Source organism: Taurulus bubalis (assembly GCF_910589615.1).
Source record: "Taurulus bubalis genome assembly, chromosome: 4".
NCBI lineage: Eukaryota > Metazoa > Chordata > Actinopteri > Perciformes > Cottidae > Taurulus > Taurulus bubalis.
The window spans coordinates 19,396,107-19,518,002 of record NC_136592.1 but is presented as its reverse complement, the minus strand read 5'-3'; the positions used below and the strand labels follow the sequence as shown (position 1 = coordinate 19,518,002).

The following is a 121,896-nucleotide window of genomic DNA, read 5'->3' as shown; positions in this document are numbered from 1 at the left end:
TCCCCTCCCCCCCCGTCCCTTTGCTCAAGTGCCGATTCAAGCATATCTAAATAGCTCTACATCAAGTGCTCTTTGGCCGAGGAAAACCTTTATTGCACATTATGAATAAATGTTTAACATCTTTGCTGAATGATTACTGTTAGTGCTGATTATCTTCATTGTAGAGTTGTATTTTTGTCAGTGATTTATTTCTTCACGTGGAGAAAGACATCATGAGGCTATAGTCAAACCCTCAGTCTCCTCGTTGCCTTTATCCAAGTTAATTCTAATAACTATAGGTATTCCTAGGGCACTCTCAAGAAATATGAATCTTGAAACCCACAGGACAAATTGTTTCATATTACACTTGTAGGTAGGTATATGAACACTGTGCACCCCTTTTTACTTTTGTCATGCAGCTATTTAACAGAGGTGAACTTTGATGTTGGGCTCTGATCTGAACTGGTTGTCGGTTCTATCCCCTCTTATTCGGTTTTCTCAGGAGGAACTACTTCCATCAGCAGCTGGAGATGCATGGTGATGGGCCCTACGGGGGAATGGAGGTCATGACATCTCCATAACATCAGCACAATACAACCCTGTATTAAATGTGTTACTTTTCTATACCTTTGAGCACAATATTTCCAATTGTATTATATACTGATGGTCAAGAACAAATAAACATATTTAAAAAACTTCAAATTTGAGAGTAAACTTACTCATCAGTTTGCGTGCCCAGTTGACCTTCCGGTGGACAAAAGGGTAGTAGAGGAGAAGTCCACTAAAGATGAAGATAGTACAGTAAAGGTACTCCAGGGCTGGCTTATCAATGATGGGAGCCAGGACTAAGTAGCAGGACACCAGGACTATTAGGCCTGGTATGACAATCGGCACCTTTGAGTAATCACACAATCACACACCCTCAAAACAAAATACAGCTTCAAATGGACACTCACACTATTTCTGCAACTGGAAACTAATAATGCCTATTGAGAGTCAACAATCAACTTGGTTGACAAATGATTATTAAAACCAATAAGATAATTGCAACTGTGTAGGGGTGAGACAAAATAAGACAGTATTTGCAAAAGCCCATTTTAAACTTTCAAAAGAATTAAGACTATATTTGGGTTTCTATTAAGAACTGTGGAAACAATCTAGATCAGACTTGATTGTGTGTAAAGATAGATTGCAGCTCCGAATTAACAAAGCACCAGAATGCATGAACCTGTTAAACTATAAAAGTAAAGTACACTATAAAAGAAGAGCTTCGTCCAAACAGACAGCAAGCCTCACCTTTACTGGTCGATGGAGCTCCTTCCTGGTGAAACGCATGACGATGAGAGCCAGTGCTGTCAGACCGTAAAACACCCATTGAGCAAAGCTGAAGTAGTTAATGAGGGTGTTGATGTCTGCTGGGATAATGTAGAAAATAGCCAAAATACCCTAAAAACAGACCGAAAAATGTATTGTTAACTGGAAAAGAAACAACACAGTGAATCAATAATGTATCTGAATTGAAGTGATATATTGTAATATTGATTCCACTGTTTTGTGTTATACATTCACAATTTGTGTTATCCAAAAAAGTGGTTTTGGAGGAGCTTTAAATTGTAACAAACTGTAAACATAAGGGGAAAGACCATGCATAATAATTGATACATTAAAAAAGCCAGACGATCATATCAGACAAAATGTAAAAATATTGAAGGAGATTAAGTATGTAGAACTCACATTGAATATAAGCGCAGGGGCTGGAGAGTAGCGCTTCAGGCTAATATAGGATAATATTTTAATCATGTGACCCTCTCTGCCAGCTACATAGGCCAGTCTGTGAAAAAAAAGAAATATGTTTTGTGCTGTTGAGTTCTTCTTGTACTGTACTTTTTTTGTTCTATTTCTTTTCTTTCCTCTTGTCTGTCAGTCTTTCCACCTCTAGCGTACATCCGTATTGTCTCTTTCCATTTTCAAACACTGTTTATTTTCTTTTTCATACATACAAATATGCACAACACATTTTACACATGCAGACAGAGGAAAATATATTCTTTTACTCCTGTATTTCAGAAATAATGTGGCAGTTATCTCTTTTACCTGCCAGCTGTGAAGCAGCTTCCATTGGCAGAGCCGAATGTAGAGAATACAACAAAGAGAGGAACAATCCAAGACAGTGGGTACAGGACTCTGTCTCCAAAAGTCTAAGGAGGCACAAACAAATCCTTCAGAAAATGCAAGGGAGTAGTGTAAATTAATACTGAGCTATTACTGAGGTTTGATCTAGCATCATATGGAATAAACTAAATGAGCACATATCCTGCAAATATAAGTGAAGAGATAACATGGCTAATGTAGGCAGTCATTATTACCATTACTGACTAATTCTCAAACTCCATGACTGAACTTTTCTAAAACTATGGCAACCTTCTTTGCTTCTTACCAGGGCAACAGCTGGAGACAACAGCAGTTCAGTGGCGGTCATAACAGTGAAGTAAGCAACGTTCACAAATACGTAGCAGACAGATACCAAAGGGATCCCAATGAGGATGGCCAGCGGCAAGTTCCTGCGAAAAGGGAGTGCAGCCTACCATGTCAGACACGTTGCTTTGACTTTTTATAATGACCATTACATATTGCAATAAAACAACTGTCCAGATTTCACTTGTATAGGTACCTCTTAAAAACAACTGAGCAGAGTATAAGTACCTCTTAAAAAAGTTTTAGTTTGTCTTACCTGGATGGGTCTTTCAGCTCTTCCGTAATAAAATTCAGTTGATTCCTAAGAAAACAAGGAAGGAGTTATCTTTAAAGTTAGCATAATGGCATATAATATAAAATACAAACAACTATAGTTGTTTAATCATAGGCATTTGTCTTCTCAATAATCTAAAAGCTTGATCATTCTCCTCTGCAAAGCACCGCACTGAAATTTGCATGGACTTGTTCAGCCAACCAGACAGGCCTAGTTTTTCCCTGCAGTGATATGTAAGGGTTCACTGCCTGTTCCTTCAATGTCAGTGACAAGTTATTTTGGTATTTTATGTGGTATTTCTCACAGGCTTTGCCCTCTAATTGGCCTTATTGGTACAAAGGGTTATAGCCTTCACCCCTGCTGTGATCCCAACATGACAGCATCAAAATTAAAATGTGCTGGTCACATGAGGCCAACTCTTCCAGGATCCCTCAGAGAAAGTGACGGAAATGGAGAATGCACATGTCCCAAATGGACCTTACACATTATAAAGGAACCTCACTCGGTGGTCACAGCAAGAGACACAAGAATTGTGCAACTCCAATGCTAAAGTACACACACAGGCAGAGGAAATTCACTCATAAGAGGAGAATCTAACCAAAATTAACCTGCGGCCACTCTGTAGTGCACTAACACCTCTCTACACAAACACAGGCCTCTTTTACTGTCCAAAGACAGAAACTATTAGAAATCTGTTCAACCAATGCACCCTTTAAGTACAATCAAAGGTGGGAAGACCATGGCCAATGGCTGATTCAAGGAATGGTGTTTTAGCAATGGTGCACATAAACCACCCCTGCGAGTACTGAACCTGATAGGCAAAAGACCTGAGGGAACAGCTGGGGAAGTTGCTGCCACTCACTGGGCCCCACTGCACTCCCGTGTTTCTGCAACCCAATAACATGGTATCTCATTGCCGAGTGGATATAGCATACATACCTGTTGACCATGCTGGAGAGATTTTCTATTAGTTGATGACATCCCTAACTTGGTTAACTTAGGTTAACTGCACTATGTGGAACATGTCCTATTCCTATAACAATAACGTTGTCCAAGGGTTGAAATCCCACATTTGGAGAAAGGGCATGAGGGTCGAGAATAGCTGAAAGGTTGAGAAGGGTCAGCAGTGCTCTTAATATAGAGCCAGTATAGCAGGAAAAGGCTCATCGCATTTGTTGAGAAAGTACACTTCAATGTACTGCTTTAGATAGGAGTGTGGTCAATCCCATACATCTTGTGAAAGGGCAAAGTGAAGTGAACTATAACTGTTACCATCCATCATAAGCCCAAAGCCCATTATAAAAAGCAAGTCCAATTCCTCCAATAGACGATGACGTGCCGTCAAATGTATTCGAAAGATTCTCAGTGTTTCCTGGACACAAATATACAACAATACAGACAGATTAATTGTTATTATTTGACGTTTCACTAAAGAAATGTAATGCAGAGTTTTATATTAAAGACACTGAATATTAGGCCCACCTCTTGCCAGCATTACCATGCCAGCTACAACTATGACAAGGATGATGAAAAGTTTGGCGAGAGTGAAGAAGTTTTGGATGTAGTTCGCCAGTTTGACACTCAAACAGTTGACGGAGACGATCAAAACTGAGAAGAAGAAATTCAAGAAAATACAGTACCAGTGAAATGAATGGCATCTATGAGAGAAGAGATATTATTTATATACATTAATTATCTCAGAAATGTCCCTTCCCCTTTGACACAGATTTGAACAATTTTATAAAATAAAATGAAATAATAATTTGTTGAAATAATGTACAGAATTAGATATTATTGCATATCTAGTCTAAGCCATCAGTAAACTACGTTGGCTCCTATTTCTCCGAGTCCCCAGAGAAGAGAATTGCAAACTGTACTGAACATACAGTGTATCATTGATTGACCTGCATTAGTAATTTTGTGACCACTCTTAGGCAGTATAATCACCTATAATACCTATAAATATACATGTATATATATATATATATATATATATATATATACTGCTTTTAATTTACTAGATTAAAGGGAGACCTACATATAGCTGCTGCTGACAGACACTTGGTAACAACAAGAGGAGGAGCACAGCCGGAGTAGAAAGGAGTGGCGGCATATTCTGCAAAGCTCAGTGTGATGATGGCGAATGCAGACGGCTTCAGCACCATGACAGTGGTCCAGGAGTAAAGGTAGGCCGGGAGGGGGCCAAAAGCCTCCGTCAGATACGAATACTCTCCCCCTGATTTGGTGATTGTGGTGCCAAGCTCAGCATAGCACAGTGCTCCTGTGTACCACACACACAAATATACATTAACAAAGACAGAGAGAAGAGTAGAGATGTGACACACACTCATAGAGGACTTTTATAATTGCTTTTGGTAGAAAATGTAAGGAAAATTCAGAACTTTCTCTCACCAAGAAACATTTAAACAAACTCTCCGCCCACCCTCAAAGCCTATAACACCAAAGGTTCCTAAATGTAATAATGTATGTGAAATATTCTCCAACCAATTTCACACTTAGTTATTAGTTTGAATGGAAAATGAAAGAAAGGAATTAAAAGGAAATATAATAATGGATTTTAGAAACAAAATACTGTAAATGAGCCAAATTTGTAGATGATATCCGATTCATAAAGGCTCAAGACCGTTTCATTGTAATAGTGATTACTCAAGTTAATTATCCAATGAGACGACAAGACAAGAGCTTTATCTTACAGCACTGATCTCAAAGATTACAAAAATAAATGTTTATTACGTTATAAAGCTTCTTGTTAGCATGCTTTCTGTGTAAGGTATTACGTAAATTGCTCTGTGAATCTCTGAGCCAGTTTATATACAAAGGCAGAAATCAAAGTAGAGAGACAGACATCTTGTATTCTGATTACTGTAAAGTGATATTGGTTTGGATGCCGTTCTCACCCAGTGTGGCTAACACACCACACGCAGCCCAGATGAGAAGGCAGGGTCCAACAGCTCCAGAGTAAAGCAGAACAGCCTTGGGAGAGATGAAGATGCCCGAGCCAATCATCGTCCCCACAATCAGACAGATGCCACTGAACAGGCCAACCTGAGCACAGAAGTAATGGTACAAGTGTCACTTAAATTCTCACAGTTGAATTTCTTGAATTTTATCTTCAGTAGAATTCAGCCAGAAAGGGTCAAAAGAAAACTTTACTCTTTACATGCTCTATGCTGTGCGATGACAATAAAAGATTCTGGGATGGATGTTGGGATAAAGTTTTTTATTCACGATGAGGAAAAGTTCAGACCAATCCTTCCTTTGATGGATAAAAGAATGAAAGTCCAAGTTGTCCTTACTTTAGTATGGTTTATTTGAACACAAATGTGGAGATAAGGAGATATCAAATAGGGTCAGTCTCAGTGTGTCCAGTTTACCGGACAGAATCAGTTAGATATGAGGAGGGAAACACTGTACACCTAATCTAAACTACCAGTTAGCCAGGCATCTCCCCATACAAAGTCATCCACTGTGACTTTCTACTTCATTAGGTGAGGGCCAACCAAAGCTAAAAGAGGAGTGCATGCTGGACATGTACTGTTCCTACTGGATATGTGAACAATGTTGCAAACACTGCAGCAATACATGCTTAAAGAGCCAATCGTATCTTAAAGTTGTATATGTTAGTATTCTTATGCTTTTACATTGTTCACTATCTTCAACTACTTTCTATTTAAGTTCATAACTGACACATGGTTCACTTTTTAGCCATGCTAGCGGAGTAGCTCCAAGGATGGCAATGTGAATCAGTCATCTGGTTCACATGTTTGGTCTTGAGTGGAGTATTTCTCACGGCCCCCAGAAGAAGAAGAAGCCTCCTGGCTTTGGTGATCCCCTGACTTTTCCTCTAGTCTAGGGCCACTAGACTGACACTTTTGATTTTTAATAGAAAGGTCTCAACTTCTGAATGGCTTTCTATGAATTTTGGAATACACATCCACTGGAAATTTAGGATGCACAAACATATCTCGTGGATTTTATTATGATAGCCTATTTTCTCATCTCAACTATGTAAACTAAATATGTCATCCTACACACTTCTTAGTTAGAGTGAGGGGAAAGTAGGTGGTGCTAAATATCAACTTATCATAATACTTCTAATTTATCCTGTGAAATGTATCCTTTAAGTCCTCCTCTATTCGATTTGGGGAGCTTATGAGGCCTGGACACTACTGAGAGGATCACTGTGGAGTTAATATGAAAAGACAGTTGTTGTGGTACTCCCTGGTACTCAGTCCCAGCCCCCGTTAGAAGAAAAAGTACAGATGGTGAGATCCTTCTGTGTGAACATCTAATGAGACTTGTTCTCACACACATACACACACACGCGCATACGCGCACACACGCACACATGCACACATGCACGCACACACACATAAAGGCTAACACACTCACATCTTTTTGAAGCACAGTAGCTTTCTCAGGCTTCTTGTCTTTCGTGAGAGACGTTTTGCCACAACTGGAGCCGTTTTGCGACTCCTTCCTCCTCCTGATGCTGCCTTCATCCATTTCAGTCTGCTGGTGCATGAGAAGACACAAATCCATGTACACCTTTTACATCACACGTTGCACCAGTGTGTGTTGGAGAGTAAGGTTTTCTAATCTAATCTTTGATAAGATTTACAGGGAAACACTGTGTCTCCTACCAGTGGTATAAAATCCCTCTCCTCTACAATGAGGCTCACACAAGCGCTGAAAATACACCGAAACCTGTGTATTTACACTGCTAATCCAGTGATGTTACTGATTTGTAAAAGACGTTTGGCTTTGCACAGTGTTTCTTTTGGTTTCTAGATTATATATAAGTGACCGTGGCACAGTGGTTCTGATCCTAATCTAGTAACACTAAAGTTATATCATACAGCATTAACTGTTTGGAACAGCTCATAAAAGGGACGGCGGGTAAAAAGCCGCTACATTTATCTGTTTAGGGTGGATTTTCACTTTGCTGTAAAAGGACCATCATAAATTCCAAGAAGCCATGCACCTTGTATAAACCATTAGTGCAGAAATTGTAAATCCAAACACAAGTTCAGTTCAAGTATTATGAGTCTATTACATAGATAGATAGATAGATAGATAGATAGATAGATAGATAGATAGATAGATAGATACATACATACATACATACATACATACATACATACATACGTACATACATAAATAGAAATATTGATAGATAGATACAATTGCGAGTCAGACATCAAACATAGTGAGATGGTAAAAACCACACAGTCAACAGGTTAATGTTTCACTTAAAATGGTTGTGTTAATGTTTAATACACATGACAACTTTGTTGTGTTCAATACATATAGTTAAAGACAGAAAGTTGATCTTGAATGTAATGAGAATCTTTGAATTTGAAAATGGCTTTGTTAACACACTTGATACATTATTATAAATAAATCAATACATGTGTTAACACATGTTTACACTTACATGTGATGAAAAACGCCTCAGTGATGCTCCATGAACCTCAAATGTGTAAGCCCAGGTACAGTGAACCCACAAATAATACTAGGCCAAGTTAAATGAAGGAGAGCAGGAATGTCTGACACAAGTGAAAACCTGGGGCTCCCTGTGACCGAGCACACTCCTCCAGTGGGAGGTTCCCAGATCTTATTGGACATCCTAGATAGCCCTGGACGAAAGGGAGGTGGGTAAAGACAGAGCAGCAGAGGTTGCTCTGTAGACACTTTTAGGACTGTTTCGATTTTCAACAGAAAACTCTGAAACACGTCCTCCTCTTGGAGCTTGCCTAGCCTGACTTCCTTCACAATGCCTCTTTGATAAGGATACATGACACCCCTGCATGTGTGTGCATGCACATTTGTGTATGTGTGTGTTACATTCCCTTTCTACTCTGCATCTCCTTCTCCTCTCTTCAAAGTCTCTCTCTGTCAGACAAACTGCATTTTACGCTGGAACACATTCCTTTCTGTTTATTTCCAGAGCAGACCTTTTTTCAGTGTATTATCAGATTGTATTATGAATGTGTCTCCACCTCAGCATCAATTGTGTTGAAAACATCTGCTTCATTGATTTGGCTTGTGTGTGTAAACTCCAGCTTTTTGTTGCAGAGTGTTAAAGCCATTGAAATGAGAAAGGTTTAAGCTAGGTGAGAAGAACTTTAAGTCCATTTAGTTGGACAAAAAGAAGAAAGATAAGCCCAAAGCCCATTATAAAAAGCAAGTCCAATTCCTCCAATAGACAATGACGTGCCATCAAATGTATTCGAAAGATTCTCAGTGTTTCCTGGACACAAATATACAGCAATACAGACAGATTAATTGCTTTTATTTGATGTTTCACTAAAGAAATGTAATGAGGAGTTTTATATTAAAGACACTGAACATTAGGCCCACCTCTGTCATGGGTTGTCTTGTCTTGGGTTTTTGTCTCGTAACTTTCTGTTTTATTTTGAAGCCTGACTCCCCTCTCGTTTCAGGTCACTTGCTCTTCCTCATGTGTCACCGGTCTGATTGTCTCCCCTGATCCCTGAGTGGTTCCACCTGTTCCCCATTACCCTCATGTGCTTATAGTCTGTGTCTTCCCTCTGTCCTGTGCCAAAGTGTTTGTCCTGGTCCATGCACCAAAGCCCATGGCCACAGCCCTAGTTAGATTTTCACCAAGAGTTTTTGTGCGTAAGTAGTTTTGTTCTGTTTTTTTCCCCTCCTTCGGGAGCGCTTTATGTTTGAAGGTTTAGTGAGAAAGTTGTTTGGATCAAAGGAAACAATAAAGTGCGCCTGTATGGATATCCCCTGCATCTGGGTCCTCCTTTTAGACCAGGCCTGACAACCTCGTGCCAGCATTACCATGCCAGCTACAACTATGACAAGGATGATGAAAAATTTGACGAGAGTGAAGAAGTTTTGGATGTAGTTCGCCAGTTTGACACTCAAACAGTTGACGGAGACGATCAAAACTGAGAAGAAGAAATTCAAGAAAATACAGTACCAGTGAAATGAATGGCATCTATGAGAGAAGAGATATTATTTATATACATTAATTATCTCAGAAATGTCCCTTCCCCTTTGACACAGATTTGAACAATTTTATAAAATAAAATGAAATAATAATTTGTTGAAATAATGTACAGAATTAGATATTATTGCATATCTAGTCTAAGCCATCAGTAAACTACGTTGGCTCCTATTTCTCCGAGTCCCCAGAGAAGAGAATTGCAAACTGTACTGAACATACAGTGTATCATTGATTGACCTGCATTAGTAATTTTGTGACCACTCTTAGGCAGTATAATCACCTATAATACCTATAAATATACATGTATATGTGTATATATATATATATATATATATATATATATATATATATATATATATATATACTGCTTTTAATTTACTAGATCAAAGGGAGACCTACATATAGCTGCTGCTGACAGACACTTGATAACAACAAGAGGAGGAGTACAGCCGGAGTAGAAAGGAGTGGCGACATATTCTGCAAAGCTCAGTGATGATGGCGAATGCAGACGGCTTCAGCACCATGACAGTGGTCCAGGAGTAAAGGTAGGCCGGGAGGGTGCCAAGCTCAACATAGCACAGTCCTCCTGTGTACCACACACAAATATACATTAACAAAGACAGAGAGAAGAGTAGAGATGTGACACACACTCATAGAGGACTTTTATAATTGCTTTTGGTAGAAAATGTAAGGAAAATTCAGAACTTTCTCTCACCAAGAAACATTTAAACAAACTCTCCGCCCACCCTCAAAGCCTATAACACCAAAGGTTCCTAAATATAATAATGTATGTGAAATATTCTCCAACCAATTTCACACTTAGTTATTAGTTTGAATGGAAAATGAAAGAAAGGAATTAAAAGGAAATATAATAATGGATTTTAGAAACAAAATACTGTAAATGAGCCAAATTTGTAGATGATATCCGATTCATAAAGGCTCAAGACCGTTTCATTGTAATAGTGATTACTCAAGTTAATTATCCAATGAGACGACAAGACAAGAGCTTTATCTTACAGCACTGATCTCAAAGATTACAAAAATAAATGTGTATTACGTTATAAAGCTTTTTGTTAGCATGCTTTCTGTGTAAGGTATTACGTAAATTGCTCTGTGAATCTCTGAGCCAGTTTATATACAAAGGCAGAAATCAAAGTAGAGAGACAGACATCTTGTATTCTGATTACTGTAAAGTGATATTGGTTTGGATGCCGTTCTCACCCAGTGTGGCTAACACACCACACGCAGCCCAGATGAGAAGGCAGGGTCCAACAGCTCCAGAGTAAAGCAGAACAGCCTTAGGAGAGATGAAGATGCCCGAGCCAATCATCGTCCCCACAATCAGACAGATGCCACTTAACAGGCCAACCTGAGCACAGAAGTAATGGTAGAAGTGTCACTTAAATTCTCACAGTTGAATTTCTTGAATTTTATCTTCAGTAGCTCCAAGGATGGCAATGTGAATCAGTCATCTGGTTCACATGTTTTGTCATGTTTGGTCTTAAAGGCTTTGAAATGAGAAAGGTTTGAGCTAGGTGAGAAGAACTTTTAGTCCATTTAGTTGGACAAAAAGAAGAAAGATGTACACAAAAATTTACAGTTCTGTGGATTGTTTTCTATAGCATTTCATGTTTTTTGCGGCATGCTTTATGTTAAACTTCTTAACATTAATAATCAAAGGTAGAAATACCTTCAATAATTCGGCCATTGATATATATGCCGTGTGAGTATGATATTGTCTCAGTGATAAACAAAAATAAGTTATTCACAATATTTATTATACTGTTAAAGTAAACAAAGGTTACTGATTTGGGTTCAATCGCTATAATTAGGCACTTAATCTCAAAGATGACACTCAAAAAAAATATGCAGAACGTGTACGAATAGCTAGGTTACAACAATCTGGAGTTTTTACTGTGTAATCTGCTATTGATTTATATAACTAACCTACTCTGGTGGCTGCAGCTGTTGAGGCACTTTTTTGAACAACTGCTGCAGACAGAAGTCTTTCCTGCTCATGGTAATCAAAAGAAGTTCCAGACACGTTCACTGGGTCTAGGAATCTGCAACAATTCAGGCTTTTGGGCCGTTGTAGCAGATATGTATGTATGTTCAGTGCTGCATATCGACTAACAGAAAGAAAATATTCCCTAAAAATTGGAAAATAGTTTGTAGAATAGAAGAATCCCTTATTAGTCCCATAGTGGGGAAATCTATTCTCTGCATTTTGACCCATCCTTAGTATTTTGAGGAGCAGTGGGCTGCCCCTGAAGCGCCTGGGGAGCATTTTAGGTTTCAGTGTCTTGCTCAGGGACACTCCAACATGCAAGCTATGGGGAGACTGGGGATCGAACCAGCTACCTTGTGGTTGCAGGACGACCACTGTCTGCACGTTGCAATATCATTACTTCCATAAAATGTTTTATGCCAGAAAAAGATTGACTATGTCCTAATTAGATAGTATGTCCAAATAAATGCTAAGTACATGAAACAGTATGGACTTTGTCAGGGCATCTGCAGTACTTACTGAAGTAAAAAAAAAAAGAGCATGTAATCTGTAAACTCAGATTCAGTCAGAATCACGATATCATATTTCAGTTATTTATTTATTTTTATAAACATGTTTTACTTATTTATTATACCTTTACTGTGTGATTACATTTTTATTATACTTGTGTTGCTATGTATCTTGTTTGTTCGTTTGCACTATCCACTATGCTGCTGTAATCCTGCAAATGTCCTCGCTAAAATCGTATCTTATTGTGGTGGCCTGTTCCTTGTTCTTGATCCTCATCAGATTAAGATAAATAATTCCCCTCATAAAAGCATTATTTCGAATATGAATATAACATCCATTTATATGGCAAGGGAATGTCTTTAGATCACACAAATGCATTATATTACATGATTTGTAATCAAAACAAAATATGTCTCCAACACGTATCTTATTATTTAAATCATGAATTTAAAAAAACATTGTAAAGTGGTGAAATAATAACGCCTATTAAAAAAATACCTTGTCCATACAAAAGGCTATATTGTATTACTGTAAAATTAAAAATTAAAAATAATAATAAAGCGCCTATTGGTCAGGCTTAGGTAGACCTGAACAACGCCTTGCCAATCATAGCGCTGGAATGCTACGCAGGGCGGCTCTTGCCAAGGAATGTAGCGGGCCTCCTTCACACGCATGCGCAGCCTTCGAGGCTTCCGTCATACGGAAGTAACCGTGGTTTAATCTCAAGTAAAGTGGCAGTAACCGGGAACAACTTTCTAACTAAGACAGCACTGTTGGCTTTAGGATGAACACCACGTTGAAGCACTGGAAGGAGGCGGCCACTCTTATTTTAGCCGCAGGTCACAAGCTCGGTGCGGACAGTTTATCGTCAAGGACACCGCTGGCAGCTGCTGCAGGTTCACTGCTGGACAGCAGCAATGGACGGTCACACCTGCCGCGCAAGTCCTGCTTTGACTACGATGTTTTACTGCTTAAGCGAAGCAGTAAAAGTACATTCATGCCCAGCGCGTATGTGTTTCCCGGCGGCATGGTGCACTCTTCAGACTTTTCGAGTGAATGGCTGGACATTTTCAAATCTTTCAGCAATTCCCCTAATTTTGGTTTGAGAAGTGTCACCCAGCCGGTGCAGACTAGACCTCCGTTGTTCGCCACAGACCGCCTGAAACTGGGCTCCCCTATCCCGGGAGAGGTCGCTTTGCGAATCTGCGCCTTGAGGGAGACGTTTGAGGAGTCCGGCGTGCTCCTGTCTGTATCTAAACTGGAGGAGAAAAGCTTGTTAAAAAGTTTAGATGGCAGGTGGACCCCTGATCGAGATGGCCCACTGCACTACAACGTAAACGACCTGTGCAGTCGTGAACTCGACAAGTGGAGGGATCTGGTAAATCAGAACCCCTCTAACTTCATCAAGATGTGCAGAGAGTTGGAGGTGTTGCCCAACATCTGGGCTTTACACGAGTGGGGCAACTGGCTGACTCCCGCAGGCCGATACGGTGTGAAAAGGTTTGACACAGCCTTTTTCATCTGCTGCCTGCAGGAGATCCCACATGCACTTCAAGATGAAAAGGAAATCGTGTGCTTTAAGGTGATTCATAAATGTAACACAACACATTTACATCAACTGTTGACCAAATAGTTTTACAGGGAGGGATGGATAGATTGATAGATTATTCATCCCCAGGGGGAATTTGTTTGTGTCAGCAGCAAGCACATTACATAGTAAACATACAAATATTAAGTATGGGAAATACTCAATATATACAATAAAATAGCAGAACAAAACATTAATTTAAGAAAATTAAATAATTAAGAAAATGCAGTGATTTGGAAGTATATACAGTGAAAGCGGTGCTAGGCTTATTGGTGATTCAATTGAGGGAGGATCTGGCCAGAGGTGATTTATTATAATGTGTAAATATACAATTATTTTGTTAATTTAAGCTAAAATCAATGATGTAACAATTAGAGTTTAAACAATTAATTGATAAATCAATCAACAGAAAATGAATCTGATCATTGATCCTTCAGTTAAGTCCTTTTTCTTCTAGAAAAGTTCTGAACTATTAGTTACAGCTTGTCAATTGTGAATATTTTTTATCAGCCAGTGAGGAAGAATAACATTGCAGTACAGAAATGTCAAACCAGATTTGAGGTCATTTAGAAGCGGTGACTCCATGACATGTTTGTCCACCATAGAGCACTGACGAGTCGACTCTTCAACTGTAAAACATTCAGTATGTAAATATCACAATAAAAAGAGAAACAAAAGGATCTGTATCAAGAGTACTACTGCTACCTCTCTGTGTGTTTTTCAGTGGTCCACACCCTCAGAGGTTCTCCAGAGCTACCAGGCACAGGAGTTGTGGATCGCCCCTCCACAGGTCTATGAGCTCAGCCGCATGTGCCGCGTACCTTTGCTGAACGACCTCCACAATTTCTCCAGGCAGCGTGCCACAGAGGGCTGCGAACAGTTGCTGCCTGTTGTTTACTTAAAAGATGAACACTACACAACACTGCTGCCAGGTGCTGATCGTCCTTCTCACCTAACCCACATACAAACAGCAGTGAAGCATGCCAACTGTATGTTCTATTTAGTCAATTATATGTAGTTCTGCTTTTGAATATGATGAATGAATGAATCAACAAACCCCATGAAAACACCCAAAACAATAATGAATTGATCCCCCTAACAAGTGTTGTCTGTGTAGTGAAAGCCTGATATTTTTTATTTGTACCAAAGAGCTTCATTGTTGTCCAAAAAACTATTAAAAACACATCAGTGAGCCATACTGGTGGCATGCTATTTCATGATAATCATGGGGTAATGCAGTCATTCCTACATACTCCATCCGGATGCCATATATACCGACTATCACACCAAATCAGCTACTGAAAATAATCAACAACAAAGGCACTTTTGGGTCAAGTAAGGTTTGCTCAAACTAAAAAAAGGAATTTGCTTACAAGCAGGGTGAGAACGTTTTGAGAAAGTGACGTGTGTATTGTTTGTTTTGGTCTTTCATGGGATTTGTTGAATGTAAAATATAGAATGTTATCTTTTTTTTTAAGAATGAGCCATCGTGAAAACAACAGTTTGAGGTAGTTTAGCACTAGTGACTGGATCCGACTATGTTTATGATAGATTAACCATTTGTGGGTTTTTAATTTTTTTCTTTCTCTTGGGCCCTCCACTCTTTGCAGGTGACAGATGCTACCTATTGGCCACTTCAGGAGAAGATGGGGTGGGTACGAGCACAGATTCTCAGCTGGAGGATCCTCAGGAGCAAGATTCTGCACTGCACCGCATTGTAACAGTAGATCCATATACTATAACTCTACAGATCACCATCACTCCAAAATACAATCATCTGCTTCCGGTTTTAGCGCCGACCTTCCCAAATGACTCCAAAAGTAGGCTTTGACTCGCCCTCCCTGTTGGATGAGCCCCAACTCCCCTGTGCACGTGCAATGAAGCGAGACACGTTTCTGCTTTTCATAATATTTGATGGTTCTGTTACCAATAACAAATGTGATGTTCTATTCATTGGCTTCCTCCTGGCATATTGTTCATTTACAAGCTCGCTAAAGATCAGTCGGCAAACCTGTTATCAATCAATCAAACTTTATTTCAGACTCAAGGTCCAGATAGTACAAAACATGAAATAGAATAAAATACATACAAAAGCACAATTAAAATAAATAGACCTACCAATGCCTAATAAAGAGGCGGCTGTACCAATGTCTCCACAGCTGCTGCAGTACTAAACTTTATGTTTAATAAAACCAAGATGATTTCATCAGAGTCATTACCTCGGCAGATAAATATATACATAAGATTTCTTCAAACTGTTTGGAAAGTATAAACTCCTGCAGCCACAAACATGTACTAGCACTACACCATCTCGGTCTCTTCAGTAATATTTTCATGGCGTCATTTTAAGCTACTTGAAGTCTCTGTAGGCTTTATTTTTTGTAATTAGACCACAAGTGTGCAGTGGTGTACAATATGCTCTAAACAGGGACATATTCACTCCTGTACACATACCAAACTTGCGTGAGAGAATGTTTGCTTGTGCATACATCCTACGACATTGCCTATAGATGTCTTCATCATCGGTCATCTGTTCTGTCATAAAATTCATCTCTAGGTAGATTAATATTACTTACAGATTTGTCTGTATGAGCATAGTAGGCTAAGAAGTCCTCCTTTGTGAGAGTTGACCAGTCGAGTTGTTCTGTGTTGACTCTTATTCCATTGCTAATTAGAGCGGTTATCTCCGCTCAGTCGCTAACATTACAAAAAAATGGCACATTTTATTCAAAAGACGTATTTGTACTATCAACTCCTGTCCTGTGTCTGCCAGCTGACCATTGCTCTTCTGTGGAGGAGTTTTTAGATCAGGTTAAGTTAAAGTGAATTGGCTCTCAGTTCTTTCAAAGGTCAGCACGGACCATTTGTGTGGATTATTTTTGTCTCCTCGCAAGGAGGGTTAATTATGATGCTAATTAATTTTTTTCTTCCATGTGACTGTTGTACCGCAGTCATTGCCATCATATCTGATGGCAATGTCTCCAGCTCCTCCAGCTCCATGCACATGTATAATTGCCAAATAAGATGTGATTGTTAATGGACTTATTGTGCAAAGGTTTTATTCGGATACTAAATTCACATGAATTGAGAAGGCCACTTCAGAAGGACCATCAACCTTTGTGTGGTTCAGGCTACATTTGTTTTAGGGTAAACTGCTGAGTTTTGCTTGATCACTGCAGAGCTCTTTCCTTTTAATTATGCCAATTACAAAAATATGCCAATTTTGTTATGATTCCGACATGTGATTGTGCCCAAAATTACAAGGGACGGCACTGGCCTAGGACTGAGAGATATGACTGAAATCTTCTGTCCTGATGTAGCTTATTTCAAAGATCCTTTTCTGGTTATTTCATGTATCAATAGTCGATATGAAATTATATACTCAACAAATGAAAGGTACTGACTATTTGTCTTTCTTTTATTTAAAAACGTTGCAAAATAATCTGACACATTTCTGACAAATTATGGTTATTTGCCTGTTATCGTTTAGATGAAGTAATTGTGTATTACAATATCTCGATTATGGGGTTTCATCACAATATGATTCCATTAAAGGATGATAAATCATGTTGAATTATCACCTAGCCCTACATCGGCCCACTCGTGGTGAGATATTAAGAATTATGTGTGTGTGTGTGTGTGTCATCAGTTATGGTGATCCCTCTCAGGAGGAGTGCATATGTCTGATGGAGACGCTGCAGGGCTTCAACCCTTTCTCCTTTGGGTGTCTTCCCTGCTCACAGCAGTGTACTTCATGGCATATTGATAACTCATAAGAAATAATCTCTGTCAAATGGATTGTACCCTGTGTCTGCCATTTATAAATTCATTTGTTGTTAAACGGATCAATGTATTCATTATTAATGAGATCTTTTTACTGAAGCTGCCTCACACTGCTGTTCAGAGATGTGTGCTTATGATGGTGTGTGATGCACATGTGAGCTCACAGTGAGTGAGCTGAATAAAACAGGCAGAATAATGAGAGTAATGTGTGTTTGACAATATCTACTATCACAATGACTGCTCTTGAAAGGCAATATAAAGAACAAAAGTAAATGGAGGCCTATACCAAAAGACAGAAGTCTGGTTATGAGCACTATTGAGCTATATATAATGGTTGTGTAGATATTGTGACTGCATCTACGCAGTATGCAGTCACAATACACAAGCATTATTGGCTCAATAGTGCTCATAACTAGACTTCTGTTTTTGGTATAGGCCTCCATTTACTTTGTTTTAAACACTCAATGTTATTTAATGAATGAGTGTTAGAATTCTAAATAATTTGTTGACAAAAATGTGATGTTCTTTTAAGCACAATCCATTTAAATATTTGTATAGGATATATATTTATGGAACACAGTTTATTTGCCATAAATCATTTTGGAAAATAAACACTAAGTGCACTTTCGATGTGATGGTCTGTGGGCTGTGAGAGAGGAAGAGAGGTAAATATCCACATATAGAGTGATTCAATCTATTGATTTTTGTCTGATTCTCTTCATCAAAAAATAATTGGTGTGTCAAAAATGGTTCCCTTAAGTCACTCTGACCTGGTTGGAACATTTTCTTCTAAATTGCTGAGGCATACTAGACCAGGTCAGCACGGCTCTAACTGATTTTGATCTTTTTTGACACATTTCATCTGTCAGCGTGGGGGGAGGTGCTAAGGTTTTTGTCCCCTGGTCGGCTCTGCCCTCCTCTGTTCTCACACCACATCTCCCTCTGCTTCAGAGTGCCGTGTTTGTGGAGGATGGTGGTGACAGAAAGGGGGCGAGTTGAAATACCGTTGCTCAACCTTCTGTGCTGTTCGCGCTGGAGAGTCTGTTGAGGGTTTCTATGGCAACACACACAGCTTTGAAACCCCACCATCTTCGTCCAGATGAGGTGATGATGCAGTGGCCTGTCTCTGCCAAGTGTGCAGCTCGCCGATCTGTGAACTAGTCTGCTTAGTTGATTTGGTTCTATGCAACGGATTGAGGTTAGTAAGTGTCCCTCATTCACAAGTTCAAATAATACAGCACCAAACCATGGAGAGAAAGTCCATTTACTCTCCTGTAAAAGGACAGTTTGTTACGCCTAATGATGAAAATACTCTGAAAACGTTGATGCTGTTTCTATTTTGAGAAGCAGCTTGCGTAACAGATTGCAACGACTTTGCTTCGGCGTGCCTGAAACAAGTTTATCAAAGTTACATCAAAGCAGACTTTTATCATAAACGTTAAGTCGTTTACTTGAAACTTGAGGGAAGCATTTGAAAGTGTTTCAAAAGGCTTTATCTGCTCCGCTATTTGATTCCCCTCCCTATCTTCCCCCATGTTTAATTAATCACTTTTATATATTTGGAACTGGAGATGACAATGTAAGTCTGTTGTGAATATCAAAGAGGTTCATGACTCACTGTTAGCAGAGCTTTGTGTGTCTGTGAGATGACAACAAGGACAAACAAGATGTCAGAAAGCCTTCTGTGAATTAGGTGTGAACAAAGCACGCCACTGATTTTCATGCATCAAAGTCCTGCCAAAAAATACTCTCCCCTCAGTGCTTTTGGGAGTCAAGTTTTCGTACATGTCAGTTTTTTTTTTTTTTTAAATAATGCCATTCATGTTTTTCTTCAGGACTCTAACCTCGAGAGGGGGAGAGACAAACAAGGATGGAATAAGAGATCAAACAGGGCATTTAACTAGTCTGCTGAATAAACATGTATTATCTCAAATGATTGCTGTCCAAATATGCATGGCAGGTTCTTCTTTTAATACGAGAGAAAAAAAATGAATTCCATTACTCCAGCAAGGAGTCAGGCTTCTCCCCAGAAGAAGAGGTTAGCTTTAATTAAATGTGATCCTTTCTGATTGTTGCATACTTCCACATCCAGCAACTAAGGCTCAGTGGTCTTTAAATGCCATGGTATGTCATATTTATTGTATGTAGTTATCGAGGAACCCCTCAGGATTAGGGGAAGAGATCATTAAAGTCAATTTAGAGCTCATTTGATGCGCAACTTTTCATTTGAATTCACAATGAAGCATTCATTCAAATGCATTTTTAAAGTTATGAAGACAAGTAAGATGTTTAATCTCTCAGCAAATGTAGATGACGATTGTATTTATCTTGAGGTCACATGTTTTGCTATGTCAAAGAATCTTTTTCAGGAATTGTTAAAAAGAGGATCGAGCCCAAATGCTGACAGATACTGATTTACATACTTCTCTTAGTTATCATCCCTTATACTTTTGATCTTTAAATCTCACTCTAACATTTTTACAGTTAGTGTTTATTTGCAGTAAATCCCCCAACAATAATCTTTCAAAAACTTTATAATTTACTCTAAACTTGGAGAATGTATTAATTGTGGATAAATCCTCTCAATTCTAGTTTTGAAAAATCTAATTAAACTATTTTGGAACCTAGAGATGTGTTTCAAATAAATGGTTTGGAGGAAGTGTTGAACCTTGAATTTTAAATATTTTTTATATTTATTTTGTATATGTATTCACAAGCTGTGAAAAGAAGTTGACATAATTGGCATGATAGACGATAGGAAGACAGGAAGGAGTGTGAGAAAATGTATCTGCCCACTGAAATGGCCTCTTTTTTGTTCAACCTTTCCAAAACCCTTAATACAGTGAGGGAAACACATGATTATCCATTCAAGAGCTTTGTATAATTTCCTTTTCTTGTTTCCTATTTCATAAAATCATCGCCAATGTTGTCAAGAGTCATGTTGGGTTCTATTAATTATATTGTTGCTTTTCGATAGCATTGAGACTTCTGACTTAAAGCTATTTCTGAGTTGACCCGAGGACAACTGTACCTACTCAGTCAGCACGTTGGGGCTTTGGCTCTGACAGACATCCACTTTTAGTCCACCTACAATTCCAGGAATACCTTCAAAGACTCTTACAACTAAAACCATTAAGGTGTTAAAGCTTCTGCTCATCTCCCATCCTTTGTAAACCGAACAGTATTTTAAACCTATAGTGGTTCTAAGATAGCAGCAAAATACCTCTATGTCGTACATCCGATTTATGTATCTCAAGCTTTAAAGTGATTACAAACTGGGCTCATCTAAAGTCATCAGTTTAAACTCCATACATCCCAAAGCCCTCCACATAAAAATAAATCGGACGTTCAATGCATGCAAGTGTGCAGAAAACTGCTTTGGTATGGGCTGTGAGACACTTGGGCTATTTCTCAAACTGCAAGCACATTTTTGAGTGTGTTTCAAAATTTTATTATAATAAATATACTTATGTATGTACATTATCGGACACAGCCGTCTGTATGAACAAACCCTCTATTCACATGTTGCAATGTATACATTCAACACTGTTTGCAAGAAAACCCTGAAAAGGAACATGGACAGGCTTACAGTGCATTGTTGAAACGACTGTGGACTTCTCTCAGGTCCCGAGGCTCTTTCATGAAGCACATTGTGATTTGATGCAACGAAGTAAAATGCAAGCTTACAACAATCTGGCTATACAGATTTTATGATGTATTAAACAGGAGTGTGCAAACAGGAGTGTGGAGCTGTGCGGATTTGATCACATCCGACTGGAACACTGGTTCTATATTACTTCCCATACGACTTTACTTCTATGCATTGATGGTCACCTGCTCCACACGTCTGACTTTGCTGGATTTAATTCATAAATTTAAAGCACCAATGCAGCAGAACATCCTAGAGGAATACTTAACAGGCTACATTTACGCATGAGCTTTTCCACTAATCCACTTGGATTACGTGTTGTTTGCATCATCCTGATGGCCAGACACTGTCACGTAATTTCATGACTTTTTTTCTCTCCCAAAAATACACGACCCCTTGGCCCCTCAAAATACTTAACCACAATGTGTGCCCGACGTCCATGCTATTGTTCTACATTATATCTAGTGCAACTCTTCGACTCCACCAAATACATTCGCGAATGCGAGAAAGATGAATAACTTCGCGTGTCCATATTTTTTTCTTCAGCCCCTCAAATAAAAAGCGCTTTCTCTCTCTTGTGGAGCTGCTGGCTCTTATTACCGCGGTGACGCGCTCGTGGGCAGCCGCGCAGGGTATCCATCAGGGTGGGCTGTTGGTTAGACAGCTCAGGACATATTGATGACCAAATATCCGAGAACCACAGCGACTGTAACGATGACAAAGAACACAAGCACAGCGCAGATCGACGCAAAGCCAGCATCCCTGTTGCCTCCTCCTTCCTCCTCTTTGGGCTCATCTTCGCAGATGGAGATGACACCCACGGAAGAATTCCCCACGCTCATGTTGGATTTGAGCTCGGCGCCTGCCTCCTGCTTCGCCTCGACAGCCCACGGCGCCACCTGCACCTTCATCTCCATCTCCTCCATCATCTGGCTCATCTGGGAGATCTCGGACTGCAGGTCCCGGAGGTCCGCCGTGTCTATGTTGCTGTCCGCCTCGTACTTCATGTTCTGCACGCTCATGGCCCGGGCGGCTACGGTGGTGGTGCTGCCGGTCATCCCCGTCTGGATGAGGTGTCTCGTGGGCACCTTGAGTGGGAAATCCTGCCCTATCTCCAGGGACCTTTTCATGTCCACCTCCAGGAGCTCCATGCTGCTCGAGAACAGCACCCATAGGCGCTCGTACTCGACTCGGTCGTCTTTGCTGATTGTTTTGTCTTTGAGCAAAGAGGTTAGTTTAGTCCTGTTGGCCACGGCCAGCTCCTGGGCCTTTTTGCGGGTCCTCTTCAGCTCCTCTCGCAGGTTCTGCGAATCCGACGTGCTTCCCAGAGCGATGACCAAATGCCTGTAGCATGCAGTCACTTTGTTTAAAGCGTCCAGCATTGTTTTGCACTCATCTTTCCCCATGGCTGATTAAACAAATAACTATATCAATTCGACAAAAATTATGAAATAATAAACAAAAGAAGCTTGACGAGAAATGGCGAGATGTTAGTGATGGTGCTTCATCCACGGTCCTTAGTTTCGTTTCAACAGGAGCACACCCCCAGCTCTACAAATCCCCTCAACGCACTAGTCACAGTAAATTCCTCTCTATCCATGCTCCTTCCTGTCTGCAAGCAGGCACAGAGGGCGGCTTAGATATTAATGCGTCCGTAAATGGCTTTAGGCTACCTTTGCGCTTCCCCTCTCGAGATCAGACAGCGATGGAGCACCTCTCTGGCAGGGTGGATGCTGAATGGATGTGAAAGAATCCAACCTCCCCTTTTAGGAGATTGAGATTCAGCTACAGGTGTCCCAACATCCGCTTCCCTGCTGTCTGTGGAAAGAACGCGCAGCCCGTCTCATCAGGAGCTCAAAATAAAGTCCGTTAATATGCGAGGATGATGCGCGAGATGGAGAGATGGAGAAAAAAATGCTTCAAAGCGTCCATAACGGGGTGCCAAACATTGTGTTTGGGTTTGTTTAACTGTGTGGGCAGCTGTCCGCTTCTTCACCCAAATGACGAATTAAATACCAGTAAGCGCCTTCTGAGATCACATGTGTGCACTCAACAGAACCATGCAGGCACGGGAACCAAGCAGCTGCGCTCCCATTGGTTTGATCGCACAGACGTCTCTTTGAACTGCGTCCAGTCATTGGCTGCTCTGTTCCTAATGTGGGCAGAGCTTCGATGTCTATCAGCTGGGATGTCAAATCAGTCCTAACCTATCTGCCACTACCTGCCTGTTGTCATCGGGATCCCTGTATGTGTTGTAGGATGTTCAGCCTTTTTACATGTATCTTTACATAGTGTACTTTATACACTCTGTGAAACTGATTGTGCGATACTGTTGTCATATTTGTGCGCCTAATTTATATATTTTCTTATACTATTAGCATTTATAGCAATATTTTGTTTGAGTCCTAATTCTAATTTATTTTTTTGTGTGTAAGGAGGACCTATCAAATTATGTTTTTTATTGTACCGAGTAACTGTCTGTTATCTGTGCATATGACAATACAAATGTGTATCTATCTATCTATCTATCTATCTATCTATCTATCTATCTATCTATCTATCTATCTATCTATCTATCTATCTATCTATTACAACAGAAGAGCAAATGTGTTTGAACCAGCCCACACCTGCTCAAGACACATTTAATTTACAGGGATGTAGAAAATGGATAGTAACGGTGTGAGGTGTGTGCATAAGTGCCAACCCATAATCATTATACTTGTTTGCATGACTCACAGCAATTAGACACAGACTTGCCAGAAAGGAAGCGGGTTGTTGTGCACATGCAGTGTTGGTTCGATAATGCGTTGTTTACCTTCTTGGGCCCTGCTGTGTCGAGAGGTGAGAGGCAGATAAGACTGTGCAGAGTTTGCCTGGTTTGCTCTTTTTGCATTATTGAGGCGGATGAAGCCTAATGATCCATTGACTGCAGTGTGAAGCTAATGTACTTGAGTGCAGGGGATACCCAAGGAACTGAGGGAGAGGCTCATTGTTTGCTTTATTGTGGCATGGGGATTTATTCATCATTTATTTTATTTGAATATCTCATTGAAGAGTCATGCATTTTCTGTCAAATGTAATGCACTATATGCATGACCATCTATAACTCCCTATTTATTAAATCTTGCAATATGCGCCTCTGCTCTCTATTTCTTGTAATGTTCGATACATTTTCAGTCAGACGCTTTGTTAAGATCTTGGCTAATAGGTCTTCTTTCCTTTGACTATGTTTCCATGGCAACCTCTCACCTCTTGGCAAGCTTTCTCCAGTAATTTTCCCTCAAACTATTCAATTATTGCTATTACATTGTCAACAGTCCTTCGCAATGTCTGTCATGTTGCATTTATAATTACAATTTAGCTGTTGTCAAAATAAAGATTCATGAGTGGCAGTTGGATTAATTGTACAATGTGAAAATGTGGTTCTGTGGCCTTTAATAAGAAGCTAACTTTTCGTATGTATTTACTTTATTGAAGATGGGTTTGAAAAATAAAAAAATGAAAATCAATTTATTGATGATCTTTGGATGTTATGTAGTGTAGTTCCTCATTAAAAACCTTTTTACAAAGAATGCACAATGCAAGTCCTGGAATTTCATTATCTTGTCCAAGTGATCACCTTTACTCGGAACAGCCAGCATAGAGTAAGAATTGCAGGATTATGTTGTAAGATTGGCCGTGGTGTCTGTCTGTCTGCTTACCGATAATAAGATTGCTGATAAGCTGGCCTGTTAGGATGAGTCACACATGCTGGGAACTGATTGCTCTCAGAATCAACACATCGTGGACAACTCAATGGGATTTCCTGTGCAGAAGCTTTCTGTGGTTTTCTGTTACACGGAAGAGTAACAGGATAGTGAGGAGCTCCAGATGTTGATGCTTTTAAAAGATGAATGCTTTACATAGACTCGTGAAAAGACAGATGAATCCTGAAAAATATTTGTTCTCATAAAATATATTTGTTTTATTAATTATTGTCCTGCCATTTTGTAAAAAGAAATTACCATATCTTGCACAATAATTCTTGCTATTCCAGTTTAATAGGATTTCACATTTAATATTCAATCTATTTTATATTATTTGTTAGTTATTAACTTGATAGGTATTTGCAGGGTTATAACTCAAAGGAAAACAAAAACAAAAGCAATGTTATCATGTATTCAAGAATAATCAATAATAATTGGCAAATGTTAGCATTATTTAGTCGCTACGAGCACACAAACGGGCCATTGGGAATCTTCCCCATTGTGATTGTAGGCTACTATTATATTGTTGTGCTGAAAATGGATGGAATGATTAGATGATATAAAGAGCACATAAACATCAACCAAAATGTCAGAAATCTGTGTTTGGTAGATTTTTTTTCTATTCTAACAATGCTTCTTGTCTATAAATGTTATACCGTTGGAAAGCCTGTTCATTTCTCTTTCAATTGGTGCCCCATTTGTGAGGAACATGCATTGGTGAGATGATCAGCACAACTGAGTATGTGGGTTGCGCCCATGAAAAATGGGCCAAATCTTCTCTGCCAATGCCAAACAGCTTCTGCTAGTGCTATTGACTCTTGTTTTGAGCTTCCGGTACCCCAAAGGTGCTTCATTGGAGAAAATCTCAATGCAGAGATATCAAGATGAGATTATGCAACCAGCAGCAATCTCATTGCTCCAGTCTGGGAATTAATTCCATCCTCCAAGATGACAGCGCTCGCCCCCACAGAACGTGTTCATCAGAGACCTGCGGGGTTTGGGAGTAGAGAGAATGGAATGGCCTCAAGCAGTCCTGACCTCAACCAGCTGAACACTTGTTGATCAGCTTGGGCGTGCTGTCCGGGCTAAAGTGACCAGCACAACCACCACGTTGGCTGACTTGAGACAGATCCTGCTTGTCCTGGAATGTCATCCCACAGCAGTGTTCACCAGGCTGGTGACCAGCATGAGGAGGAGCAGCCAGGCTGTTGTGGCCTGTTTATCAAATGAATACATTGTAAATTTGCCAATACGACTCGTTTCTTCCTCGAATGACTTCAATCATCCAATCCACCAAACAAGAGTCCATAGCAACAGCAGAATCAGCTGTTTGGCATTGGCAGAGAAGATTTGTCAAATTTTTCATGGGCGCAACCCACATACTCAGCTGTGCTGCTCATCGTAGAAATGCATGTTCCTTACAAATGGGGCACAGTTTGAAAGGTATATAAACAGGCTTTTGAACGGTATACAATGTATTGCCAAGAAGCATTGTTACAATAGAGAAATAATCTACCAAACACAAATTTTCAAACTTTTTGTTCAACGTTTTATATGTCCATATTGGGTGGCATAGCAGTATTTATGATTGATGTTTGACTTCCACTGTTATACTATTTGAAAAAGGGGACAGATGTGTTTGTGTTCATAGCAGGAGCTAAAACCCTTGATTTGTGATGTTTGCTTCATGACAAAGTGTGTTTTTGTTTACATATGAGCCCCAGACACAGAGCAGATCATAGTATATGATACTGAGACTGGAATTAAAATGAAAGATGAGGAAAAACACCCGGAAGATCAAGAGGTTAAGATGAAAACGAAACCAAAGGAGAGAAAAACAACTTGGTACAGGGCGGTTTTCAAACGATGCTATAAAATATCTACAAACGCAATAATCCAGATTAACAGGTTCCTAAAGGTCCAGGGATTAGATATATAATGCACTCAAATGTATCTTTTAATGGAAGCTGTCATCTGTCTCTCACGCATTTCCATCATATGTAATCAATGGTTTAGGCAGAAAATGAAGCCTGCTTGCACTTACTACACTTTGTGTGACATAATGGTCAAAAGGGGACAGAAATAAAGATGTTTTCCCCAATAATGCCCCAAGCAAACACATTAGAAAACTCTTGAATAACCTCTGTCAACTGTCTTGATAATCCCAGTAAAAAGCTCCTGCTCCAACTTCCCTTTCCTCTAACATTCAATAGGCTTTCTATATAAGTCCCACACTAACCTTGGACTAACACAGTCACCAAAATGTGCTGCTTCTACTAATTGTTTGAACATGATTGTATCCGTTTTGTTATTTAATAAAAAGGTTCATTGGATTTGTCTAAACGTGTCTATTGGTGTATTGGTGGAGGAAAAAAAACGAAGTAAACCCACATAAACTCAGGAGAGAACAAGAAACTCCTCATAGAGAGGACTCAGTCAGTGAAGTATTGCCCCTTCTTGCTGTAAAGCAGTAGTAACCGCTAACCACTGAGCTGCTGTGTGGTGAAAATATCATCTAAAATCCTGTGAAAAAGCTTTTGACTCCTCCAAGTTTGACATATTACTTAGCCCTGCCTACATCTGAGATGAAGTGTCTGGAATAGGATTAGAACGCTGTGAAGCCCTAATCTGACACAATCATGCAAAGATAATTGGATGTGTTGTTAATGGTGAGGGAAAAAAATCCCTTAAAAGCTAAAAGATATCTTGGTCCTCAGGTTTACATTTGGAAGCACGTTGCTGCTTGTTTTAAGTGGTTTGGGATCCAGGCGGATGAGGAAGCCCAGAGATGGAGTTTTTTTTGAGGAAGATGCAGTCAGTTAGAAACAGAGGCAGAGCATCGGCGGGAGAGAGTGGGAGAGAGGGGGCGAGTGAGAACCAGAGAAAGAGGAAGTCTATCTTTGTTGAATTATTGATGGACCGCATCCACTATGTGGTCTCTTACACGGCGCAGCATGCAGCAGTGGGGTGAACCGTGAGTCACGCCTCAACTCCACGAAGGTCCAGAGAGGACCTCCACTCAACCGTGACTTACACACACATACACGCACACACACGTGCACACACATACACAATAATGCTCATATCTCCAACAAAAGCTAAGGTTACCTTAAAAGCCCTCATATAAACTTTGTATTGATCTTGGCAAATGTGATGCAGCACTCTCGCTGTGTGTGTATGTGTGTGTGTGTGTGTGTGTGTGTGTGTGTGTGTGCGTGTGTGTGTGTGTGTGTGTGTGTGTGTGTGTGTGTGTGTGTGTGTGAGTGTGAGTGTGGGTGTGGGTGGGTGTGTGGGTGGAGCAGGCTGAATTTAAAATGGGAAAATTTGATGAGACAATTGATACCACCAATCTATTTAGAAAATATAAAAGAAAGCATTTATATAATGAACAGACATGAGAGCGATATCAAACTTCTCATTAAACTCTCCGGCAGAAAGTTTTTCTTCAAATTATACATTCTCTTTTGGTTTGAGAGGTAGCATGGGCGGCGAATGAGTCGTCATGTTCTTAAATTGAGCCTATTTCCTTGACCAGCGTTATAAGTGCAACAGCATAAAGTACTTTCTATGCTAAACTGAGATGAGCCAAAAGGATGCACAGCATCGGTTAAGTCAAGGCTTAGCTTTAATCCTATCACATCAAGGTAAACTTCGTCGAAGGAGGGGGATGAGAAAATGAAATGTGATATGTTTGTTGAATAATGTCAGGCTAGCATGCATGCCATGTACTTTGAATGTATGGTTTGAATCAGCCTCTTAACTTATCTATCACATCAGCCACTTTCTGTTGTTTGTGTCCTCTTCATAGTCTCTAATAAAAACATATCATAACAAGTGCAGGCGGCCACTTGCCATCCTCTGGCATGTGTCAAGGAGGTGCTTGTTTGCCTCGATGAAATCTAATGCACAAGTCCCTTTCTGCAGAAAATGGGATAGTCCAGGGAAAAGAGGAAACAACCATCAGATGCAAAAGATGTCCTTCACCAGGCTCTCAAAAGACATTCAACTCCAGCAAAAACTTATTGTAAGAGCTTTCTATAGGTACATTAGTAACCTTTAAATTAACAAGCTAGAGTTGTTGTTTGTTTTGCTTATTTGTAAAGCTCATTGTACTCCATTGTTCTTTGCTACTGTGTAAACACCAAGCATACAAGGAGAGCTGATGACCTTGAGAGCAAAGGTTCTTGGCCCTGTCCGTTTCACTCTTGTGGTTTTAGAAAAGCCAACAGATGGCCCCACTCAGAAAATCCCCTCTAAAAGGCTTCTAGGTCGGATTTGTGTGGGCGGGGCGAGGTGGATGCAGCAGAGATAAGCCTGCGCAAGGTCAGAGGTCAATCCATCACTGCATGTCTTTGTGTCATTCCTCATGACATGTGGACAACACTCCCAACATCAGTCAAGACTTTGATATTTCTGCTCTGATTTACTGCCAGTCTGCCATTTCCTGTTCTTGTTTGTCTTCCTAAAGGAGAATTTTCATGCATAAGTTTTTGGGGGATATTTCCAGCATAGACAGATGGCAGTGTGCCATCACCCCAACGAGATCTGCTGTGTGGAATATGGATGAGCAGAATGAATTAGTCAATACTGTATGCTGTAATGCATTTACAAACAAAGAGAAGAAGAGTACAGAGAATCATCTTCATCCTCAATCTGAACCATGATTTAATTGACGCATCCAAAAGGTTCACCAAACCTAATTTAGGAATTTTCTAATATCACATTAACACATTGATGTTCTCATTTAATTAGGTGTTGTTTAGATTAGCAATATTAAGTTATATTATTGTATATAATACTGTAAATACATCCAATGAGTTCATATACTCATCATACATTGCGCCCAACTGAAGCTCCGCCCTTTTCTCTTCTTATCCCTTCTCCTTCTATCGCTCTCTTTTTACCACAGATAAACTGATGTTCTGTAGCAGTGTTTAATTCACAAGCACCAAGGAAATTCCTCCTGAGATGTTTCTCATTTTTAAGAATTTATGAAGACTTTTCTGCTACCTCTTTTTATTTTTAACTATTTGCCTCACATTGTACGTCCCAGCAGGCCTCCACACTCTGACATCTCTCATTGGAGCTCAGGCTTGGTACCTTTGTCTTATAGCATGACACACAATTGGGATTTGGAAGTGGAAAATGTGAAAGCAGTGCAAGTATGAAGAGTTAGTCACATTTTCGGATATACGCTTATTATTATTATTATTATTATTGTTGAGAGTTTAAGAAGATCAATAAATCTGTTGTAAACAAGTCTGTTGTAAATATGAAGTGACATCCATCAACTGGGTAGTTTAGCTCAGCCTTCGAATAAAGACTAGAAACAGCACACTGGCTCTGTACAAAGGTAACCACATTTGCCAACCTTAAACTTATTGGTTGTGTCTGTGTGACTATCCTAAATAAATCTGAATGTAATACATTAGACAATGCCAAAAGTAGATTAAAATACATCCTATCAAAATCAATTGGTTTGCTGAGGTAATCATATGTGAGGCTGTGCCAACAGATTCTTTGAACACCCATAGCATATTAATCTGTCAGCTGTGGCTTTGTTCCTGGACCACTGGCAGGCAGATTTCTGTGATAATCACCTTTTAAAAATGTATTTGTCTCTCTCATCCCCTCTGATGTAAGCAAAGCCCCATGTCTTCTTACCCCTTTTCACTCTTGCAGCAACACACACTAACCCACGGACCAGCTACAGTCAGACTTGCTCCAAACCACTCTGCTCTCCACTCCACTTTGCTTCACTTGATTTCACTCCAAAAGCCAGCATGCCAACAGAGGGGTGGGGTGAGGGGTAAGGGGGTACTGCACCAAAAGCAATAATGCACGTGGGAATCCAAGGCCCCCGGCTGGAGATTTTGTTTGTTACATGAGCACTTAGCATTCATTATTTAATTGGATACAAGACTTCTGATTACATCAAGAGTTACAATCAAATACCCCTCTTTGCCACAAATGTTGTTATCTCTAATGCATGTTCTGGTACATCCAAGAAGGACATGTTTTAGGGAATGTATATCAGGTGGGGAGGGCCTTCAGGAGGCAGAAGACAGTTTACATGCAGCCTTTGTGACTGCTCTTTTTAGCACTTAGTCAGATGCTCATCTAGCCATAATGGAGAGAGTGAGAAGCAGTTCTGGAAATGGAAACGGCTTCAGTCCCCTCATTCAGCCTTTAAGCTGCTTTAGAGGATTGCTGGGTATTTTTTCTCTCCCTCCCTCTAAAACAGACAGCTGATATTGGCTCTGAACCAGAATAGGAGAGGGCAGAAGCCCTGCGCTTTCACTGCGCAGCTGCACACACAGGGCAGAGAAGGGCCAAGCTGCTTTTTCTTGACTTTATAATTCACTCTTGGGAAAGACATGTGACAGTAGAGACTGGCCAGGAAAGTCATGCTGCTCCCTGCTGGGGACATGCTGCTACAAGTGGGTCCCTTTCCCTAGCTGACCACAAGAGATCCTGGTCAGGTCAAGCTAAATATGGCACTCAGTCAGAGTGAGTGAGTGTTTCTCTTCAGCTGTCAATCACAAAATACCTGCTGTGACATTACTGGCTGGACGAGAAGTGTAACATGCCTGAAGGTTTTGGCCTCAGCAGAACAAATGCAGTTTTCTGCTTTGCTGAATTACTTATGCAGGTGTTGCTGAAGTTCAAGGTTATGGTCACTGTATGTGACTGTATGTCAAGAGGATTCAGTGAGGTCGGTCTTTTGAGAGAGACTGGATTCAGATCAGACTAGCTAAAGAACTGTCATATATTGATCTATTTTCAATACCTGCTCATCCTGATCAAGGTTGGGTTGCTGGAGCAGTTCAAGAGCAGGTTGATATGAAAAGTATCCATGCAACCTTAGCAGCGACAGAAATTAATACAGCCTTATGTTCATTGTAAAGGTTTACAGAATTCAACTTTTACAAAGTACAAGTTATCTTAATCATGATAGCTAGACCTTTAAACTGCAGTATTTCAACGCAGTATATTCAACTTTATTTCTTTAGACACACGAGTCCATAGAACAACAAAAAGAAATGCACCAAAAAAGAAAGACACCAAGACGGAGGTATAATCATTGCAGTTCAAAAGTCATACGAGTATACTAAGAGTGTCTTTAATGTTTCTGTAATGTTTAGCAAATAGCACCCGCGAGAGGAGAACTCAACAGTGTTGTAGTTGCAATTATGTCACAATCCACGTGGTGGCGCTATTTAACTAACAATTATATGACCGGACATTCACGAACGGGAACGGAGAAACCCGAGGCGAACCCCGGAAGCTCCGTCGTTACTGGTTACTGTCAGCCCATTGTGAGAGCGATGTGTTGCGGGTACGGCTGCGTTACAACTAGAGTTTAGCCTAAACAAGGCTTCAACATGTATTAAGACGGCTATCCCAACTAAAGGAATTAGAAATATTAAGGTATGTCATTCAGCTATTACTCGGGAGGCTCTGCTTTTGCCCTCGTCGCTCGGATATAGCATGCTAGCTGTGTTAGCTTCTGTTAGTGGCTAGTTAGCAAGCAAGATTTACCATCCAGTCCTGAAGTGTCAAGCTAGCTAGCAAGCTGTGTGTGTGTGTGTGTGTGTGTGTGTGTGTGTGTGTGTGTGTGTGTGTGTGTGTGTGTGTGTGTGTGTGTGTGTGTGTGGCGGGGGGGGGAGGGTATGCGCGTGCGCGTGTTGAGTTTCAGTCACGACCTTTACAGTTATCGTTGCTGCAGAGATCTGGAAAGTTACACGTTGTTAGTTAGTTAGAATGTTATATAATTATCTGGCCGGGACTATCCACTCACGCATGTGGATGTAAACATGTCACTGACATCTCAGTATAGTAACTATTGTGATTGTAATTAAGAAAAACACAGTTGTGGTTGATAGCGATTGTTGGTATCAGTAAATGTTGCATGTTGGTGTCACTGATGTAGTTTGGTGGTTTGGACAGAGACCTCGGCTACATTGAGGTGGTCAAAACACTGGATTCATGACCACCCCAGAGTCATGAGAGGAAAATCAGTCAACAGACTACAAGCAGAAAATAATTGCAGTGTCACCACATTGCTGTGAATAGTAGGGATGGGTATCGTTTGGGTTTTTTCCGATACCGGTGCTAAACCGATACTTTTAAAACGATACCGGTGCCTAAACGGTGCCTGAACCGATACTTTTTTATTGCCAAGGCAATTTTTTTTCTTCAAATTGAACAATATTATTAACTGTTTAAAGTATTCTATAGATATAAATACATACAAAACACGCTTCAAACTACAGCTTCAAACATTTTAACTTCAAACTATAAAAATATATATTTAAAAAAAGAACAGACACGTTCAAAAGCTCGTGCCTGCAGCGATCTGTGTGTGTGCGTGTGTGTGTGCGTGTGTGTGTGTGTGTGTGTGTGTGTCTGTGTCTGTGTGTGTGTGTGTGCGTGTGCGTGTGTGTGTGTGCGTGTGCGCTGGAAGCCCCGCCCCCTCGAGCCCCGCTCTGCATGCAGGCAGACAGATAGCAGAGCAGCGAGTGTGCTCTGATCCGCGCTATTTTAATAATCGTTTTTAGCGTGCGGGCACCTCGCTACCTTTTTAGTATCTATATACCGTGCAACTTTACAGAGTAGTGTAAAAAAAAAGTATTTAAATCGGCTCAGGCACCGGAAGGAAGCACCGAAATCTGCGTTGCTTTTCGGTCCGGTAGGTACCGGACGTGTTGGAACCGGTGCCATATTGGCACCGGTTCTCGGTACCCAACCCTAGTGAATAGCCGTCATGATGGGTGTATATCCTGGGAGTTAAAAGGGATCACTTGCAAAATCCTGGACACCACGCACACTCATTCAGTTGGGGAGGAAGCAAGCGTTGTACAAACTGTGGCAATGTGTGGTAATCTCAAACTCCTTCCTTCATCGAGTATATACTGTTTTGGTGAAACTTTTATTAAACTGTATGGTCATGTTGGAGGCAGTAGTTTGTGGTCCTGATGAACTGTAAAGCATTTTATTGAAAGGTGTTTCTAATGTTTCGTCTACACTCTATATAAATACATTTTCAACAAAACATGACCTTCAATTTTAGTAGACTCCATTAGGGTTTAGCTCAGTGTATAAAGAACGAATGAACTGGCAGCGATATCTTTGTTAATATGTTTTAAATCTAAGATGAAACACATTTTGTGTGTGTCCTTTTTAGGTGTCGAACTCCGTGCCAGCCTACACATGTACTTCATCCTGAATGCTGGTCCAGGAGGTACACCCCACAGCATGTTATTGTGAGGAGCGAACATATTAGGTAGGTTGATCCACAGTTTTCTCAATTTGCATGTCTTAGTATGTAATATATAGCATCCTTGATAAGTCATTAGCAACCTGACTGAATGTTTTGAAATTTCTTGTGTGTGGACTTTTTTTGTTTTGTTTAAACACAAACCCGTAACACTGAATGCTAATGAGTTTCTGTACATTTAAAATGATAATGATCTGAGTTTAAGTCTGACGGTGCTATCACTCACCTTCAAAGATGACCTGACAAATGTTTACTTTAGTTGTGCGACAGAATTGTACTGAGTTTTCAGCTGGACCATGTGGTACTTGATACAAAGTTTTTTATTTGGTTGTTGATATTGTAGATTTAATGTTTTTTTTTACAGAGGAGGCCATAGAAACAACAGGTCAACTCTTGGTTGTGTATGTAATGGTAATGGCTATTAGACTTCTTTGGGGTTTATTCAGTTGTGTCAGCATTCTTACCCAGAGGTGGTTTTATTTTTAGTTCTCACTGTTTTCAGCAGCATTGTCATCAGGTTGGTTCTTAAGCTGTTAATGCAATTTGGAAATGCGACAGTGAAACACAAACTCACTTAGCAAATCAAAACCCATTTCTTTATTATTGTTTCATTACATTTTCTTTGACAGTCGACGCCAGCCCTGCTATGACTTTGTGTGTGATGCCTCTGCAACAGTGTGATCCTGCAAAGTGATCTGAGCAGGATGACACAGAGGTTACTGTTGGTTGTGTATGTCCGAGAGGAGTGGGTTAAGGAGATGGGGAGAGACAGTGATCAGTGGGACGGGCATGCAGCTGGACAACCAGCTGGTGTGCTTTTTTGGATCTCCCTTTCATTGACCACAGAAAAATCTATACGCCTTAAACTAGTCGAGAGTGTTTTCTGCCTTCTTTAGGAAGATGGGAAAAAAGAAATTCCGCTCAATAGAAACAGCATGCACAGTGGTGGTGATGCATCGTAAACAACACAGTTTATATGACTTTTTAAGTCATCTTGACAGAGACACCCTTTGGAAGGTACTTATAATTGCTTCACATGTGTGTGGTTGATTTTACTGCTTGATCCCCTTCTTGTGTCTAATACTTCCTAACATGTAAAATCGGAAAATGTTTTTGGGGATTTTACTCTGCAAAAAAAGCATGAGCCAGAGGAATCTGCCACTCCCATTTGTTTGGGCTGACTCTTAGATCCTGATACATCTTGTCTTTTCTAATCTTTTTTTATTTATTTATTTACTAATTTTGATGTGTGAAATAGCACTATCAATCATGTCCAGCTTTTATCTTTTGCGAAAAATATTTAAAAATAATTAAGGCAGTTAAGTTGTACTTGCATCATTCAGCATGCAAGCGTTCAATAATTTAGACTTTATTTTGTTCACTCTATGGTTCCCACTCGGTTTTTGATGTCAATCAGCATGAGACACCCCTGGTCTTGCCATTATTTACAATTGAGTACAAACCTGCTGCTGTTATTTATTAGAAGCTTTACACACATACGGTTTAATAAAATAATAACAGAGCATAATATTGTACCAGAAAACCTCAATTGAAACACCATAGTGTTCAAATGTTTTTAAATTATTACGTAAACAGTACAACACACATGAAAAAGCACAGTGGCAACAAATATAGAACAGCAACAGAAAAGCTTCATGTTTATTATAGTATTTCCACAATCCCCACTGAAATGTTTTTCGCCAAAATGTGAGCTTTATAAAATCATCACTCTGGTGGTTTGAGCAATCTATCTGTAAACGGTTATCATTTTGCCAGACGGGTGACTTATTCGCTATCCTTAAAAAAAAAAAAATGTTTAACAGCAAGTCACACTATGTTTTCTTCCAGTGACAGTTGTTTCATGTTGCAGCCCTCACACCCTCCCCATAGTTGTACCATGTCTGCAGGTACACCTTTAACTGTCATCATTTTTTTTAAAGAAAAGGTGTAACTTTTTCTAGTGGTGGCTTTGTCATGTTTGAGTTTAACTTTAAAAAAAATACTCCAGTCCAAATTCTCATCAGCCAGTCAGTCAGTGGGTCTGTTTTTATTGTGTACAATTGAACTATGTGCCTTTGTGACCGGGTCTTTCTTGCACTCGGGTCAGGTTGACCCATCCGTGACCCCTAGAAATTTGTTCAGCATAAAAGTGAAAGACCTATATTGTATCGTATTACACAACACAAATGCCCATGGTCTAGTTGCAGAAGTTAAGTTACAGGACATCATTAGACCTGCCACTTTGCTTTGTATTTAGTAGTAACTGTGTCCCTCTCAAATTCCCCTTTTCAGAAATGTGTGTTTCTGTGTTAAATAAGACGCATAGGGTTTGTGTAGCATATCCTTGGTTAAGCCATTTTAACTATCAATTATATTTTCATAGAGAATGTACATTGTTGTGTCACAAGTGGCGACAAGTCTTTAACCAATCCAATTGAAGTGCTGCTTTTAAGATTACAAGCTTAACCAGCCTCTTACAACTTACCGGTCTTACGCCATATCATTTTGATAGCCAAGAGCAGCAGACCCACCAATTGTACTTTCTCTCAATAACTCTGTGGCCTGAACTGGACTTGTAGCTGGACCTCTGTTTTTCCATCTGTCATGAGGACATCTTTGTGGGTGTGGTGTTACAGCTCTGCAGGCCACACACATCTCATCTCCGTTGGCATTTTCATTTTACAAGCAATTTTAGATGACCCACTGACTTGGAAAGTATTTTGATGCAGGCAGGAACAAACAGCAGGGTGGTTATTGGAAGGCCGCCTTAGCTCTGCACCACCCATCTTGCTGGAAATGTCTCATTTGATTAAAATGCTGAGCAAAAGGAAGTAGTCATTTGCTTTAAATCATTACATCAGAGTCTACCAGAACAATGCATCAACAAATGCTAAAAGTATCTCTAAATAACACATTTAGTCAATTCTGTGGCTAAATGTCTGATATTTAGGCAATGTTCTTTAAACTGTGTCACAGACATGTCAGGAATGGAGAGGCTGTACATGTGCTGTTGACTGTCAAAGGCAGTGTCATGACAGCACAACATGTGTGCATAGCAAGTTTATAATGCCTTTACTGTATCCGGTAACTACAGACTTCAAAGTGAGAGAGTTATCTCATTGCTATGTCAATACAGTCTCTATTTATATTTCCTTGTTTTATATTATACAGTTAAATAAACTCTTATCTACTCCATTGGTATCAGTAGCCACCATAATTTGACTGTCCTTTTCACTTGGTAGTATGCTCTGCAATTCTTTGGGCAGAGGGAGATACACGTTTTGGACCTCTGGCTTATCATACAGTAAATTGCAATGAGTGGGTCATGGACGTTCTCTTATGACCTTGACATACATACAGAGGAAGAAATTCCAATGACTCAGGTCTGTTGTGATAACAGCTGCGTGACTCAAAGGGCCCTGAGCTTGAAGATTGAGTCCAAGGTTGAATCACCCTTGCTCATACATTTACTTTGCCCCGCTTGTGGTGTGGTTTAAAGATGGTGAGCAATACACAGCTCCTGGCTAGTTTGCATTAAACATGGAAGAAGACAACATTATATTCAGGGTTCTCGTGTGAGGTTTTCTGGTGATCTTTTCTCTTGTGCAAGAGAGTTTTAAAAAAAAAAGAAAAAGATATTCGGTGTAAGACCAAATATCCCCAAAGTTTAGTGGACTTTCTCTACTCGACACCGAGTGTGAAATCAATAAGCAGGTCATTAAGCAGAGTTGAATCATATACAGGTGTTGCATCAAGTAACTACGCAGATGTCTGTCTCTGAGCTTCTGTTTTTTATACACTGAATGTAATATACACTAATTACAGGATGGGATGGTGAAGGTCATGTTGGTCTGAACCGGTTTCATTCAGGTGCCGATTGGGAGACTAGGTGGGTACTACCTTGGCGGGCACTTCTTTGAAGGGATGCGTTATCTGCAAGGTCACAAATATAGTTACACAGATTCAGTTACTAAGACATAGTACTAAGACATGTTTTTTTTCCAACAGACTCCCAATGCTGTAAACTGCTTCTTTGACTTGCTTATTTCTTGACTGACTGGTAATGTTTCATGATTTACTCTGCTCTTCTTACTGTATAGATCAGGGGTTCTCAAACTTTATGGGACCAGGGACACCTAACCTTACGGGGGTTAAAAACAAACTTAAATCCTTCAGACCTGTTTCATAGTGACAGAAACACATCGGTTTTTGAATCATGTTATTACCACTTTTATATACTTTTAAACAGTGTAATTTTATTCAAATTACATTTGGACTCAACTTGACAAAGCTTTCAGAAAATGTAAGGTAGCAGTACTGGCATAGTAATAATAAATCCAGACGTTCACTGCTGACTTACTTCCAGTAGGTGCTTCAAATTTAAAATAATGAATGTATTGCTGTGTGCCATAATCATATCCAAGTTTCTATTGGCCCAAAGCTAATATGGGTGGGAGAAATGGACATGGTATGCCTGTCTATTGCTGCAAATGGTTCCTATCTGTAGACATATGCACTACCTAAGGATACAGCACAATTGTATCATCTATAGCAGATTATTTCTCCAACCCCCTGACGCACATCACTTTGAGAATCATTGGTTTAAAATAACTTCAGAGACGCAGTACACTTGATACATGCTATTTCCAACTCGTGCAGTTTGTATATCAGAGAGTATTGTTATGATTAAGAGTCTTATTTACTATTTATTTAATGTTTTGTGTGTCCATCCTCGTATCCTTGGTTTTGCTTCCACATCTCTTTCAAACATTTTTGCACTCTATAGAATGCTACTTCTCATTTGTGTATTTTACCCAACATGCATTACAACAGTAGTTATATATTTATAACTACTATAAAATACTGTATATGTCTGGTCATGCTTGTATCATGAGGAGACCGAGACAGTAGCCCTTTAATCTTGCTTCAAATATTTCCCCTAACCGTAGGGCAGGATGCAGTCTTCAAACCACCGACTGCGAGATATGGATCAGCACCACCCGCTGCTGTCGGCAGGTGCAGATGTCGAGACGGGAAGCCTGGCAGCCGGGGTGATGGTTGGAAGTCCCCACACTGGCCACACAGCGGGGAACCGCACCATGTGGTTCATTCAGGACAGCTGTGGGATGGTGTGTGCAGGCATAACCTGGTTCCTGGTGCTGTATGCTAACTTCGTGGTGAACTTTGTCATGCTGCTGCCCAGCAAGAACTTCTGGTACTCGATGCTGAACGGGGCCACCTTCAACTCCCTGGCTGTGCTTGCATTGGCCTCACATGTGCGCACCATGATGACCGACCCGGTAAGGCTGTAAAATAAGAGTGGGTAAGGTTGAGGAGAGGAGGCATATGAAGGAAGGGAGGGTAAGAGGAGGAAAGCAGAGTTTAAAAGTGCAGTAGAGCAAGAGAAAGCGTAGTCGGTAATAAAAAGAGTTTGTGTCTACAAAACAAATTCCACACTACAACTAGAACGGTGAACTGTAGAGTGCACATCTTTGCCAGGTGTGTCTGCAACAGCCACTGTTTTACGCTGTATTGTGTGATTGAATGAATACAACCAGTGCTGTAAAGCGTGGTCAAACAGGCTTCACTCAAACAAAACCCCAAAAGCGGTGTTGTAACATTAAACAATTGGGCCTAGGAACAAAGTCAGGGCCTTAGTGTTCACATTTCACACATCTGAACAACTGTGAATGCTTTTGGATTGATGGCACAGTCATAAGCAAGTAACACTTGCCTGAGTATCAAAACAAACTATTTTTTTGGAGCCTAACAGTGTGCAGACATCCTTTTTGCCCTCTAGTTTTTTTTCTAGTTTTTTTTTTTTTCTTTTTTGTCTCGTTCCTGAGCATCTTTTCTTGTATGTGCACACGCTTGGTCTCTCTTTTACACTCAAAAGTAAGTTCCACAGGTCTTATTCTGCACTTTGTTACTGATACTTTGTGACTATTTGTGAATTCAGCCAATTCATGCTTCAGGGGGTTGTCGGTCAAATACTGTTGTGCTGCTGCTGCAATGTTGACTCTTCTTTATTCAGAGACACTCAATGTCTGATGACAGCTTCACGGTGCTTTCTAGTCCAACCTTAGCAATTACTTCATTTAAAATCCCAAAATAGTAGTGTAGCAGTGTGCAAAACTCTAGAAAATATAAACTATTGTGAAATTGCCGCAAACACAAAGACACACAGATTGACTTCTCTGAGCCATTAAATGGCATAATGCATTTATTCAGACATTTGTAACTAACTTATCTGTCTTCCCCGCTTCTTAGGGTGCGGTTCCTAAGGGTAACGCAACCAAGGAGTACATGGAGAGCTTACAGCTGAAGCCTGGTGAGGTCATCTACAAGTGCCCAAAGTGCTGCAGCATCAAGCCTGAGAGGGCACACCACTGCAGGTCAGTCTAATTGTTTTGGCCAATTTATCACCAAATTAGATTGTGACATGCTCCTTTACCCCACCTTGTAGCATCCTAATTGTGCTTTTGAAAACATCTGTATATGCACATATTGTGTAAGCAGTAGAGTTGACATTGACAGAGTCAGTGAGTCGTGCATCAACATCTTCTCTTTCCTGGCTGCAGTATTTGTAAAAGATGTATCCGGAAGATGGATCACCACTGTCCTTGGGTCAATAACTGTGTGGGAGAAAAGAATCAGAGATTCTTTGTACTTTTCACTGTAAGTATACAGAAGTACTCATGGTATAGTATGTTGCATTTTGGTATGGGTAGGAAATACACAGTTTATGGATACAGTAATTACTTTGAATTACATAATGTCCATTATACTAAATAGTTTTACATTCGTCACACATATTTTACATTAGCATGTTTTTAATTTTAGAATGTGAAATAAACTAGCCTACAATAACACTGGTCTGCAAACCAACCTTGTTGGAAAAGAGTGGATTTATAGCCTCTCTTGTTTGCCTTCTCTGTCACCTTTCCTCACTATCTCCCTCCTTACCCCTTTCCTCTTTCTGCAGATGTACATATCTTTGATTTCTGCCCATGCCCTGGGCCTCAGTGGGATGCACTTCTTCACCTGTATTAAAGTGCAGTGGAACGGTAAGGCCTCTCTCTGTGTGTTGCAGAGTCAACTATGACATGTATTTGAGTCAAAAAGACAAACAGAGAATGTCAGAGAGATGAGTCAGAAGTACAACTATTTATACAAGAGATTGAGACTGCTTGGACATGTGAAGAGAGACAGACATAGCTGAGTGGAAAAAGCAAAGATATTGTTATCATGTTAGAGAGAACAGCTGCTCCTCACTGCACAAATCATTGGAGTTGTTCAGCACAATCATCACAAAGCTGCCATTGATCTCGTCCTGCTCCCTTGTGGGCCTCTGTAGGATTAAACCAGAAAATAAAGATATAATTTTATTCTTTGTACACTAGCTTATACTGCCTACTACAATATGATGTTTTTTTGGGTGTAGATTTAGTTTTACAGCTTGTTAGAATCAGGTAATCGTTTTGGCAGGATATATTGGACTTCCTGTGTGCACATCTAGTCGTGTATTGATATATACATTGGTAATTTAGTCTATTTAATTTGCAAAATAAAAAAAAACTTTCTTCCTCTCCTTCTGTGTCTAGAGTGCAGTGACTTCTCTCCAGGAGTGTCTGTGCTGCTGCTGATCTTCCTCTGTCTTGAAGCCTTCCTCTTCCTCACTTTCACAGCTGTAATGTTTGGTACGCAGATCCACTCCATCTGCAATGACGAGACGGTCAGTATCCACTTCACCCCACAAGCTTTGTTCCTCTCAATAAGTTGTGTGTGTGTGTAGCAGCACAGAACACCTATGAGAACTATGACAAGGGAACCTTAGTCTTGATAAATGTGTTTGGCTCTTCAAGTATATATATATATCATGTGTTATTAGTTATTATTTAATTCCTTGATTTCCCAGATGAGGAAAGAACGTAGCAATATGATACCCTAAGGTTTTTTCTCCAGTTTGTCCCAATGCTTATGTAATTGTGTATCTAGCAGGCTAATGAGCCAAAGTAAGTTAATGGGGAATCTTTTATTTACAGAGGGGTTTGAATGTCTTGCAGGAGATTGAACGTCTTAAAAATGAGAAGCCCACATGGGAGCGTCGCATGAGATGGGATGGAATGAGAGCTGTATTTGGGGGTTCGCCCTCCCTGCTGTGGTGCAATCCCTTCACAGGCCTGCGTCTGCGGCGCCTGTTGCTGTTGACCTATGGTCGGCGAGACGGGTCAGAGTTCTCTGTCTGAGAGCGGTGCGCAGTGCTGCAGCTTACCAACACTTAACCATCTCTAAAACAAGATTTCTCGTACATCCTCCTCGGACGGCGCAAGGTTGGACTTCTGCTCACTGAGGCTGTGCTTCAAGTGTGGGTGACAGGGGGGACAGGCTGCTCCAGTGAGAACTCAGTCAACCACCACTGAAAGTTTGTATTCTCACATGCTGATGTAGACCCAAGTCCTTAGGTCTGCACAAGTATTCTGACCAACTGGAATATTGTTTCTAACATGAGCAGGTGTTTTGGTTTGTTTGTGTGTTTTTAGGTAAAGCATGCAGTATGTAACTCAAGTGAGTCTTCTATTCCTTGTGAGACATCCAAGGTGCTGTTTGACCTCAAATCATGCACCCTATAAGTTCACAACTCCAGCAGATGTTTTCTTTGCTGTGCACATAAGATGCAAGACTAGTGTTTCAATCAGCAACATATCTTTCATAATCACCTGACCAGACGAGTGGATATAAATGGGGGAAATGCTTGAAACTTGTTCAGTTGGACCCAAACAAAGGAATCACAGTCAAGGATGTACACTACTTATGTGGCACTTGAAGAACACCTGGATATGCAGCACAGTTCTGCCTTGATTTGCATGTATAACAGCTCAATCAGTCCGCATCTCAGCCAGGAAATGAGGCTTTCATTATCTTCAAATGAATGAACAGGCTACTGTGAACACAAGCCTCATTCTTATTCAAGTGGACTGAGTAGTGTTTCTTATGTTCATCCTCTTTGTCATGATTTCCTTCTTTTGACTGGAATTATTGATTATTTAGCTTACTCAGGCCAGGAGAAATAAATTGTCCTTTTTTTAAATAACTGCTGAAGCTTCTTTCCTTTTCATCCCAGTGAAATCTCCTTAATAGTTGACCATACTGTATCACTGGAGATGAAAACTGTTATACTGAATCTTCATTTAGATTTTTTTTTAAATCACAGTTTTGTATAAGTTGTACATATGTGTCCATAACGTTGCCATTCTACCACTCCTACATGCTGCTCCACGTCTCATTCTCTACAAATGATCAGTGACCCCCCCCCAGACCACTGATATGCCTCCCTGCGGTTTCATAAAGAAGGGATTCAGGTTGAACAACTTTAGCTGAAAAAGACAATGTTATTGAGTTTGACGAGTTTTACTCATGTTTTTCTCTTGATGGAAAAATGAAGGCTTCTTCTGTGTATGCTAGGAATCCATATACAATAACTCTCGCAAAAGACATCATAGCATTTAAACTAGACGGAGCCAAGTTTCAGACGTGGTGGCTTTGCATGCACAACCTCCTTTGGCTCCTTTTGAGCTCACTCTGGTCTATAGAGCCGAGCGCCATTGTGCAGTCAGCCTGTAGAATTAAGAAGGGGCTGCTTTGCTGAAAGAGGCAGAGGTGCCAGGCTCATTATACAAGCTTTAATACTGAACAAAGTCTCGAGGAGCACAGCAGATGCTTGCGAGGCCTTTCCTACTTCCCTTCATAAATGTCAGGCCTGTAACATCTATGGCAGGACAGTAGCAGATACTTTCCCAGTGTTATTCAACATGTATCCATGCCTATAAAACCCTTCAGTCAAGTGAATTGATTTTGAAAGATGTTGTCATTATTGCCATATTTATGTTTTTATTCTGCAACAACTTGTCTCCTATTTTTACTCGGCATAATTAATGGGACGGTTTGCACTTAATGAATGTTACTTCAAGATTCAAAGTAAATTTCTGCCTGATTGGCTGGTACTTTCAAAAGTATTGTCAAATCCAGATTCTCAAAGTCTAATCTCTATGGTGCGTCAAATGATATACTGCTATTTGTTCTCATCTGTGGTTGCCAGAGAAGGAACTCTACTGTTTACACTAAATGATGATATCTGATGCTCTATGGCTTTAATGTTTTAAGAAACATGCTGTCCTTTAGAATGTAAAACGTATCTTTTTGGGGACTAAGGGACACAGCACTGAATGCTAAACAATATCAGGGGTTTTTATTAATACTGGCCTCTCATTTCTCATTTTATTCTGCAGAACTGCATCCCCTCAGCATCAGTTTTCAGATTAAATGTTGGGAGAATATCACTTTCTTATTCATGTCATACATTCTCTGTATTCAGCATGGTTCATTCAGCAAGTCCTATATCATAACATGCTCAATACACTATTGTTTAATTAACGAGGTGCAAAATGACAGGGAGAACAGTTCAGCCAAACACGCATCATATCCGTAGAACTCATATGGAAGACCGACTGAGTGAGACTTCTCAGAAAGCAATAGAAAAAGTCATGCGGTTTAGTCTTGCCGATGCAAAAATATGTTGCTCATCAAGCAACGGCTATTATTAGATATAGGCGCAGGTATTGGTGCAAAATGACATCCCGAGCCAATGAGAGGACCATATAGTCTAATAAACACAAGAAGTTACTTTAGGCGAAAATGTTAATGTCTGAAGTGGGACTCAAAGAAACATTGGCAAGACTAAGACACTGTTATTGGTATTTGTAGGACATAGCAGACATAGCCAGTGCTATTTATGGATTGACAAATGTTTGTGTGATGACTGTGTATGAATATTGGATGTTGATTGGTTTAATTTGGGTAAACTTGGTTGATGTATAAAAGTATTCCACAATAGGATGGTCCTGTTTCATGACCTAACTCGGATGCTGTAATCATGATGTCTTAAATTGGGATTCTGTCACAGGGTATGTTTTACATTCATGCTCAGCAATAGAATCAATAAATGATGATTTTTAAAGGGTTTTACCGATAATTGTATTTTCTCCACCTTATGCTGTGTGACATTTAAAATACAATCAAAATGGGGAGGCGATTGGTTGACTGTGCAAAATTGTGTAAACAGATACAACACTGTTCTGTCGAAAGTTTTTCTTCTCATACTAGTTTGCAGTTAAAGGGGATTTGCACAGAAAATGTTGAACATTTTGTTGTAGTAATGATTCTTAACAGGATGGATGTTTAAACAGAATTACCATTAATATTGTTATGAACAGTTGAGAAATATTTTGTTTCCTACTCTCCTGAGATAATTTTTCCTCAAGAACAAAAGTCTTTCAGCTTTATAAACAAAGTGTAAAGCTTACCATTAACAATATATAAATTGAATGTTTTATTCTAGTTTTTTTTATGTCATAATTGTATGTCTTATATCCTTAATGTCATTCTTTTGCATAATAAACTTGATTAAATTAAAGCTATGAATAATGATTGATTATCCATCGCACATAATTACTTTCCTCTACTCTTGGGTTTTGCTTCCGGATAACCGATATACCATGTTGGAGAAGTCACCTCCGTTAGGCTGGGCATCCTCGGCAGGGATGTTAGTTATACTTTACTTGAAATTGAGATACAAGATGTAGTATACCGTAACTAAAATTGTCGAACTGGGGAAAGGTATTGCTGCAGCATCAAAGGAAAAAAAAAGATCCACTAAAAAATAAGTGAAATATTGTATGACCCCAGGGTGATGCAGCTCCTCTTCTAAGCAAATCAGTAACCACATACATCATTATTTTAATTATACAGTTATTGCCAAGTGTTCTTCAAATGTCAGCCCACTGATGAAATGCAGCCCTGTGCCCCACACAGAAAAGGTCACAGCACTTGACTATATAAACAAAGTAACATTTAAAATGAAAACAGGATTTGTGAATGGGGTTATTACGACAATATGAAGGCGTGTATAGTTGGCAGTAGTACATAAATTCAAAAACGTACTAAAACTAAAAACTTGCCAAATATGGGAAATTCTCGTAAATTATTTTAATTAGGGTCATCGCAAATGGAAAATGCACAGCCAAAACCTGAAAGACAGGTCCTTCTGTCCAGTGGGTGGCAGTATAATAAAGGCAATAGGTCACCGTTGGTTGTATTCCCTGCATCAGAACTCGTAGGAAGCACGCTTTTCCAAAACCTTGAACAGGTCTCGTCTCATTCCGTTGGATTGTGAGATCCGAATTAATCTTGATTTTAGTTTTGACATTAACAACGAAATCATGCGAGTATAGTCATATTCAACGCATTTTAACAAATAAGCAACGCTTGTTGTGGCGCCATAGCACACAAGGCGAAGCGCTGCCTGACAAAACATATTCAGGGCATAAATCCCCCGTTCTACCTCGTAGCCCTAATGTGCCCCGCCTTCGTCGAGAAATCATTAAGGTTGGCGCCCTCCAGCTTCCGTTGTTGGTGTAAATATGGCGGCAAAGGAGACTGTATTCAGCTACAAAGCTGAAGTTGAAGCTTCTGTCAACCGCTGGATAGTTGACTACTATTCTTATCTGGCGTTGGATTTGTTTAAAAACGAGAAATACGCAGAGTTCTGTGCCGTCAGAGATGTACTTCACAGTAAGTAACAAGCCGCCTCACTGTTGGCTCGCTTCCTACCCGACAAGGAGTTTGTTTAGCTCGCTTAACTTATTGTATTCGACCACCAACACTGTCGTTACCGTGACTGTTTTATTTACTGCGTCCTTAAAGGTTTTGTCAGCCAGGTTTGAGCCGTCCTCGCTCGTCACCGACAGCATTCTACCATTGAAGTATCCGCGTGACGCACATGCATGTTACTGTGTCGTCCACTGCGGGACGTAGTTGAGCTAACTGTGGTGGTTATCTGTGGTGACATGAGTACTTCGCGTACTCATAAACAAACTGTAGGCTTTTTCGGAAGTGTTTTCAAACGGGTAGAAAAACAAATACTTGGTCTACGAATGTTATTCCTGTACTAATTCGCCTTTACGAGAATACATATGTGAATGTATGTTTTTGGGGACTGGCAAGCTAATTCCTGGTCTTGCTCTAGGTATCGTGGTCCGTCCTTTGGAGTCCTCTGATGTTCTGCAAATAAAGATGAGAGTATTGCAGTTTCTCTCCCGGATCAATGACGGTGAACATCTTGGTGAGATCAACATTAATGCATTCACTGACACTAATCTGTATTGCTTGGTTTTTCCTTTAGTACCATATGTGTTTCTGTGGCCATGCCTCATACTCTTTGACAGTTCAAAATAAAACAGTAGGGATATTCTTGACCCATTTTGAGTTATTTCACACAAAGTACAAGAAAAATGGGAGATATCAATTTTGAACAACTCAACAGCACTGTATTGTTAAACAGAACAATGTCAGAAAAGCAAAGTAGCCGACCCCCCTCCACCTTGAAGCACTGTGCTGACCAGCTGTTTCCGGTGTTCACAAACATCTTCAACACCTCTCTGGAGACTTGCCACGTCCCAGCCTGCTTCAAGGCCTCCACCATAACCCCTGTCCCCAAAGAACCAAGAATCACAGGACAAAATGACTACAGGCCCATTGCCCTGACCTCTGTGGTCATGAAGTCTTTTGAGCGCCTTATCCTGTACCACCTCAAAACCCTCACTGACCCACCCCTGGACCCCCTGCAGTTCGCCTACAGAGCAAACCGGTCTGTAGATGACAACATGTCAACATGGCCCTCCACTTCATCCTCCAGCATTTAGACTCATCAGGAACCTACGCCAGGATCCTGTTTGTAGACTTATGCTCTGCCTTCAACACCATTGTCCCATCTCTGCTGCAGGACAAGCTCTCTCAGCTGCAAGTGGATCACAGACTTCCTGTCTGATAGGAAGCAGCAGGTGAAGCTGAGAAAACACGTCTCAGCCTCATGGACCATCAGCACCGGTTGCCCCTAAGGTTGCGTTCTTTCCCCTCTGGTCTTTTCCCTGTACACCAACAGCTGCATCACCAGTCACCAGTCCGTCATGCTCCTGAAGATGACACCACCCTCATTGGACTCCTCTCTGGTTGGGATGAGTCCGCCGCCTACAGGTGGGAGATTAACCATCTGGTGACCTGGCGCAGTCATCACAACTTTGAGCTCAATGCTCTAAAGACAGTGGAGATGGTTGTGGATTTCTGGAAGAATGCAGCTCCGTCCCCATCACTCGAGCTGTAGAGCCCTTCTGCTTCCTGGGCTCCATCACCAAGAAGGCCCATCAGAGGATGTTCTTCCTGAGTCAGCTGAAGAAGTTCAACCTGCCAAAGACCATGATGATGCACTTCTACTCTGCCATCATTGAATCCATCCTCTGCTTTTCCATCAGCATCTGGTACGCTGCAGCCACTGCAAAGGACAAGGAAGACCTGTGTCATTTCACTGGGTTTATTGTTTTTATTTTATTCTATGTTTTATTGTTATGCACCTTTCACTGAGTCATATTCCTTGTATGTGCAACGCACTTGACTCTGGGATGATTCTGGGATTTCAAACTAAATGTTTGGCCACTTGATTCACCACCTTTTTTATTGAATCATCTCATATTAAAAGATGTGTAATGATCAAACGTATCCTTGCATCCTAACTGTTAAACCAATTTCAATGCTTTCCCTGAAATCAGTTGTTCAGTATTCATTCAAATCTACTAGCATATTGTGGCCCAAACACCACAGTGAATATTGCTTTGTCTTTTCCAACAGACATATCATTTGAGCCTCATGAGTCACTTACTCCTTTGGAATCAGCCTTAATGGTCCTGGAAAATATAAACCAGGAATACAGTATGTCAATGCCACAGCAGGATTTCAAGAGAGTATGCACTTCATTAAAAGAGATGGTAAGTGGATATATATATATATATATATATATATATATATATATATATATATATATATATATATATATATATATCATTTTTTTTTTTTTTTACAAATGCTTATTCAATCAAAATATGCAGCTTAAATGTGTTTGGCGTGTGTGTCATGCCTCCTGGCTGCCATAAAGGAACGAACTTGACTTGTTTAAAGAAACTTTAAGTTTCATCATATTTGGTATAACACACATTTCCTTTCTTCTGTCCATAGATGGTGGCGATGTTCATTAAGAACAATCAATTTGACAAAGCAAACGAGGTCCTGAAAAAACACTTTTCCAAATCAATGGTTGGCAAGGTGAGTTAATCAACTAACTTAAGCAGTATGTTTACTCAATAACTCCATACTTTCATCGAGTAAAATCTGCATTTAACTCTTTTGGTTACTGCATTCATATGGTCATTATTCGCACAATGAATGCATTGTTATTGAAAAGCTGCAGTGTCCAATGGAAACAAAACGGTTGCGTATTGAATAGTGAACAAAGAGTGACAAAATTACAATTAATTAAATGGAATGATTAATAACTAAAACATAACTTTGAAATGAGCAACAATATTTATTCTGTATTCTATTATATTTCAACTACTCTGTACTATGTACATAATAGGAACATTTATTCTTGTTCAGCTTTGTTTACGTTGTTTTTGTCTTTATGTCTGTGACAACTAGAACAAAATAACCGGAGCACAATTCCTGGTGTATGTAATCAAACCTGGCTAATAAAATGGATTCTGATAAGTGAAACAAATGACTTTGCAATCAAAATGCATATTTCTTCTATTTACCTTGTGATCATGCTGAACGACTACACTCGGTTAATCACTTGAGAACCGGGAGTCGCAGGGCCGGCTGGCCTTCCTGTGTGTAGTCTGCTTTCCTTCTTGCCTCACCTCATTATAAGCCATATACGATACCATATAAGAGGAGAGCAGCCTCCTCGTCAAAACTCTTGAGCCATTTTCGCTCACTGTCTCCTTTCAAGTACCCTTCAAAACTGATTGTGGTTGATGGATCCCGGAACCTCCACATCTTCCTTGTTTTTGAGTTTTTCAGCTCAATCTCCCTTCTGTAGTCACCCCCCCCCCCCCCCCCCCCCCCCCACACACACACACACACACACACACACACACACCCATAGGCAGCCCCTCTCCCTCAGTTGTATCTTGCAAAGTAAATTGACAATTCATATGAAGGAATATAGATGCTGGGTCAGCCTCATCAATATCACAAAAAGACATCAAAGGATATCCAGGTTGTTAGATTTTGTTTCATGTCCCAGTGAAATAACTGAACTTGATTAGGTAATGTTACACATCTCCACAGAAAGTATCACATGGTATATTTTTCTTCCGGCTAGTCTTTACCAGCCTGTAAAAACAACAACCGATCTTCCCTCGGACAATGTTTGCATATTCCAGTGTGGAAACTTGCACGTATAGAAATATAATGTGTTAAAGCAGAAGAAGCAACAGCTTTTCCTCTTTGAAACGGAATACTCAGTCATGGAACGCAGCAATCTACATACAACACTTGACAGCTTGTTTGTTTCGGTTAGTGTGTGTGTGTGTGTGTGATGGTGTGACCGAAATGTAAAATAAAATCAGGCTTATCTTGAGATGCACAGTATTATTAGTCAGGAGGAATCAGAAAAGTTTACTGCTTTTAATTTTCATCACATTAAAATGTTTTTATATAGTGTACAATGTCGGGCCATAATTTGCCTTATTACATTGAAATATGTTCAATTTGACTTGTATTGACACATTTTTTGTAGGTTTAATGTGTGTGACTTTACGTAATGTCTGTGTTCTCTGTAGAACCATATATTCATGGGTCTCATCAAGAGGAAGAGTAACCGGCATGAAGTCCTCGAGCAAATCCACTTCCAACGGTTCAAGGAAGAGATGTTGGCCTTTTGCCAGAGTCTCTTCCCGTTCAGTGTTCCCTTTCTCCACAAGGTATGGTGCTATGTTTTAGGGACAAGAAATAAACTCATTGCATTGAAACATTTATTTTTCTAGCATTCTTTATGTTGATATTTCCACTGAATGATGGAATTGGGATTGAATATTAAAAACTTAAGTTTGAGATTTTAATAGCCCTTCAAATCTTCAAAGATCCTTCAAAGTCAAGACATCAAAATAGTTTTAGAAGCATATTAAATTGTTAATCAATCAATCCTCTGACTTTAGAAACATGTTCACAAGTCCAATAAGAAAGCCTGACTTCTAATGACCTACACATTTGTTCAGCCAATCCACAGATGATTATTGATTTGTTGATGTTGGTAAATATCTTATACCGGTTTTGGTTTGTGTAACAGGCTGCAGCCCAGCTTTTTGAAAAAAGACTTGAGAAGCAAGACGTCAATGCTGCTGGACCTGATGAGCAAGACAAAGCTGTCCCCTCCTCTAGTCAACAAATAACCATTGAGTTTGTACCATGGTAGGCTCTCCCTCTCGGTTCACTTCAAACAAGCTCATTACTTTCATAATACTTCCTGTTAAGTCATGTAACATCATATGATCCACTCCCTCCCCCTCTCATCATTGGATGGCATAATAGCAGTGGAAAAACGGACATGTTATAGTTGGAAAATGTGACACTAAGATATCCATTGTGTTGCCTGTCGCCAGATCTTGTCCCCACCACGTCTCTGCTGTGCCAGATGATGAAAAATAGATCATCGGACTGACAGCAAATCTGAATTTATTTTTCTACCTTCTCGTACCCCATTCAACTTTTTCTTGTTTCTGTTTTATCTGCCAGTAAACCTACAACAATCCAGAGGACCAGGCTGGAGTTGGCCTACAAGGCTATGGCTGCAGGTTCAGGTGGGAGAACATTTGCTCAGCTGAAGGAAGAAGTGGAGGAAGAGGAGCAGGCAAGAAAAGAAGACATTTCACGCTGCCACTCACCTGCTCCCAGACATGGGAGCATGGACTTGGAACAGGATGGGCTATTTCAGAGAGACTCAGGAAGCCCCATGGAGGCTTCCCCAGCAGACCAACCACCACAAGCGGATGCTCCACAAACGGATGCTCCTCAAACAGAGTCAGGTTTGCTCTCAAAGATACCCTCGGTGCAGAGTAACAAGCACCTGAACACTGTGGCACGACTGGTGGTCGAGCCGGACAGCCAGGGGAGCTCGCAGTGCACAGCAGCTTTACAGGAACAGGAGACTGACGTCAGAACAGAAGAGCCCCCACAGTCACTGGCTGTACCCAATAAAAAAGACTCTCAGAGCCTTGGAGACGATAACGAGGTTCCCATCCCTGTGCGGAACATCTCCAGACGAGCCAAAAAAAATTGCAGCAGGTAAATATTTTAAGAAACATACTTTTGGGCTGTTTTTTAGAAGTCACTTTTTACAATGTGATCACAGAATACCACAGTCGGGTGATTTGGTCTGTGGTCTTTAATTGTACACATTTTAATGATTGGTAAATTAAGCTACAAATTAATAAAAGTTGCGCAAGTGTGTTTTCACTGTCAAAAGCTTCTCCATCGCCATCTCCATCACAAACTACTTGCATTCAAACTACTATCACCTCAGGGATGGAGGCCTGTCTGGGCATGCGACAAGACAGAGTTTTTCAAGTATGCGGGGTGTAACGGCTAGGGATGGGTATCGTTTGGGTTTTTTCCGATACCGGTGCTAAACCGATACTTTTAAAACGATACCGGTGCCTGAACCGATACATTTTTATTGCCATGGCAATTCCTTTTCTTAAAATTGAACAATATATTAACTGTTTAAAGTATACTTTACATATAAATAAATACATACAACACACTTGTCTTCAAACTACAGCTTCAAACCTTTTAATTTCAAACTATAAACAATATACATTTAAAAAAAAAAAACAGACACAAGCATCAGGTGGCCTGATGGGACCGTGTGCAACAGAACTCAGACACTGTTGGATTCTACAAACTGCTGCTTTACTGGACTACACGTCATCATTAATATCAACTTGAGAGATTTCTTCCAGCAAGCCGAGGACGGACGTTCAAAAGCTCGTGCTCGTGTCTGCAGCGATCTCTGTGCGCGCGCTGTGAGTGTTGTGTGAGCGCTGGAAGCCCCGCCCCCTCGAGCCCGCTCTGCATGCAGGCGGACAACAGAGAGCGGAGGAGTGTGCTCTGATCTGCGCTATTTTAATAGTATCGATACATCAAAATCCTATCGTTTTTAACAATACGTTACAGAGTAGTGTAAAAAAAAAAAATGTATTTAAATCGGCTTAGGCACCGGAAGAAAGCACCGAAATCTGCGTTGCTTTTCGGTCCGGTAGGTACCGGACGTGTTGGAACCGGTTCTCGGTACCCAACCCTAGTATTAAGTCATCAGTATCCTCAAAAAATTCCAAGTACAAATGGTAAAAAAAAAGTAAAGCAGGTTCTGATGATACACAGTGCATCTCCATGGACGGAAATATTTGTTACACCTGCCGTCGTAGCTTCTTGTTCTATTGCTCAGTTGTGCGCGGCACTAAATCGGCTTGTTTTGTCATGCAGAGCCTCAACTAGTTTGGCAGAGTCTACATCAGACAGTGAGGAAGATCCACTGGAGTCACTGGCTCCCTGCAAAACCCCAGTGCGGAAACCTCGCAAACGGGCCAGCAATCTTCTCAGCGAGCAAGTCCAAATACAACTCTGATGTTATGTCAAAATGTTGGTTCATGATTCAATGACTGTCAACATTTGATAAACATTATGTATTCATGCAGGGTTCCAGAAGCCGTCTGTATCACAGATTCCTCCTTGGACAGCTCACCCGAACTGTTTCCTTTTAAGCCTTTCCCAAAAACCAGCTCTACTCCCAACAAGGACTCTGCTCAAGACCAAGGTCCTTCCCACTCAAAATGGTTAGTATACATTGAACGAGCGGCTCAAGCACAACATGTAACTAAGTATTTTTAACTTTCACCAGAAGATAATTCGGCATGCATTTTGGTGCCTTAAATCCTAGGGTTGCCACTCATCTATTTTACATAGTCAATTCATCTAAACTACATATTTTCCTCCAAAAAAATCTAATTTTTCATTTCGTCTTTTGACAACTCTATAGTCAATGTCATTGTGTAATGCAGCACAAAGACAGTTATTTGTTTTTCACAGCTGTTTATCAGTTAGCCCCATGACTCAGTGCCCGAAAGTAATTTCTGCTCTTGTTCACAGGAAACAGATGTTTAATACCGCAAAGGAGAGTAAGGACACATGGAGCGACGAGGAGTCCAATTTCATCCCAAGAAAGAATAACAGTAATATTTCTGTTATCTGCTTCTATATCTGCTTTTTTTTATAGTTGTGAACAATCTTGTTCATGTGGTAAGATATTGTTGTTTTTCCCAAAGGATTGGAGAATGAGAGCACCATTTCAAATTCAGGCCACAGGAAGAGGGTAAGCATAACAGATGTGTAACACTCGGAAGTCAAAAAATAACAACAAATGTGCTGTGGTGCATCTATGTTCTGCCTACATATACAAGATAATACAATCATTCAGTCAATGTATATTTGTATAACTTTGATTTTTGTATTCAAAATTGATTTGCTGTGTTCCTGCAGCTTTAAGATTTGATTGTTCCAGCAGTTGATGAAAGCACCACACAAACAATAATTTGGTCAGTTGCATTAATAAGCAACTTGAACAAGACAAAGATGAATAACCTCATGTTCCTGTTGTATTGCAGATGTGGAGTTTGAGTGAGACAAAGAAGTTGCAAGAAGGGGTCAAAAAATTTGGCGAGGGAAATTGGACAAGGATCAAGTCCTACTACTCCTTCAACGACCGAACAAATGTCAACCTTAAGGACCGATGGAGAACCATGAAGAAGTTAAACATGATTTGAGTAGTTCAAGTGGCCAATTGTGAAGTTTCCATCTCCGCATTATCCTCTTGTTCATCTCAGTCTTTTCCTCCTATTTTCAGCATTCATCATGTTTCAAGATCTTGTACAATTTAAGTTCATGACATTCTAGTTCAATATGTTCAGGGTTTAATTTGTAACATTAGCAATCTTTTATTTAAAATAAAAAATAACCGATAATGTGTCTTATATGCATTTTCACTGCAGCTTTATATCAGTAGCAAGTTTGCCAAGACAAATAAATACAAAGATATTATGGATTTATTTTAAAAGATGACATTTACAAAAGAAAATCACAGAAAAAGCCCTCTACTTAATTGAGTCTGAGGCTCTGACTAAGGAATCCTGTAGATGGCAGATTAGCGGTATCCCAAGGAGAGCTAGTTTGTTTCAGCCCAGCATTGGAATTATGGGACTTGTAACATCTGCTACAAAGACACTGAGATCCAACAAACCCCTTCCGATAAAAGAAAACGGCTGTTCTGGGTGAGAATTTTAGTGAATGTTGCAGAGTATGAAATGGGTTGAGAAAAGGAGAATTTTACAATCCAGCTGTTGGTGCATCTTTATGTTAATGTGTCTTCACTCCTAATGAACTCTCCTACGTCGGCCTGGTGGAACACAACAATGGACAAGGGGTCCACTTGCCGACACTCCAGGGTAGACTTGGCTGCCACTCCAAAACCCTGAGAAATAAGACACATGACTGGTTTACAAATCCCCTCTGAACAAGGACAAATCATTGCATTGTTGTGCAGCATATGCTCTTATGCGAGCAATGTTCCCATGTGTATTTTCAGCTTGAGTGGCCCCAGGGCCTTCAAAGTTGACCCATATTGGACAACCACCCCATCTAAAGACAGATCTTCACAAATAAATGTTTTTAAATCACCAGGAAACAAAGTTACAAGGTGATCCTCAAATATAAATATGCAATTGATTATTTTTTTGACCTCATCTTAAATTTGCAAAAAGGGCATGAACCACATTGTAACACTCATATAGGTTAACAAGAAAGTAAATTACCTGACAGAATGCCCCATGAGCAATACAAGACAATTTTTCCAAAACTTACCAGTGGCACATCAGTCATGGAGTAGACAACAACTCCCTGGTACTGCATCGTGTGCTCAGTGATTCTCCCAAGCCCAGATTTCAGCACATGGTTCCCATAGAGGAAAGACTGCTCTGCTCCAGGTTTCACCCAAACCTTGAACTAAAAGACACACCAGAAAGCTTAACTGAAAGGTACTCTTATTCGCATGAGATCAAATTAATTATACTAAAAAGAGTAGAATAGGATACATTGTATGCACATACAGCCATATCCCAGTAAATGCTTAACTGACACCAAACTGAAGTAGGGCTGTGAATGTTCAATATTAGTTCATCAAACCAAAAATACAACTAATATTGCAATTCAGGGATGCCAACATAGGAGCAAAGACCACGTATCACACAGAGAGCACAAATGTAGGGTTAACTTATGATATTGTTAAATACCATAGAAGCAAAACAATCTTCATATTAACCATTAGAGTGGCCTCCCGTCTGTCGATTTTAATCAGTGTCACTGCTCTTGCTATAAACTCTTCAGAGACTTCATTTGACATCAATGCAAAAATGAGGCTCATTGGCAGCGAGAGGATGCAAATGATGGCAGCAAAGACACATGGAGCACCCATACCAACCTTTGCATAGGGCGCCAAGAAATCCAGAGCTGTGATGTGCAGACGAAATTTAATGGTCTTTGTGAACTTTCCAAAACATGTTCCCACCGACACGAGCTTGTCGCGGGAAATGTGTGTGGCCAATTTCAGGATTTTCTCACTGTGAACAGACAACGAGGAGATATGAATTTTTGAATGATTGAGAAGCATTACTTCCTAGTTACACCACATTGTATCCTGGATTACCTCATGTAGTACACGCGGTCGTTGTGCAGTCTGAAACAGTAAGAACCATCAGGTCGGTCTACGAGTAGTGTTATGTTTTCACCGATACTGTTGTGGGAGAAAAGACAAGGCTCACTCACACACGCAGGCTAACAAGCATGCTACCATATTTCTCTATGATTTAAGTCTTAATAGGCAAACACAATATCCCTCGAGTCCACTTACTATTTTGAAAGCTTCTCAAACATAGTTTTCGTCTCTTCGTCGGTTAGTGGCCTCATCCTGAATATTTAAACAACTATTACCAGCGAATAGTTAAATCTCCGATGAGAAACGTGAAAACGTGGGTCAGTGCGGAAGCCGTCACACTTTACGGCGGAAGTTGGGTGACGTCATCAGGGAGCGTAGTTCCTGGTTATTTTTTTTGCATTCTTTAGCTTTCAATCGATCGTTCGCTTTTTACTCCGACAAACCGGTTGTCATCTGGTAAGTTTATTCACTCAAAAATCATTATAAATCTTGATAATGTGTTTATTCTATCGCCGGTAAATAATAGCGTGAGCATTCATTTGTTTTTACATTTCGTTTTTTGCTGAACATTTAAGTCACACCTTTTCGAAAACGGGCTCCGTTAGCCTGGTTAGCTAGCTGTCAGTGGAAAAAAACACGAACCCTTTTAGCTTGTGAGCTGTTAGCAGCTGATAATGCTAACGCTGGTTCCGCTGCAACGACCGCGCTCTGCTCAGGCACTTCACTTTGAATACACTCGTGGATGTTATCGTCTGTAACTATATTGAGTTGTGACGAGGAGAGTCTTTGCCGCAGTCGCATAACATTCATTTGTTTGTAAATACCGGTTACTTGCGTGTGATCCCGAGATCAGAGGCAGAGTAACTCATCCTTTTAAGGGTTTCAACATTCATTAGGATCAACATTAAGCACCTCTAGTCTCAGTCTCTGGCAACCGATACAAAGAGCCACCTGCACGAAGTGTACAGTGACTGTTCAATGTCAGCCAGAATTACAAATAAGGAAATGTACTTTGTCAGCGACCGCTTTGCGTTTGGCAGATCATATGATCCTCCTGTCTGACCGCAATGATGTCTGAATTAAATATCTGATACGATTTTTCCAGATGTAAAGTTATACACAGCAAAACCACTATATCCAATGGCACTTATCGACATATCTGATCCTGCTGCTGTTCAGTCATACTTGACATTTTTAACTTATTCATGACAATATCGTTGATGCTTTGGTTCCTGATAAACTACGTTTGGAAAAGCCTTCAAATTCAATCGTATCTGGTCTTTAAAAGTGCACTCTGCATCTTTACACAACCCTGAGTCACCATTTGGAGATCCCGTATTCCTACAAGCATCTTTTCTCAACCGTGATACGGCATATGTGGTAGCTATTCAACATAAGATGTTGAATAGTAATAGTAACCGGCAGCAAAGGGGTTTTCAATATTTTCATCAGATGCTCCAAATGTTCTGGTCTACATTTTCTCGTCTTGTCAGGAATAAGCCTCGTAAGTTATTTCAACTCCGGGGAGATATTAATAATTGTCTGCAGGTATAATAACAGCACAATGGACACTGCAGCGTAAGCTGATCGGTGGCCATGTGTATTATCAAATACTTTGTTGTTGACACAAGAGATGAGATATAAAAAAAAGGGTAAAGTAAAACCTGTTGATCACTTGGATAACCTGTGTTTTTATAGTAGGTGACTGCTCAGGATCCCACGTTGGAACATATGGTGCGCTTTGAGATGTACACCGTGAGAATTGTACAATATTTTTAATGTTGTACTACTTACAACTAAGTACCCTATATGATGCATTTAGAATATCCCACATATATTTGGACAGTAAATATAACCGCAGTTCATTAAAAAAAAGAGATGGAAGTATTTTTATCAGAAGAGCTACACCAATGTCTATGTCTTTAGGTTTGACCTGATTATCTGTAGGTCAGAAGAGAGCGCTGCTCAGGAAGTGGCACGCTAAGCACAAAACTGGCTGCTAAATCAACCAGCACCAGCCACATGATACTACTTTTCCCTTTTTTAATAATTGTCATTTGATAGTATACATCAACTTCTATTCAGGACAATTAGACCTCACAAGAAGATGCCCACAAGTTGTTGATCAAAATCTATAATAGATTGACAGGAAAAGCAATGTGTGGAATTTACATCCAGACAATAATGTCTAATTTCTCAAAGTATGTCAGCGTTTAATTCACTTTTCCCTACACCTTTCACCTGTCGACAGGAGCGTGCTTCCCTGTGTTGGGACAATAGTTCTTAGGCCAACAGTTTACCCGAGAGAAACCAGTGGTCTGTGTCTGTCGTCAGTTTCCGGCGTGTTTGTGGCTCTGGCAACACTGAACAGGAAGACAGACGCAGAGAGACGTCTGAACTGAGAGCGGAAACTGCTGCGGTTTCTTCGTCAGCCTCAGAATGACTGAGTTCTGGGTTTGTTTCAGCTGCTGCATTGCAGAGCAGCCACAACCTGTGAGTATGAAATCCACTTGGAAGACAAATTGATTGACTCAATTTTAATGTAGGGGTCAAGTGGGAAATTGGTGCATATGTTTTAATATCTAGGATAATAAACAGTCAGTATTCTCTGGTGTTATGTAGTGTACTGGCCCATATATCTTCCATTAGCTGTGAAAATAATGAATATCCACCATTCTCAGATCAAGTTTTTAAATGCATTGCAGTTGTGTTGTGCCTGGAATATATAACGTCCACTTTTTACTCTAGGGCCTCCAGCTAGCCACTTCCTGCTGTCTGACACGACACTCACTTAAATTGAATGAGGTTTATTTTCGTGACCAGTCTGTCAACTGACAGATAAGATAAAAGGAATCATGAATGCCGACATCAGTCTCTGTTTAAACTCCACAGCACAGGTTCACTACGAATGAAAGAATGTGTCGGAATGTGTACAGGAAAGGGCTGAGCAGGCTCTGTTTTGGCTATTGTTTCCCTCTTCTCCACCCCCTCTCATTTTTAATGTTGCCGTAAATATATTAAGGATGTTATAATCTTCAGGTTTAAAAAAAAAGTGTATGTTTATGGTATTCATTTTCAGAAACGGCGGCGACGGATCGATCGCTCCATGATCGGGGAGCCGACAAACTTTGTTCACACAACACACGTAGGCTCGGGGGACATGGGCCTGGGATTGCCATCAGTAGGTTTTTTTTTGTCGTCCTTACAGCATATTTGATACATAGAATGAAGCAAAAATAAGTCTTCAGTCAATTAACATTTACACCTTGATGTCTCTAGGTGGACCTTGTTCAAGCCCAAATGAAATCTAAAGGAGGCTATGTCCATGGAGAATCTGAAGGTTCTCAATTGTAACACGGTGAGAGATTCTTTACTTAGAACTGATATTCAGCCACAGAACTTTGACGACCACTAAGCCATACAAGCCCAGCTTAGACTTGTTTTATGCAAATAGTTATTTGTGAGTACTTAAAGTTCTAGTTTGTTTTTCGGGGAAAATGTGATTAACTACATCTTTTACAATATAAGCAACATGCAGTTTGCGAGAAGGGTCATTTCCAACTTCCATACTTTAATCCAGTGTTTAAATAGAAATATCATTTTAGACTCTAGCTTAAGCAAGGTTTGCTGTTGTTGAGAGAGACGACAATATTGGAATGTAAAGACTTCCCAGTTAACATCTACAACTAAAAGTCCCTGACTTGACACCACCCATGCTTTTCCAAACAAACTAGAAAGGTGCAGTCAGCAGAGTGCTGATCTAGGCCATGTGTGTCTGCAGCTACCACTGCTGTAAGGCGTCCGAAAAACACATTTCATAAAAACTCAAAAACAAGCAGAGATGTAAGCAGGCAATCAACTCGTATACATCGTACTAGAAGTTTCATGCCAAAACAAAATGAAGCTGTGTTATCACTAGTGGCCCCTAGCGGCAGGGTCAGCAGGCAGTCAATCGCACTACAAAACAGACATTAAAAGCAGTTTTGAGAAAGTGAGTCACCCCAACCATGAGAGGTTCTTGAGCATGCAGCCTAAATGGCTACCCAAAATATTGTTTTAGTTTGATGCAGCAGAATTTGTTGTAAGCTGTGGACAGAGAGGTACACACTCAATCAGGGATGCATGTACGTGACCGATCGCATGATCATCCTGCCGGAGATAATGATGGCAACGCATGCTCTCACATGACGGCAAGCTTGTCTTCAGTAGCCTTGAAGGGAAACTGGTGAACCGCCTCAGCAAATATCTGCACTGTACTGTATGTGGTGATGGTCTTTTAGGGAAATTCAGCACTCTCCAATTAATGAATGTCCTTCCTCTTGATTAGCTTTGTTGTGCTGAAAACCACTTCCCTTCACCTTATGACAGTGACTCAGTCAAGAAAATATTTTGTTCCTTTTGTAAGTTTGGTTTTGGCCTGATTCGGGCAGTGGCATTCCTTTCTACTAGCCGCAGGCCACTGGTTAACTGGTAATGTTGCACACTGCCTTGTTTTTAAACCCCCACTTAGATGTTGCCATGGCCACTTTCACTTTTGACTTATCAACCTCGTCAGATGTTATGGTAGACGAGTGGGATTTGGCCTTAACACTCACCCCAATGACCGGTAGCAGTTGAGATCCTAACATTTGTTCCACTCTTCTCCCCCTCGCAGCCCTTCACAGTCTTGTGGAAACTACTGTTGTTAATATGAGGAAGCGTTTTCAAAAAGCAGTTCTGTCTGTAATGGACGCAGGACCAAAAGATGAAACTACTGCTTTCCCATAATGTTGTATATATTTTTATTTTCCATTCCTTTTTCTTTCTTTTTTTTTATGAAAGCACTGCTATCCATTTGCTGCCATACTGTTGCACTGTAAAGAGTAACTGTTAAGAATAGATAAGAGGGTTTAGAAAGCTCCTAATCTCAGTCAGATGTATGCTTGTGTGTATGCATGAGGAAAATATTTTCAAAAATATTTGCTGTTGTAGCCCATTTGGATGCCTGTATTTATTATCTGATTTGTAAACAGACCTCATGGTGGCTGGGCCACGCTGGAGATTTGGAATATTCAGTTTCTTTCTTTAATTTTCAGAGGTTTATCAAAGGACAGGTAGAGGTGGCAAGGCAAAAAGCGATATGTTTTATTCTAAGAAATACTCATTCTCTGAGTTGCTTTCAGGGTTAGAGATTGCTGTCTTGTAATAAACTTGAAATGAGTAGAGTACACTGGATCTTACATTGTACACTCACACTTGCTTAGGAATTTTGCATTGATTTCAACTGTTTTTTTTTTATACTCATTTAGATTTGAACCATATAGAATTTTAATAAACTATGAACTTCCTAATCTGCCTTCTGAAGTCATGTTCATTATTTGTTTTACTTGTATTGTCCGGCAGCTTGATGCTGCAAATACTAAGCTCAGTGGTTCCAACAGGATTCATATTTTTCTATTTTCTTTTCATGTCTTGTGCACCAACAGTAGACCAAGAATTGTACTTGGAAGTAACTAAATCACACTGCAAACACAAGCACAAATGTGGGCCGGGTTTTATACAGTTGGCAGTATTCTCAAACCTGCAGCCGACCTTCTGTATGTCCATCAATACCTTTTTGCTCCGTTGTGCTGCTGTTTCTTTCCCTCTGCACAGTTTGTATTTCACACAGTGTCTTGTTATGACAGCTTATATTTCTCTTGACATGAATTCATTTTTTGCTTTATGTTTTTGGTTGATACACGTATAATCTTGGCAGAAATTATCTTGTTCCTCTGGAGATCTGAATAGTTTTTTGTTTTGTTTTTTTTAAACTCGAATGTCGGACCTCTTAAAGCTGACACTTGCTACTAAATGGTATTCAACCTAAAGCGACCCACCTTTGTAGCAGTGTTTGTGATTAAGTTGCTTCAGTGTTAAAAGATGTTTAAAGTTCTCTCTCTTTATTCAAGTAGAGATAATGTTCTATCAAGGGTTCCCCTCGTAGGGGAACGTGGATGAGTGCAGCTCTTACTGCCAGATTACGCTGGTTGTCAGTTGTGCTAATGATCAGAGTAGAGTTATCGTTCTCCCTTTTTTCTTGCCCGGCTTTGTTGTCCCTCGGTATTGTCATATATCGTCCAAATTTCGGAACCAGGCTCCATTGAAAATACCTTTGCAAATAAGGACAGAGCAGCTGCAGTATGAATATTAAATGCATGGCCCCTGCGTCTTGGGGTGATCATCATGTACACACTGTTCATCACTACTTACTGTCATTCTGAATCTAAAGGTAAAATGTGTCGAGCAAACCAGCAGGCCTGGATTTATCAATACATGTCATTATTTGTTCTCGATGTACATCTTATGATTCACTAACAGAATGTGGTGGTGGTATTAAGTCAAGCAAAAGTCTGTGTAAATTGGTGTTAAATGCGTGCTATTGTCATACTATTTATGATAAAAAATATTTTGTGTTGGTACCAGGCAGCACAAATTACCTGATAGATATAGTCACAATTGTAATATCGTATTATTTACAGCCATAAAACTGCTGGTACAGATTTAATTATGCGATTCAATATTGTCAAAGTGCTCATCTGTTCCTCTTTAAATGTTTCTGTAGTAATTCCTGTGTGAAAAGAGATCCACATCTGTATAGATTAGTTTTTGTTTTCCCAGCTCTGTGCAGAATGCTGTCGTATGTAAGACATACTGGGATTGCGGTTTATCATGTGACCAGCAGGCTGTGCTTGTGGACTGGTTGAATGTGACTTTAAAATTTGTTTCCTTTTGGGATTCTTGTAATTGGACTTCTTCTATGATGATACTGTAAATATGTAACATGAAAGTAATGGATCCATCATTTATATATGTCTTCAGGGTCATACATATTTTAGGCTATTTTTCTGTAATACATCCCTGGGAAGGCAGAGTTGGAGCAGTGTTTTTGTTCGTTTTCTTTTTTTTCTTCTTCTTTAGGAACTGCCTGATGTCGTTATTACTTTAAGGGAAGTTCATCAGTCTTTTTTTCTGCATTTTTCAGAATAAACAATGAGAAATAAATGTTAAATGTTAAAGTTTGACCAACTGTGTGTTCCATGTTTTCACTTTGATCCAACACTCCCAAATCTATTGGGTGAGAGGATGGTTGTGCTCATTCTGGAGGAAAGCACAAGCAATTAATAACAAAAATACAAAAAGGATTCTTGTCAATATTAAGAAGTGCACAGATAATTTACTTAACTAAAATTGCAAATACAACAATGTGGAAATACTACAAGTGAAAGTCCTGCATTAAAAATCCTACTTAATCACCCCTTTGCTGAATAGGGGCAGGGTGAGTTTTAGTGCTAGTCTTAAAACGTATTTAAAGTGAAGCGCTCACAACAAATTGTATTTAATAAAACATGTTTAATGTTGTCTGCTGTTGAAAAAAAATCCTTCTTAAAATGAAGCAAGTGTTTAAAAGTCAATAAACAATAGAGGCACATTACAGTTTGGCTTATTTGTATTAATCATATCAGTTGTAATAATGACGGTGAGTGACTGCCTCATATCGTTGATTCCACTGCTGGCTATACAGTTTATTGAAGTAATACACACGGCCATCTTCTGAAGCCTTCAGTTCATATACAGTATACGTATACACTCTCGTATAAAGACTCACGACAAGGCAATGTGCTTTGGTTACTTTTACACTTTGTAATGCACGATTATTTTAACAATACAAAACAAACACAAAGCAGGTTGTACAATAACACACAAAACAAACTGCAGCATGTGCTGCATGAAATTATACAAAATTGAGTATATATTTTAGAAGACTTAAAAATTGGTAAAACTATAAACTGCACTTCTTTTACTGGATGTTAAATATCCAGTAAAACAAACAAAGAGAAGAGCAAAGACTGATCCTGCACTCCGGTGAAATGAGATATGTTTACTCTGATATGTGGAGCGAGCTTGGTGTCATGTCAGTGAGTTTTAGGCACTGGACCATAGAGAACCCGAGTGATGATGACAGAGAGAAAGCTTGGCTTGGAACAGGATCTTCATGTCAGCACGCTCAGCAGAGAGAGCGTTCGACCGACTGACTGACGGAGCAATATTCTCCGTCCGCCCGGCCTCTCTTGTTTCCCTTCTTTAGTGGTCAGCTCAGCAGACAGACGGCAGGCAGGGAGAAATCAGCTGACGGTTAGCAAGAAAGCCTGAAGGAAAAACAGCTTTTAATTGACCCTTGTGGTGACAGTAACAGAAAGAGATGCAGGAGGAGTCATCAGTGTTTGCTAGTGCGTAGACCAATCAGAGAGCTCCTTGATGTAGTTTGGACCAAACAGATCACTGCAGGTCTCTGCGTGCAGAGAGTACAGGTTATCTTCACCAGCACCTGAGGAGCAGAAAACAACATGGAAAGCTGAAGAAACACATGCAAAGACTGGAACAGATGTGAACTCTAAGCTGTTTTAAGCATTATAGGATTTTAATTTATATTCTTTTTCAACTGCAGCATTAATTATCACACACACACACACACACACACACACACCTACAAACACAGAGACTTGGCCAAAGCATCGAACTTACTTATGTAGGTTTCAATGGGTAGATCTTTTTGGTTTAAGTCTGCTTTTATTTCACAGCAATACTCCCCCTAAAATCCACATTTGGTCTTCAATCGGCACTATATCTTTGTTGCAGGACTGCATTCATTCGTGAACACAATATTAACCTGCTACTATTTAATTACCCCAATTTTTTTGAAGAAATCACAAAACTATAGAAGAAACTATTTAGAAGTGATACATGGTGTCATGGTGTCGTACAGTGCCAGTGGTCCCACAGTGTATTTGTTCTCCATCCTCTCTGCTCCCCAGTCTGGTTCCAGACGTCAGTGTTGCTTAAGTGGTCCATCAACTACGGGAGACAAGAGCACAGATACTTAGAGCACCACCTACAGAACCCAAACTGCATCCCAGGAATATTCAACTGATCTCTAAGTTGTTAATTCAAATAGGAAGCAGTTTCATCTGAGAACTCTACTCCTTGTCTTTAGATTTCAGTCATTCTGCCAGTGAGAGTCTCTGCAATAGTGTCAGCTAATGTTCAGTCAGTCAGTACATGAAAGGTCTGATACCTTAAACACAGCCTCATTTTGCTCCTGGTCCTCTGGTTTGGACTCCCACGTCCCTGAACAACAACAATAACTATCATCAATATCAGGCTACAGAGGCAGCGTCTTTTATCATCACAGTCAGAACAACAATACACTTTGACAACAAGCGTTGCGTCTCACCGTGCGTTTGCATGTTGCCAAATGTGTCTTCTGCATGGGGCTCCACCTTCTGTGGTGTGTCTGAAATGGGTCTTGTTGTGGGTTGCCAAGCCTGCGTGGCCTGTGTATCATCATCTAAACTCGCCTGTCTTTCCCGAGGCCTGCTGAACAATCGTAACCCTGAGAAAGAGGAGGACAGGACATGACAGTACTGTCACGTGAGGTCTGTCTGAGAATATTTTCACCTTAATGCATATAGAAATGTCTTGCCTCTCCTGTGTCTGTGTGTTTGTGTGCTAGGCAGCATCCTGTAGACTCTGTAGGCATTGCTGCCTCTCTTCTTGCTGTGCTCTTGCAGCTCACAGATGTCAGGCAGGGAATTCAGGGCACAGCGGAAATTTGCCTTCCACGTCTTGGGATCTGGCTTGTCTTTGCCCGGACGATATCGTCCTGAAGTAAACAAGAACAAACATTGGTCTAACACAAACAAATATGACATTTGTACACGCAAATGAAAAAAGGATTTTGATACATAAATGTACTTCATGTCGGGGCCCTGAAGATTAGTTAATCAAGCAGGAACCAAGTGGCCCCTGTCAGCCTACCTGGAAAAGTGTGTTTTACCTCTGACCGCACCCATCATCCTTGGTGGCTGTGATATGGTGCAGTCAGAGGAGTACTTCGTAGCACCTGTAACCACATCCAGCAGTGGAGTCATGGTGTCTTGGAGTGAACCTGTGCATCGCTGCAGCAAGGTGAGAAGTTGAACCACTGGAGGTCAGCAGAAACTTACAGGAGAGTTCCTGTGTATTTAAACCTATAGTTTATTACCTATGCATGTGGCCATTTTGACCCTGTTATATGATACGCTTGCACTCGCCACCTCCATCAAGGCAGAAACTCTCTTTCTAAAATACTAAAATAATGAATTCAACTGTAATAACTTGAACTGTGTTTCTATCATCAAGTGTGTGACTTTATCCAATGTAATTACTTCTCATATTTAGCACCACGGGGTGATTCGGATCTTTGCCAGTCCTCTGAATATAATTACCAGTCTGAGTAATACAATCACTGGAGCTTCCAAAGATCCACAATGGATCATTTACGACAAGGACTAACTAAGAAGAAAACACACAGGTTGCAACCTCCCACTGTCACTAATGACTTGAGGAGCTTTCCATCTTTTTTTGGATGATTTGATTGGTCAGTCATATTATCTGTGTATTTTTTATTTTTACTTTTTAATGATTTTTTTAAATGTATGTATTATAATCTCTTGAGTATTTTCTTTTATTCAACTGCTGAATATGCTTTCTCTAGACTTCTGAAGAGCAGTTCTGTTTTACTCAGACAGCAACACGATCCCCTGCACATCCGCAGCAACTCAACTGGAGCTTTCCCATGATGTGATGCAGCTACAATCACAAAGTGGGACTTTCCCCAATAGTGAGTGTGTGTGTGCGTGCGTGCGTGCGTGCGTGCGTGCGTGCGTGCGTGCGTGCGTGTGTGCATGGATTCTTTTTTTGTGTCTTCTATGTGCCTTTGCTTGCTACTGTGACAAACTATTTTCCCCTTGGGGATGAATAAAGTATACATCTATCTATCATTCTGGACATGAAGTTATTCATATCCTGATTTCTATGAGAAAATTCCAAATAAATAAACTGAAAGGGTTACTATAAATATGTTTTACTTGATTGTGAGTTTTACCTCTTGTGAACTTCTGATGCATCAATAGGGAGAACTAAGTTGGAAAGGTTTTAGATGCTAATAAACACAGAAACCGATCAATTGTCTTTATACATGTTTGTTCCTATGAATTCAGTTTATATATTTATTTTGACGTGCACTGGCGCTAACATTCCTGCGCAAGTATCATCACTTAGTTGGAAACTGGGGTGATGATATAAATCTGGTAAATTTAGAAAGAAGTGGTCTGAACAATTGGCTGCTCTTCTGGAAAGACTTAAGCAGGAAACAGGTCTGCCGGCCAATGTCTTCCGGATGGTTGAAATAATCAACTAAATACTAAGTGCGGCAAACGTTTAAAAAGAATGTCCTGCAATTTCTGTTTTACACATTCATTAATACATTTGACACGCATATTTTTATAATACTACGATAGTATCATCAATATCATAACATTGATTTCTACCACATTGTCGGGCTGTAAGTGCTGTGGCTCTGACCCAAGTAGTCCATTATGTTACTAGAGATCTCAAATATGAACTTAGTACAATACAGTAAGCATAATATAAGCAGCATGCAAGTGTAAATGTAAGAACATCACAATAGGTCTCAGGCAAAGTGCTTTGATTGATAGAATATGAATATACACAAGATAATAAGTAATATTTTGAATGGACTCGGGAACCATCCAGCTGGAACAAATCCCGTGTGTATTAATGTGGGGCTCCTACCAGTGTGCATGGCCCAACTCCTGAACAGTGTAGCATCTCGGTCAATACTCCATCCATGACGAGCGGCGTGTATCCACGGGATTTGGAAGATTCGTGCTGACTGGAATAAAATAAGATACTGTGATACATTGTTGCCGAGAGTATTTCATGATGCCTGCTGCCTGAAGTGATTCGATCTACAGCAAAAAAAAAAAAAATCCAGGTATGCATGTGTTTGTGTGGGATGAGGGTGAGATGGAGAGGTCTACCTGGTCTAGCCAGCTGACTCCTGGATACCTCCCAGACTGAATCTGCTCCTCCAGCCACGGCCTCAGCCTCAGCCGGCCCGGTTGTTGCATCCTGCAGACCAAGCTTCAGGTGTGCAGAAAGGTGGAGAGGTGTCACCGGCTACACAGGATTTTCAGCAATGACAGAAAAATTCTCAGGAGCTCAGATTTAAACCGAAGTGACTCTTCCTCCCCTTCCACTCTTACTCCTCCGCTGCATTCTTCCAACCACAGACCTCACAGGTAGGACAACCCCTGTAACCCTCCAATAACTTTCTTCGCTGCTTAAGTGGCTCCTCTAATTACAGGAAGTGCTGTACTGTATGTTGTTCTCTTCGTGGCAGAGAGAGGTGGAGTATAAATCATGATTGATGACCATAAATTGTGGATTAGCCACTGATAACACTCGTTTAAAGCCAACTAGTGGGTGCTAAAAGTTTGCCGATCATATGGTTTTTCATGTGGCTAATAATGTGGCGGCAGTGAGACAGTGTGTATTCAAGTAAAACTACCAGGTGGAAGCAGAGTTCATCGAGTATGTGACACATGAGCAGCATGTTGCAACAGTACTTTTACTTTTGAAGTTTATAAGAATTATTATTTTGTTTATTTTAATATTGTATGTCTCTTGTTAACGCTGTTGCAGTTTGATACAATGTCATATAGTGCACATTATCAAATGAGCATTGACAATGACTATGTACTCTATATTATAGTACATATTATAGCAGTTCATATAGTGAATACATTGTACAATATGAAATAGTAGGATGTCTTTAAGTTTCACGTCTTTGTTGGGACCAGTATTTCCTAAAATGACATGTGTTTCCTTTGAAAGCGGCTCAGCAGTTCCAGAGAAGAGCTATGAGGAAGTACTTTCCCAACCCTGAACACCAGCTTATAAAAAGCTGTATCAGGGATCGGCAAGGTGAGGCTGCACCACCTGAAGAGCTGCACACTCTGGAGCAACAAGTGGTGCAACTTCTAAGAAGTAAGACCATTCATCTCAAGACACTGCAAATATCAGCTGGTCACACACTGCAAAATAATCACAAATACAACCTACGATTGTTGCTTCGGTTGCAAATCAAAAGCTTAAGATGGAAGTGTTATGGCAGTCCAAAAAGGTGAAGGGTACTGGAGTGTATGTAAATGAGTACCTGGTAAAAAAAAATGATGAACTAGCCTGAAATGGTCGTATCCTCAGAAAGCACGACAAGGAATGGAAAAGTGTTCATAAAGTTAAATGGACCACCGGAGCAAGCCAAGGTGGTTGTGGTCCAGAATCTGGGACCTGGATCAATATAAGTGACAATGAAAATGTCATATTGTAAAATGTATAAAGGAAAGGAACAACACTGCATCCAACACAGAAACCAGTATAAGACCAATAAGTTACAACATCCTAAGTCTCTTTTATTTCATTTTAATATTATTTTGGTCATGTCATGTTGCGGAGCACGCCCATGTCATAGTAGCTTGAAGCGAACATTTCTGCAAATCTTATTACTAAATCATTTTTAAAAAATCACAAAATGACAGCTGGAGATTATTTATCAATTGGAGAAACTGCAGTGTACTGATGAAAATAACATTGATCCTGATTCAAATTTGTATCATGATTATAAATCAAATTCTGAATATTATATTACCGAGTATAGGTTAAATCATTTCTACAATACATTTTAATCGTAGAAGTCTCTATTCAAATTTTGATCACATCAAAGACTAATTAAAATCATTAAAACATACATTTCAAGTTGTTGCTATAAGTGAGACTTGGTTAGCAAAGGAAAAGGGTGTTGACTTTGTGCTAGAAGGAGACGATATGTTCAGAGGAAACCGGATCAATAAGAAGGGTGGTGGTGTAGGATTTTATGGACAGAACGACTTTCAATGTAAAGTAATTGATAACACAGTTATTGATGATATTATGGAGAGTTTGACATTTGAAATCCCTTCTACTAAATTTAAGAGAATATTCTTGAGTTCAATTTATAGGACGCCTGTTCCCTGCATTAACCAATTTATGAAAATTTTAGTTGATATTTTTCAAAACCACTTTTTGTCTGTGGTGACTTTGATACGTTAAAATGGAAAGAACACAAATTAACAACGGACTTTTGTAATGTAATGTTTAGCTGTGGTCGCTGGCCTCTTATGGATAAACATTTAGGAAAGTGCCGCACTTATTGATACATTGAACATAAATGTTCATGACCAAGTAACACATGATTTGTTATTAACTGATATCAGTGATGTTTTTCCTATTTTTGTGATCCGACACATTTAAAGGTTAACTGTTTAGTTGGTGTAAGTGAGCCTTCCTGTAAATTGGTAACACCTGAGAGAATTGAGGCTTTAAAGATGGAACTTAAAAACAACAGCCTGGATGAGGTGTATGTTGATGTAATCAATTATATTATTCGAAATAAAGTTATTTTATAAACAGCTCGAATAAGTTTTATTTTCAAAGTTGGATGACCAACAACTCGTGTCATCAGCTCGGACACCACAAGGTTTGTGGGAGGAGGAGAGCAAACCACTGTCTTTGTTTAAATCTTTGGTGGTCAAATGTGATATTCAGCCGATATTGGGAAAAAGGTTATGAAGAGCATCCTTAACACAGATTGTAATTTCAGCAGGTTCTGGACTGAGACAAGAAGAGCCACTACTGATTCCACTGCTTTGCTGAAGGCTTCCACTGTCTCTCAGCGAGCCCTTCGACCTGAATAGAGAGAAATGCATTACTTAAACTACCAACAACACCACATAGAGATCCTGAAGGAAATATTCTAGTGCAGCCACACCAACCATGATTTGCTGTCATTGTGAGGCATAAGGTCAAATACAACTAGAAGATGATACTTCCTGCTTGTGAATTCCCATTCTTTGCTACTGTCACTGTACTTGTCACTAAAGTCTGTGTAGCTTTTCACGCTGACAGCATATGTTGTGCTTGGCTCCAAGTTTTGACCAAGTATTTCATAGTTATTCAGTCTATCAATTTGAGTTGGTTTGACAGAGACGGATACCTGGTATGGAGAAACAAGAATTAAAAAAGAAGATGGTCCAGCAATCAGAGTCTTTTTAATTTACCAGCAACCTGACATAATCAAATGGAAAATTATCTCAGTGTTATATTATTCATAATTGCTCCTACCTTTTCTGTGTCTCCTTTTTTATGGTAAGTCACATTAGCTGTCAATCTAGTCGCGAGCCAGCTGGGTACCGTGTTTGGATCCCACATGACTTGACAATTTCCATTGGTTTCTTTCACTGAGACAATTGTTTAGGTTTTAGGCTTTACTGTAGAAGAAAAGAGATACGAAAGGTAAGGGTCATGTTTCATAAGCTCCATCCAGTTTGATACCCACTCACTGTTGATCTGCATCAGTCTATATCTGGCAGTACAGGTTACAAGTAGGGACTTTCACTAAAGTCAACTCACTGCTTTCTTTGACGCTGATGATTTTGGACTCCATGCTTTTGCCTCCTTTCCACACTGTGGCTGTATAAGTCTCCACCAAGATCAGTGCCATCCCTTGGGGATTAATAAAGTATATATTCATTCATTCATTTCAATAGAACAACAACACTGTCTGACGTCACGGTCACACTGTGTGAACGTGCCTTTCCTCTCCCTGTGGAATACAAGATGGCAAACATCCTGTTTTAAATAGCCTATTGAGACACTTACATTTCAGTTGATATGTAATATTACTGACTGCATGGTGGTGTAGTGGCTAGCACTGTCACCTCACAGCAAGATAGGTCGGTTCCCGGTCTGAGTGGAGTTTGCATGTTCTCCCTGTGTCAGCGGGTTCTCCGGCTTCCTCCCACAGCCCAAAGACATGCAGCTCAGTTAGTTGGACTCTAAATTGCCCGTAGGTGTGAATGTGAGAGTGAATGCTTGTCTGTCTCTAAATGTGTCCTGTGATAAATTGCCGACCTGCCCAGGGCGAATCCTGCCTTCATCCAATGTCAACTGGGATCGGATCCAGCGCCCCGCGACCCTGAAGAGGATAAGCGGTTCGGATAATGGGCTGGCATTTAATATTACATAAGAAAAACAACGTCTGATTCGACAAATAAATCCAAAAGCAAGCTAATAAATGTAATATTGTATCAGAGTAAATTCACTGGTTCTGCAGTGAAACACAACTAATACAAAATAAATCATCTTTATTGCAGAGTCAAATTGTATTCAGTGCAGTGTTGTGCTTCAAAGTGGCAAATTGAATAAATGAAATGAATGTCTCAAAACAGTCGTTGGTACAGTGAGAAAAATACATTACATGAGAAGATTAATTATGATAATGAGTTAGTGCATAGACTATATAAAACATGTCTATATTTCCACTATACCAGAGAGAGTTGTTGCAATATTCCCGAGAATTAGCAGGACAAGAGATATCCTATCACGGACGAGCCTGAAAGCAAACACAATAGCAGATTTTTTCTTCACTTTAATGCGACAGATTGGATGATTTAAGTAACAGACACTTTCCAAGACTCCAGATTACCTTTTAAAATCCATCCTGAAACGATGTATTCCACTTCTTGGAAAACAACAATCCAAGTCACCGACGAAGTAGTTTTGGACGTGCTGACATGTCTCACAGTCTTCCTGATATGGAAAGCTGTTACTGGAAATGTTGCGCCACTAACTCAATGGAAGGGCTTCCCACGCCCATTTCCTCAAAGAGTGAAAGGAGGCAACACTCTCCCCTCTGCCGACAGCAGAGTTTAGTGCAAGCTAGCTATACTCACCTACATAAGAATAATAATGTAGAATAATGCAAAATAAGAACAAGTAAATACATTAAAGGTGCTGTGGCAATATGAATTTAAAGTTGTGAAATAATGTATATCTATCTATCTATCTATCTATCTATCTATCTATCTGTTTTTCTATTCATTCTTCATATTGTCAGTGTAGCAAGTGCATTGACAGCATGAAGTTATTGTGACAGCTGTGAGACCAGCAGGTGGAAGGAGAGTGGTATGTGACAGATACATTGCTTCATGTTGCTTTTATTTCTGGAGTTATTCTCACTGTGAAAACATTTGTTGTACACATTTTGCAGTTTAGTCTGTTGCTTTTTGTAAAACAATGTCTTTATTATACAAGTGTGTAGCTAAATTTATGCTCAATGATACTATCAGATTTGTAAAACAGACCCAATCGCTCCACCAAACACGTAGCCTGTTTACCTTGATAGCAATGTATTATTGACCATATTTTGCAGATAATGTTGCACATTGATTTTTCTGAGGACCGGGGACATGGATATATATATATATATATATGATTTCTTTTTCAAATGCAACTTATCTTATTAGGTATTTCTCACAGTACAGTAAGAAGTGAGATTCTGTCTCTTTTGTGCCAAAATGAACACGGCCTGGCTTCTATGTGTGATCTGATCTGTCTGTGACGGCCAGGCTGTGTTTACTAGTCTCTACATTGTCAACTTTTTCTTTAGTTTTCTATCAGTCACAGTGGTACTTCTGTGTACTCTCTTTACTTTACTTGATGATTTACTGGTGTCGTTCCAACATTTACAAAACGCAAGTTTGTGATCTCTGTAACAGTTGTGATGTCTCTGTTCCCAGTGCGTCCCAAGACCAGAACTATTCCCATGACTGTGATCAACAAGAGGCTACAGACTATTGACAGTAGGGTAGGGTTATTAATGGTTTATAAACCATTATATGTATCAGAATCAGAATCAGAAACCATATATTTGCCAGGAATGTTTAAGTTAAGGAGTATGTTAAGTGGCATGAGTGTTTACATATGAAGTGTGCAGGAGAGTGACCGGTAAGAAGAAAGAAAAGAAGAGGAAAAAAAAGAATGAAAAAAATAGTCCGAAAAATAGTCCTGGGGGTGAAAAAAAAAAATCTGAAAAATAGTCCTCCCTTTATACAATATAAAATAGTAGGATGTCTTTGAGTTTCACGTCTTTGTTGTGACCGAATATAGCCTGAGGTGACGTGTGTTTCTTTGGAAGTGGCTCAGCAGTTCCAGAGAAGAGGAATGAGGAAGTAACCTCACAGCTCTGAATTGCACCAGCTCATTATGAAAGCTGCTTTGTATCAGACGTTTACTCAGTGTAGATATAGTTTTGCTTGAAAGGCTCAGTATAGATGGCCAGACTGGGTACCTGTGCCATTTTGTATGACTCCCAGTAAAATTAAGGTGAGGGAGAGATTAAAATAATCTACCATAAATGACACTCACATTTTTACTAAAGTCGTACTAATACTACAGCACAGACAAGATAGTTAGATATGATTTACAGTGACACACTGCTCTATGCTTTATCATTTAGAGAATACATTTGACCTTACACAGAATATAGTTGAATATGACAGGTGATTTACGGATACGAGAGCTGACTGTAGCTGTTTTGTTCAAGCACTACAGCAAGCACACATTTAAAACTCAAAACAAGTGCATTCTGTTCATGAAAGACATTTAACATGAATGTTTTTATGTACAAACTTTCTGTATTTTTTCACATCAAAGGCAGTCATACACAGTTGCAACGTATTCACGAATTAAACAAATGTTTAGGTTGATAAGGTGCAATGCGAACAACAAATATCCATGACACAATTTAAACAGTCATGTCACAGTTGGGGAACCAAAGTCAACTTAAAGTCCATTTCTTAACTATTATGAAACTTTCGTCGTATCACATGATCTTCATCTGCAGATATCCATGACAAAAGTATCGTATGACAAAAGTATGATTTGAAGATCAGGAAGACCATTCACAGTCCGTTACAGCCACCTCTCCCTCACTTTCATCTTCCAAATTTCTCAGCAATGTTTCTCAAATGCATAAATTACACACAAAAAAAAGAATACAAATGCAGCCCTACACACTCTGATAGCCGATGTCTGAGATTGGGGGTATAGACTGGTCAGCAGGGATCGAATGGAGAAAAGGTCTTTGGAGCTCAGAGAGACACTGGACTCCCTGGACATTGTTCATGAAACATGGGATGCTTTGATCCATCTTGGTGAATAATTCCTCTGGATACCTGTACAAATGTTCCTCTTTCTCATCACTTCTCTCATCGGAAAACAAAATATCCGGCTGCTCCACCAGATTCTGAAATGGCTGGTAGTCGTCCTCCATTGGAGGAAAGCTGTATGAGCCTGCAGGCACACAGCCATGGCAGGGTTTTTCCTCCCATAGAGTTGCCCCTTCAGTTCCTCCATGCTGCTTTGTCGCACCACAAACCGCCTCCTCAGAGCTCTCACAACAGGTCTCAACTCTGGATACAGGATCACATGAAGCAATTGTGTTGGTGCCAAAGACGGAGGACGAACTGGAGTCTTCTGCAGATGGAACAACATGATTTGCATTGCACTGCTGATATGACATGTCTGTAGTCATGAAAGATAGACCCCCTGGTGGTAAATTAACAGGTGGACAAGCTGGTGCCTGTGGGTCAACACAGGTCATAATGGCACCCGCACTAGGATGGTATGCAGAGTCACAAAGCATTTCAGCCTGCGTCTGGACCTCAGAGCTGTCCGTCACACTCTGACGTGGGCAGCTGGGAATGAGGAGGGAATACGTTTTGTTTTCAAAGTCAGAAGACGAACAACTCGTGTCATCAGCTCGGACACCACAAGGGTTGTGGGGGCAGGAGAGCAAGCCACTGTCTTTGTTTAATTCTTTGGTGGTCAAATGTGGGCCGATATTGGGAAAAACTTTTTGAAGGGCATCCTTAACACAGATTGTAATGTCAACAGGTTCTGTGTTAGCATAACTGAGACAAGAAGAGCCACTACTGATTCCACTGCTTTGCTGAAGGCTTCCACTGTCTCTCAGTGAGCCCTTCGACCTGAATAGAGAGAAATGCATTACTTAAACAGCCAACAACACCACATAGAGATCCTGAAGGAAATATTCTAGTGCAGCCACACCAACCATGGTTTGCTGTCATCTGGAACAAGAGGCTCAACACAGGCAATGGAGAAGTCGGTTGTTCCAGGCTTCAAGACCTGCAGCAAGGAGAATAAGAACAATTCAAACTACAGGTTTGAAACATTTTGGTTAAATGGGTCAATTTGTAAAAGTTATTTTCCAAAAGATTCTACATTGATTACTTAACAGTACAGAACATTTTTACTTGGTTGACACATTTCTGAAAGTATGTGGAGAGGTTTAAAGTAAATCATTAAGATGTCAGTCATGCCATTTGTCACAAATACAACCCACGAACAACTGGTATACTGTATTATTATTTTTTTACAGTGCAGCCATACAAACTCTATATTGTACGGAAACGTTTCAATAAAAGAGAAAGTAACTGATACTTGCAACTACCGACGGATTTCACAACATGATTCGTTTTATAAAATGTAATATTTATTTATCATATTACATGCTGTATTTTTTCCTATGAATCTCTCATGTCTGGGAAGGAAATCTGAATCTATAATATATAGAGAAGAAATTAAATGCAGAATGTAAATGCATTAGATGACTATTGTTAAAAAATGCCAAAACTAAACAGCATGATTTTGTGAAATTGCAAGTTTTTCTTTTTCTTTTGAGGCAACATCAAGTTTACATCACTAGGTGTCTCACCTTTTGCTCGCTTGGGTGAATAAGACCAAGTTTGGGTTTTGGACATTTGGCAACTATGTCCCACCACTTTGTTTTGAGCCTAAAATCAATTGGACAAATACATCAACAACAATCACATAGATGTCACATAAACACAACACAGGAGTTATAGTGTTTAAGGGAAAAGTCTATCATATTATTCACTAACAGAGAAATGCAAAAACAATCTTTTATCTTCTTTACGTACTTTACAAAACAGACATATATAACACCGGTGATGATGACTGCAGCAAAGCTGAGGCTGATGATGAGAGCCAAGGGCAGGGCATCAGGGGACATAGCTGTAATGTAACATGTATAACATGTATCATGAAATGAAAAAGCCCAAAATGTTCTTTGTGAAGCACAAGGTCATATACAACTAGAAGATGATACTTACTGCTTGTGAATTCTACTTCGTTGCTACTGTCACTGTACTTGTCACTAAAGTCTGTGTAGCTTTTCACGCTGACAGCATATGTTGTGCTTGGCTCCAAGTTTTGACCAAGTATTTCATAGTTATTCAGTCTATCAATTTGAGTTGGTTTGACAGAAATGGATACCTGGTATGGAAAAACAAGAATTATAAAAGAAGATGGTCCAGCAATCATAGTCTCTTTAACTTACCAGCAACCTGACATAATCAAATGAAAAATTATCTCAGTGTAATATTAATCATAATTGCTCCTGCCTTTTCTGTGTCTCCTTTTTTATGGTAAGTCACATTAGCTGTCAATCTAGTCGCGAGCCTGGGTACCATGTTTGGATCCCACTTGACTTGAAAATTTCCATTGGTTTCTTTCACTGAGACGATTGTTGGGGTTTTAGGCTTTACTGTAGAAGAAGAGAGATACGAAAGGTAAGGGTCATGTTTCATAAGCTCCATAGTTTGACACCCACTCACTGTTGATTTGCATCAGTCTATATTTGGCAGTACAGGTTACAAGTAGGGACTTTCACTAAAGTCAACTCACTGCTTTCTTTGACGCTGATGATTTTGGACTCCATGCTTTTGCCTCCTTTCCACACTGTGGCTGTATAAGTCTCCACCAAGATCAGTGCCATTTGTTCAAAAGAGAAACAACACTGTCCGACGTCACACTGTGTCAAAGTGCCTTTCCTCTCTCTGTGGAATACAAGATGGCAAACATCCTGTTGTAAATAGCCTATTGAGACACTTATATTTCAGTTGATATGTAATATTATATTTTAAAAGAAAAACAGAGAAATACAAAACAAAGCAAATAAATGTATAATTTTAACAGTAAATTGACTGGCTCTGCAGTGAAAGAAAACTAATAATACAAAAATGTAAAAAATCACTCACTCTTTCCACTTATTGCTCCGGAGAATCATATTGTATTCAGAGCAGTTTTGTGCTTCAAAGTTGCAAAGGAATGTCTCACGATAGTCGTTGGTACAGACAAGATTTTTGCCTGAAGAAAAAAATACGAAGAAATACGAGAAAAATACGTTACATGAGAAGATGCATTATGATAATGAGTTATTGCATAGACTATATAAAGCATGTCTATATTCCACTATACCAGAGAGAGTTGTTGCAATATTCCCGAGAATTAGCAGGACAAGAGATATCCTATCACGGACGAGCCTGAAAGCAAACACAATAGCAGATTTTTTCTTCACTTTAATGCGACAGATTGGATGATTTAAGTAGCAGACACTTTCCAAGACTCCAGATTACCTTTTAAAATCCATCCTGAAACGATGTATTCCACTTCTTGGAAAACAACAATCCAAGTCACCTACTAAGTAGTTTTGGACGTGCTGACATGTCTCACAGTCTTCCTGATATGGAAAGCTGTTACTGGAAATGTTGCGCCACTAACTCAATGGAAGGGCTTCCCACGCCCATTTCCTCAAAGAGTGAAAGGAGGCAACACTCTCCCCTCTGCCGACAGCAGAGTTTAGTGCAAGCTAGCTATACTCACATACATAAGAATAATAATGTAGAATAATGCAAAATAAGAAGTAAGAAGTAAATACATTAAAGGTGCTGTGGCAATATGAATTTAAAGTTGTGAAATAATGTATCTCTCTCTCTCTCTCTCTCTCTCTCTCTCTATATATATATATATATATATATATATATATATATATATATATATATTTATATATATATATATAAAAATATATATATATATATAAGTTGTGAAATAATGTATATCTCTCTCTCTCTCTCTCTCTCTCTCTCTCTCTCTCTATATATATATATATATATATATATATATATATATATATATATATATATATATATGTGTGACAAATAACGTAGGACGAGCAAAAGTCTCCAATTCAACATGTGTGTAATGTCATTTTACTGTTTCTTCAGTCATATATAAATTATTTACAGTCTAGCAGCATTTGGTTTTGGCATTATATGAATTTACACAAGATTATCATGTTGTTGATGTAAATTATAAATACGTGGACTTTTCATATTGTCAGTGTAGCAAGTGCATTGACAACATGACGTTATTGTGACAGCCGTGAGACCAGCAGGTGGAAGTAGAGTGATATGTGCATACTGCATGTCTTCCTAATTTATCTCTTAATTAAAGAGACAGCGCTCTCTTCTAAAGGGTTAATCCAATACTTTCTTCCCTTCAGTCAGTATGTGTGCGGGTAGTTAATGTTCTCACACATAATAATAACATTTTATTGAACTTAAACACACATTTAAAGTAAATAATTAGAAATGTACACAGTCTTATTAAATCAGCAAGCGCTATGAAATAACATATTTCATGGCGCTTCATTTACATGGCGTTGGTTAACTATTCATCTTCATAAATGTCAGTGCTTTTTGTGAATAGTGTTCGCTATGTCACTTTTCAAAAGCAGAAGTGGATTTCACAATAATGGTCTTTATATTGCAAAGGCTGTTACAGTGGAATAGTGCACACATATTGCTCAGTTTTTTCCGATAATTAAACTACACCTCATACAACACTACACTACACTGATCTACTCCTGAAATGCAGACTAAACACAAGAAAAGGGATACCTTGATAGCGATATATTATTGCACAGATGCCCAAGGGCTGTGTTAAATTGAAGAATGTGTGAACATGCAAAAAATGTTTTCGTCAAAGGTTTAAATACTGGACACTAAATGTCTCCCAGAGGTTTCAAAGTCCCATTATCTTCCTTAATAGCTTTGTAACGTTAGATGCCCAAAGACTGTCTTAAATTGAAGAACCATGAAAAACACTAATGTGGTCAAACTATCTGACAATCTCATATGTCTTATGAATGTAAATTAGACTCACTGTTTTACAACACAACACATGATGAGACATTTGTTTGTTTCTACAATAACAATGCTACTAAACCCCCGCGTGACAGGCGGAGATGACAACGAAGAGACATGCGGTGCAATGGCACCATCTAGTGGACAATAATGTGGAATTACATTAAAACACTTGTCTATAAAAACCCAAAGTCACTTTATATATTTGTGCAGTTCGCAGCCCATTTCTGACCAAACTATTTGATTCATAATTAACATATTGGAGAGCAGAGTAGATTTATAAAGACTTATACTGAAAGTCTGGAACCGGAAGTCGCAGGTGTGTCATGAGCTGCTGTTCGGATAATTAAAATGTCTAACGTCAGTATGGACAGATCACCGCGTGCATCAAAGCCTTGGATCGCTCTGAGACGATTTGACAAAAACGGTTCGTAGGTTTCTGCAAGTTTTATAACTTTACGATCATATTTATTATTTTTCAGCCACTGCTCTCTGTTTGTGTCCGTCTGCTTCTGTATCCATGGAAACCAGCCTCTTTAACTCAAGATGTATTAAGCGCTCACATTTTTGACATGTTATTTAAGCAATAAGGTACTCGAGGCAGTACTGTGTCGTGCAATAATGTACTGTTCAAGGGAGTTGTTAGGCCCGACGCATAGCGGAGGGCCGGCAAACCCTTGAACTGTACATTATTGTAGACACAGTACTGCCTCGAGTACCTTATTGCTTTTATAATACGGGTACCTGCGACTTTATAAATAGTAATAGTAAGCTCCCTTTCAGCACAAAATAGTTGTAGCCACCAAACCTTGTGTATCGCATTTCAGCAACAGAGAAAATAGTCCCGTACGTACGGGACTATAAAACTGACTGCCTGGTCAGTAAATCTGACCAGGTCGGTTGGAAGCAGGGTGGAGGATGACACGCAGCCACCGATGTAAAGAAGTGCTCTCGCTGCTTCTGTCCGTCTTTTCTCCGTCATTTTTCTCCTCCATGATGTTTAGAGAACTTGCCTCGCGTGGGGAAAAATGACCGACGTAATTATCTCTCACTAGAAATTATCACGATTTTGTGGTCAAACCCTTTTCATTCCTCATCTCATTTTAGGAAGGAAGTGACGTTGTGTTGTCGTTCGTTATGCTAGTGTGGGGGATGCTAAGTGAGCTTGTTAGCTGTTCCGTTTGAGCTAATGTTACTGTTAGCGAAGAGCCCCGTTGCAATACTGTGAACACTCAAGCAATACACCTGCAAGTTAAGGAAACCAACGTCTGCAGGTCATTACTGCGGACGTTACAATATCAAAGTTTACACGAACATGTTTGGTAACTTGTGTAACGTGTAATGTTTATGGCTGAATAAACTACACCTCGTGACTCACTCTCAACCAATCAGAATGCTTGATTTGATCTACCCGTATTATAAGAATCCAATATACTCGCGTTATTCATACATTCGTTTCGTTTTCTTTCAGTAAATGGTCAGGAGTAGCTAGTGAGGCTTTCAGCCATACATGCCAAAGAGGAGAGCAGCTGTGTTTGATTGTTATCAGTTTGGCTGCAGCAGCACATCTCAGGTTTACTAATCCAAACAGGGGATTAAACACCTATTTAATCTGAATCTGGGATTACTGTAAACGAAACGATTCCAGTCAGCCCTGTGCATGGTGTCTTTGTGATGGCGTGTTATCATCTGATATGTTTTTCCATAAAAGGGAAAAATCTGAAAATGATATCAACTCCGGCTCCATCATTGAAAAATCCAAAATATATGAAGCTGCAAATATTTTCTTTTTGTCAACATTTTAAATACTGGGCACAAAATGTCTCCACTCTCTAAAGTCCATTATTTATGTGTACTGGAGGTTTTGCATTTTCACATCACACTGATCGTCTTCCAGTCGCTGTGATGTCCAAAAATGATATTTGTATGTTCACATCTGAAACGGGGAGATTTAAGAGACACTTTACTCCTCGAGCAGATTAGTGTGAAAACAACGTCAAGTATCAAACATATATTATTTGGCACAGCGAAGATAAAACATCCAAAGTATGGCGCAACAAGTAAAACACATTTATGAGCAGAAAGGGACGAAGAAATTGGTTGTTGTCCATGAGGTCAGAGGTCAAATTGTTCATTGGAGTGGTTTAAAGGTTCTCAACAATGCAACACAAATTAAAATGAGCGTATTGCCATGAATGTTACAGTTACATTATTGCCAAAGCTCAATGAAACATTATTGAACAATTGATCTTTTTATAAGAAAACTAAATAGATAATCACAATAAAGCGTATCAAATGTTGACACATGCACTCTTTTTCAGATGTAATCTTTCAGAAAGATTTACGAAAGCTTTTACAGAGATTTTACAAAGCTTCTAACACCTCTTACTATATGGCAACAGTCACCATATTTCGTAGCTAATAGGGCACATCAAATTTTTTGCCTCACATACATATAATACATGTTTTAAATATATTTTACAAAAAACTTATCTTATTAGGTATTTCTCATAGTACAGTAAGAAGTGAGATTCTGTCTCTTTTGTGCCAAAATGAACACGGCCTGGCTTCCATGTGTGATCCGATCTGCCTGTGACGGCCAGGCTGTGTTCACTAGTCTCTACATTGTCAACTTTTTCTCTACTTGTCTATCAGTCACAGTGGGCAGGTACTCTGCTTCTGTGTACTCCCTTTACTTTACTTTATGGTTTACTGGTTTCGTTCACAACATCTGAAATGATTTTCTTTTTGTTTTGAGATGTTTTGGTTGGGCCAGATTGTTTTGTGTCATTCTATTGTACCATTAGTTACAACTTTTTTTTTAAAGGTTGGCAAATTAGAAGGTGGTAACATCTCATGTTGTATCCGTTGCAGATGACAGAGTGGTGGCTCTTCGAGAAGTTTCCATTCCTCCAGCAGCTGAGGCCACCATGATCTTCCAGGTGTGATAGTGAACTCCACCTGTTGTTTTTACTATTGTACCTATAGTATGTTCTTGTTCACCTGTTTGTTATAAATATGCATATATCACAATTAAAGATAATTAATACAAAGAAAATAATTAAAGAATGTATGTCGTATATTTTAACATTAAATCTTTTTTTCAGATTATCACCACTACCTTTGGACTGAACTCCTCCGATGTCATATTCAAGGTACAATGACTCTTTTGCTCTATTGTTAGAGATGCAGCCCTATTACTGAAATGCTTGTGCCTGAATAATATTGTTAAAAATAAATACAAATCAGCTTCTGGTTGTAGCTGAAATTGTCAAATTATCACTTTTGCTTTGTTTGCAGTTAAGGAACCACCGCGGCTGTCTGATCCCACTGAACAGCTCCATCCCTGCTAACAGCAAGCACATGTAAGGAGTCTGTACACAGTTCTATACATCTATTCAGTGCATACTCTTATTAAATACTTATTGATGCCAACTGCTGACATGTGTTTTTCACCACAGCCCTTATGTGCTTGAGGTAGCCAAGATCTTTCAGCATGGTAAGAGTGGAGTTTTTTTTTCTTCTTTTTGACAGTGTTTTCTTAAAGATCTGGACAGGGGCTTGTCATTGGGGCTTCTACTTTATACAACACTGTTCATAGAACACATAACAAGCACCGTAAAATCTTGCTAATAATATATATATATATATATATATATATATATATGTATGTATGTATGTATGTATATATGTATATATATATATATATATATATATATATATATATATATATATATATATATATATATATATATATATATATATATATATATATATATATAGTATGTTTCAGCCATTAATTAGATTTTTTTTCTATTTAGATTTTTGTTCAGATTAAACAAATGAGATATGACATCATTCTTTATTTTTAGAGATTTTATTACATTAGCCTCTGTTTGTCTCTGTATCGTCTGGGTGCTGAGCAAAGATAACTGGCTGTGGGCACCCATATAAACACATAATAAATGGCAATACATCAAAACACAAAATATGTTCTCACAGGAGAAGTTATAATTGTTGACAAATACTATGTTACTGTGTAACAGTTGTGGTGTCTCTGTTCCTAGTGCGTCCCAAGACCAGAACTCTTCCCATGACTGTGATCAACCAGAGCATGAAGACCAGGCTCCAGACGATTGACAGGAGGGTAGGTTTATGAATGTTCATGCAGCTTCATTCAGCAGTGCTGCTCCAACATAAAAATTACTTTCATCTATGGAGGAGAACATGTTCAACCACATGTCCTTTTGAAATAGCTATTCAGTTTTTTTAAACTATCAATGAGGAGATTATCTAACGCAGAAAACCCTGCTATAACGATACAAAAAGCATATCCTCTGGGAAGGGCTTCAGACAAATGATAAATTAACAAAGTAATAGCGTGAATATTTTTTTGGCTAAGCTTTTAAGATTCATCATTTTCAATTTGGAATAGATGCAAAAAAGTATAAATGAAGTGCCACAAATAAACATCTGAAGTCTGAGTGTTCACAATGAAAGATTAATAGTGCAAGAGTTGTTATGGCTAGCATAAGCTCAAGTTTGCCTGTTTTATTGTAAATATATTTTTTTAATACATTTTTTTTAAATGTACTATTTATTCATGTCATTTTTATTCTGTCTCAATCGTAAAGCTGTATTACTTGTCAGAACTTGCATTAAGATTCCATGTTTTATTACAGATTCAGAGGCTGGAGGAACTTCTGCCTCAGATCAAACTCAGACGCAACGAAAAACTAAGCCAGGTATTTTAACTTTTCTCTGGGCCCTCAAAACAGTGAACACAACGATAACCAGAACAAATTCATGCATATGAGTGTAACCCTGGCCGCATAGTCATGGACAATGTTATTTGATTTATTTTGTTTGTGAAAATGTGACAATGTCAAGTGATAATGTATCTCCACATCGACTCAACCGTGTAACACTTTCCTGTCTTTTCGCAGGAGATTGAATGTCTCAACCAGAAGTTGAAGTTCCTTCATAAGAGAATGCAGGTGAGTCATTCTGATCATGACCTTGTTGAAGGTGTGGATGGAGTTTGGACCGCTTGAGTCATTCTGATCAAACATAGAAAACATAACTTAATCCAATAAACGTTTAAACCTTGCAAATTGCTTTTTTTTTCATAATTTAGAGTCTCAGAAACACTCTCTAGAGACATTTTCATGTGTTCTCCAAGTCTACATTGTTTATGCAGTCTTTCTGTCGCTTACTGCATGCCATATTTTTTTGTTTCCTGTTTGCACACACCTTTTGCTCTGTTTAAGGTGGTAGATTCTCGCAGCTGGAAGGGTGTGCTGACCAGGGCCCCGCTGTGGTAACAAACACCCACATTTACGAAACACAAACCATCAGTTGGACTATGGTTACACTCATCATTCACTGCAGAATTTGTCATGTCACCATGTGATGATCTAATTTATATAGCTCCATATCATCTTTTCTCTGAAGTATTTTCAGTAAATTAACTCCTATTTATGTGTTGTAAAAGCAAAATATTTTTGATATTCTTTTCTGCCAGGAAATGTAGTGAGAAATGTAGTAACTTTAGTATAAACGAGGAACAACATATTTGTCACACTTTTGTGCTGTGCGTTACTATAATTACTATGATAGCCAACCTATGGTTGGACCAAATGGCTGAATGTAACCTGTTATATAACCTTTTGTTGTGTGTAGCATGAAATCAATTAAATAAAGGAGAAAAAGAGAGATTGTCTTCTTTTAATGAACGGCTGCAATATTCAGAACCCCACGCCCTCAAATGCCATAGTATTGTAATATAAACACGTCATCAGTAAAAACTTTAAAAAAACAGATTGCCTGGTTCTTATCTTGTTTCCCTCTCTCAATAAGTGAAATACATATCAATATGTATTTCACTTTCTAAGGATCAAAGCAGGGACCCATGAACAACGGAAAATGGAACAAGGGAAAGTAATGTTCTCAGCTGACCTGAAAAGAATGGATACAAAATGCTAAAAGCGATTGGTGACCCTCTGTTAATTAACTTTATTTGTTTTCCTTCTTCTTTTTGTCATTTACGATGTTTTGTTGCGTTTTTTATTGACTGAAAAAAATATCTAAAAATAAATAAATAAACGGTAAAACAAAAATACAGCAGCTTGTTTTGTTTACTGCCAATCATGTGATCCAGGTCCAGCCCAGTAGGCGGCGACAGTGCGCCTCCAAGCCGGCTCTCCAACCGCCAGGAAACCAAAACAAGCAGAAGAAGTAGCTCACGTAGTGGACAGACGTTACGAATTAGAAATGTACCTTATTTGTGCGCGTGTGTGTTTTTAGCTCTGATCCACATGGTTCTATCTTCATGATATATGTATATATATATTCATGGTGTTAAAGTTGCTGTGGCAACACAACGCGTCGCGTTGTGAGAAGTTTCAATTGTCGTAACGTTAAAGTTGTCCCGCCAGCCGCAAAAGGTCCATGTTGCAGAGTAATTTAGCGCTGCTCTCCACAGAGATCGGATAAATGCCTGTGAGACGGGCTCTGGTGGACTGTGCTGTGTTGTCTCTGCAAGGAGCCTGTGTGTTTTATCCGTGCTGTAAAGTCTGCTTCTCAAGGGCTGACGTGGAACAGCAGGACCCGACCAGGTAAACACACTCAACAACCAACGAAGAAGATTGATTTCACTTCCGCGGTGTTGAAACAGTGGTTTTACGATTCGTGTTTTCAAAACTGTACTGTAACTAATTAGTCTTAAAAATTGTCTAAGGTGACAGAAATGATCAGCAGTGCTTTGTCATTCTTGCAGTGTAAACTCTCTGACTCTCTCACACTCTCACTCTCACACTCTCTCTCACACACACACACACACACACACACACACACACACACACACACACACGCACACACAATTTCACCTGTATTTTCTGCCTTTCCATCACAGATGCAGGTGCTCCAAGTGCGGTTCCAGCTGTCAGAGGGAGCAGGTAGATTACAGGTATCGTCTCTCACTGAGGGTGTCCCGGGACAGCTGCATATTTGGAGTAACAGTATTTGGAACCTGCTTAAACCCATTTTTTGGCATTCATGCAAAGGGTTTACACAGGTGAGCATGGGACATTATCTTTCAACCAAGTCACTGTGTCTGCACTTATCACTCCGTCAACTTTCATCAGACTCGTATCCATATTAAGTATGAAGATCTTTTATTTAGGTAAGACACAAAGTTGCAGCCTACTCAGCCACATAACCAAAATTAGTCTTGGTGTGGTTTGTTCACTTGAAACCTCCTGCTCCACATGCAGCATTACTTTTGGGTGGTAGTATACTGCACGTGGCAGTGGTTCCCCTGGAAAAGGTTAAGCGGGGGAATTAAGCCACTTAGATCTTTTAAAGTTTCAGTGTTTAGTTCTCACATCTTGTAGTTAGAAGATTCATGACTGAGGCCTAAACAACACTATTATTACTATTACATATCTGGCATTTGCAGTGAGAAACAGTGCATCTGCCCTTTTGTACCTGAATGTTTAAATGTTTTAAAGTCTATTACATGTTAGTAAAAGTATTTTGTGGCGGGTGTTTGTGTGACGCAACTCGGTTATAAAACTCTGTTAAACCTTGTGTTGGTCAAAGGAAACACACACGTTTATTTTACCAGTGTGGCACATTTAAAAAAGCTCCTCTTGTTGTCAGTGACTTCTCTCTTTGCCAGTTCAGTAAAAAGCAGTGTGGATTTCTGTTGTTCCTGTAACGTTGTAGGTTGGTGGAGAACTCGGATGGAGTACCGACCAGATCCACATTGCTGATGAAGGCTGTCGAGGATTGTTTCATTGGCAGACATTTTATTTTTGGTATAAAGGTACAATTGTGATTATGTATTGTACTTAGCTGATATTGGTTTATTACATACATTAGTGTATGTGTATACTTTGGCCAATAAATAGCAAAAAATTGCAATACAGAAATGCCAAACTAGGTTTCTTTGGTAAATTAGAAACAGTTTCACCATGTTGTTTAAAACTCTTTAAAACAAGACTAAGAGTCTACAGCAATGTCTCACGGCTAAGTAGGCTGTACTTTGGCACAGCAGTGCTTTGATCTAGATCCTAAAGTTTCCCTAGCTAATATGCAGATGTTTAGCTGGTATTCTATTGTGTACCATGTTTACCATGTTTACTGTCTTACAAATATATTTTCACCTGATGATGGTGCTAGAGGAAAGATTAAGAGATCAACAAAGAGATTACAAAGAATTCTTAGGGGAATGTTGTCCGTCCAACAGTTGTCAAAGACATGTGGCAGTGGAGGCAGGGTCAGGGAATCCCCCAAAGTCATTAAATTCATCCTCTAGAAACCATGAATGCATGTACAGGGCTCCACACAACTTTTCCAGTGCTACCGACTTTCTCACTGGTCAAACCCCTTCTTTTTTTTTTCGTATAGCATGTTATTAGTCAGTGATGGGAAGTAATTAAGTAAATTAACTCAAGTATTCAATTACATTTTGATGCTACTTTCTACTCCATTCCTAAATTTCAGATGGAAATAGTGTACTTTTTACTTTACATAGATTTATGAGTAGGCTATATGAAATAAGATATATTGTTATACAGTAAAAAAAAAAAATCTATGGTTGTGTGTTAATGTTTAAAATTGCTATTGGTCTATATATATATATATATATATATATATATATATATATATATATATATATATATATACATACATACATACATACATACATACATACATACATACATACATACATACACCCAAATGTTCCTGTTTTGGTCAGGCTATTATCATGCATTTTCGAACATGTCCAAAATGTGTGCTTAATTGAATCTGTTTTGTATTCAGGCTGCTTACTCTCAACCATCCCTGGTCCTGTCTGTGTCCTTCTAGGTAACTGAAACAGAAAGTCTGCCTTGGGTAGGAGTGCCAGTTGCGAATGGGTCAAGCAGTAAAGAAGCAGTCCACTTCATTGCAAGTCAGATGATTCTCCCCAAAGGTACAGGCCTGGCAGGCTGCACAGTGGTCAGTTATTATCGGATCCTTCTTCAGAAAGCTGCAGAATATGAGCTGGGATCCACTGATCCCAGCAAAACCTCCAGACCCCCAGCAACAACCTTGCTGCTGATTCCTCACCATTTTCCAGCCAGCCGCTTCAATAATTCCACACTTTCTGCCTCAGGTCTGCTTTCCCATTCACCACAAAGGTAATGACATTAAGAAGCTATTGATAAGTATTGCTTTCTATCTGATAATTATCTCTGCCATGTGCAACCTAAGGAGATTATGTGTGTGTGCATGCTTGTTGATGCATCTGTCTGTCTGTCCATAGCTAATCTCGCATATTTCTGGATCAGCCTCATACTTTTGGTGCTCAATTGTGACTGTATGCTTAACCTGTTAGAAATCCTCTCATGTTTGCGATGATTCACCTCTTTGAAAAACTTAAAAATTGTTTTATACCATCAACTGCTGACTGGGGTGGGAATCACCAGAGGTCCCACGATACGATACTATCACGATATTTGAGTCACGATTGGATACTATCACGATACTGCGATATGTTGAGTATTGCAATTTATCCCCTTTTTTCCAACTGCAAATTGTCCCCAAATGAAAACTTTGTCAACATTTTTGATCTAATAAGATAAAGTGCTCAGTCTGTTCATCTCGCTTCAATAATTTGTATTACAGCAAAATGTGATTGCCAAGCAGACAAACTGAGCAACATGTCATAAATGTTGCACCTGATAAACTGAACTGCTTGTATTACTGTTTGTAGTACAGTCTACATAGTCGCGTCGTTTGCACTGGAGAGGGGGCGGGGCTTATCTCCGTGAGTGTAAACAGTTTTCATTTATGCCATCCACCATGTGAAATAACCACTAGTTCTGCTTTATACTTGTTGTGGAAATCCCAAAAACGCCGGAACATCAAACGCCCTCGTGTCTGGGTTCATAATAGTATCCGTAGGCGCACACAGCTCAGTGAATTTCACAGACTTCACCAGGAAGTGCGTCTGAATGTCGGCCGCTTCCAGCGCTACTAGAGCACCAGCAGTCGTTTGATTCATGCTTTTTTTAATGTCTTTGACCGGCGCTCTGTCGCAAGTGTTGTCCTGTGTGTCGAGCAACAGCTGTGCGAGCAGCGGCGCTACAAGTGGCAGGAAGTCAAGACGTAAAGCGCATTTCTAAATTCTTTCTCCGGTGTCGCCATTTTTGTTTCCTTCCTCCCAATCACGCTGATCCGGGACCTCTGCTGACCTCACCAGAAAACAACATAGCACCATCTAGTGGACTGAAAAAGCAATTGATTTTGGACCAAAAAGTTTATAATTTAAATATTAAAAGATCAATACTTGCCTTCCGTGTATCAATACAATATCGGCACGCAAAGTATCGCGATACTATGCTGAATCGATTTCTCCACCCCTATGTACTATGTGTGTATGCGTGTTAGGGGTGTAACAGTCAGTGCCTCCATTGTTATCTGTTGGAAAACACTAGATTGCATCCTCAGTGTTAGGAGTGAGTTTCCACAGGAAGAGCCGGAAAATGTAGCTGGAGAGAGGGACGTGAGACGGGAGATAAGGCTTTCTCACTATGGACAGTCCGAAGTGACTTTTGAAACCTTCTTTAAGTCTGCTCTTGGTTCTCTCTATCTACGGTATAAAAACAACATTGCTAGTTTTACATGTGTTTTATCTTTAAACTTCATATGTGTCTTTTAATTTATTTGAATTGCTTTTGTTTTCATCCTAGTTCTCAGTACCAAGATGGCACCCTTACTCCCACCCCTCCGTGGGAACAGTCACTTGGACTTGTTACTTCATCAGCAGAGCAGGAGGAAGGCTGCAGTATCCAGTACAGTGGAGATAAGAACAGCAGACAGACGGAAAACAAAAATACACTAGATCGTGCACAGAGAGGCTGCCTGGAGAATCATCAAGTCACAGAGGAGAAAGCGCTGTCACCTCTTCTTTCTTTGGAATGCAGTACTTCCAGTCATCCATCCTTTGCCAAATACCCATGCTCTTTAGCGGAGAAAGCTGTTGGAAACACGTCCATCCTGAACACTGTGTTCAGTCCCCCCACAGCTGGCCACAACATCTCCAAAGAGAAGGGGTTTTCTACCAGACAACTCACCCAAACATTTTTGTCAAGCTCCTTGGCTTGGGAAGATTTGCCTTTCTCCGAGAGTCTTTCAGAGTTTTTGTGTGAGGATAACAAACATTTTGACATCGTTGGTGAAACGGAGCCACATGTAAATGTGCAAAATGAGAAAGAAACAAGAAACAACCTGGAAATCAGTTCACAAGACAAGAACGTATCACATAAATCAACTTCTGTTTGTCAAAGTAATACACAGATTACAGACAGTCAATCACAGATGTTACTGAATATCACCAATACACCTGTAGCAAATGGAGGTGAGTCACATCATTTATGTGACCAGATATATAACACCCCTGTTGGATGTGGATTCAAGAGTCAAGCCAGAAACTGTTGTACCCATGACTGTAATCTGGAGGATGATACATCTAATTCTCTGTCTTCAGAAAATGAAGAGGAGCAGCTTGAAGGGGATACCTATAATTGTTCAGCAGACCTATTCAGTAGCTCACTCGAAATGAGCACAAACAAAGTCAACACACATGCCGAAACTGTCAGGACAACCACAGAAGCTTGCCCACTACTTCCCAAAGCTAACAAACAACACCTGAGGAGTGAACAAGATACACATTCAACACCAGACAAGCAGAAACGGAAAAGTAAAAAATGCATTGACAGAGATGGTTTAATTCCAACAGGGACACAAGATCTGGAATTCATCCCTCCCTCTCAGTCCACCCCCATTGTAAAAGGAGCTGCTGTGAAAGGCTCACCTGCCTCCTCATACAGAAACTTGACATTGGCTGAATTCAGTTCACAACCTGACGGTCAAGATTCATGTGCTTTTTACAGAAATCTGCCTGAATTTGACAGTAAAGAGACAGCCAGTAGCACCTCTCCTCTTTGTAAACTAAACTGTGCTAACCAGCTGTCCCAGTATGGCAGAGCGTCTACAAAGGAAAAGGTGGGTTGGAATAAGGCCTCCAGCAGACACAGCACCAGATTTACCCTTGAAAGTGGTTTCTGGACACAAGACAAGCATACAAAAGGTCTGCTGGCTCAGCAGCACCCAAGGGTCCAGAGAGGGGCTCTAAACACAGGGTCAACCGGAGGGATCAACCACAGATGTGATTCAAGTGATTATCATGTCACTGTCTGTGATTTTGAGAACAATGAAGTCATTATTCCTCCGACTCCTGTTGCTGAAACACGACTGAGTGTGAAGCTCAGAAGAAGAATGCAGACTGGAAACGGCAGCAGTGATTTAGGTTATTCTGGGGAAGGGCAGCAGGGAGATGGAGTTTATTGTAAAAGAGCTCTGTTGGATCAAACTTTCACATCATCACAGAAAGGTCTGGCACAAACAGAAACATGTGACAATGAGAGGGTTGATGAGGGGATTCTGGACGGATCTCATTGTTACCTCCTTGATGATGAGAACGAGGCATGTGATTGGTCTAGAGATCTATTCTCTGACTCGATCTGAGAGCCTTGACACATTGATCCAAAAAGAATGAACTTTTTTAAATGTATGTCAGCAAGTACTTCACTGTGCACAAGAATCTAAGAATAGATCACATTTATCAAATACTAAACATAGGAGAGAGGCTGTCAAACATGTGAATCCTTACTTGCACCACTGTCTGCTATTTGCACTTTATCTTAAAAAAAAAAATGATGTGTCGGTTCAGCAGCCTCAGGCACACCCACTGCAATGTCCATTGACAAACGTTCAGTAAAATGGGTGATACTGAATATCTCAACGCCTGATCCTGTTGCTGAATTGAAGCCAATCCCTGCAACAAGTTACTAAATCCTGTGGAAAGCCTCGCCAGAAGAGTGAGTACTCTTACAGCAGCAGGTGGGGCAACTTCGTATTAATGCCTGTGGTTTTGTAATGAGTCAAAAAATGAATCGCATATGGATTTATTGTTTGGATGTCCACATACTTTTAGAGATTTATTTTTAAAGGAAGATGGTTCTGCACTTTTAAATAATCAAAGGCTTTTATTGGAAACGCTTCGGATCAGATGAACTTTTAAACATTCATGTGTGTACTTTTCGTTTACCTTGCTTGAGATATTTGGACTGTAACATGTAGTTTCTGCTGCTTTCTGCTGCTGCACCCTCGTCATTGCTGCATTATACTCGTAACCCTCTCTGTTCTTCGTTGGTTCCGCAATCTTGAATGCTATTAAAGGGAAGTAAAAAGGATGATGTGTATGATTCGGTTGTTATCTAATAAATTAACTGCTGATTTCAAATATTACAATTCTTGACACTGACATTTTTCTTGTGTTCTAGTCTTTATTATTCAAATGTAGAGACCAAAAAATTGAACAAAAATCCCAGCAGGAGTTGAACTACAATCTTACACTTTTAATACACGGTATGCACCTCAAGCCCAACAAGGCGCGCTGTCACTTTTTGAATGTTGTATTGCTGCTACTGTGTTTGTTTTAATAGGGGGTGTTAATGTAGCGACGAGTATGTACTGTGGTGTCATGCCAGTGAGCTAAGAATAGCAGTCACTAAATATATCTACAATGTTCTGGATGTGGGAGTATCAGAGATGGTATGAGATAAAGATTATGTTACATGTAAAAATGGAACAAGACGTTGACAGCTGGAGTTGGTGAAGGTGGGTTGGTATGTATAGTTTTCTAGGTATGGAGAGATTTGTGTCTGTGGAAGTTACAGCATCCTGTTAAGTTGATCTTGTCTGTTGTATGTGCCACATGTAGCAAGTTAGTGTTTAAACTATTGATGTTGGAGAACTCCTGAGGTACACATGAAACATATCTTGTCATGTTATGTGTCATTAAAAATGTACTGTATGCTTGGAGCCAGAAAACCAGTTAAACTTTATCGGCTAAAGTTTTTTAGCCGTACTACTGTAGCAGGAAGGCTCTGTTGGTCGGTTGAACTAGATCCCTCCCTTTGGTCCAGACTGAAATATCTCAACGACTGTAGAATGTATTTCGATTAAATTTTGGTACAGACATACATGGTGCCCAGAGGATGAACCGTAATGACTTTTTCCTTTTAGTTTTCCTCCATTTGTAGTTCAGGGTGAAATTACCCTTCAACCTTTGCTTGACCATGACATCGGGGGTAGACCTTCTTTGTGAACATTGATGATCCCCTGACAACTCCTGAAACGCCATTACATTGTTCTAAATCGGATGTAATTGTACAAAAGTGGCATGTTCTTGCTTCTGCTGGCCGACACAGAACAAGACCCTGTGCTGAAGCTTGTGCAGAACGGTAGTCCAGAACATTTGTACTCAACAGCTCCAGACACAGAAGTGTGTGTGCCAGAGAATTTTGGCTCAGTTCTTCAATAATAAAAATAGTAAAAATAGTGGGAGTAAATATAACACCGAGTGTCAGTTCATGTGCTTTGAAATGCACCCTACTGTATGTACAAAGTGCTCATTGGGATTTTACAAGGTCTGAATGTAAAAATCTACTGTCAGCATATACACATTTTCTGACTGATATCTTAGGTGTGTTTCCAACGATAAATTGGGTGTAGAAAGAGATGACTGGTTGCTCTGTATACTCAACTGTAACTCGCAGAGTAAGTAACAACAATGAAATACATATTTAAAAGTGTCTAAATCATTTTAAAAAAGCCAACTCTGTAAGTCTTCATCAGTGGTAATTACACACAGAACACAGGTGTGGCCTCACCTAGCAACAACTAATGAGGCAATCACATGACCTGGATAATAACATTACAGGTGAAACACATTTCAAATTATGAAAACACAAAATTCAATTAGTCTTTGTCTTCATTTCTACATCATACATGTAGGATGTGTTTTTTTTAAATAGGCAGTGAAGAAAAAAAGGAAAGACTACAGAGAAAAGAAAATATCTTTCTTCAGTTAAGCTTCTGAATTATGTCTACCCTCTATCCAAAGGTGTATTGTTTTGGGTAGAGTCTCCTGATTTAGCCCCTATAATATGGGATTTTTTATATTTTGTTCCTCATTGTTACATGTTTTAAGGAAAATGCTGTAAGATCTATTGTACTCTCACTTAAAATGTGGTACTTTAAATGGGATTGACACAATTCGGCCTTTATCCTTTACAAGATTTATAGATCAAGTCCCAGAGCATGATGTTTTTCCAACAAATGCAGTTGTGGTTGTGCCCAAGGAAGACCTCTGTCCTTAGTACACAGATAGTATGACACCAAGCTCCAACTGAAACCAAAGTTTTATTGAGTGCACATGTTACTAGTTTGTGTGTCATAGCATAATTTAAGGGATGGGTAATGAAACCGGATATCATTCCCTGGTGCTAAATTATTATATTATATAGTATGTATTAGGTTATTATTTATTATAATAAAGATTATAGTAGTAGTAGTAGTAGTAGTAGTAGAAGACGTTATTGGTTCTTTTATCGGTCATTTTCAATGTTTTGATATAGCCAAAAGTATGATCACACTGAAGCGCATCTCTCGCTCTGTGTCCTCACAAACACACAAAGCTAATTCAGCAAGCAGATCAGAGATGCCGCAGTGGAGACTGAAGTGAACCAGGTGAAGTGAAGACATTTCATGCAATGTAGTGCAATAAAACATTCGGGAGTACAAAGACAATACTTCATCAATACATCTGTTCAACAAGCATAAACATGTAAACAAAAGTTGTGTGCACCTTAACCTTTAACCTTAACCGGTTTAAATAAGAAAAATTTAAAATAAAAATTGTTAAATCTAAAATGTATTAATTTTACAGTAAGCAAATTACTCTTTCAATCTAATGTGTCAGTGGTTTTGAAAGGATAGCACACTGAAAAATTACAGTTTTTAAGTCATCTGCTACATTTAGTTAAATACACGTTGTGCTAAATTATATACATCTCTGACATACATATTTTATATATATAATTATTTTCCTCAAAGGTTAGCCTAGTGTAATGAGTTATTATTAACTTGCAGTTCGTGCCACATGACACATTTTCAATGGTTCACTATGTGATGGTCAGTGTTGCAGTAGCATTTCCATTGCACAGTTGCCAAGGAGAATGTCCTACTGACCAGTGGACAGCTAGATGTGCGGCAGTAACATTATAGTGTTGTAGAGATCATGAGGCGCGACAAGCACATGGTGTGGAAGGGTGGAGAATTGGCTTTGTATGGAGTTGTCAACAAAGCGTCAGGACTCATTATCCTGGCACTGGAGAAGTGTCCTCTCGTAGAATTAAACCATATAGAATTGTTCAAACCCGCCACAGATTTATTCTTCAGTGCATCAGCAATGTCTTACATTTAATGTAAACAGCATACTGCAGACCATTTTATATCTGACCATGACCTATGACCTCCCTACAGGAGGAAAAGGGAGCTCCCTAAGAGAATGAAGTAATAATTTACAGCATATTTGGATGCTTAAGAAAATGTCTTCCCTGATAGCATCTTCTTGGGATGTGAATAGAAATACCAGCTCTGTTTTCTACAGGTCTGTAGTCTACTGTTGGTTCTCTGTGGGCAGGTCTCTGTCCTCCGCCATAACGGGCCATGGAGATTGTGACGTTAGACGACAGCGCTCCTTATAAGCACCTGTCGCTCCGCGTCATGCCAAGCTCCCAATATGAAAGGTGTGTGATTGTTATCCGAATGAGACAGTGTGCGTAGATAGGAGACTGGGACTAGAAAGCCTCCAGGTTCTTTTCACCATTTAACTGCAAGCAGGACCTGCGAGGACACTGCACACCACAGGATAGTGGGGGTTTGTAGCTCCTCTCCCTATATAACATGGAGGTAAGAGAATATTAATTTATACCTGGTGTACATGTTCAAGCAGTCTGTACTACTGTAATGACCACTGACTTACACAGAAAAGTTACATTATCAACTAAAAGTTTGCTCATCATTATTTTTATATATTTTTTAATCATTGTTATACATTATTTAGGCTCATTGTAAATATTTATTGTCAATTATGCATATTGAAAGTATACATGTATTGTCTTTCTGATGTGCTTAAACTATAAAGTAGTTTTAGAAAACTGGTAAACCTTGACAATGAACAACTAATAATAGGTTCATGAGGTTTTAATCAGCAGAAGCCTACATTGCCTTGCAAAGTCTTTACACCTGTTTAAGATTTGAGTGGGAAGTCGGGGTTAAGACAGATCATAAAGCTATCAGAGAAAGCATTAAAATCTGTTCAACATTACAACAGAATGGATCAGAATGGAGTTTATTAGACCTTTTTATGCGCCATTCTTTTCTTTAATCTTCTCATATAAGCAGCAATGACCACTAATGCCTGAGCTCTGTACTCCCAAGGTGGAACTCTGTGCCCAGGAAGCTCGTAGCTATGCAGTATCGCTGTTGGCAAATCTGAACCTTCAAAGGGAACTAGCTCAGTTCTGTGACTGCGTGGTCAGACAGAGACAGAACCCTGGTCAACTCCACCCTGCACATAGGTGAGCAACATATACACCAACCAGTACATAACATAATATTAACCCTCCTGTTATGTTGCGAGTCAAATTGACCCATTTAAAAGTTTTTAAATCTAGGAAAAATATTTTAAAGTATTTATTCTGTATGAAACTTATTCTGATTGCCTTAATTAGTGTAATCAACGTAAAAAAAAATTAAAGCTGCTAGCAGCTGTGAGCGGGTCCTCGCTCCGGCACGTCGGGGGCGCTGGCGGGTCGTAGGCTCGCCCGTCCGAGAGCGTTCGCACGCCAGTCGAACGATCTTTTTCCCTTGTGGAGTGTGTGGGTTCCAGCATCCGCCACTAGACGACACGCTCGACAACGCGCATCACGTCTCTCTACGTGAAGCTTAGACAACGTTGCGTAATTGTCATGCAAATCCAATGCCGTTTGTCACCTAACGCTGATTTCCTTTCGCCAGTTGGCGGCGCTTTGACTGTGAGTGAAAAAAGGCTTGTTGATATCCTCAGGCCGTGACTTTTAGCAAGCATGACAAGTTTGGAGCAGATTGGAGGAAGTCCAGTGGAGTTACAAGAGCTTGTTTCATGAGTAAACATGTAACAGGTGTATGGAGTTACATGAGTTTTTGAGCATCCCAAGCGACTAAACAAGGAGTAATACATCATAGTATAAAGCATGTCATTGTATTTTGCCAGTAGGTGGCGCTATGACAATGTAGAATACACATGCATCATATTTCTCTACATGAAGTGTAGACCAGGTCATGTAAATCCAATTCCGTTTGGCTGATTTCCTTTCGCCAGTGGGTGGCGCTATGACAATCCAAACATTTCTTCATGTACATGTGCTCAGGCCTGTACCGGCATCATGCATGATACATTTTGGGAGGATTGCATGATGCATCTTGGAGTTACAATCCATGGAGAGCAGGACCCACAAGCAGACACAGGCGAGGTAGATGCTTTCAGGACAAAGTTTACTAGGCAAACAAACATCAAGAGACAAACCGGCCAAGGACAGGGAGTTGACACAGACTAAATACACAGGGGAACGAGACACAGGTGGAAACAATGAGGGCGGGGCTTGCAATCACACAGGAGGGCGGCACACGAGGAGGGAGGAGTCTGGAACGAGAGACAAGGAGACTGACAGACACACACCAGAGACAGAACTACCCAAGAGATCTGGGCATGACAGTTCCCCCCAGGGACGGATCCCAGACGTCCCACCAGGACTGGGCCACATAGGGTGGGTGGAGGGGAGCCGGAGGGGGGACCTGGGGCACGGCCGAACCAGTCCGGGTGCCTGGCCAGAGCACGGCCATCAGGCGGGAACGAGAGACAAGGAGACTGACAGACACACAACAGAAACAGACAGAACTACCCAGGAGATCTGGGCATGACAACAATAGCTTTCTCTCACATAGCGAACCGCACAAAATGGGTGTTTTGTTCACCGAAAACGGGCAAATAGCACAACTTAAGCTCAAAAGGGTCTTGAGATCATCCTTGAACATAATTGAAGTCGATCGCATAAATATTCTAGGATGAGTTCTTAAAAGTAGAAATGCTAAAAAAGGCGACAAATTGCCAAAAAAATCCCAAATTACTGTAGCGCTCATGTGAAGTGTTTAAAACGCGCAAACGATTTATTGCTTGTTATATTACAGAGATGATGTTCCAGCAGTGAATGTGTTTCACAACATTTCACACACACACACACACACACACACACACACACACACACACACACACACACACACCCACACACCTGTTCACAGCCCATAAAGTTGTACACATTTCAAACTTCAACCAAAAAAAGCAAGTGTTTATTATGGGAAGCCATCTCTATCCTGCTTCATGTGCCCATCGCTCCACGTGAACCACACTTTCCAGGCTAAACAATGCTTCTTTTCTTCTCACTTTCCCCCTAAATCCACCTGTATTGGACCGGGAACACTAATGTAAGGGTTTCTTTCATGTCTCTCCTAATAAATATGGTACTGAGACACTGACTTACGGTGACTGACTGAAAGTGACACACTCAATCTCAGACGCACGCACATTCTCTTTCTAACTAGCCAACCTCTGCAAGAAATACAGATACTATTTTGACGGGAACCTTTTTTTTTCCTGCGAGAAAACTCCGCCCACACTTAGCAGGGGAGGGCGAAACATACAAAGGGGTTGCTTAGGAGTCCTACCAACATTACACTCTGCAGATACATACAATTCAGCAGCTTACTGTCTCATCTATTTATCACCCCATGAAAAAAAAAAGTAAAAAAATGCAAATACATTTTATGTAATGCAATTTATATCTAGGTTTTTCCAATGTACCTAAAAAATTGTCCTAGTTGAACTACGATCTATGGAGGGGTGAATAACACCATTCCACTAAAAACGGATTGAATTGTTAGTAATGGTGTTGGTGATGAAGTACAAACTATATATATATATATATATATATATATATATATATATATATATATATATATATATATATACACACACATACATATATATTAGGATTTGGGGTTTTCTGACAACTTTTGGATGATTCAACATCACATTGACACGGGAACATCATTGCTGTACCTAAATAACGATCATGACAGGAGGGTTAAAAAATATTTGTATATTGGGAGTTGTATGTCCTACATGAGGTAAATGATTTTATGCAACATCATATCATGTTGCTATTTCCTCCCCAAGGTGTGTCTTGGCAGCTTCTAGTCCGGTGTTGGCATCTATCTTGTCCTCTACTGGTGCTCTGGTGGAACTGCAGGCTCCATGTCTGTCTGACACTGTACTGGCACTTCTTTTGGATTACATGTACACAGGGGCTTTGCCATACAGTTGCAACCAGGACCAGTATTACAATCTGCTCACTGCCGCCAGCTACCTGCAGATGGATGAACTGCAGGAGGCTCTGAGGACTTGGCGGCAGACTGAGGGGAAAGTTACAGATAATACAAATGGTTCATCTGGAGCTGAGAATCAGCCTTATAAAGACATTCACAATATGTATAGTAACTCTGTGAACAATTTTAGTATGTATCTGCCATTATCACTAGGGAAAGAAGATCATCAATATTCAGCCAATGTGGATGCCTGTGATGACATAGATTCATGTAGACCTAGCAGTAAAACGGGTGCAAGCTCTTTAAGCAATGCAAGCACCTGTTGTAGTATATCTCAAAGTAGTGTAAATAAACGCAACTGCAGACAAGTAATGTATCTGACACCTCAAGATGTAATTCAAAATAAACCATGCATCGTTCAAGTGCATGGGGTATCTGGAGTGGACAAAGGGGAGCAAAAGGATCTGTTACATTCAGCTGGCATAGAGGAGGAGCCAGAGAAGACAGTTGATGACAGGAGGAGCTTGTTTTTAATGTGCCCTGCTGAGGTGCAAGAGGAAGAGACGAGCAGAGTAGAGAAGAAGCAGCGACTGGGTTTAACAGAAGACAAAACTCTAATTCATCATCTCTCGATCCCCCACTTTAAGGACAGTGTTTTGCCCTCACAGTGCTCCTCCTCCTCCTCCTCTTCCTCATCACCCCATCTGTGCTTTGGGGCAGTGCCTGTCATATGTCACAGCAGTAGAGCAGCTATGCTCCAGCTGGCAGAAGTGTCAACAATTCCTCACCCTTACCATCCAGTATCCCAGGCCTCAGCAAGCTCCAGCAGGGCCCCTGACTCACAACCGGGAAGCACAGATAGTGACAGCATTGTTGAAGGTCTTCATGGGAAAAATAATCAGGATTACAGAAACATTAAGGACCATATTGGGACACAGTTTTTGAATTACAAGGATAGTTCAAAGCAATCTAACATCCTAAAACAGGATTACAACAGCAGCAATAAAGATCATTTGATAGGTCAGAATGATGAACATATGAGCAATGCTTTATCCCACACTACAGATCATAATGATCGCCATGCTCATTGTGATTCATTAAGTAAGAATCACACAACACATTTTAGGGATGATTCAGTGTCACAAAATAAGGATTGCTTCCATTTCACCAGAGGATTGCAGTATAAAACTGATCTAAATGTTGATGATTTCCCCTGCAAACATCGGCAACTGGATTGTTCTGATTTCCACAATGTCTGGATGGCAACAGCAGCGGAGAAGCAGTTAATTCGCTCACAAGATTCGAGAGCTGTAGTTCCATCTCCTGTACAGAACTCAGACATGGAAAGTGACTCGCACTGTGAAGATGTGTGTTCAGAGAGAGAAGCAACAGAAGAACGCAGCTACTCAAGGTATCCAGCTGAAACGGATAGACAGGACAGACACTATACTTTCTATGGACTCCAGACTGATTGGTACCCAAACTTGCAGAGAGCTGAGAGAAGCACAAAAGATGGTGCCCCTAGCCAGCATAAACACAACCAAGACCACGCTATGACAAACAACAGACACAGGGTTGATTTGTGTCAGCTTGTCTCCACCACACCAGAAACATGTTTTGATAGTGTCACTGCTGGTCTCTCTGACTTTGAACGCCACACATCTGTGAAACTTGAAAATATGTCAGGCATCGAGATCACAGAGCCACACTTAAATTGTACAATGTCTGTGGACCACACTATGTCTGACTCTACGTGTAGAGTTGTACGGCAGTCCTACTGTGGACATCTACAATATCACTGCCTACCACAGGAGGCAACACACTTATCACAGAGATACTCTGGGAGCAAACACTCCCAGCCTAGCCCCCCTGATCATTCAGACCAGTCCAGTGATACGGAGGAGGTTGGTACCTTTGCCAGTCCAGATTACAGCCCCCTGAGGCAGCGCTTTGCTACAAAGACTAGAGATCAGGTTCTACTGCTGGACATTACCACCAAACCTGCTGAGTTGCTACTCGCTAATGCATTCAACCGAAAGGAAACATTTGAAAATGGGAATAATGATAAAGAGCCATGGAATAAAGTAACATCTGCAGCAGGGGTTGACACTAAATATTGGGTTGGAAAAACCAATGTTGAAGGAAGAAAATATGTTGGTACAGACGAAAGCAGGCCAGGAGCTGAAGTTATACATACAACTGGGGTTGTGGAGGGGGTTTCCAACCCGATAGACGTTGAGAACCAGGCCACTACCTTGACAGTCTGTTCACCTCCTAGTGTGCCATACCCTGTAGAAGCAGCCGTGTCATCTACCTTGTCTGCCTGCATACCTTCTTCCCTTTCAGCCAGTATGGAAACAAATGTATCAGCTCATCTGTCAAACCCTGTTCAACACTCTTTCCAGTGCTCTCTGTGCGACCGGTCCTTCAGCCAGCGAGGCTCTCTGAATAGACATGTGCGGAGTCACCTTGGCGTACGGCCCTTCCCCTGCCCCCGCTGCCCTATGACCTTTTCACGTCAGTATCGTGTCACAGAGCACATGCGTGTTCACCAGCGCTGTGTCCTCTGGAGTGACTTTCAACAGCCGCCCCCTGCTTCTTCAATTTGTTACAAGGAAAGTCCTCAAAAGTGAATTGTGATTTGATTGTGTGTATTAACTTGTTTTCAATAGTTCAGGATGATGAGAACTTTCTTTCATATTTTGCAAATATATGGAGTACAACGAGATTGACAATTGAGATAATGTTCTGAGATTAATTTCAGAATTTATGCTTATCTTTGCCCTCCAGAAGCTAACAATGGAAGTTAACACTGATAATGCTGCAGTGCTGTGGAAAGTGGCCATTCCAAATAATGAGTAAAATGGCAAACAGGCAAAAAAGTATATGAACAAACTGTTTAAACCATCTATAATCAATATTTTGATTACCACATTGGTTGTTTTTGTGTGCTTATATTGACCAGACAGACATCTGTTAAAAATAGTGCTTTTCTGATTGTTGATTATCCTGTTTTATTACAACAGAATAGGTGATCATGGTCATTGTTGTTTTATCAATTGCAAATTTGTCTTCTTTAAATGAGGACAGTTTGCTTCGTGTCATAGTTGTATTTAAGGCTGTTGCTGCTGAAACATGAGCTGACACGGTAAAAAGAAAAGGTCAAGGACAGCCAAGCTGGAACAGGGACAAGAAGATGGAAAGGATCACAACATTCTGTATTCAACACTTTAATTGAAAACATTTTACAGATCGTTTATAGCTTACAGGTGGTGACAAATTTATGGTTTGAGTCGTTGACATGAGAGTTTCATGTTCAGATGTTTCCACTCTGTTTTTAAATAAAAACATACTCTCTGCATTATTAACATGGCTGTGTGTTTCCTTTGGTAATGTTCTATTGATGCCAACCATCAATACATACTCACTTTCTAATAACTCAATAATGACAAATATATAGTAATTCTCACTCATAAAAGCACACGTTTGTAACTAGGGTTATAAGTGGCAATAGATATTAAATGTTAATAATGGATTTTTAGAACTAATTCTGCAGTCATGTTGAATTCTGTTCCAGATTTTCTGCAAAACCTTTCCAAAAGGTTATAGATCAAACAGTAGCCCGATCAGACGGAAATGCCATCAACTACAAAAATTACTGATAACTATTTGATGTGTGGGAAGTGATTCAGAGATCTGGAACCAAGGTGGTCAAACAGCCCTTTGGAGTGAATTAAAGCTAAAAAGACAAATAAGGCCATCCTGGAGGAGGATGACAGCCTCATAACCCAAAGGTCTTTCTTATGAATGGCATGTTACTCATCAAGCATTAGTACATGATCTATAACCATTCATAAAGCCATTGGTTACACTTTATAAATCTTTTATTCAGGGTGTCTTATCAAAACGTGGTACCTTACTGTAACAAGAGCACCAGAAAGTTTACCTCAATTTAAGCCTGCTCTTGACAAATTTGAGTATTTTGGAGAAATTAAAACAGTTTGAAGTTTCCTTCAACTATCTCAGAGAGACATATGGTTTCACCCGAACCATTATACTAGTGTAGTAGTGCAAACAGAATGTGCTGACAGGTCATCCATTGCCAGACTTCAGAGTAATAGCTGTAAATTGCCTACGCAGCGGGGGAAGTTCAATGCTAACATCCTGTCAAGTCTTGTGGCAAATGTCCAAAGAGGGAAATATAGTGCTCATGTGATGGTGAAGGTAGTAATAGGTCACAGAAACACCACAAGGCAATATATATACGTACATATTATCTGCATTGCAACAATATACACAGGGAATCACATATCCTGTTATTCCCACAAAGCGAAATACTTGTCTGTCTTTGTTTTCGTTGTCTCATGTTTCTTTTCTATGCTCAATTTATGGGACTTCAGACCTTCCTCTTGTGCTCGTTATTCCACTGGTGTTTCATCCGGCGTAGTACTCATCACTATCATGGCCTAAAGAGAATAGAAAGAGAACTTGAATGTAAATTTAACTGGTTATTACTAATGTTCCAATGCTGTATAAGCTTAGCAAATATGGTGAGCGCGAGTGGGACATGCACAGTTTAGCACAGGCTGTGATGCATATGGAAGTAGTTTAATGCTGTTTTTACCTGGCTCTTTGTGGAACGAAGGGCAGCCGCAGCCAGACATGCCATCACAATAAAAATAATTGCACCCACAAAACTGTAGACCAGGAAGATCAGTTGCACAGACATTGCCATATCCTGGACAAACACGTACACATATGACAAATACATAAAGAAACACACATGATATCCATGACATTGATCACATTGAAATGTATTACACTGTAAGATGGTTATACGCTTTTGGCCATAGTGTATGGAGACTCAGAGTGTTCATTATCAAGCTCATTATTCTTTATTTTTCCAACAATTCTTATTGAACACAATTTAGTTTATATTTCATGACGCAGGTTTAATTACAATGTTTGTATCTGTCATTCAAGACAAACAGGGACGAACCGGTTGAATAACTGACTCGGGTAAGATTCTTTGATGAAAATCCTTGCGAAATTCATATTATTTTGTATTTATTTGATTATTTAAATAATAAATAGTATATATAAATATTATACATAATTGTATATAAATAATTAATATCCAACACATTTTGTTCTCTGTTCATAATGATGCAGTTTAATACATAATTAAGATACAGACGTGATGCCAAATCTGGATGCAAATTAGGCTTTTTTTCCAAGTGAAGAAAATAATTGATGTAATAGTAAATATGTGTATTGGTGTGACAGGAGGTTAAACTGCTTAGTGCTGTAGATGTGTACTCTTTCGTGCAACCCAACAATAAATTAAACATTTCAAACGTATTGTAATATATCAAGTTTTCATTTGATTCCAAGATACACAATATGTGTTTATTAAGTGTTTATTCAACACATACATGTAAAAGCTAAAACTTGTTTTAGATTTGAGATCATTATAATAATGGGCACCACCACAAACTTGCCAAAAAATAACAAATAATGATTAAAAAAAATAACAATCACCTCATATGACCAATGTTCAGTGCCTTTTTCTTCAATGAATTCATTCATGTATAAATGGTAGTGAACAACATTGGGCAAGATGTGCAATAACGTCCAAGCTACCCCCAGTATGGTCACAACACTCAGAGCCAAAGATACGGTGACCTACAGGGAGACACAAGCAGAAGGAGATGAAAGAGAAACAGACAGAATCATAGACAACATGGAGAGCCATGCAAAAGCCCCAAAATCGACTAATTCAATCGTTCAATCAAAATGTGCTATTATTGCTTTTTAAAATGACTATAAAGCTTACTGTTTTCTTGGTCGGGTTGTGCTCTGTCAGAATATATAGAATCCCACATATGATGAACTGCAAGGAGAAGGAAAAAAGCTGTTTTAACATGTATCCCTTAAATGTTTGGGAACATGCACAATATTGTATTTACTAAACAGGATAGTAAAAAAAACAGCCAATTGTTTGGGTATTGTATGGTAACCCATTAATTTCAAAAACTCTTACAAGATGTGCTGCCCAACAATCTGTTCTAACTATAATCATTTCATTTGGCTATTCATAAAACAATTGAATCCATAAACTGTTGTGATCCACTGATTAATCTCTTGTTGTGCCACCAACCAGTGTTCCAAGCAAGAAGCCAGGCGGGACAGCTGTCGCTATTATGTGGAAAGACTGTTCTGGCAAGATTACGATGGACAGGATGAAGAAAGATGAGCCCAAGACCAGTGCAATGATCTAATAGAAAATAAAAAAGAACTTCAAGCATGACTTCTTCACCTTTGTTAGAATATAATTATTAGTTGAGACAAAGCAAATTTGTAACCTTGGAAATTATGGTGGTACATTATATTACATTGTCGTAAGTATTTGAAAACAGTCATTTGAGTATTGGTATTGGTGTGTGTGTGTGTGTGTGTGTGTGTGTGTGTGTGGTGTGTGTGTGTGTGTGTGTGTGTGTGTGTGTGTGTGTGTGTGTGTGTCTCACGCCAATAATCTTGGGTTGCCCCTTAATGAAGCGGTGTAAAGGTTTGCTGCTCCCCACTGTGGTGCCTTGAAGACTTGCATTATTTCCACTCGTACAGTAGAGATCAGCAGACATCTTATGGACAGAAAATAAATAGATTAAAAATATTACTATGTTTTAAATGGTACTGTGCAATTTTAAGTGCAATTATAAAATGTTAATCAAATCTGTATTTTTATTTGGAATTTAAAAAAATGTTTAGCATGTTATAAAAAATGTCATAGAAAATCACAAAAATATATTGCAGGTAATTCATGAATATGTCAAAATGCTATAACAAATATGATTGTATAATATGCCATAAAATACTGTCAAAACTGTAAAAGAAATATGCCATAACAAATGGAATATAAATAGAATAGCATAGTCATACAATATAGTATGCCATGCACATGTTTGTAAAAAGGTCATAGTATATAGTATGTCATAAAAAAGTATACGCTTTGTATGCAGTAAAAAAAGTCAGAGTTTGGAATGTCAAAAAAAATCATAAAAAGACAGAGTATTCAATGCCATACAAATTCGAAAACGAAATTATGTCATGCAAATATCATAAAATAAAAACTACAGTATGGTAAAATATACCATATGTTTAAAAAAAGACATTGTATAGTTTCTCTTAAAACATTTTTCTAATTTAGTATATCACAAAAAAGTTATAAATTAATCATAGTATATTATGCCATAAGAAATGTTGGCAAAAGTTTTGGTGTAGTATGCCATTAAACATATGTATGTAAAAAAAAGACAATAATATCGTCATAATGTCATAATAAGTCATTGCATCGAATGCCATAAAAAAGGTCACAAAAATCAGATAATATCTTATGAGATAAAATAAAGTCATAGCACAGTATGACATACACAGTTTGTAAAAACAACTAGTAGTTTAAGTCTTTCATAAAATGTTTAATCAAAATCCATAATATAGTATACCTTAAAAAATGTTTTAATGAAAAGTAAATGTATGTATATGTTAGAAATGTCAATATATATTTTCTGTAATACATTTTACATTTATGTTAATGTCACAGAAGTACTAGTAGAGGAGGAGGATATGTCACTCTTAAATGTCTTAAAAACTTGAGAGCCCTGATAACCAAAAATAGAGTTGAAGCATGTCAAAAACACAAACAGAGTTTCAGATAAATACAGAGCAAAACTAAACTAAACAAGCTATCCAACAGGAAAATGTCTCTGACTTTAGCGGTCTGTTTGTATGTTGGCCATATCTCCGACATTTTGGACTAATCCGGATGTTGAGACCAAGACAAGTTGATAATCATGTAGGCAACTCGGGTAAATAGCTTACCACATATTTGTCACAAAGAAAAAAAATGTTTCCTCCACTTGCAGATTAAAAGGTTGTGATGTAACGTATACTTAGGCAACGATGGGAATTTGAACGGATGTATTACATAATAGCCTCATGCGTGGAAAAGAGTTTAATTTAACAGTTAATTGTCAAATCTCAAACAAATCTTTCACAAACAAAAGAGATGAGAACAAAACAAAAGCCAGACCTTGTGCAATCATGTGGTCCTTGCTGAAGCTCAGTATTAGCTCTTGTAAAGACTCACATCCTGTTCACATCTAGAGTCCCGTGTGGGGATTAAGGAACGATCGGTTCAGTTTGAACACAACCAGTATTCTGTATATGTGCTTATTGTAAAGGATTTATTCAATGGCTTAGCTTGATATTATTGTACGGCATTCTATTTCTTTCTTTTATTTGTAGAAACTACTTCCTTTATCGACATGTATTGTGATGAAGGTTGTGTTAAATGTAAACGTTCAAAATGGTCGACTCCTAAAAGAGAGCCTACTTCCTCTTCACTCATGTGTGTGGTGGAGTAACTCCATTCACGTGGGGTTATGAGGGGACAGAGCTGAAATGGAGACGTAGAAGGAATGTGATGAAATAGTTTGAGAGAGAGAAAAAGAAAGAGAGACAAAGTTTCCTGTAATCCGACACAGCTGTGTGCATCTGTGTTTCTTAACCCATGAAATGGTAGAATCCGTATTCAGACCCTTTTTCTTAAAGTAAAAGATTCAGGATTTGACTAATACAACTACAAACTTATTAGCAACACAACTTCAAATGTTTCAAAAGTCAAATATATTAGAACAAAGTAGTAATCGTCTTTGAGTTTATTTAAAACATGTGTACAGATGTTTTCAAACTATGTTGTTACTGCTTGGTAGGCTGCTTCATGTGCATAATATTTACGCGGGACAGAAAACTGGATCCAGATCCGTGTCAACACAGAGACAGACTGCATACCTGGTCAAGAGTTTTTATAGATCTTTCACAGAAAGAATCAGGTGACAATCATAAAACAGATGATTTGATTTAAACATTCGGGAATCAATGTTCCTTAAGATGAAAAATCTTCTCTTACTTTTGAATTCCATATGTTATCACACAAGTAGGAGATCTTTATACTGTAATTACAAGACATGGCAGAAGGTTCTTTTGAGTATAAACAGTGACTTCACACAGATGAGTAAATAATTACAAGGTAACATGTTTGACATACTGAAAACAATACTAAAGCAATATGCTTCCCTACAAAGATCAGGTAACAAGGCAGCGATCATTATATCTACATCATTATGCATTGTAGCTTTATAACAGCATGCACCCTTTGCATCTTTTCCTTTTACACAATTTAGGTCTGTGAATTTATCCACAGTTTAAAAGGTTAATTCCTCAATAGTTTTATTTCGGCTAAAGTGAATACAGCATCAGACAGCACATCCTATGCACAACACGTATTTAGCAGTATAACAGAATCAGTCACTGTCAGGGGCTCCTCTGTAATCAGTATTCTGGCATTTTGATCTCACTTTCTTTTCCATCATATGACACATTAATATCAGATTACAAATATCCATTTTCAATTCTAACAAAAATGGAATTCCTTAGAGATTTTTATTTCTTAATCATTTTCAGATGATTTCAAATCTGGAAAGAAGCAACATGATCTTTTTTTCCTTTTCTTGAAGCTGTCTGGCATTCAAAGCTGCATTATATATTATACATTATTTTTGCTTTAGTGGTCACATGCTGGTTTGAAAACAGATTCACAGTAAAGCATAAAATGGCTCCAAGTGCATTTGAATGAGCTTTGTTTTTTTGTTTAAAGTTCACTTCATATGACTCTGAAAATGACTGTTCATCATTATTTACAGTGGTTTCCCCCAATTTTAAGTTAGACACGTGACAAAAAATAAACAGACAGGCTTCCATCTCACATACATTCAGTACAGGAGATGTTATTTGATCAATGAATGAAAACATAAACATTTGATAACAAATGAAAAACAAATGTAAAATTGACAAAAACAAATGTGTTTGTGAAGAAAAAAATCGTGTTTGAATATACTGCATTCATACTGCTCAATTACATGACAGATTAGTGCTGGACATAAAAGTATGCTGACAGTAGTAACACCTCTACAAAACTTAAAATACACAACTATAGTTCTGTATGGGCTTCTATAGTAATTGCATTGATGAGCATTATCCATTATACATAATTCAATGTAATAACACACACTCTGAGTGATTTATAGTCTATATTCTAGCATATCACTGGAGTTAACTTATTTGCATGTATAAAAAAGAACACAGACGAAAGTTATTTGCATTGTTCTGTGTTTATCTTGTGTATTGTCACTGAACACGAGTAAATGTGCCAGAGCCACATCTTTCACAGTAGCACGGTCAGATGACCACACACACATTGAGCTGGACCTGCAAAGGAGTTTGGCACAGAAAGATGATTGGATACACTATTTGTGCTATTTTTGCATGTTTTGTATGGCTTTAATGTAATGTATGTCTCGTGGTGCTTATGGAGGAAAGTAATCGTTTCTGACCTCAAGTGCAATAGATACACTATTGCACTTGAGGTCAGAAACGATTACTACAGCTACATACCTGGACCAGGTAAAACCAAGATTCTCAGTCTCCTCTTACAAATTGGTGAATATATTGCATATGATGAGTATAATTGAGAGTATTCTTACTTAAACAAGTAAAATGACTGATGCCCCAACAGGTTTGAGATTCTAACAGCTGAATTGTACATGCCAGTTGTGCGGGTAATCTTGAAGTGCTGCTGGTGTAGAATCTCAGGACAGGAAAATGTCTGCAAAATAATTTCTTATCTAATTTACATGGTGAGTACTTAGGTCAATTTAGCACAGTTGTTTATTAGATTAACTCTTATTATTATTTGTACATTGAATTTGAAGGTGATACGAGAAGGGATGACCCAATAATGATACCAGACTATGCAAGCCATAATGGTGCAAAATAATAATGCCAAAACTCACAAACAGTGAGATGGTGTATGTGATTGTGTGTTTTTCAATCCACCAGTACAAATGAAGAGTGGTGTGGGACGATGGAGAGAAGAGGAAACAGTCAAAGGAATCTCTTAGGAAGCTGAAAAACATGCAGCGAGGGATAGTTTAGTTTTTCAATGTTGTGCATTGTCTATACTGCCCTGACAATATTTATGGAGGCGTATGTGTTTGTGTATGTGTTTGTGTGTGTTATTGAGCACATCAGAGCACTTTAAAATATGTGATATGTGAGTCCTTATATCTGTGTGGAGCACTCCTCAGGCAAAGTCATCAGTTAGCCTCACTCACAAGCAAGTGTAGAAATTCAGCAGCGATTTTTTGTTCTTTTCTCTATAAAAAAAAAACTCAGACTTATTTGTAAAGAACTCTTAAGTCTGCTTGTGTTCTCTCTGTTCATTGATGGCAAGGTGGTTTGTCTATGTGGGATGTTGAAAACACATTCATTTTCTCTGAATCAGTAGTTGCTGTAACTCATCTTAAGTAAAGTCTTTGATCCTTGTGCGAGCCAGGGGTTCATTCATTTTTCAGATAAAGTTCTAGGATACATTTTTGATTTTAAAATAATCAACACCTTCTCCCTGAATCCGGGCTGCCGACTTCACGATGAGTCACGAAACCACTGACCACAGTCTTGTACGCAACATCCTCAATGACGGATTTGATGGGGTCTTCTCAGCTTGTCTCAAGTGGCAGTGGGTCTTTCTCTTCTTCCTGGTTGGGGCCATCAGGAAGTTGTTCGCGCCAGTAGTTGACCTGATCAAAAGTGTCAGAGCACGGCACGTCTGTTTCCTCGTCTCGAGCTAGGACCGGGAAGTCATGGTCAACCATCTCGCACAGAAGCCCAAAGCTGAGAGGGAGACACAGATATGTTTAAGACTTTAAGCATAATTCAGACGTCAAACATCTGTACACACATGTGTCCAGAGTCAGATCTAATGGATGTAAATCAAATGAAACAGAGAATATAGCTTACGAGGAAATATTGGTTTTGGCATGCTCCTGTATCAGCTCTCCCTTGGGATTGACAGTGAAAATCCTGTTCAGAGGAACGCCCACCTCCTTATAGGAATATACATCCTAAAATCACACATAAACAAACAATCAGCATCACTACCAAAAGTAAGAGGCACCAACACGATACAGAGAAAGTACATGCTTGTGTCTATTCATGTGCAGCAGTCTCACCGTAGCTCTGTTGCCAAAAGCAGCGTAGAAAGGTTCAGTGTTGGGGTAGAACAGCTGCTTTATGTCTGTGAGACACTCAATCTTAAACCTCTCTGGTTTCTTCTCAATCACCTCCCTACATGACATGGCACGACATCAAACACATTTTACAGCATGAAAATCCCTAATATGTATATATATATATATATATATATATATATATATATATATATATATATATATATATATATATATATACATATATATATGTATATATATACATATATATATGTATATATATACATATATATATGTATATATATATATATATATATGTATATATATATATATATACATATGTATATATATATATATACATATATATTGCTTCAACAATATAAAAACAATGTATTGTGTCATTACAGTGTAGCTGTTTTTGGTAAAAAAATATTATTGATAAATACCAATTTAAAGTAACCTTTATTCAATACTGTTAAATATTTTCAGTTGGCTCCAAGGCCATATGAATTCTGAATACTCCAGTGTAGCATTTTTGTAAATGTGGTGTGTATCTGACCTGTGCAAGGCAGAAAAAAGACTGCTGGGACTGAGCAGAACCGGGCCGATTGGCAGCATGGTACCCCTCTCATTGACCCAGTGCAGGTAGCCTCGTGTCATATCAGCCATGCCAATGGCCCTCGCTGAGCAGTACATGAATTTATATCCATTCCTGTGACAGAGAGAGGCACACAAAGAGAGAGCTTATACTTAGCTGTGCACTCATATTTAAATAAGGAATAATTACAATGATGTCATTACATATATTTCAGTTAAAAAAAGTAAACAATGAGTTAAACCAAGGGTAGGCAACTGTAGCAACGCTTTGACACAATTGGCCAGCAGTAACTTCACCAATGGCACACAAGCAATAACTGTGCAAGAGAGTATTTGGATGTTGAGTGCCCTCTCATACAATTAGAAAAATGTCTCCTTATATTTAAAAAGGTTACCGACCCATGAACTTAAGGAATAATGTAATATGATTTAGCCAGAGAGCCTTTGCTTTACAAACTGCACTCTGGACACGGTGCGCAAATTGTAAAGTAGCACTCACTGGCTGACTTTGTGGTAGAGCCGTGCGATACCCTGGTGGGTCCAGTCTTTACCCAGTGTGGGGAGGATGTGACCCAAGGTGTCGGACCTACAGCGGGATCAATACAGACACACTTGAAGAGACTAATCACCAAAACCAAATCTTTGTAGTGCCACACATTTACTTATGAAAAGTTGAAACTGAACAGGCCTTCTGTTCGAGCCTGGTTTGTTAATCTCCCATTGGCCAATACCAGTGACAGCGAGACTATGTCTATATATTGCTTTCTCTTACCTGGTGATGGTACCGTCTATATCCGAGATGACTATCTTGTCATCCCAGCTCCAAAGATAGATTGTGCCATGGCAACGACAGGTGCCCTGATACTGAGTGGTCACACTGAACACCACATCATTAGGACCTTCCTTCAGCTGCAGGCTAGCCTGTAAACACACACACACCACAGATTGAAAGAAGAAAGGTACAAAAGGTATTCAGTGTTAGACTCATTGTATACACCAGGTAAGGTGTAATCTTTCATTCCAGTGTTTGCAGTGATAGAGACTATAATCCATAAAGCCATATGTTTCCATCCATTGTGACCATTTTGTGATCGAGAGACTGCTCCAAGGGGAGATAACATATCCATGCGTGTTATCTAAGTAACAGGTAACTTTGTCCACATTCTTGCTTTATCATAGTGTGAAATATGTAATACATTACTACATAACTGCCATGGACTGACTGTCTGCATGTTTTTTCCTCATCAAGGTTAATAAAACCAACAGTAATAATACATACTAGTTGCTCCGAGGTGAGCCGAAGAGTCTTTTTATAGCAGACGCTGACAGAACTCAGAAGGAGCTCTGACTGGCAAGATCCTGGCGCCTGATTGGACGATCTGTGGTCTTCATCACTAGAGGATGATTCATCCTTCATCCTGAAAAATCAAAGACAACCGACTTGGTGGAACTTTGAAAACTGTTGCAAATGGGAGTGTTGAGAGAGAATTATAGTGAATTAAGTGAGTGAGAAAAAAAAAAAAATTCTGAAGTTACCTGTTTTCTGACGGCATAGTGAGTGAGTTCTCTCCACTGTCTCCTCCTGCATCTGTCACTGATTCCTGAAGTGCACAAATGTCAAAGATCACAAGTGGTTTAATTAATCAACTGAAACATGTGAGGCTCCCAGTCTTTGTCTCTTTCATTTCTCCTATCTGACACTCTTTACTGTGCAGACACTAAAGACAAAAGCTCACTAATAATGTGATTATTGATGCACTTACTGATTTTGAGTCGCTGTTACGGCTCCTCCATGAGAACCACCAGCGTCCTCCTTTCTTTGGCATCTTCTCCTTCATGATGTTCTCCACTGAGGCCTGGAGACAACCATGCACATACAACTCAAAACTGACTGAAAATGTAACTCAAAACTGATAGAAAAAACTCAAAATAAAGTGAAGCACAAAACATAGGTAAACCCATACACAAATCAAAAGATCATTAATGAAAATCACACACAACTCCAACTAATTCACCAAAATGAAGGCAAATAATGGTGGATTTTCAATGGCACAGAAACAAAGAGAAAGGGTTTCAAAGTAAAACCTGAAAGGAAAAGACTGAAGATTGTGACTGGATCAGTGGGGAAAATGCACCAAGACACACCACAAGGAAAAATAGAGACGTGGTTGCCGGTGGTGAAAACTGATGGCAAAAAACAAACAGACAGACGAAGACATGCCTTGACCAACACAAAGCAAGAAAACTTCATACAGTTTGGGAAGCGCCAAACAGACCAGGGAGGCAGTATGAGAAGAGGCCAAAAGCAGAAAACACGTAACTCAAACACCAACACTTGGTACACACAAACATTGCATGGATGTTAGGAGACAGAAAATGTGTAAATAAAATAGAAACAAATTAGAGGGGGATAAAGACATGATATTATTAAAGTGTTAGGAAAACAGATTTAAAGCCATATTTCACTTTGGTATAAGACGAGCAGCTTTGATGTGAGCTTCCCTGTCTTAGTATCCATAAGAATGCTGTCAGCTTCGTCCACTGTAGTAAGTGTAAATAATCAAATAATTTGTATTGTACAACAATATCTGAAAAGTTAGAATTTGTATTAATATGGCAGCCAGAAACCAATGTGAACACACATCATCTGGTAGCATTTGCTTTACTTTTTCATGAAATAAAGACATGGACACTGGCAATTGACAACACTGAACTGACACATCAGATTAAGGAGAGTTATTAATGATTAATAATTGCAAAATGCTGGGAGTGCACAGGAGAAAGTGATGCAGGAAGTTGGGGGACACTACCCAACAAATTAATGATAATATAATCAAATTGAAATAGTTTAAAAACAAAATATAGTTCTTTAGAAATTCCAAATAATAATTATATACTGTATATTTTACCCTGAAGGACAGGAATGTTGTAACCCCAAGCATTTCATTTTATCACCACAATAAAAAGAAAGAGGACATCACAGAATGGAAAGGAATTGTGGCTCGAGGCCTTGGTCAGGATAAAACAACTCTTCATTTACTGTGATGAAAAGAGCTCCACACACGGCAGAAACTGTGACACAAGGCAGATTTGAGCGGTACTGACAAATGGTCATGGAGCAGCAACGACAAATAACTACATAACTTTCGGGATGCTGCCCTCTTTTCCACTGCAACCCAAAGAGTGCAACATACCATGGTTCACAAAATGCAGCATAACAGTTTTTGAACATTACTTTTTACTCACTTTTATATGATAGATGAAAACAAATTTGTGTACCATATAATAGTGTATAAAAACATGGTTGAATGTAACTGTACTGGGCATTATTACAATTCGAGGCATTTGTACTTTACTTGAGCTTTTCTACGTTGTACTACAGTACTTTAAACAGCTACTTAGTGAGAGAACTATTTTAGTCCATTGCATTTATCTGACAGCTGTAGTGACTAGTAATTTAGCAGATTTAGATTTTAAAGACAAATGATTACAAAAAAGATACATTTTATAGACTAAACTACCCAATAGTGTGAAAAGTACTACAGTATGAAAATGCTGCTTACACAGTATTTGATCAGTAACAATAATACAGTTATATAATATACCGTATAATAATATAAATCTGAGAGGGTCCATTTTGTGCAATATGATTACTTTTACGTTTGATACTTTAAGTACATTTTGGTAATACAACTAGTTCATTCAAGTTAAATATATATGAGAACTTCCGCCACCACTGAATCCATAAACTCATAACATAAAACATACAATCAACTGGGAACAAATGAAAGTAAATATGTATGTATTACTGTGGTGGTCTTACCTGTGGCAGGGGTTTCTGATAGACCTGCATGGCCAACATGACAGGAGCCGCCGTGTTCCAGTTGTAGTACCTGCAATAGACAACAGAGGGCACTATAAGCGCTTCTTTACACCCGAGTGAGACCTGACAAAGACAGCTGGCATACATATACATACATATATATATATTTACATATATATCCTCTTGTCCAGTCTTTGTGCTAACTATGCTCACCAGTACTGGTGCTAACTTCATATTTACATCTCTACAGGTCTGAGAGAGGTTTTGATCCTTTCATCTTCCATCAGGCAAGAAATAAAATAAGCAGATTTCCCAAAATATGTAACTATTCCTTTGAAAGCTAAATTAGTATTGTAGCATGATGCCAGTTTTAATGAGAATCACAGTTCATCAGCAGTACATACTTGCTTCCTATCATGACCACCAGGTTCGGGTCATCGATAATAGAAGGGTTTTCAGAGAACTGCTGGTAGGAAATTGCCCTCTCCTGGAACTGCTCTGTGGCATGAAACACACACAAACACACAAGGTACATATAGAGGCAAGAACATACACAGATTGACAGTGTGTTTAAACACGAAGAAGAGGAAAAACGTTAAAATTGAATAGCGCTGCAACCTTGTGTCATTGCCTCCTTACACATCCACACTCCTACCTCTTGTGATCTCGCTGTTGTCCGTGAGTCCTCCGCACAAAGATATGGCAACATGAGGCAGGTCCCCTACTTGGTCAGACAAGCTGTCTACGCCACTGTCCATCCCACTGCTACCCACTGACTGTGGGGACTGGTTAGCGCTCCGCACTCCCATCATCATCATCATCTCGGAGTCCACTCTCATTGAGCTATTGAATCCGTCACTGAGGAAAGAGAGAAGCACAGACGTCTCTAAAAAATATTGTTGTGATGGTGGAGGTCAAATAAACACCAGCCTAAAGTGCCTTAAAGTAACTTAACAGTTATAAAAAGCAACAACTGTAATGTCAGCTAACTATGGGGACCACAATTATTTAACTGTAATAATGAATTATTGCAAGTATTTACAGTAAGTCACAGCCTGAAAATTAATCTATTCAGGCTGCACCATGACCCATAAAAAACTCAAACTAAAAACTCTTTCTCTATTTCTTATTGTTTCTAAATGTAGCACTAGAAGTAGATCAGCATATTTGATAAAGCTGATGAACTTTCATGAATCTTGCACTTCTTTTTCTTCTCGTACCCACGTGTTTGAATGTAATCATTGTAAGTCACTTTGGATAAAAGCGCCAACTACATAAATGTAATGTAATATAATGCAGTGATGGTTAACTATAGCCATATATCACAAATATTGTCAAAAAGTCTAAGACAAGACCTCCATGGTGACCATCAGAGGGTAAATTACACCGCATGAAAGCCCTTTGTAGGTGTTTGAAGGTGTGTATTTGGATTGCATATGTTTTGCACTCATATAAAGCAAACATGCACAAACATGTTACGTATGTAAATGCTCGTTACTGAACCTTTTAGGGAAGTACAGAGCAGCTACTTCAGGCTCCAGCTGTGTAATGTCGTCCAGGTATATGCCATCAGCACCAAGGTGTTGGCTTCTCTTTTCTAATAAGAGACAATAATACACATCATCAGTAGTATGATAAGGAAGCATATAGACACTTTATGTTCAAGAAAGTCTTTTTGGGGTTCCCTTCTCACTTTCTCCTCATAGACAGACTTGTGTCCTCTTTTCAACAATTGTGTAAAACATGTCTCACTCCATAGCAAACGTTTGTTCTAGTTGCTTAAGATAGAGCATCATACCTTTCCTCTTAGATGGCGAATCTGTTCTTCTAATGGGACTTCCTCTATTTCCACCTTCATCAAGATAATCAAGGAGCATCCTGGGAGACACTGAGCAGGCTGCTAGACCCTCCATCTCTGGACACGATGGCCCAACAATATCCACCTCTCTCACTACAGAAACCAGCGAGTAAAGAATCAATTGATGCATAAAAACAAGCTCATGGGTCACCAGGATATACTGATACGTGAGGTTAACGTTCTACAATCACTTAGTTTACAATTGGGCTGTTTTAGTTATTTATGATTCATCCATGGTAATGCTAACATATCTCAGGTGATTCGTTCAGAAATCACATTTGCAAAACATGGGGAAAAAACCCACTAGAGGTCACTAATGTGCAAGTGTATGACAGAGAGATGTTAGCAATACATGAAAGGTGGTGAGTAAAAACACAGTTACATAATTGTTTTAATATTTTAGGCTGTAATGTCATTCTATGAAATTGTAGAGAATACTGTGCACATTAACATCCTGTTTCCCTCCCATAGAGCTACCATGCTCACCTCCAGCTCTGTCCTCAGTCTTAGCGGGTAGTCCCACCACGGCTCCATGTTTGCCGTCTTCCGTGTCCTTGTCCTCGTCATGAGCAGTAGTCTCCCCTGGCTGGGGAGCATAGAGAGTGAAGGAGGGGGGTCCGGTATCACTGATGGCTCTGAAGTGAGTGCTGGCAGACACTGGGATGGAGACTGCAGTGAGAGGTTCCTGCTTCTGGTGGGAACTCAAGAAGGACGGCTGTGAAAGAGAGAGAGGGAGATGAAGCTTGTTACAAAATATGTTCAATGTCCATTGGTAAAAAAAATCCACCTACCAGCAACTCTAAAACTCACTAATAAACATATTATATCTTGTTTGTTTAACTTGTACAAAAACAACAGCGTGAAACTTACTTTTTTTTTCATTTTATGGTTTTATGGTTGATGGACTATTTCCTGGTCAAGAATAACCTTCTGGAATCTCTGCTGGCAACTGCTAATTCAATTATTAATGTTAAACAATAAGCTTTCTAAGCTTCTACTTAAGTGCTGGTAAGTAGACCGTTGTGCTAGCAGTTTCCTGTCTTTATGCTAATCTTAGCTAACAGGCTTTCCCAAAAATATAAAACTTTTTCTTTAATGGCAGTGAAATATTTACAATACTAATGTGTAGAACCAATACAACATGCATATGGTTTTGAAATCTGAAGGAAATAAGTAAGCATGCTGAGGTGCTTTCTGCTGTGTGTGAATACCTGAGCAGCTTGTGGCAGCTCCCCCCAGGTCCACAACATTTCAGGGTTGTCTTTGTTTGGATTAATTAGTTCTGAGTCGCTCTTTGGTGTTGACGACCGAGAATTGTCGGGGCTGCTGGGAAAGTGAGAAATACTTGATTTTATCCATTTGTACTCCATATTTTAACAGATAAAGTACCTCCAACATACACAATAAAGTTTAAAAAAAATACTTACATAAACTATGACAGAAATCCTAATATACAATGCAGGTTTAATAATTTTCTAATACTGTATCTGTTTCCTGCAAATGGTGAGCTTTTTTTTATTTTTAAATACATTATTTCCAGTATTCAGAGAGGATAAAATTGTAAGTGATACCTAACAGGGGTGGAGAAGTGAGAAGTCTTCTGAGGACAAGAGATAGACAGACCACAGGGTGGAAGGATGGAGAGAGAGTCCTTAATCACGTGACTACAGAAAGATAAGAAGACATAGAGAGACACAACACACACAGAGAAAAAAGATGAAGAGACAGAAAGAGACAGTGAGAGACAGTGAGTCATGATTACTATCAACTCAAAATGCTTTGTACAATATGAACAGAACACAACAAACTGAATGGAGGATATGAAGACAATTTTATCATAAAGTGTGTATCTCGATGTGTTTTGTGTCAAAGTAATACCTCTGTGAACGGATCCAATCCGTGCTGTGGTGTGTGTGCGCGTTGGCTGTAGACCCCTGATCACCATACACAGGTCTGAACACAAACACACACATGCAGGGAGATGTCACTTATATGCATACACACATTACTTCACAGCCTGTGCACACACCATACAATATAAATATATGGTGTCTCAGCAAGTCCAAATAAAGTAAAACAGTGGTTTTGTTTATGTTTATTAAAATGTAGAACAGTCTGTTTATCTCATCCTTATTTTGGAAAACTACTTTTGCAGTCTGTTTGACTGTAACCACACATAGTACAGTATTTAGCATGACATTAGGAAGACACACTTTTTCATGTCTTTAAATGTTTTGGGAATTTTCCCATTTTAACATGTGGTTGACT

The 121,896-nt window shown here is 39.4% G+C and overlaps 14 protein-coding genes and 1 long non-coding RNA gene across 16 annotated transcripts in view; 7 read left to right on the top strand and 8 right to left on the bottom strand.

Moving 5' to 3' along the window:
* Positions 1-464: 464 nt before the first annotated feature.
* On the bottom strand, positions 465-7,273 carry slc7a9 (solute carrier family 7 member 9; the record flags this gene model as incomplete). Its single annotated transcript, XM_079217178.1, has 12 exons — positions 465-526; positions 699-873; positions 1,276-1,425; positions 1,714-1,810; positions 2,074-2,177; positions 2,417-2,540; positions 2,711-2,755; positions 4,001-4,100; positions 4,211-4,336; positions 4,767-5,009; positions 5,647-5,794; positions 7,142-7,273. The coding sequence occupies 12 exons, from the start codon at positions 7,271-7,273 to the stop codon at positions 465-467; spliced, it is 1,506 nt and encodes a 501-aa protein (XP_079073304.1).
* A 5,760-nt stretch (positions 7,274-13,033) lies between these two features.
* Positions 13,034-15,668, top strand: nudt19 (nudix (nucleoside diphosphate linked moiety X)-type motif 19; the record flags this gene model as incomplete). The annotated part of the gene is made up of 3 exons (XM_079217019.1): positions 13,034-13,831; positions 14,562-14,769; positions 15,448-15,668. 3 exons carry the CDS (start codon positions 13,034-13,036, stop codon positions 15,666-15,668), a joined length of 1,227 nt encoding a protein of 408 aa, XP_079073145.1.
* A 6,266-nt stretch (positions 15,669-21,934) lies between these two features.
* LOC306735296 (regulator of G-protein signaling 9-binding protein) lies at positions 21,935-22,675 on the bottom strand (the record flags this gene model as incomplete). Its single annotated transcript, XM_079216755.1, has 1 exon — positions 21,935-22,675. One exon carries the CDS (start codon positions 22,673-22,675, stop codon positions 21,935-21,937), a length of 741 nt encoding a protein of 246 aa, XP_079072881.1.
* A 16,575-nt stretch (positions 22,676-39,250) lies between these two features.
* On the top strand, positions 39,251-42,544 carry zdhhc7 (zDHHC palmitoyltransferase 7; the record flags this gene model as incomplete). Its single annotated transcript, XM_079216542.1, has 6 exons — positions 39,251-39,595; positions 40,566-40,690; positions 40,877-40,973; positions 41,281-41,362; positions 41,900-42,030; positions 42,362-42,544. 6 exons carry the CDS (start codon positions 39,251-39,253, stop codon positions 42,542-42,544), a joined length of 963 nt encoding a protein of 320 aa, XP_079072668.1.
* Positions 42,545-46,774: 4,230 nt separating this feature from the next.
* On the top strand, positions 46,775-55,081 carry terfa (telomeric repeat binding factor a; the record flags this gene model as incomplete). The annotated part of the gene is made up of 12 exons (XM_079216780.1): positions 46,775-46,925; positions 47,380-47,475; positions 49,035-49,171; positions 49,419-49,505; positions 51,029-51,169; positions 51,535-51,656; positions 51,981-52,529; positions 53,730-53,856; positions 53,898-54,079; positions 54,393-54,475; positions 54,569-54,615; positions 54,908-55,081. The coding sequence occupies 12 exons, from the start codon at positions 46,775-46,777 to the stop codon at positions 55,064-55,066; spliced, it is 1,881 nt and encodes a 626-aa protein (XP_079072906.1). The 3' UTR covers positions 55,067-55,081.
* A 551-nt stretch (positions 55,082-55,632) lies between these two features.
* Positions 55,633-57,304, bottom strand: nip7 (NIP7 nucleolar pre-rRNA processing protein). The gene is made up of 5 exons (XM_079216488.1): positions 57,205-57,304; positions 57,001-57,087; positions 56,776-56,914; positions 56,160-56,300; positions 55,633-55,770 (listed from the first exon to the last, which is right to left on the bottom strand). Exons 1-5 carry the CDS (start codon positions 57,258-57,260, stop codon positions 55,651-55,653), a joined length of 543 nt encoding a protein of 180 aa, XP_079072614.1. The 5' UTR covers positions 57,261-57,304; the 3' UTR covers positions 55,633-55,650.
* A 117-nt stretch (positions 57,305-57,421) lies between these two features.
* Positions 57,422-62,345, top strand: LOC306735689 (CDC42 small effector protein 2-like). The gene is made up of 5 exons (XM_079217190.1): positions 57,422-57,465; positions 59,261-59,502; positions 60,089-60,190; positions 60,289-60,367; positions 61,664-62,345. The coding sequence occupies exons 2-4, from the start codon at positions 59,449-59,451 to the stop codon at positions 60,361-60,363; spliced, it is 231 nt and encodes a 76-aa protein (XP_079073316.1). The 5' UTR covers positions 57,422-57,465; positions 59,261-59,448; the 3' UTR covers positions 60,364-60,367; positions 61,664-62,345.
* Positions 62,346-64,396: 2,051 nt separating this feature from the next.
* Positions 64,397-70,215, bottom strand: LOC306734996 (interferon regulatory factor 4-like). Of its 2 annotated transcripts, XM_079216414.1 has the most exons (8): positions 70,091-70,215; positions 68,913-69,015; positions 68,665-68,764; positions 66,512-66,691; positions 66,263-66,421; positions 66,104-66,156; positions 65,793-65,883; positions 64,397-65,356 (listed from the first exon to the last, which is right to left on the bottom strand). In XM_079216414.1, the coding sequence occupies exons 2-8, from the start codon at positions 69,000-69,002 to the stop codon at positions 65,256-65,258; spliced, it is 774 nt and encodes a 257-aa protein (XP_079072540.1). In that variant the 5' UTR covers positions 69,003-69,015; positions 70,091-70,215; the 3' UTR covers positions 64,397-65,255. The 2 variants fall into 2 exon arrangements, with proteins under 2 accessions (XP_079072540.1, XP_079072539.1); XM_079216413.1 differs by lacking the exon at positions 70,091-70,215 and having other exon boundaries at positions 68,913-69,193.
* A 1-nt stretch (position 70,216) lies between these two features.
* On the bottom strand, positions 70,217-72,930 carry LOC306734997. Its single transcript, XR_013770981.1, has 4 exons — positions 72,631-72,930; positions 72,382-72,474; positions 72,094-72,239; positions 70,217-71,658 (listed from the first exon to the last, which is right to left on the bottom strand). It is a non-coding gene; the product is annotated as an uncharacterized lncRNA (long non-coding RNA).
* Positions 72,931-75,442: 2,512 nt separating this feature from the next.
* il4r.2 (interleukin 4 receptor, tandem duplicate 2) lies at positions 75,443-78,117 on the bottom strand. Its single transcript, XM_079216593.1, has 5 exons — positions 77,967-78,117; positions 77,775-77,868; positions 77,549-77,627; positions 76,886-76,959; positions 75,443-76,799 (listed from the first exon to the last, which is right to left on the bottom strand). Exons 2-5 carry the CDS (start codon positions 77,864-77,866, stop codon positions 75,821-75,823), a joined length of 1,224 nt encoding a protein of 407 aa, XP_079072719.1. The 5' UTR covers positions 77,867-77,868; positions 77,967-78,117; the 3' UTR covers positions 75,443-75,820.
* A 5,275-nt stretch (positions 78,118-83,392) lies between these two features.
* Positions 83,393-86,520, top strand: LOC306735317 (uncharacterized protein; the record flags this gene model as incomplete). The annotated part of the gene is made up of 9 exons (XM_079216779.1): positions 83,393-83,456; positions 83,715-83,782; positions 83,948-83,995; positions 84,141-84,205; positions 84,302-84,339; positions 84,908-84,987; positions 85,523-85,585; positions 85,787-85,837; positions 86,111-86,520. 9 exons carry the CDS (start codon positions 83,393-83,395, stop codon positions 86,162-86,164), a joined length of 531 nt encoding a protein of 176 aa, XP_079072905.1. The 3' UTR covers positions 86,165-86,520.
* An 815-nt stretch (positions 86,521-87,335) lies between these two features.
* ddias (DNA damage-induced apoptosis suppressor) lies at positions 87,336-90,032 on the top strand (the record flags this gene model as incomplete). Its single annotated transcript, XM_079216778.1, has 4 exons — positions 87,336-87,457; positions 87,754-87,915; positions 88,569-88,668; positions 89,715-90,032. The coding sequence occupies 4 exons, from the start codon at positions 87,336-87,338 to the stop codon at positions 90,030-90,032; spliced, it is 702 nt and encodes a 233-aa protein (XP_079072904.1).
* Positions 90,033-92,073: 2,041 nt separating this feature from the next.
* Positions 92,074-94,166, top strand: LOC306735698 (uncharacterized protein). Its single transcript, XM_079217201.1, has one exon. It carries the CDS (start codon positions 92,211-92,213, stop codon positions 93,417-93,419), a length of 1,209 nt encoding a protein of 402 aa, XP_079073327.1. The 5' UTR covers positions 92,074-92,210; the 3' UTR covers positions 93,420-94,166.
* A 9,753-nt stretch (positions 94,167-103,919) lies between these two features.
* On the bottom strand, positions 103,920-109,395 carry LOC306735213 (uncharacterized protein). The gene is made up of 7 exons (XM_079216663.1): positions 109,315-109,395; positions 107,753-107,866; positions 107,386-107,502; positions 107,062-107,118; positions 106,767-106,910; positions 105,850-105,963; positions 103,920-105,691 (listed from the first exon to the last, which is right to left on the bottom strand). The coding sequence occupies exons 2-7, from the start codon at positions 107,864-107,866 to the stop codon at positions 105,644-105,646; spliced, it is 594 nt and encodes a 197-aa protein (XP_079072789.1). The 5' UTR covers positions 109,315-109,395; the 3' UTR covers positions 103,920-105,643.
* A 3,185-nt stretch (positions 109,396-112,580) lies between these two features.
* lpin1a (lipin 1a) overlaps positions 112,581-121,896 on the bottom strand; it is a 14,471-nt gene continuing 5,155 nt past the window's right edge. Inside the window, exons 5-23 of the mRNA XM_079216697.1 lie at positions 121,507-121,581; positions 121,200-121,292; positions 120,840-120,954; positions 120,115-120,343; positions 119,569-119,721; positions 119,274-119,367; positions 118,426-118,628; positions 118,175-118,268; positions 117,771-117,840; positions 116,201-116,281; positions 115,711-115,803; positions 115,484-115,548; positions 115,227-115,365; positions 114,720-114,868; positions 114,447-114,533; positions 113,910-114,062; positions 113,354-113,468; positions 113,142-113,245; positions 112,581-113,015 (exon numbers count right to left, since the gene is read on the bottom strand). Coding sequence (XP_079072823.1) covers positions 112,841-113,015; positions 113,142-113,245; positions 113,354-113,468; positions 113,910-114,062; positions 114,447-114,533; positions 114,720-114,868; positions 115,227-115,365; positions 115,484-115,548; positions 115,711-115,803; positions 116,201-116,281; positions 117,771-117,840; positions 118,175-118,268; positions 118,426-118,628; positions 119,274-119,367; positions 119,569-119,721; positions 120,115-120,343; positions 120,840-120,954; positions 121,200-121,292; positions 121,507-121,581 — 2,287 coding nt within the window. The 3' untranslated portion in view covers positions 112,581-112,840. The remainder of the gene's footprint in view (positions 113,016-113,141; positions 113,246-113,353; positions 113,469-113,909; positions 114,063-114,446; positions 114,534-114,719; positions 114,869-115,226; positions 115,366-115,483; positions 115,549-115,710; positions 115,804-116,200; positions 116,282-117,770; positions 117,841-118,174; positions 118,269-118,425; positions 118,629-119,273; positions 119,368-119,568; positions 119,722-120,114; positions 120,344-120,839; positions 120,955-121,199; positions 121,293-121,506; positions 121,582-121,896) is intronic.

Bases quoted from the DNA above. Each gene is read 5' to 3' on its own strand.
- LOC306735689 (XM_079217190.1), top strand. From the start codon at position 59,449: ATGACTGAGTTCTGGGTTTGTTTCAGCTGCTGCATTGCAGAGCAGCCA. The intron at 59,503-60,088 runs GTGAGTATGAAA...ATTCATTTTCAG, and splicing joins TTGCAGAGCAGCCACAACCT to AAACGGCGGCGACGGATCGA. The intron at 60,191-60,288 runs GTAGGTTTTTTT...TGATGTCTCTAG, and splicing joins TGGGCCTGGGATTGCCATCA to GTGGACCTTGTTCAAGCCCA.
- LOC306735698 (XM_079217201.1), top strand. From the start codon at position 92,211: ATGTTACTGAATATCACCAATACACCTGTAGCAAATGGAGGTGAGTCA.
- LOC306735213 (XM_079216663.1), bottom strand. From the start codon at position 107,866: ATGTCTGCTGATCTCTACTGTACGAGTGGAAATAATGCAAGTCTTCAA. The intron at 107,503-107,752 runs GTGAGACACACA...ATTTTCTATTAG, and splicing joins GGCAACCCAAGATTATTGGC to ATCATTGCACTGGTCTTGGG. The intron at 105,692-105,849 runs GTAAAAACAGCA...TATTCTCTTTAG, and splicing joins TTCGTTCCACAAAGAGCCAG to GCCATGATAGTGATGAGTAC.
- nip7 (XM_079216488.1), bottom strand. From the start codon at position 57,260: ATGAGGCCACTAACCGACGAAGAGACGAAAACTATGTTTGAGAAGCTT. The intron at 56,915-57,000 runs GTAATCCAGGAT...GTCTGTTCACAG, and splicing joins GACCGCGTGTACTACATGAG to TGAGAAAATCCTGAAATTGG. The intron at 56,301-56,775 runs GTTGGTATGGGT...TGTGTCTTTTAG, and splicing joins TCTTGGCGCCCTATGCAAAG to TTCAAGGTTTGGGTGAAACC.
- LOC306734996 (XM_079216414.1), bottom strand. From the start codon at position 69,002: ATGCAACAACCGGGCCGGCTGAGGCTGAGGCCGTGGCTGGAGGAGCAG. The intron at 68,765-68,912 runs GTAGACCTCTCC...ATTTTATTCCAG, and splicing joins GAGTCAGCTGGCTAGACCAG to TCAGCACGAATCTTCCAAAT. The intron at 65,884-66,103 runs GTATCAGACCTT...TGTCTCCCGTAG, and splicing joins AAAATGAGGCTGTGTTTAAG to TTGATGGACCACTTAAGCAA.
- il4r.2 (XM_079216593.1), bottom strand. From the start codon at position 77,866: ATGTCCCCTGATGCCCTGCCCTTGGCTCTCATCATCAGCCTCAGCTTT. The intron at 77,628-77,774 runs GTACGTAAAGAA...AATTGATTTTAG, and splicing joins ATATATGTCTGTTTTGTAAA to GCTCAAAACAAAGTGGTGGG. The intron at 76,960-77,548 runs GTGAGACACCTA...TCCTTGCTGCAG, and splicing joins TTCACCCAAGCGAGCAAAAG to GTCTTGAAGCCTGGAACAAC.